This window comes from Amblyomma maculatum, chromosome 9 (assembly GCF_055883805.1).
Source record: "Amblyomma maculatum isolate TAMU_Amacu chromosome 9, ASM5588380v1, whole genome shotgun sequence".
NCBI lineage: Eukaryota > Metazoa > Arthropoda > Arachnida > Ixodida > Ixodidae > Amblyomma > Amblyomma maculatum.
Genome location: NC_139352.1, coordinates 101,305,810 through 101,449,988, shown reverse-complemented (window position 1 = coordinate 101,449,988; position 144,179 = coordinate 101,305,810). Strand labels below are relative to the sequence as shown.

At 45.6% G+C, this 144,179-nt stretch overlaps 4 protein-coding genes across 4 annotated transcripts in view; 3 read left to right on the top strand and 1 right to left on the bottom strand.

The window, feature by feature from the left end:
• Positions 1–20,495, top strand: part of LOC146180051 (uncharacterized) — a 22,890-nt gene extending 2,395 nt beyond the window's left edge. The window contains exons 3-5 of the mRNA XM_084579402.1: positions 7,881–8,029; positions 11,474–11,582; positions 18,033–20,495. Of these exons, the coding sequence (XP_084435528.1) occupies positions 7,881–8,029; positions 11,474–11,582; positions 18,033–18,252 (478 nt within the window). The 3' untranslated portion in view covers positions 18,253–20,495. The remainder of the gene's footprint in view (positions 1–7,880; positions 8,030–11,473; positions 11,583–18,032) is intronic.
• An 18,905-nt stretch (positions 20,496–39,400) lies between these two features.
• LOC146180050 (uncharacterized) lies at positions 39,401–50,267 on the bottom strand. The gene is made up of 5 exons (XM_084579401.1): positions 50,097–50,267; positions 47,422–47,560; positions 45,310–45,449; positions 43,487–43,589; positions 39,401–41,670 (listed from the first exon to the last, which is right to left on the bottom strand). Exons 1-5 carry the CDS (start codon positions 50,182–50,184, stop codon positions 41,397–41,399), a joined length of 744 nt encoding a protein of 247 aa, XP_084435527.1. The 5' UTR covers positions 50,185–50,267; the 3' UTR covers positions 39,401–41,396.
• A 15,139-nt stretch (positions 50,268–65,406) lies between these two features.
• On the top strand, positions 65,407–82,260 carry LOC146180049 (uncharacterized). Its single transcript, XM_084579927.1, has 5 exons — positions 65,407–65,740; positions 67,873–68,020; positions 69,172–69,320; positions 72,352–72,460; positions 81,879–82,260. The coding sequence occupies exons 1-5, from the start codon at positions 65,671–65,673 to the stop codon at positions 82,105–82,107; spliced, it is 705 nt and encodes a 234-aa protein (XP_084436053.1). The 5' UTR covers positions 65,407–65,670; the 3' UTR covers positions 82,108–82,260.
• A 25,625-nt stretch (positions 82,261–107,885) lies between these two features.
• On the top strand, positions 107,886–113,365 carry LOC146180048 (uncharacterized). Its single transcript, XM_084579924.1, has 4 exons — positions 107,886–108,140; positions 110,157–110,290; positions 112,013–112,121; positions 112,630–113,365. The coding sequence occupies exons 1-4, from the start codon at positions 108,061–108,063 to the stop codon at positions 113,231–113,233; spliced, it is 927 nt and encodes a 308-aa protein (XP_084436050.1). The 5' UTR covers positions 107,886–108,060; the 3' UTR covers positions 113,234–113,365.
• The last annotated feature ends 30,814 nt before the right edge of the window (positions 113,366–144,179 follow it).

The following is a 144,179-nucleotide window of genomic DNA, read 5'->3' as shown; positions in this document are numbered from 1 at the left end:
TACGTGACCACTGCCATTCTGGCCTCTTTCACACACGGCAGTCCTTACAGAACAGTGTACCTTAACCTACTGTTTTCACAGTACAGGTTTCGCGGAAAATTCAGGAAGTGCTCATTAGCACACGTTCTTGCGTTTGAAAGTTCAAATATGCGAAGCTGTCGGTAAGATAAACAATCTGTCATTGAACAATTAATATATATGTAATTATTTAGTAAAATTTTCCTGTGCGCAGGAGGAACCATATTGTCTTGGTATAGCAGCGCAAATAAGGTTAAAAAATGCACACGCAAGCTTTACTCACAAGGTTGAGAACAAAAGACGGAAGAAATTAATTTATTTCATTTTGACATATTGCAGCCGTATGTGGGGCCTAATTACGGGACTCGCTCTAATGTTTCAGAGCGTGACGTCAAATTGAGGACACCATGATGCTTCGCAGAGACGTCAACGCGTGACGAGAATCGGAATCAACTTGCCAGGGTGCTGCCCCGGGCCGCTTATTTTCACGGCAAGAGGTTTATTCGCACGTCAAGGAGCCGTTTGCTAACTTTTTTTTATAGATATAGCGTGTGAATAAATTAACTAAATGTTTATGTTTTCATGAAGCCGCATTTCAAGTTCAAAATTATAAAAAAAAGTCAAGAAGCAGCTACAGAAGAACTGTGAGTTGAGCTAGTTGGTGCATCATTTTTTTTAAAATACACAGCGCAACAAACATAGGACAAGCGAGTAGACGGGAACAGCGCTGTTCCCGTCTACTCGCTTGTCCTATGTTTGTTGCGCTGTGTATTTACAAAAAAAAAAGCAGCTACAGTTTGCAATTAAACGGTCTCGTGGGTAACTTCTGTTGCCGTGGGGGCGAGCTGGCAGAGGTGAACAACCCGTACAAATGGCGCCATTCAGTAAAACAGCGGGTTCCACGGCTAGTGCCTGCTTTTTGCGCATCGTCTGAAGTCAAGGTACTGTGTGGTGGCTCTAAAGGCGCGGAGAACTCTAATCGAAAGCAGTGTAATCGGGGCTTTGGCTATTTTTTTTTAGGAAACAGAAACAAAAAGATAGACCTCGGAGCACGCTCCACTTGGGCAATATAAACTGTCGTGTCCGCACGAAAGTCTCATTCACAAATGCTTCACTTAGAACGAGTACACGGAAAAACAACGCGGTTGAGCATACACTACGAACCTCACTCGTTTTCATTCGCTGTGTACTGTATTTGGCCTTCGCCGCTACCTTTTGCTTTGAGCGCACTGCGGAGTCCAACCACCATTCAGCACCAACTTTGCAGCTGTTGAGTTCAGCCATTTGACGCACGCTTTTCGCCGTCGGTTACGAGAGGCTGACCACCTGCGGAGACTTGAAATCCTTCGGAGGCATAAAGAAAAAAAATGATTGCAGCACTCACAGAGCAGTCGACCGTGAGCTTTGTCACAGTTCATCGGAGAATTCGTCGCACCATCATTCCGCTTTCGTATTTTGAAGTCGAAATAGGCGTCGGAACAACTTGCCGAACAAGTAGAATGCATTTTCACACACCGCCCGCCAATTGTTGCTCGCGCCGGCGTTGTCGTTTCAGCGCCGCAGCAACCCCTCACACCACTCCACCATGGACGCCGCCGCCATTTTCGCTCTAAAACGTTTCAGACCGCTTCATCGCGATCTACAAAACTAGTCTAAAACCACGGGCATAATTAGGTTCACAACGTCATTCGTTTTTTCGTGTCCGTGAAGCAATCGCAGCATCCCGTGACGCAACTTTTCAATATGGCGGCGGCGACCAATAGGAGCGGGTGTTTTAGAGCGGTCTTAATTGTTGGTTGGTTGGTTTGTGGGGTTTAACGTCCCAAAGCAACTCAGGCTATGAGAGACGCCGTAGTGGAGGACGCCGGAAATTTCGACCACCTGGGGTTTTTTAACGTGCACTGACATCGCACAGCACACGGGCGCCTTGCTTTCCGCCACCATCGAAAAGCGGCCGCCGAGGCCGGGATTCGATCCCGCGTCCTTGGGAACAGTAGTCGGGCGCCGCAACCACTGCGCCACCCCGGCGGGGTAGTCTTAATTGTAGAACGGTCCGTAATTCTGCCCCGGGTGTGGGTTTGGTGGCATAGTGTTGTGAAAAAGAGCAGAACATTGAAAAACAACAGAGACAACATGAATCATCCGAACTATATACAAAAAAAAGCTCCAACTATTCATTAGTCGTTAAAAATATGTTTAATGAAAGAAAACGAGTGGAACCAGGCAACGAAATTCGAGGATTCGATTACTCGAGGAAATAAGCTGTATTTAAAAGTGTCCGTACGATCAAATAAGGCGTGATATTGAAGCCGTGGTGTCTTTTAGTATTAGGTAGCTTGGTAGGAATGAGGCACTTATCTGAAGAAATCCGAAAAGAGGAGTTAATAACGCAATGCAGAACCTTCAGCAATCCCGGGTGTCGGCGATCTGTGAGATAAAATGGAAGTTAGAGAAGATTAGTCACGTATAGAATGAAAAGATTGAGAAAGATGTCTTGAAAAGCATGACACAAAAGCATTCAAAAGAACAAGATCAAAATACAGTCCAATACAATAAAGAAATGCAGTCATTGAAAGGGATACAAAGGACCAGTTACGAATGCGCAGTGTTAGGGTATAACATCAATAAAACCGGCAAAAACAATATTGAGACCATGAAGAGAATAAACACGAGGAAACGCACGAGTGATGTAATTACAAAGTGCTTTAAAGAAACATTAACTCGTGATAAAAGGGATTCTACAGAATAGACGCTGCAAACTTCCAATGAGATTCATAAGATATTAACTGTGCGGTAAAAAGGAATTACACAGCCTCTGAATTCTGCCAAGAAGACAGTGGGAATGCAAAAGCGGATACATTTGAAATGGTTGGAATGCCCGCATGCCCTTCCACGGAGCTTGCAGATAGGATGCATGGGAAGTTACTCCTCGTGGAGTGCATGCTGGAAGTTGTGCAAAACAAACTACATTTAAATACGCGTGAAAACCTTTATAGGCCTTATAGACTCATTAGTGTCCATGCGGTTGCGAGAAGTGTCACACGTTTTCGCGAGCTTCTGCGTGACACCGCGAGAATCCGCGGGGCTATGTCTACCTTTAAAGCTGTCAGTGACTAACATAATGGTGGATAGTGACCGATAGTTACTGATAATGATAATTCTTGGTAAATACTTATAGTGACTGTTAGTGATGATGGTATGACGTCATCGGCCATGACAGGATGTGACATCAAGAAAGAACGTGACACCATCATGATGTCGTATCCGGTCATGCCTGATGACCACTATATACGAAGCTGAACCCCCGGACCTCCGATTCAGGCGTCCGAGCTTCGCCTTTAATTTAGCGCTTTCTCGAACGCAGTATCAGGACTTTAAGGCAGCTCTTGCTGGTTCTCCGCGGTTCCCGGTAGAGAACGCATAACAGTCCCGCTGTTAGCGAATCTGCAGGGTCAGGAGTAAGTCCGACTCATCGAATATATCAGTGATATTTGTGATGGCGCAGTGCCCTTGCCGGAGGAATGAAAGACTTCACTTCTCACTTTCATCCCGAAGCCCAGGAAGAAGCTAAAAGTTGATAATCTGCGCCTAATTTTCCTTACTTGATGTGTCGGAAAGCTTACAGCGACAATGGTACGCGACCGTGTCTCCCCATATTTCGAGCATAATTGGTTTTTCGCCACCACCTGCTCAGGACATCTTCCTTCAACTTCGAGAAGACGTTATCCTCACCAAGCGTACGGACAGGGCCATCATCGCGCTGTACTTGAGGCGAGCGTTTGACAGCGTGAAACGCGGTTCTAACCCCTCTAACATCAGCTGCATCAACTTCGGGCCAAGGGCGTTTGCCTACGTCCGGGACGTCCTCTCCCTACGGCGAACACGCCTCCGGATCGACCACCAGGAGTATATTTCTTGCCGTATGAGAACCAGAGATACAGCCCAGGGTGCTGTGCTTTCGCCCTTGTTGTTTACATAGCCATGATGGAACTGCCCAATCTACTGCAGCAGGTAGAGGGGATTCGTTCACTATACAATTTACGCCGATGACATCACCTCTAGGCCAAAAAAGGATCCATCGGCGCCACTGAGAAGAGCCTTCAGCAGGCAGCCACTATAGTCGAGACATATGCTAGCGCCTGCGGGCTCATCTGCGCCCTCACCAAATTGCAGCTGCTACGCATTCGCGCCACCAAGGCCGATCCCACCTCGATAAACATCTCACTTCGCGAAGGACCTGTAGGCGAGGTGGATAAGGTCCGGGTCTTGGGCCTCAATGATCACTGGTAGTTGTAAGCGGCCACTGCGAGTCGCCAAACTCATGCGCACAGCGGACGTAGTGGGCCACATGCTGCGGCGGGTATCGAACCGGCGCAAGGGTCACCGGGTAGGCAACGCGTTCCGCCTTGCGCAGGCCCACGTTACTAGCCGCATCCTATATTCTACAAAGTACTTACACCTCAGAGCAGCCAGTGTACGACAACTCGACGTAACCATTAAGAAAGTGGTGAAGTGGGCATTCGGCTTCCCAATCACAACGTTCACGGAACGAATTCTCGGTCTAGGGGTGCATTGCATTTTGTGGGTGTTACGGGAGGCCCATACCGTTAACCAGTACACACATTTGGAGCAAACGGGGCTAGGACAACGTCTGCTGAAGCACCTGAAAATGCACCTCCTTGTTTTCTGGAAGACGAAATTCTCCCTATCCCCGAGGGTTGGCGACGCCGTATATGGGTGGACCCATGCAATGTGTATCCGAACCTTCACAAAGGCCGTCGCTCGCTTAGCTCGAGCGCGTGCACTGCACACTAAACATGTCTATAAACTTGGGATCTACTAAGTCGATGTGGTTGATCCGACCCCTTCGGCCTACTACACGACAGCGGTGGTGCACCGAAACGCATAGGTCAATGGGTTCTCTTTCCGAGCCGAGAGGGCTCATTGGGCAGAGGAAGTCGCAATTGCCCTCGCGGTTTGTGACCCCCAATGCCAAACTGTCATCTCTGACTCGATGTTTGCATATAAAAGGGTATATGCGCGGTGAAGTGGGCACACTGGCTGCTGTCGCTAAATTTGTTTAACGCGGCGATGGCTGAAATTTATCCGGTACGCTATAATTCCTGATGTGCCTGAAATTCGTGCTCTCTCGAGGACCCCAGTAGTCCATCCTGAAATAGACCGCAAGCTCGAAGGCACTATCACATCAACAGTGCACAGAATAAGGGCGCTGGGCCTATATATGCAGTCTCACGATCGAGCGACATTTACTATACAGCTGTAACGGAGCCAATTTGTGGCGCGCTTGACCCACTCTATTTCAAAGAGACGCGGATGCTCAAGGAAAGTCACACGATGCGAATCGTGCAGGCTCTGGTTAGCATACTTGCGTCCTTTCATGCACCCTATCATCGGCTGAATCGAAGTGAGCTCAATCGCCTTAACACCCTCTTGCGATCGGTATTAAAGACAGCCATCGGACTGCTTCCGTACACTTCGACCCAACGCCTGCACCATCGCAAACTGCACAACAGGACAGAAGAGCGGATCGAAGCTCAAATGATCGGCCAGTCTACGCGCCTTCTAGACGATTCCTCCGTTCACTGTGAATGGTCTCGCAACCTAGCGGATTTGGAAAGCCAGACTCCTCAGTATGCGGCTGTGATTCATGGCTCCTGACAAGCCCAGCTCATAGTGTATTTTGGGGAATTCTGTGTCCTGTTTGCCACGGATATAGTTCATCCAATACATTTTATTTTATCCCACGTATTGGATATGCGTACATGAAGACTATTCCGGTTCATCTTTCATTTATGAAATGTCTGTTATAAGTGAAAACACTTCGTTCCTCTTGCCCCCCACCCCCCCCACCCCCCATTCCCTCTGCGTTGCAAGCATTTCTCACGAAAACGAAAGTTGGCTGAAGTTTTTGGGACTTAAAGGGCCACTGTCCAGGGAAGGCCCTTTTAAGCAAAGGAGCCCAGTGTTTCGATCAGGTACCGGAGATAGTCTGTGCAAAATGCTACAGTGACACGCGCGTCGCAAAGCATCGAAAATACAATTCAAAGCTCTCTCATGCTCTCCTTGGGGAAGCCAGCTTCCCCGTTTCCTGCGCTGGCCCGACGGGCCACAGTAATGACGTACGTACCGCGAACGACGTCCATTGGTCCGTCTCGCTGACTGACGGGAGAAGGATGGGTGTCTACCGCTCGCTGCGCGCTTTTCCCTCGCCACGGCCAGACTGAATCCAGCGGCGCGCGCTCCCTCGGCCGTTTTTTTTTTTTTTTCGCGCTCGCGGAGTGCCACGCCCCACCTCCCGCCAAACGCGGAGGAGGAAGGGGAATTTGTCTTGCGGAGGCTAGACGACCTCGGGCAGGAGAGTGAAAAACCTTTGCGAGGGAACGGAAGGAGAGAAGCATGACAGAATCGGGTGATTGCGGTGGCTGTAACTGCGTTATTAGTTACTCTTTTCAAAAACATTTTGCGGCCTTGCGCTCTAAGGGCGAAGTCTCACAGTCACCGGGGAAGAAAATATTTTCGATCGGAGGGTGGACAGTGGGCCTTTAATAGAAACAGACGCAGCTGTTAATGATGGAAACCGGGACCGCACCACGGATTTGCTGAAATTTTCTATTACTGCGAGGTGGAGAAGAGAAAGAAAAAGGGTCGTAAAGATAATCTTATAGGTCACGAAGTTCTCGTCTAACATGAGCTAAGAGCATTAAAACTCGCTTCCAGTGACGTTGCACCATTAAGAAAGGGTGCGCGGTACTTTACGTTCGTCGTAATGTCTGACATTAAAATGACCGTGGTTCCGGGTGGCGTTTGTGTTATTTTGGAGGCAAGCGACAAGTCAAGAATAATCATGATAAAACCCCTTTGAGGGTAAACAGCGCAAAAAAGACGAGGACGAACGAAGTACACAAACGAGCGCTGACTTTCAACTCGCTTTATTGCTTTTCCCGCGAAAATATATACATGGAACAAACAACAAAAGAAAACGTGATGACACTGATAACCAAAGATACATAATATCTCCAGCTGCGGATGACAACCGCGGTGTCATTGCCTTGCATTCAGAAACCCCATTTCCTTCGCTGTTAGAGCCACCGAAGTGCTACTAACACAATCATCATCTCCCCTCGCGATTTCAACGGATTCCAGAATTTCACGGGTTAGCTGATTGCGATTATCACTCTCGTTTGTTCAAATTGTGGCGTGCAATTATCACAATACTTGCAGTGAATGCCAAGGTGCCCTTTCACTACTTCGTGCACATTGTAATGATGTTCTTTGAGGCGTTCATTGAGACAACGTCCCGTCTGCCCGATATATTGTTTACCGCAAGAAAGCGGAATAGTATAAACAACACTTTCCTGACAGGGCACAAATTGTTTTTTGTGTCTAACTGAGCAACGTTGTGCAACGAACGCGGCGTTGTTAACCTTCTTGCAAATCATCCCCAGCTTGTTGGGTGCCGAAAGGGCGACTCTGATGTTATATCGGCTTCCTATTTTCTTCAATTTGTGTGAAAGCCCGTGAATATATGTACTTCGTTCGTCCTCGTCTTTTTTGCGCTCTTTACCCTCAATGGATTACCAACTTGCCCAAGCGTCTGCTTTAGCCGATAAAACCCCGCTGCCATTACGTGCTTTCCGGCCGATCGAGGCATTAAATATTGAAAACGCTTTGCTGATTTATGTCGAAGATAACTGCTTGACATCCTCCACTTTGTGTGTTCTGCACTTTCTTGTGCCTTTTACCGCCAGTGAATGAGAACCGACGCGATTTCAAATGCATTAATTCAATCAAGACCATGGATCCGGTTTTGAACATGATACTTATTTACCAGCTACACTCAGGCATGGCAGCCACGAAGAATTTCCAGTGAACAGCACTTGCAAGGCCTTGTACGGAAGCTGTTCGGAGGCTGAGAAAAGGATGTTTTCGAGAATGGAGGCGGGCTACTCTGTTCTCCGGGATGCAACAAGAGCTACGAAAGCGTGTGAGTGTAAGTGGCTATTCATGTTTGCTTCCATCTCGACTGTAGTTTTTACATAAACGAATCGTGATATTTGGGTAATATCTGTGATTGAGTGTGCAGATAACTGCTACTGGCGTTTGCAAGGCACTATCACATCAACAGTGCACAGAATAAGGGCGCTGGGCCTATATATGCAGTCTCACGATCGAGCGACATTTACTATACAGCTGGAGCGGAGCCAATTTGTGGCGCGCTTGACCCACTCTATTTCAAAGAGACGCGGATGCTCAAGGAAAGTCACACGATGCGAATCGTGCAGGCTCTGGTTAGCATACTTGTGTCCTTTCATGCACCCTATCATCGGCTCTGCTTATGAGGCTATGACGCGCTATAGTGTCAAGGGGTCCCGTCTGCACTCCGCTACTTGCTTAGTTTCTAATCCTATAAATTGTGCCTCTAATATTTCACACTTATAGATAGCGTGCAGTTGTGAGCTACTAATTATTTGAAACATCACCCAAAGTACATAAATATTAAGCGCCACTTTAACCAAGCCCAATCAATGCATCAGCTTGACCTGGGAAGAGCGTATCTCACCCCTTGCAGAACAGTCTTGAAAGATTCGATTTTTTTATTGTACTATGTTAGGAATGAGGGAGTGAATTGTCATCCACCTACATATGAAATTTATAAAGCTTTCCTTTTGCTGTTGCTACTACACATTAGAGTGATGAATCACAGTGATTATATGTAGATGAATTTTTCTTCAACTGCGAAGTTTCTGAGAAAGCGGTCCAAATTTACATATGTCAATATGTCAACGGGTATATGTCAATGAATAATCATTCCATTATTACCAATTCTACTCCACTCTGGGGGATTGCCATGGGTTTAGCACTAATGCTTCATATTAAAAAGAAGGCTGAGTTTGCAGCGGTGTCTATGTCGTGTGGTCTTTTGACGTTGCACAAACCGCCTGTTAATTAGTGTCAGGCAACGCAACTGCGAACTATCGCCTGGAGCAGTTATGCCCATATATTTTCAACCCAAAAAAGAAATATCGCTGGGGGTTTATTAGAACGCGGCATTTAACGTTATCGGTTTAAATGTGACAAATAAAAAACGATTCGCTAAACATATTAGAAAAAGCTATGATTATTGCCCCAATCCAAATGCGAATAATCCGACCACGTAAAGCAACTTATTAAAATAAGAAAATACTCTGGAGCAATAGATATTTTATCACTCCTCTCTCAAGGCAACCATGTTTAAGCCTGCTCACGAAGAACGAATACATTGGTTATCAAAAAGCAAGCTCCTCCCTTCTTTCCTGAACTAAGTGTACGCTGCACACACCAGAAAAAGTGATGAAACATTATGGGGGACAACTAACCTCCGCCTATAAGTGTATGAGACAAAAGCGTAGGTTACCATCCGACATATAAAACCCCGCTTTAACCAGGGCGCATAAAACGTGCCTACGTGGCTTAAGGGTAAAGTGAATGCAAGAGTCCTGGCAGGCTGATCTTGATATCACCCTCTCATATGAAAGTAGAGGCCCAAATTCCTACCAAACGTAATGCCAGGCAACCCACATCCGCTTAGTGCTCGGCTATATCACCTCGCAGCTGCGGCTGCACGCGCCATGTCGTGATTTCTCGCTCATAACACCTGGGCCGGCACCGACGCCTGATATTTGGTGAACGGAGCCTTTAGCGCTGGAGCCTTAGAAACAAGTCACAGTGGCACCCCACCTTAACCGGACAAGTCCCCGTCAACTGGGAGCGTCCAGTAAGTGGGTGCACTCAGAAATCGCTGTTGACGTCAACCGGAGGGGCGTGTGCGGTGAGCTATTGCCCTAATCGGTTTCCAGCGGGTGCAAGGAGCACTTGAAAAATTCGTAATTTATAGCCTCCACGCCGTGCTTTTAAACTAGACTCGAGTTTTCACAAAACCCACCACTGTAGCTTTCAATAAAAATAATATTGCTGCTGTTGTAATTTCAGAGGTCTTTTAAGGCTATCTTGCTTTATTTTTTTTAAACAATATATTCAGCTCTAAAAATAGAATCACCGCTTAAATGTAGTACTTTACAAATAGGCAACTAAATGTTATTCAATATTTCATGTTTCGGCTATTGAAAAATAATTCAGTTATATTTGACAAAGCTTCAGTGCTCTTTTTCATACTCTGTCCTGAGAAGCCGCTGTAATGTGCAAATAATTAACCGATTTCATCAGGAGTTGCATACGACCGACACCGCCGCAGTGCACTAGGGGAGTCGCGGTACTCGGGCAGCGGGCGCGTCGGTGTGGTGCGTGGCTTGCGCGCTAAAACCACTGTTGTTTGACTAACACAGATGCTTTTCTGCATCAGGGCTTGTTTATGGGACAAGTTAGTTCACCTGGATGCTGGTGAAGACTCTTGAGAGTTCCTTGGACGTCTAGAAGATCAAATTAGTCGATATTGTCGACCATAAACCCTGACTGCTCATTGGAGGGTCAAATTCTAAAGTTAAAGCTCGTCTACTTTGGTCATCTGATGAGAAGAGAGGAGTCGCTGGAGAAAGATTTGATGTTGGTAAGGTTGAGGGTCACTGGAGAAGGGGTAGGCAGCGAACGCGTGATTAGATGGCATCCTCGAGGCGCTGCAGATGAAGTTATGTGATGTTTGGGAGATAGTGTGAGACCGGAAAGCGTGGCGTGATATGGTCCATAGGGTCACGAAGAGTCGGACACGACTGAATGACTGAACTGAACTGAACTGCGTTCACTCGGAAGCGACATCGTCTTCTTCAGTTGCGTGAGGCACTTGGTGTTGGTTACTTGCTTTGGTGAAAAAAAGGAAAAAAAAAAGTGTCCTACAAGGAGAGTTGAAGTTGCTTTTGGAAAGCAGCTTATCATGTCCTGTTAAGCGTATCCAACTACTTTGTGCCAGTTGAATAATGTATGTGGGGAAGGGTAAATATCTATGATTTGAAGCGCTGAGATGTCTTTAAGCGCTGTTAAGCATTGAGGAAGGTGCTTGTAGAAAAAAAGGAGGAGGTCTTATTCACCCGAATGTCTCTTGATGAAACAGTATTTATGACTGTGTCTGTCTAGGGTAAGGTATAATAATCAAAGACAGCGCGAACAGACAAGGATGAACACAAGACAACAAAGAGGACAGTGTTCGTTCTTGTCTATTTGCGCTGCCTCTTATTATTATGCATTCTGGCTGACATGCCCAAACCTAGATCCTAGTTGGGGTAATCTAATGAATGAAGATGTTTGCTATGTTTTGTCGGCATAAGCCATAGTCCATAACGGACGTGGGCTAATTCCAGTATTGGATTGCTTCTTCAGATAACTGTCAACCAAGCCGAGACCTTCTCCCATTATTAATATGCATAGCTATCCACCGCAGTGATATTTATAAAAGATATTTAACCGACTGTTTGAAAGCTAATTTCGTACATTATTTTTCTCCCAGCTGTCGTACTTTTACGTCAGTGCTTGGACCTTGAAGAAATTCGCAGGTGCGACGTTATCCCACACATTAAAGAGGAGAACTTCCAAGCGCAGGCTGAAGCATATGAAAGGTAACAACTTCGTCAAGAAAATTCAACATTGCGCTAAATAGTTTGAAACAAAGCTCGCCATTCAATCCTAACTAGTCTACAGTGTGGTAACGCATACGAGATCTTGCAGAGCTCACCGCATGACAACAATACGAATGGTATATAAGGAAAGCTTTAGAAAAACCTACAGCTGGGGTATTATTCAGGAACGTCTTTAGTGCCATGTCCGGCGATCCATTCCATTTCCGCTATATATTGTTACGGGATAGAATCCCCTCAGGCGCAGTCTCAAAAAAAGACGGTCATCGCCATGTGAGCTCGTGACACCGCATACACGTCGACAAATCACTCAGGCGGAAAGACGCATTTGCCCAATATTGGTTTATGCTGGCAATGGTTTTCTGAAGAAACTCAGAAAGAAAAGACAGCCATCGCGAACCACCGACTTCATCGTTCTCTTCGCCTGCACGCTCTCCCTTCCACGCGCTTCTTCATCGCGCCGGAACATCTTTCCACCGGGTATGAGGCGGTGCTAGGAGTCCAGGGTCCAGTCAAAGTCCATCCTATTGCCTTCCTCAAACTTGATCAAGCTTGAGCAGAAGAAGCTGCCAGCAATACCATTGTGGTCTTTATAGATTCCTTCGTTCTTTGCAGCTCCGCTAGGAGCTCTGCGCACCTCAACTCCTGCGCAGACGCTTCTCCAGGTTTTGCTGACGGGTACATGTGGATGTACTGAGGTGCTGTGTTCAGTGACCAGCTCGACAGTGAGGTCGCCCAGACGGGCCTGCAACGCGTGCATCATTTTCACCAGTATTTACGCTTTGTTTCTCTCACCGTCAAATTTCTTCTTCAATCTGAGTTGCCTTTCTTTGCTGAACTTCGCATCTCCGCTGAGAAGCGGCACTTGTTGCATAGCGTTCGCTACGTCTTTTCAAAGCCCGTCGCCTTCGTCTCGGACAATGTGCAGCACACGTTCAGCCAGAGCCAATTCATCGTTGCCTTTATCGTGCTGCGACTTCACATACTTAATGCGCTTGTGGTCAACCATGACTTGCCGATATAGTTCCTGCCGCAACGCACGAACATATAACTGTTCAGGTCGGTACTTTTCTGAGTCCTCTAGCTTCACCTCTTGTAGTGCCTCACCCGCGTTTTCCCTAAGGCGAGTTATCCGGCAACTCCCATTATCGGTTCCCGCATCCTGAATTTCGTCTTCAGAAACCACAGACGACTGCAGCGGTTCCAAAGCGCTCTTAGCAGTGGTTCCAAAGTGCTAACGTTGTATTTCAGTGTAAAGCTTTTTGAGCGCTTTGTACTCGCGCTCTTTCTGCGTATTCAGCATTTTTAAGGCGCAATACCGACCCAAACTGGCTAGGCTTGCCGACGGCAACTCGACCTCCAACTCTGTAATGCCCGACTGTGCGGACACCGGCAGCAGATCAGTTGCTCGCAAGTGACCCTTTGTCTCTTTCGTTGCAGCTACTTGAAGATCCTTGCTCACCCTCGTTCGGTTCTGTGTGCTGAGGCTCAGCTGTTTCTGAAGAGTCCATCGCTACGTCCAGTGTTCAGTCAAAGTCCGTGGAGGGCGGCCGGTGGGCATAGAAATGTTAAGTGATGCCGTTCCACGGCAACGGTCGCTCACTGCAGGCACGGTCGTACAGAAATTTCAGTTTCGCGCAGTGCTCACTCCACACTGCGTAGAAGTTGACGAGCAGGTCGCTCGCGGGGCTGACCACCTGGCCGAAGTTGGACGGGTTGACGTTAAAGACGTTCGGCCGCGCAATGATGCCTATCGCCTTGCTTTCTCCTTCAGTTAGTGTAGACGTCATGTTTGGCTCGATCTTTGGCACATTAGGCTTGTCCTCATCCTCATTTTCATCCTCTTTGCTCGATGGGGAATCATCAGCCTTGTTCGCCACCTTTACAGACTCGTCTCACTGCTCAACCTCGCTGCTGCTGCCCCCCCCCCCTCAGTCTTGATTTCGACCTTGATCTCATCCTCTACTCTATTCGTTTTCACGAGCTTTTCTAGCTCAGACCCAGCTTTATCTTGCGTGTGTTGAGAGTTGGTTATTTCAGCCGAGCACCTGAATCAAACGCCTGATCTATGTCTCCGCATGAGATTTTCCCTCCAACTCCGAAGGCGAAAACCAAAACTGCAATCCTAGCCTTCAGCTCGATCTTTCCGACGCTTAGCTCGGCAGACACATCTTTGTTCAGCTGTCCAGTCAGCGGCCGCAGGAACTTCCCATCCGCAGCGGAGGAAACATCCTCCGGCGCGAGGTGGTCGCCCACACCTTGCTGCAGCTGCCGCTCCTGAAGCCATTCTTGCAGCTCCCTCTCAAAGCACACCAACCACCAGCACTCCAGAAAGCCATTGCCAGCATAAACCAATATTGGGCCAATAAGTCTTTCCGCCTGAGTGATTTGTCGACGTGTATGCGGCGTCACGAGCTCACATGGCGCGGTCGAGTTGGCAGGAGCTGCGAAATCGAGCAGCTTTTTTGAAATGTGAACAGAGGTCGGGCTGCACAACATCGGCCCAATGTTGGTACTTTTACGCAATTTACCGGTCCCATGTTGGGCCGAAAATTGCTGACACAGAGCCAATTTGTTTGCTGCCTGGGAGAACAAAACCATTGGATGAGATCTGCCACGCCTAGAGCATGCAGGCGCGTACGTATGGTTTAATAGAAGCGCGAAGTCCCATCTATGTCGGCTGGTCTTGAATAACATGTTATTGCTTAAAGCAGATAAATGACAGGGAAATGAGGGTGCTCGTTATAATACAAGAAGGAAAGAAGCGAACAGTGGGTTCGGTTCCCACCATCGGCACGTTGTTTTTCCTTCTACTTTCTGTTATAATGTAGTTCCCCTAAACAGATTACATCATTAATTTATGTCATTAGCGAAGTAAAGTTTAAAAAAAGACAAAGTACAATTCGCAGCGCTTTCCTTGGCCTCGCCGACTGTTCGCTTTTTTCCTTCATGTTATTGCTTACGATTACATGCTAATGTGTGTGTGAGATAAATGAGGGTCAAAATAAACAACTAGGCTCTAAGCGGGATTGAGAAATGCATGTACACCAGGGATCCAAAAGGACTGCTGAAGGCGGGTGTTCACAACACTGTGCCCTCATGCCGTTAAATTTATTTATTTATTATGGCCCCAAGTTTGCAACACTGCCTAAAAGGTACAACTAAAGCAGAGCGTTATGAAAATTTAGGGAGTTCATTCATATGGAAGGAATCACATAAATTGCGATCATAAAACTTCTCGGTTTGCCATAACTGCAAATGAGACTCGTTAGGTGACAAAAGTCCTGCCTTTTGGAGAATAGAACTCTGCATAAACGAAGTTCGTGGACAAGTCCTTATTAGATGCTGCACAGTGGTTTCGAAAGCGGCTGCATTGCAATGAGGGCATTTTTCCCAAAGTAGTATCATCTCACTTTGCAACTGATGCCGAACTCATGGTGAAAGGGCCACTCTGACTCTCAGCTGTCTCCGAGCGACCTCCTGCTCCCTTGATAGATTGGGAGACGGGTGCGTACAGTGGGGAATGAGAGCGCGTGTACGTTCCCTAAGGGATGCTGAAGACGTCAAATGCGCCAGAAGTGGATCTAGTGGCAAATATTCATAAGGAGGTTGTGGCACATCTTTTTCTTGAGGAAGCACATCTGTCGCGCCGTTAATATGGTCTGTGTTATCTTGGACCCTGTGAATGAATATAGGCACGGATTAAAAGTAAACAGCAGCATGTATAGCCTGTGCAAATCTTAGGCTACCACAGACTTCGTTTGAATCCTTCAGGGATTCTTCAGAGCTAGCTATTGTAAGAACCTGTTTACACGCGAGTTCTTTAGGTAACGCTTCTATGGTGTTTAAGATTGCTTGCAGTTCGAAAACAAGATGAGATTTCGTATCCGTAATGAAGGTGCTACGGCTGTTCGTATGAGGTTGTGTTGAGCTTCTAAAAGCAGTTAACGCCCCTGTTAGCGTTACGGCTGCACCTGATTCAAGAGTACTTTCTTCAGGCGTTGTGCAAGAATCTAAATGGAAATGATGAGGAGAACTGGGACTTCTTGCAGAAAAGTGGCTTGTTAGAGTAAAGTGGCAGTAATCCCATGGAGACGCCTGATGCTCGAATTCAGGAATAAGGGAAGATTTTTTGCTCAGTTTGTTGTTGGCTAATTCATTCTCCCAACGGGTTTAGGTGGCGTTCTCCTGGAATAGACGGATAGTAGTTACTCGAGGCACTCCAGTAATGACTCGCATGGCTTCGTGGTTGAGGGCCTCAAGTGTGGACCATTGTTGTTTGGCGCGTTTTTAAGCAGTGCCTGGTACTGGAGCTGAAGTTGAAAGAGCATGATCAAGTCGGCGAGTTGTATCTGTTCGGGCAGCGCCAGACCAATTTACATTTCTTCGAATGAGTACAAGTGTGTTCACAGCCTTCTTGCGCACATCTGACAACCAAACTGCGCCTTTTCCTGAATAATGAACGTGCAGGCCCAGAACTTTATACGTCTCACTTCAGAGAATGTGCATTGCCAATAGTGAATGCGAATGGAGTGGCTTTGAAAGTTCGGCACGCGGTGTTATCGCCCACATGAAATAGCATATTTTGGAGAGGTTGAGGGATAGGCCAGTGTTGTTGAGGAATTTGTGAAGGAGATTGATGGCATTGGGCAGGGACCTTTTCCTGACCTGGACTGAGTGGTTTGTAGACAACATAGCAATATTATCTGCACATGCTGACACTTTATTATTAATAAGTGCGGAAAGGCTATGTATGACCAAAATAATGCAATAATAAACAAAGTTGTGGCTCAAACTACGCCCCACGGTACTACGCGATTAGAAATAAAATGTCCTGTTGGTTTGCCATTAGCACGAATAGCAAACGTTCGATGGGAGAAGAAACCATAAATTGTTCTACAAAGCTGCAAAGGGACTCCAAGAGATGACATGGTGTTGAGGATCGCTGTGTGGAGGTTTTTGTCCTAGCCCATCGTGATACCTCATGCTCAGACTGTGCGAACGGGACGGCTTTGAGGTGAACAATTCATTACGTCATTGGCAAAAAGGTGAAGACCATCTTCAGATCTGTACTAAATTTGGCGCCAATTTCTAAGGACGAATATTTCTGATGTCTGTCAAGCCCCCCGAAAAGTCGAGAGGCAAATAACTTTTCGCACAGCTTACAGATAGTTGGGGCGTGGGAAATCGGTCATAGACCTGCAAGAGATGTGGGGGATTTTCAGAGCCCATGCGGTTAAAGCAGATCTTTCGTTGGTGGTAGTGCACTGACTAAAGAGCTGGATGGTGAGACTAATGTGTGTGTGTGTGTGTGTGTGTGTGTGTGTGTGTTCATGGAAAGCGCCACGTATCAGACACAGTAGGAGGTTTAACACCCAAAGGCGGCATAGCCAGCATACGGAAGGGCTCCGAAGTAAATTAGCCTATCTGGGGTTTGGCGATTTGCAAGGCAGCAATGAGGTTTCACGCACATTGAAACGCCACTTTTGTCACAGTGTTTGAACCACTATTCTGCGGAGTAATTTAGCTGAGCGCACTGACCAGAGTGCAGAGTGCAGCGCAGAGAGGGTCAGAGAAATAATTAAAGTTACTGACATTCTAGCAGAAATTAAGAAGAAGAAATAGGTATGAGCAGGACATGTAGTGCGAAGAGAGGATAACAGATGGTCGCTTAGGGTAACAAACTGGATTCCAAGGGAAAGAAAGCGTAGGAGGGGGCGGCAGAAACTTAGGTGGGCGGATGAAGTTAACAAGTTCGCAGGGGTCAAGTGAACGCAGCTAGCACAGAACCGGGTTAATTGGAGGAATATGGGAGAGGCCTTCGCCCTGCAGTGGGTATAGTCAGGCTGATGATGATGATGATGATGACTGACCAGCGAGCAAAAGCAGCTAGGGTTTACTCTTTAGGAAACGAGTTAATACGCGACCATGTATAAACAATGTTTAAGTAGAAACGCGGCGTCCTGCACGACGTTCTACAAGACCTTCGTTCACTGACACGAATTACAATATAAAAAGGGAGCATAGCCAGCCGGAAATAACAGGAAGATCAGCGATTGGTGAATGTTGAATGGACAGCGCGAGGCGTGATGTCAGATGAATCCGGATCGGTGAATGCTCGTGGCAGTTGTAACGGTATCGTGGCGAGCGAGGGTAGTTCGGCGTTGCTGTAGAGTGTATATTGACGTGCCAGGATCTCGCTGGAAAGACCAATTGTTTTATTCCTTAGTCCTGTCTAATATCCATTTCGTTTGGAATGCTGCCAGAAAATAGAAGTGGCTCTATGTGGAGAATGCGTGCCTTGAAACAGTCGCACGGATGTACTATGTTGTTCCATTTTTAAAAATAGTAATAAATAGGTGTGCCTTAAATGCTACGTATGGTATTAGAGCTACAAATGTTTATAAAATTAAAAATGTTTCTCTTCATCAGGGGTGCCAGGAACTTGAAAACTTGCCTCCTCAAAGCGGTCGAGCCGTGCAAGGGACACCAAAGGACCGCAGCCATCGCGCTCCTGGAAAAGGTTGCCGATGCCATCGTTGACCTCAGCTCACAGTGGGATGGCCGAAGCGTTACTTCCACAACAAGGGCTTCGATCACAATCATTGGAGGTGCCCTTCTGTACTTGCTTGTCATAAGGATCGTCTCATAAATCACTCTATGCATGTAGTTATGAAATAATGACACAATTTGTTTATCTAATTTATCGGTGGTTTTTGTAAATAAATACTGCTAGCTAATAAATGCACCAGCAGTTGTATTTATCAGCTGCCAGCTGTTAAACACACCGCTAAGCGATCACCTTCCGGTTTGCAGGACTTACAATCTGAATTTGGAGTTACAAAATATAGAAAACATATACATCACACTGTCCAGTGTATTTTCCCATGCAGACTGGATTCCTTTCGTGCACAAAATTTGGTTTAAAACTTGGAGCCAGTTTATGCACGACCAAGTACTGATCAAGCATTTAAGCATTTTGGCGCATATTCAGATCCAATAACATACAAAATTGTTCATATCAAACCTTTAAGCCATCTAACAAGTGTCTGAAACCGTATGTCATGCCAGAAATACTCAAAATGATAGCTGAGAAATAAAGGTTTAATCCAACATGTTTGAGTACCCGACATTCGGTCGGTTTTTCTGCCTTCAAAGCAAAGTACAATAAACTAAATTCTATTCTCAAGAAGGCCAAGAATAGTTATGGCATACACATGTTCAACAGCATCCGAGATCAAACAATAGTATTGTCTAGACTGAACAAGCTTTTAAATCGCACATTACATCGTGATTCACCCAATTGGTCCCAGAAATATCCGCTACAACTATTGGCCAGTGTCTGTTTTCCCTATTTTCTCTAAGGATTTAGAAAAAATAATTCTTAGAAGATATTCAAGCTTTAATGATAGGTATGATATCATAACACAAAAGCAGTATGGTTTTCGTCAAAACTCTTCAACAGAGTTTCAATTATTTAAGCAGAAAAAAATTGATAATTAAAAATGTTGAACAAAATAAATTAACACTTGAAATCTTTATTCATTTCTCAAACGCTTTTGACAGGATGAATCACTTGACTCTGAGAAGTAAGTTTTCAGTATATGGCGTCCGTGGTACAGCGCTTAAACTAATAACAAATTACCTTAGCGATGGTACCATATCTTTTCATCTTGATTGTTACCCCTCAGAATATCAATCAATCAAACATGGCGTACACCAATGAAGTATGCTGGGATCATTTTTATTTAATGTCTACATCAACGACTTTATCCAAATAGATATCGCATTGGGATGTATCATCGATACAGACGACACTGCTTTATATTTTCCGGAACTGACGCGAATTGCCTAATCCGGAGAGGCAAAATGCGCTATCCAAACTACATTCATGGTCCCAGAGACAAGCTTTAATGTTTGTAGTAGAAAAAAAACTAAAGTTGTAATGTTCCGAGCAAAAAATAGAAATACGTCTTTGACAGGTGCCTAACCCTGGACGGAAACGAAGTAGTAATAACTGATGTAGTGGAAACACTAGGTGTTTATTTTAACCATTTTACGCTCTGGGATCATCCTGTAGATCATATAGCAACTAATGCACCTTACTGACCAGAACAAACTTCTCATTTACCATGCTTTGTTTTCGCCAACACGTACCTAGTCTGAGGCAGCACAACAATTACCAGTTTAAACAAGCTTCTAACACTCCAGAAAGGCACAATAAAAGCTATAACTGATATCCAATAAGATCGCCGTCCGGTCTTTTATTTTCTAGAAATAAAATCCTTAAATTTACTGACTATATATGAGTGTCGTATTCTAACGTTGTATAGGTTCCAGTTACACCGACATTTGTTTTACTTTTATCATTGCTAAGTTAGCAACAAATGCACAACTTCATAGGTCACAACAACATGAATACTGGCACGCCACCTGTCTGCGCACAAAAATGGCTCCCAGAGACTATTATATGCGCTACCCTGTACACTAAATAAGTTTGGATTCTCCAACCAAATAATCACTTTATTGCCACGAACGCATATACGGAACTTGCTTCTGCAATCTCTGTCAAGAACAGAGTCCTTACAATGTGCGTGCACTCTAATTTTATTCCGAGTTCTGGCCGATGTACGGGCGTTCCGTGATATCCTGTAGAAGTGTTTTCTGAGTTCCTTTGAAGCTTTTTATTTTTAATTATTACTGTAAGCTTCTCTTTACAACCTGTAATTTGTAACCTGTGCGCACTTTGTGTTTTCCACCACTACTGTTGCCTGCATTGCCCTGTCAAACACGCATAGTTGATGGTAGCTTGTCAAGCCTCACGATGCGGCTTTTTACTCCCATTCGTTCTCGCGCATATAACAAACAAAGAAATAAATAAAGACCCTAAAAAAAACCGAAGAAGTTGTTGTGAATTGCTTTGTTTTACTCCCACCACATACTGAGCGACATGTGCGGTATCATTGCATTTGCAACGGATATTGACTAGTGAAATGCAATACGTTTTCTCTCTACTTGTAGTTATATGCCTATATTTAGATTAATCTTTTTTTCTCAACCAACTAGTGAGATCCACTCAATATTAGTCAATGATGCTTGCTCGTTATGTAATACCAAGCAAAAGAGATGTCTAAAATAATGTGCCATTGGTTGCTTTCCTCGTCGTTAAAGAAAATGAATAAAAATTGCCTTTCGTCATGTTTCAGCAGAACGAAAATGAAAGTAGTTTTTGTCTAGTACAGTAACAAAACACTGACGTCCTGAAACAGAAATCAACTAGTTAGTTTACGAATAATTTTTAGTATTATTCTACATATTTACCACAATATTAGTACTCGAAATCGCGAACCATTTTGGGCTTTTCCGGCTGATATGTTAGGAGCCTTCTCCAGGCTGCACCCACTGCCTGGCAAAGGCCTCTCCCATAACCTTCTACCTTACCTGGACATGTGTTAGTTGGTTTCAGATATTGCGTACAACCTGTGTAAACTTGCCCGCCTCCTTCCCCCCCCACACGTTTTGCCACCCCATGCTACGCTTGCTTTCCCAGGGAATCCAGCCAGTAACCTGTACAGACCATCAGTTACCTCACCTTCGCACTACAAGCCTTGCCCAGGCGCATTTCCTTTATTTTCGACAATATAGTGCCAATAACTCGTATTTGTTCCATGACCAACTCTGCCCGCTTTTTTTCTTTTCTTTTAACCTGGAGCCTCTGAGTCTCATTTGCATAGCTCTATGTGTTGTTCTTTATTTTCTATCTTGCGTACGCGTGTAGGCTATGGTTAGATAATAAAAAATTAGTCTGTGCAAAAATATGTTTTCTGTAATAAATTAGGCGCATGCTGCTTCCGAATGTCAACAACTCCTATCCAGAAAACATTAAATGAAATTAAAAATGAGTCAAGAACAATATTCACATTTTTGCGGATTCCGATTCTACTGTGCACGAATCGTTCTCCTGGATAATTGCAGTGTTTCAAAGCCTACACACAGGCACTTCTTTCGAGAATGTTTTTTTTTTGTGAAATTTTATTGCTCAAATAATCGTTTCAGTGGACACTGCAACTAATTTTGCTGACCTGAATGTACCAGGGTTTTTTTTCTTACCTTTATTTTCATCTGGAATGATTGCAAAGCAGTGATAAATTGATGATTGGGTGTGTCTCGTAAAAATATTGCGAAAGCTTAACGGTACTCTGTAGGTTTTCAGCAATAGCGCAGCGCAACAACAATGAACCTAACACTGAGAGAAACGTAAAATACGCCTTGTAATAAGGATAGCGAGGTCTTCCAAGCCTGAATTATGAAACACTTAGGAAGCATTATGACAAAACTTAACCATGCTCTTGAGAAAAATTTGCAAAACAAGCTTTAATCTTCCGCGTTCCCGCTTGAGTTAGGCCTTGCTGGTCTTTGTCCCATTTGGAATATGTGGGTAAAGAAAAAATCTGCCAAAAACGTTGGAAACTGACTCCAGTTTTCTTAAGGGTCTACCGCGGAGGGCTAGGCTGACGAAGGGTGGTTAACTTTCAATACCCCGCCGCAGTTGCTCAGTTTTACGTATGGCACTCCGCTGCTGTGACCAAGGATTCGGGTTCGAATCCCGGCTGAGACGACCGCTCTTCGATGGCGACAAAAAGCAAGACGAGAGTGCACTTTGAAGAACCCCACGTTTTAGAAATTTCCGGAGCCCTCCACTATGGCGTCCCGCAGAGCCTGAGTCGCTTTGATATTTTAAACCCCGCAAACCATACAAATAACACTCATTTGTGATAATATAACCTTCGCGGCCCCGTAAGGTTGTTGCGGTTGCTTAGGTGAGTATTGCTGGAGGAGCTCAAGGCCATAACGGCAATTGCGATCGAACATTTCGAGACACCGAAGTAAAAACGAGAGTTTCAAATTGAATTGTACAAATTTATTAAAACAGAGAAAATTTTCAGACCCTGAGTTTATGGTAAGTGTGCTCGGAAGTTCAAGTCCATAGGTACTTTCTGCTTGCTGGGATGGAAGACTGCAGGCGCTTACTTTTCTCTGCCCAGTCGAAAAAAATTACAGAACTGTGTCAAAAATACGACAAAATATCCTGTAGTTCTGTCGTAACCATCAGATTTTTCTGTTGTTCTGTAGTACTTTTCTGTAGTTCTGTAGTTTTTCTGTAGTATATTTCTGTTGTCTGTAGTTCTGTAGCACTTTACTGTTGTAACTACAGAAATTTCTGATGTTGCTACAGAATATTCTGTTGTCACAACAGGTTTCCCGTCAAAAACCGCACAGAAATTCTGTCGTAACATCACAACATTTTCTGTAGTTTTTTCCGACTGGGTGTGAAGTGCTTTATATTTACACTGTTCGCTGCTAATCATACCTATTTCCCTAACCGATAAATTCCAAATTCTCTTTGCAGTTATTTCGGTAACTGGGCAACCAAAAATAATGCAGGTGTTAGTTCTTCATTTGCAGACCTCCAACGCAAGCAGCGCCATTGGCATTCATTTATTAACTTTCCTTGACGTTGTTAACCATCAGGTACCGCCTCATTTTAGGACCGCATATAACCACAAAAATATTGCACCAATTTAAGTATAAATGTTATACCTAGCCCAGCATATTAAAATGGGAGGCGAATGCGTACAAAGAAAAACGCGTTGTTTACTGAAAACACATTTTGTCTACGCCCATAGGGTATTTTTTAATTCTTTGTCCTGGTTTGTTCTTCGGGCGAGCTGAATGTTAACTGCAGTGATTGAATTCCCTTAAGTACTAGACAATCAGCCCAGACTGTGATTTTACATAAAATGCAAATACTATTGCCACGAAACCTTCAAAACTGTATTTGTTGTTTTTTACCAGCCGCCGTCATACGGCCTTACCACTCTGATTCTGGATCGCGTATCAGTTCTGTACTCTTTGTTAATGCTCGATGTCGCGAGTCACACCTTTATCAGTTTCGTTGTAGCGCAGTATGCACCGAGATCTGTCCCGAAGATTCCGGCCACTCGTATGTCTTTCTACAATGTTCCAGCTTGTGCTGGTAGCTGTTCGCGACGTTATCTAGATTGTTCTGAGCAGTCTTTAAATTGAGCGTTGACGAGTGTGACGAGCATTCTTTGTTAGACGACCGACGAGCACGTTTGTTGCTATCGCCGCCGCCGAGTTGCTTAGTTCTTTTTCGGGCGCAAGTCAGCCCCAATAAAGAGTTATTTCAGTACCATCACGCCTGTGTCTTCTTTTGGCGTGTACGGCCTTGTCACCACTACGTGAAATCTGGTGGAGGTGCTGCCCTTGATCCTTCAAGCGAAGACCTCAGCCTTATTTCTGTCGCCCTGAAAGACCAACCTACAGGTCACCGAGCCAGCCGCCGACTCAAAGGCCTACAACCCGAACACGGTCTGCTGCCTGGCCCCATTCGATCTCGGAAGGCATCGACGCTGACAATGGCCCAGCCTACAGCACCGGTTGTTTCGTCCAGCCCCGTGAGCCCCCCTGCTTCCATGGACGACCGGATGAAGATGCGGGAGACTGGATGGACCGTTTCCATCGTGTGGCAGAATTCAACGGCTGGAACGACGCCGCGAAACTTAGGCAAGTCTACTTTATTCTCCAAGGACATGCCCGAGTTTGGTTCGAAAATCATGAGGCAACTATGAAGGATGAGGAGACTTTCAAGGAAGCGTTTCTGACTGCCTTTTCAAGCGTCGTCCGAAAGGAAAGAGCCAAGGCCCTCCTTCAGTCAAGGCTTCAACTTCCTAACGAGCCTGTTCTGGAGTACGTTGAACAGATGAAGAACCTCTTTCGCCGCGCCGACCCTAACACGACCGAAGGTGAGAGAGTCAAATTTTTAATGCGAGGCGTTAAAGAATCACTTTCAAGTCTTGCCAGAAATCCGCCAAAAACTGTGGCGGAATTGGAAACGGAAGCGTCTTGCATCGAGAAGACGTTGGACACCCGGATGCGCCACTACGAGCGACCACTTCAGCCGGGTTACTCAAGCCACAACCCCAGCGCATCTGCAAGCGGAGAGAACCTTCGGGACCTCATTCTGGAGATCGTGCGAGAGGAGCTTCGCCGATTTATGCCATCCTCGCACTAACCCTTGGTGGCGACGCTTGCGGACGACGTCCGTGAAGACGTCCAGCAGGCGCTGGGCGTTCCTCAAGCGACGGCTGCGACTGTTCCAGCACAAGAGGCAACAGCGATGAACTACGCTGCTGTATTACGTCGCCCTGCGCCCGGACCTGATGAATTTCCGAGCCCTCGCCGCTACCGTCCTGTTTCTAAAAACCGCCCCTTGGCCCCCGCCCGCAAAGCCTACCAACGACCCCAAGCCCCAGAAAGTGCGACGCCTGGAGGACAGCAAACAACCGAGCGCTCTGCTTCCATTGTGGCGAGGCAGGACACATCCTTCGTCACTGCCCGTACATATAATATGGTGAGGCGTCCCAAAAAAACATAAAATATTGTGCCTCTGCCCGTGCCACTAGGTATAACGGGCGTCACTGCCCGTACAGGCGAATCGGCCTCCGTGGTTTCGCTGTCGACGCCCCACGACCCCGTCCTGGCGAGCGACCACAGGAAATCAACGACTTCCTGCGCAGCGGAGAACACTCGTCGCCAAGGCGTCTGTCACGCTCTCCATCGCCGTACAATGCCCGATTTGCGTCGGCGGGCCGCAGTTGCGGGCAAGGACTGTCTCCTAGCCCCCGTAGGGGAAACTAAAGGCAGCAACCTTCAGAGGTTAGGAGGTGAGGTTGCTCAACGGCGAAAAGAAGAAGATCCTCCGCCGACGACGACCACTAAAGACGACGCAGCTATTTCATTGCCGCTTCACATGACCACATCGACGACAACACGACCAGAGTGCAAGCCGACACCGTCGCCCAAGGTAACAACGGTCTGCCCCGGCCATGACCTGAAGAAACTACGAAGCCGAGATCGAACACCAAGGACCACGTGCAATGCGAGGACTCGAACAACTGACCTTGAAGTTGATGTCGGCGTTCGAAGAGTCACTGCCCTAGTAGACACCGGCGCTGGCTATTCAGTCATCAGTGGACCGTTAGCCTCCTATCTCAGGAAAGTTACAACCGCTTGGGATGGCCCGCTGATACGCACCGCAGGTGGCAACCTGATTACTCCATCGGGACGATGTACTGCAAGAATAACAGTAAATGGGTGTACTTACCCACCAGCTTTGTGGTCTTTCAGCAGTGCTCCCGCAACCTGCTTTTAGGCATGGACTTCCTAAATGAAAATAGAGCTATCATCGACCTCCAATCCAAGCTCATCAAGCTCTCTGCAGACAAAGCCATACCTGCTACGACGGCTTCGACACAACACGTCGCTCTAAACGTCCTCGACGGAGAGTTGACCGTGCCGCTCCGATCAAGCGTCGCATTTTGCGTAGGTAGCGCAAATATCGAAACCGCTGAAGGCATCGTCGAAAGAAATATCCAATTGCTCTTAGAACGAGGTATCGGCATTGCAAGAGGCATCGCGAAATTCCGGAGAGGTCAAACTCAGGTGCTGGTAACCAACTTCACCGAAGAATACCGGCACCTCAACAAGGGCACGACGATCGCTTTTCTCGACGAATTAGCGGACCTCAAAGATGTATTCACCCTCCACGACCAAACGCTGGAAGACGCACCGGACCAATTCCGTCAACCCACATTTGACATCAACCCGGCATTGACCCACAGCAGGAAAGATCAGATTCTCAGTCTTCTTCGAAGCTACGGGGAGTGCTTCTCGTCATCATCGAAGGTACGACAAACACCACTGGCCAAGCACCGCATTATAATGGACGAACACACCCAACCTCTGCGCCAAAGCCCCTATCGTGTATCGCCGCGAGAACGCCAGGCCATACGCGATCAAGTCGAGGAAATGCTGCGTGATGACGTAATCCAGGTATCGTACAGCCCCTGGGCGGCACCAGTCGTTTTGGTGAAGAAAGACGACACACTTCGCTTCTGCGTTGATTACCGCCGCTGGAATAGCATTACTAAGAAGGATGTCTACCCGCTTCCCCGCATCGACAACCCTCTCGGCCGGCTCTGCAATGCAAGGTACTTCTCATCGATGGACCTCAAGAGCGGATATTGGCAAATTGAGGTCGACGAAAGAGATCGCGAGAAGACCACATTCATCGCACCGAACGGTCTTTTTGAGTTCAAGGTGATGCCATTTGGCCTCTGCTCCGCACCAGCAACATTTCAACGAGTAATCGACACAGTCCAGGCAGTCTTGAAGTGGAAAATTTGTTTGGTATATTTGGACGACGTTGTTGTCTTCTCGTCAATCTTTGAAGATCACCTGAAACGACTGCAGACAGTGCTGGAAGCTATCAAGTCATCGGGACTAATGCTAAAAGCAGAGAAGTGTCACTTCGCCTACGAAGAACTGCGTTTCCTAGGTCACATCTTTAGTAAGGATGGTGTTCGCCCAGACCCGGAGAAAACAGCTGCAATCGCACAATTCCAACCGCCTGTCGACAAGAAGGCTGTGCGCCGATTCCTTGGGTTGTGCGCTTATTATCGACGATTTGTCAGAAACTTTTCGCGCATCGCCGAACCGTTGACGCAGCTTACAAAGGCTTTTAAATGGGAAGCGCCGCAAGGAGAAGCCTTCGACGAACTTAAGCGCCGCCTGCAATGCACTCCTGTACTTGGCCACTTTGATGAAAACGCCGAGACCGAAATTCACACCGACGCGAGCAGTGTAGGCCTAGGAGCCGTTCTCGTTCAGAAGAGTGCCGGACAGGAGAAAGTAATTGCATACGCGAGCATTCCCTCACAAAAGCCGAAGTCAATTACTCGACGACCGAGAAAGAGTGCCTCGCGATCATCTCAGTCACTTCTAAGATTCGCCCATACCTATACGGCCGACCATTCAAGATGGTAAGCGACCATCACGCGCTCTTCTGGCTGGCTAATTTGAAAGATCCCTCCGGCCGCCTTACCAGATGGAGCCTACGACTTCAAGAATTCGACTTGACTGTAGTCTATAAGTCGGGCAGGAAGCATTCTGACGCAGACTGCTTATCACGCGCTTCCGTCGACGCCCCCCCCCCCCCCCCGAAGGACGATGACGACGATGCCTTTTTGGCACCGGTAAGCGCCAGCAGTTTCGCAGAACAACAGCGATCAGACGCTGAGCTGAAAGAGCTAGCCGATTACGTAGAAGGAAAGACCGCTTCCCCTCCTGGTGTGTTCAGACGACATTTGTCTTCGTTCGCGTTAAGCAATGGCCTCCACGTGAATAAAAACTTCGCACCCACCAGGACTGCGCAACTTCTTGTAGTGCCTAAAAACCTCCGGCTTAAAATTATGCAGGCGTTGCATGATGAGCCCACAGCAGGCAATCTCGGATTTGCACGCACGTTGCGTCGAATCCAGGAGAAGTACTACTGGCCGCGACTGCCTACCGAAGTTGCTCACTACGTGAAGACATGTCGTGAGTGCCAACGACGCAAGACGCCGCCCTTCAGACCAGCAGGACTACTAATTCCGATTTCGGCCCAAGAGCTGCCCTTTAAAGAAATTGAAAGGAATCTCCTCGGCCCCTTTCCAGCTTCGTCTATGGGTAACAAGTGGATCATCGTGGCCACTGACTACCTTACCCGTTACGCCGAAGCAAAAGCACTACCAAATGGTACCGCGGCAGAAGTCGCCAAATTTTTTGTGGAACAAATTCTTTTGCGACACGGCGCCCCAGAAGCGCTCATCACGGACAGGGGGACGGCGTTTACGGCAGCGTTGACGCAAGCCATCCTGGAATACAGTCATACAAGCCATCGACGAACAACTGCGTACCATCCCCAGACCAACGGCCTTACGGAGCGCCTAAACAAAACTATCGCGGACATGATCGCCATGCACGTCGATGCTGAACACAAGACCTGGGACGCCATCTTGCCGTACGTGATCATCGCGTATAACACGGCAGTCCAGGAGACGACCAGAGCGACCCCGTTCAAGCTTGTGTACGACAGGGAGCCCACGACGACTCTCGACGCAATGCTGCCGCACGTAACCAACGAGGACAACCTTGACGTCGCCGCCTACCTACAGCGTGCAGAGGAAGCCCGACGACTCGCACGTCTGCGTATTAAAGACCAACAGCGCACCGACAGCCGACTATACAACTTACGACGACGCCACGCAGAGTACAACCCAGGAGACCAAGTGTGGATTTGGACACCAATTCGCCGTCGCGGACTAAGTGAAAAGTTGTTGCGTCGATACTTTGGTCCATACAAAGTCATTCGCCGCGTCGGACCACTGGACTATGAAGTCATTCCCGACGGAATGTCATCATCACAACGGCGACGCGCACGCCCAGAAATTGTACGTGTACGAATGAAGCCATATTAAAGGGACACTAAAGAGAGAAAGGAAGTGGATTTGCATCGATAGAATGCCAGTTCCTGATTACAAAAAGACCACTCTTACTGAAAACAGAGCTGTTATAAGGTAGTAAAGAAGAATAACGGAAATACAGGTATCGCCACCACAGCCAAACGGCCGAGGCTCGCAACTACAAATCACGTGACGCGCTAGGAATCCCGGAGGCTGACAAATGCGAATTACGTTGCATGTTTGAATGCGGTAGTACGTTTTTTCTCAAACATGATAACACGCTTTTATCATACGTAAACGACGGCGAAAAGACAACGTAAACGTTGCAAGGCAAATACAAAAATATACTTGGAGGCGCCACAGGCGGCCACTTCAGTTTTGGTTATGTTTCGGCTCAGGCATTTCGTGCGCACTCGGATAGTTTGTTTGAACCTGCAGCGCCTGAATTACGAGCTTGGAGCAGCAGATGCGCCTTGATGATTCCCATTTGAGCATTCGGAGGCACGAGCGAGCGAAATCCGCTACCGCCGACAGAGTCCTTCGTTCACACTTCTGCGCCAACATATCGCCGCCGTTGCCGCTTCGACTGCGACCTGACCGCTTGACTGCAGCTACGTACGCCACGAAAAGCATACATGTGCTAAGTACCGAAGGAAAAACGCATTATCATTCAATTGTTCACTAAATCATGGCACATCTGACCAACATATACTGCGTCAACAAGACCTTCAACGTGCTATTTGCAGGCGTCGTAAACAAAAGGGGCATACGTGCCGCTCATACCAAGGAGAGCGTCGATATATTGCGCTCGTCGCCCGGCAAAAAAAAAAAAGGGCCTCGGGTAAAAAGTAAAAACTAAAAATAACGAAGCACCAGAAATACATTACAATAGGTTGAAAAAAAAATCGATTTGTAAAAAAAAAAAAATAAAAATTGCCAGAAGCGGCAAGACTCGAACTCCCTACTGCTTGCTCCGAAACGTTCGGCGCTAACCGCTAGGCTACGCCGCACCACAGGAACCACGGAAATATTTCTAGTTTTTAAGTCATGGCCCCATTTACAATAAAGTGTTTCTGCTGCCGGTCTAAAAATTACAACTTCTTGATCATCGGCGCATGCTGCCTGCTCTCACGTCTTGCAACTAATGTTCTGGATGCCTATGCGCACTATATTGTGCACTGGATCCATTTTAACATGTGGAATTTCACAGCGCTGGCAAATATAGTGGCGCCGGCACTTCGGTCATGTTCTGCTACCGTGGACGTAATTTTCGCTGAACACGGAGCTGTAGCACAAACCTTGAAGGAAAAAAGTGCGACGAAGCTTCAAAACTGACAAGCGCAGCAGCGAGGACACTATTTTGCTGGTAACTAAATCTTGATTTGTATGTAAACATGTCAGGAAGCGTTGCGATGACCGAGGGCTCGGTTTGTTTATACACAGTGCAAGAAGGAGCGCAAAAGCTTGAGAAACATGTATTGTGCATTACAAGCGCTCTATGTTTTTTTTTTCTTCCTTTATGGGCCCATCGCTCGGTAAATTACTCTCTTCATCGTTTTATTTATTTCGGCTGAGGCCGTCATTGCGAGTACGCTGTTGCCAAGTTGGCCCTGTTGGCCCTTGATGGATGCGACGCCGCGGGCCGCGCCGGCTCGCTAGCTATCACGGAGTCTCGGCTTACGTCATAGTGTGCGTCACTCAACTCCAACTACGTAGTTGGAGGCCACAGTTTGAATTCGACCGGCGGGAACAAGAAAAAAACCTGAACTTCTTATCGCAATATCTCAGCAATTATTCGATTTTTTGCTGCCGGATATGCGGCGACAGTGTCACCAAATGTAGTTTATTAGATTTTCATACCATCTTTGGCTGTCTTTAGTGTCCCTTTAAGCGCGTTAAAGAATCTGTGGTGTTTAAACTTTGCAGAGTTTATGTTTAAGTTGCTTTGTTTTGGAACATCGAGGCGATGGTTTTTTTTTAAGGGGCGAAACCTTCAAAACAGTATTTGTTTTTTAACAGCCGCCGCCATACGGCCTTATCACTCTGATTCTTGATCGCGTATCAGTTTTGTACTCTTTGTTTGTTAATGCTCGATGTCGCGAGTCACACCTTTATCAGTTTAGTTGTAGCGCAAGATGCACCGAGATCTGTCCCGAAGATTCCAGCCACTCGTGTGTCTTTCTACAATGTTCCAGCTTGTGCTGGTAGCTGTTTGCGACGTTATCTTGATTGTTCTGAGCAGCCTTTAAATTGAGCGTTGACGAGTGGGACGGGCATTCTTTGTTCGACGACCGACGAGCACGTTTGTTGCTATCGCCGCTGCCGAGTTGCTTAGTTATTTTGCGGGCGCAAGTCAGCCCCAGTAAAGTGTTATTTCAGTACCATTACGCCTGTGTCTTCTTTTGGCGTGTACGGCCTTGTCACCACTACGTGACACTATAGTCCAGTCCGGGAAGACGGAAAACCAAATCTGCCTGCCGTCTTCTTTCTGGGCTGCACTTCCTCTCTTGTGCTGACATTAAAACATTAGAACACCAGCATTTACAGTGACAGTCACACTTAGCGCGCCGTTGCACATGACCCGGGCACGAAAGAATGCAGAGTGGCACAGAGGTACGGGAATCTCGGAGTGAAGCTTCGTGTTGTCTTCGATTTCGCGCCGAGTTTCTGCTGACTTTGCCACAACGACGCTCCTCACGTGCGCAGTCATGTGGAGTCGTTCCAGATAAGTGTGGATGACATTGCGGATCATGTGAAATGTGCATATTTTATCATTTATCAAAATAAATATGCTCCAAAAGAATGCACACTGCACCGTTTTAGTGGGAGTGAAGCGGTGATACATTGCCTCGAACCCCTTTTATTTTGATTTGTTGCAGCTTGCAGCCACCGGCGTACGGCCTTATCATTATGCTTGTACCGCGCAGAAATGTCTAGTGTTCGCTGTTTACGCTCAGTGTCTGCGAAACACGGCTTTGTCAATTATGTTTTCGTGCAAGATGCGCAGAGATGTATCTCGATTGATCTCAACCGCTCGAGGTCGTTTCCTCAATGTTCCAAGTTGTCCTGGTCATATTTTGCGCGTTTATCTGCATGATTCATTGCGGCTCTTACACTGAGTTCATATGAATGCAGCATCGTTCTTAGTTTGACGACCCACGAACACGCTTGCTTTTATTGCCGCCGCAGGATAGCTTAGTTCTTTTTTAGGCGCCTCAACCCACTATAGAGTCTCTTCGTTAGCTGTTTTCGGCATCGTAACCAACACGCGACAATACTTTTTCGCCTAGTCTGTGTGGAGCGTTAAACATCTTAATACATAAATTTCAAAATACTTTCCCACCTTAACTGATATGATTAAGTACGTGCAGCTGCCCATTAACTTTGAGTTCTTTGAACAGAACCTAAGTATTTTCAAATATTTCCTCACTGTTGTTAATCTTTCAACAAATAGATCTATTTGGCTGCAGCAAGAAAAAAAGCGCTAGTTTGGAAATATTTATTTGCAAAACTCGTTACCGTTCTGTCGTCCACTAGAAAAGATTTCTCTGAATTGCAGACAGTTTTGTTTTATTACACATTGCTTTTCGCCCCACCAGGGTGGCGCAGTGGCTATGGCATTGGACTACTTTGCCCAAAGATGCGGCATCGCATCTCAGCCGCTTTTCGATGGGGGCGAAAAGCAAGGCATCCATGTGCTGTGCGATGTATGTGCACGTTAAAGAGCCCCAGTTTGTTGAAATTTCCGGAGTCGTCCGCTACGGAGGCTCTCATAGCCTGAGTAGCTTTGGGATGTTAAACACCACAAACCAACCAACATTACTTTTCCTGAGATTGTAGCCTTTACTTCAGGTTATCAAAATCATGCCATACGTAGACACGTATTACATGGGCGAAAGACGGGGTAAAGAAGCACTTAAAGCGTAAAAGGCATCGTGGATATTGAAAGGTTCAGTTCAGTTCAGTCGTTCAGTCGTGTCCGACTCTTCTGACCCTATGGACCATATCACGCCACGCTTTCCGGTCTCTCACTATCTTCCTAACATCAAATAACTTCATCTGCAGCGCCTCAAGGATGCCATCTAACCATCGAGTTCGCTGCCTACCCCTTCTCCGGTGACCCTCAACCTTTCTCAACATCAAATCATGCTCCAGCGACTCCTCTCTTCTCATCAGATGACCAAAGTAGCTGAGCTTTAACTTTAGAATTTGACCCTCCAATGAGCAGTCAGGGTTTATGGTCGACAATATCAACTGATTTGATCTTCTGGCCGTCCAAGGAACTCTCAAGAGTTCCACAATTCCATCACCACAATTCAAACGCGTCAATTCTTCGGCGGTTAGCCTTCTTCACAGTCCAACTCTCTCATCCATACATTACAACTGGAAAGACCATAGCACGAGTTATACGGATCTTGGTTGGCAGACTAATGTCTCTGCTCTTCACTATAGGCGGTCAAGGCTAGCCATGGCTCTCTTTCCCAGAAGCAGACGTCTCCTAATTTGAAATTAGAATTGGGATTGGTTTATTGATTCCTCGTACAAGCGAGAGGAGGCAGGGACTAAAGGCTATGTGAAAGCCTGACAGAGGTCCCTGCCCCCCACACAGATCATCATCATCATCAGCCTGATTATACCCACTGCAGGGCGAAGGCCTCTCCCATATTTCTCCACTTAACCCAATTCTGTGCTAGCTGCATCCTTTTGACCCCTGCGAACTTCTTAATCTCATCCGCCCACCTAACTTTCTGCCGCCCCCTGCTACGCTTTCCTTCCCTTGGAATCCAGTTTGTTACCCTCAGCGACCATCGGTTATCCTCTCTTCGCACTACATGTCCTGCCCACGTCCATTTCTTCTTAATTTCCACTAGAAATTCCCACAGAGATACTGGCATTAAAAATGTAAAACATGTATCAGTAGCAGTTTGTCATTTCACACACAGGATAAAAACGCACATAATAGCGATAGTGAAAAATGGTTACAACTACTTGTACCATGTACTAATTACACAAGAAAAAATTTTATCTCAAAATCATATATTTCGCACAAAACATTTTTATCTAAATGGAACAATTTAGGAAAATAAAACTGATATGAATACACCTGAACAGTTCCTATAACTTATGGAAAACAACCTAATGAGATGGCTATACAAAAGTTTTCATCTCAAAATCATACATTTCGCACAAAACATTTTCATCTACATGGAACAATTTACGAAAATAAAACTGGTATGAATACACATGAACTTATGAAAAACTTATAAAAAACAACGTATTGAGATGGCTGCACACACTAAGAAAAAGAAGTGCTAAAGACAGCAAGATATGCGGATTGTATTCTGAAAGCCACGTTCTGCATTGCCCGAAAGCGCACATAAGATGAATCACATAAGAGATTGTGAAATCCGAGCAGGTATTCAGTTCCGAAATACAGATTTTGCCGTATTGACATTTCCTTGATCTGCTTTTTAAATTTGCGTTTTGAGCAGTTGAAATCTACTAATTCTTCCATTTGATTCATTATTTGTATTGCTTGGAACTGAAATGTTTGTTTTCCGTAATTGGTTCGTACCCTGGGCGTACATATTGCTTTTGGCCTGAGGCAGTGGCTTAGAGTGGAGTGTTTTATTTTTTCCACTATCCTGTTGTCTTGTAAGGAACGCAGCAATTTCAAATAATATACTTGGTCCGCTCTTAGTATGTCGTGCTGACTGAAAAGTGGAGCTGTACGCAAGCTGACATTATGGCCATGAAAATTTGAGAAAATGCGGAGAACTTTCTTCTGTAAGGGGACCAGTTTCCTGTAATTATTATTTGTCGTTGTGCCCCATACTAAAGCAGCATAAGTAAGTTTACTGTAAAAAAGTGCGTAATAGAGCCCCTTCATTAACCGCAATGGTATTAGATGCATTATTCTATAGAAAACCCCCACAGTTTTTGAGATCTCCGCCGTAAGGTAATTAACATGAGTGTTCCAATTCAGGTGTTCATTGAGCCATACTCCTAAGAACTGTTGTTCCTTTACTTGGCTTATACGGTCATTATTGTACATGAGGTGCATCTCGAGACCTGTTGGTTTATCAATTGGGCAGAAAACAATATAATTCGTCTTTCCCACATTTAGCTGCAGTCTGTTCGTTTTCAGCCATACTGACAACGATTTTAAATAGGCGTTTGCATCATTCTGAGGTTGAGCAAAATTGTGTGAGGAAAAGAATACATTGGTGCTGTCTGAGGTAAGGGGATGCTGGGATGTTCATTATATCATTTACTTAAATGACAAAAAGCAGTGGACCTAACTTAGACCCTTGTGGGACACCTTGTTGCATCATTAGAGTGTCAGAGGAAACCGCTTCCATTCGAACATGTTGTTGTCTGTGAGACAAGTACCTTCTAATATATTCATTAGCCTTTCCTCGTAATCCGTACCTTTCTAACTTATTCAATAAAATCGCGTGATCAATCAAGTCAGATGCCTTCCCTAGGTCTAGAAACAAACGTAATGTATATTTTCAGCCTTCAACGTTCGCAATTATTTTATCTTTAATATGTAACAAGGCTTGTTCTGTCAATTTATTTTTTTTTTGAAATCCGTAGTGGGGGCACGCTGCTATTATGTTGTTCTTCATAAAAAATTTCTCTAGCCTGACATAATTGACGTCCTCAACGATCTTTGAAAATACTGTCAACACTGAAATTGGTCTATAGTTTGCAATATCTTCGGCGCCTCCGCCTTTGTACACCGGCGTTATGCGTGCAAGTTTTAGTTTAGTGGGGAATGTTGCAGTTTAAATCACTAGGTTAATAATATAAGCCAACACATCACTGATTTCGGTTCCTATGTATTTGACCGGGATTCCTATGTAGTGACCGGTTTCAAGAATATAGATCCTGACACACGTGTGATGGGTGCTTCAACACATCCGTCATTCTCATTCTCGTATATCGCCAATAGATGTGCACCGGCCTCAATAAGATGCTTGTTCATAGCGTTAGCGACGTCTTTCGCCTCAGTGAGTTGAGCGCTCGCAATTTGGGTCGTGCGTGGCTTCCGCCTGCTTGTAATCTTATTCACCACATCCCAAACCTTCTTTGGTTTGTCTCGGATATATAAAAAAAGACTCTGATAGTATAGACGCTTGGCTTTCGTTAAGTCACTGTTCAATAAGTTTCTGTATTTTTTAAATTCGCTAAATATGGATATGTCCCTTATCCTATAGAAGTTGGGATACATCGCGTTCTTCTCTTTTATTCTTTTTTACAGTTCACTCCAATGTTTTCTCGCATTCTTATATTGGCGAACTTGATTCCCCAGTCGAAATGCAGCTTTATAGCATTCAAGAATGCACGCTAAAAATGCATTGTACGCATTGTCAGCATCTTTTTCGTTATAGATATGCTCCCAATGTAATGCAGAAACTAATGGTTTGAAGTGCTCTAGTGTTTCAGTGGTCATTTTGCGGAGACGACAATTATCGTTGTTCATTGCCTTCTTTCGGTGTGAATGTATGCTAGGCAAAAAACAGGTGAGTGATCACTGATGTCTACTGATAAACCACCCACTGTTATGTCGCTCTCTGTCAAGTTGGATAAACACACATCTATTGAACTTGAGGATACGGTAGATATTCTGGTTGGTAGCTCGACATGGTTAATGCAAGAAGACGAAGTTAGCATATTTTTTAGTTGAATGGATCTAGCTTCATGAGAGTGCAAGTCTATATACATCACCCATAATAATGCATGGGTCATTATAGCAGCTTCCAGCTTCAACAACTTTTTCCAAGAACACTATGAACCTTTTTTTATCTCCATTGGGCGGCCTGTATATCACAGAAACAAAACTTTTTCCTAGACGCAGAGTAAGGCACTCTATATCATTATTAAGTCCAGTGAATTCGTCGTCAATGCTATATTTTAGAGAATGCTTAACGTATATCGCCACCCACCCTCCCCTTTTCTTATCTCTAGTGGGGTGCTCCGAAACATATCCCTTAAATAACGCTATTCCATCTGATTTGGTAAGCCACGTCTCTGTGAAGAAGACGTGGCTGCAGTCATGGCTGCAGTCTACTTCCGGGGTAATCTTGAAGCCCAAGAAGAGAACATATGTCACAGCTTCCACTTCTTGTCCCTTGATGCTCCAGGACTTGATAGGGCAAGACGCCATGATCTTTGTCTTTTTAATGTTCAGTTTAAGACCAAACGTCTCACTCTGTTCTTGTATGCGCATGAGAAGTCTCTTGAGTTCGACTTCTCTTTCTGTTATTAAAGTGGCATCATCCGCATATCTAAGGTTGTTGATACGTTTTCCAGCTATTTTCACTCCAGCTGAAGACTCGTCCAGACCGGCATTCCTCATGATGCACTCAGCATATAGGTTAAATAGGCAGGGCGACAGTATGCAGCCTTCTTTCACTCCTTTGTCAATGGGAAACCAATCATTAAAACCATGCCCAGTTCTGACTGTCGCCTCTTGCCCTTCATACAGGTTCCTGAGGAGACAGAAGAGGTGAATTGGAACTCCCATCTCTTAGAGAGTTTACCACAATTTGCTGTGATCTATGCAATGAAACGCTTTCGCATAATCAATAAAGCAGAAATAGATGGGTTTCTGGAACTCTCTTCCTTTTTCCATGATCCAGCGAAGGTTTGCAATCTGGTCTCTAGTTCCTCTGCCCTTGCGAAACCCAGCTTGCACGTCCAGAAAATCCCGACCCACATACTGCAGCAGCCTACCTTGGAGGATTTTCAACATCACCTTGATAGCATGCGAAATTAGCGCGATCGTGCGGTAGTTGGAACAATCTTTGGCACTGCCTTTCTTTGGTATGGGGATATAAATTGACCTCTTCCAATCCTCTGGCAACTGCAGGGTTGTTCAAAGTTTCTGACATAATGTATACAGAACGTAACAGCGTCATGGTTTAGGTTTTGAAGCAACTCAGCTGGAATGCCATCAATTCCGTTATCTTTGTTCTTAGCAAGGCTGGCTAAGACCCATTCAACTTCACTCTTCAGGATGCCCGGCTTGAGATCAGTAATCACAACCGTCTTATGTTGGGTTTGCATATCCGGGTCCTTCTTGTACAGTTCTTCTGTGTATTCCTGCCACCTCTTCTTTATCTCTGAGTCTTCAATGAGGTTTTTTTAAAAAAGGACGAAGCGCTAACGACACATTCACAAGAAAGAAGACACGGACAAGCTCTTGTCCGTGTCTTCTTTCTTGTGAATGTGTCGCTAGCGCTTTGTCCTTTTTTAAAAAATGCTGCACCAACTAGCCCAACAAAACGTCCTTCTAGAATACCTTCAATGAGGTCCCTGCCTCGTTTGTCTTTTACCACGCCCAGCTTAGCACAGAAGCTCCCTTTGATGTCTTTGATTGTCTTATAGAAAGCTCTTGTGTTCCTCAATTGGCTGTTTGTATTTATCACGAACATCAGTCCAAATCTCTTCAGAATCTCTGTCTTCTAGATCTAATTCTTGAAATCGATTCCTCACTTCCACAGCATATTCTGATAGAATTTGATCCAGGTCATACCTGAAAGGCCTTCAAGTTTTCTGCGTTTTTCTCAATCGAAGCTTAAATTTGGCAGCAAGAAGCTGATGATTGGTGCCACAATCGGCCCCAGGCCTTGTTTTTACTGCTTGTATAGCACCTCTCCATCTCTGCCGGCAAAGAATATAATCAATCTGTTTCTGTACAGACCGTACGGTGAAGTCCTTGCGTACAGGCGCCTCTTGTGATGTTGAAGATGAGTATTCGCTATGGTGAGGTTGTTTTTTTGACAAAACTCTACTAGCCTCTGCCCAGCTTCATTTGGCTCACCAAGACCGAACTTGCCTGTTATTCCGGATATTTCTTCACTCCCCACCTTAGCATTCCAGTCTCCTATGAGAAAAAGGACGTCTGATGATGGAATGCGGTCTAAAAGGCATTGTAGGTCAGCATAAAATCTCTCAACGTCAGCTTCTTCAGCAGTAGTGGTTGGTGCATAGACTTGGATAACTGTTATGTAGAAAGGGTGACCTTGGATCCGTTTTTGGGGTTGTATCCTAGCACTGCTTTGCCCATTCTTTTGTTTAATATTGAGAGCGACCCCATTGCTTCTCCTGGATTCGTACCCACAATAAAAGACATAATGGTCGCCGGGATTAAATTCTCCCATTTCTGTCCACTTGAGCTCGCTAATACTCAAGATATCAATGTTCAATCTGTCCATTTCTCGCTTGACAACATCCAGTTTACCATGCGTCATAGATACGTTCCTGACCCTACGAACCATTCATTTCCGCCAAAGAGCTCAGGTTAATAGCCAAGCATTGAAATCAAAAGCCAACTCTCTAAAATTCATAAACTTGAAGCCATTCGACCGCAATCGGAGTTTCACTTTGCTCACCTGTAGCCTCTGGGGTTCAAATGTGGGGACAAGTACGTTTTCCCCACTTCGTCGCGGCTGAATCTCCAAAACCGCTGATTCCAACTCGTGATCGCACGCACTACCAAGTGAACTCTGACCCCAGCGGACCGTGATCCCGGGAACAAAGGAAAGACACCTGCTGACAACAAACAGGCATTTATTGCTGCGATAACAGTGCCAGCTAGCAATAAAGCACACTAATGGATCGAGGTTGCCCGACTCACAACGGGTGAATGTTCGCCCACGGTAGAACAATGGGATAAACTGCGAGGCCGGATGGGGCGAGTAGGCGGGATAAGTCCCGCGAGGCTTCGCTGTGCCAGCAAGACCGTAGCCCCTGGGGATGGGAACGTGGGCCGCTGGTTACCCGGTGCCAAATAATTGTCTTCCGCTTGCGCAGTAACTGTTGCGCTCGTTCGCAATCTTTTTTGTTGGACTTTCAATGTTCGTAACTGTCTCGAATTTTGTTTACTCTGAGAGACTTATCTGCATTGGCCCCTGATTGCAATATGCTTCTTCCAATGGTATGTCAAACAGTATGACAGCCACTCTTCCATGACTGCTTTCATCACTCTGGGCCTACTTGAAACCATATCTCTTATCAATGACTCTACGCGATGTCTCGTAGTTCTGTGCTTCCTCCGACAATACCTTAGGAGTTAATTCGGAAAAAAGGAAGTCAGGTAGTGATCGAAGCTGGACCTTTCAGCTTGCGTCCCTTTACGCTTCATGACAGAATCGGCGCCTACGTCGAAAGTTGATTCGGGGAAATACTTCGGTGAAGGCGGTTTCGTGGACGGTGCTAATGCGGCAGGGAGCTCAACTGCTGCTTTCATAAATCAACGTACGGCTGCCGGCAGTAGCAGCAGACTCCTCAAGAGTCTCGATGTGATGCCAGAGGAGCGTCATGTCTCTTGTAGCAGTTTCTGCAAACTGTAGTGCAGATAAGCATCACCTGCCAAAATGTTTTCTGGAAAACCTCATCTTCTCATTAAGCAAGCGTAAGCCGTCGTTGGAGGTTTTCATTCGGCCGCGAAAACCATTAGCTCAGGAATAGTTCCTTCGCTCGATTTCAGACGTTCACTCGCCAAATTGCACAGCCGAATCAGAACAGCTCATGGAATGTCGCGCTTCATTTTGATGCGGTTTATGATGTCTCGATGTAGCCTTCTTCGTCTCTTTCCGGGTGGGTTCGTTTAGCGAAGCTCCTAGTATCTTCCTGCAGGGTCGTTGGCGTTCCTCTTCTAACCACTATGAAGGATCTATGGAGGAGCTCACATTACCCTCCTGGGGTTTGGCACCAAAATGTAGAAGAAGGAGGGGAGGCACCAGGTTGCCTCTGACTGCGTTTAATTCCCGGCTCTCCCCGGCTATTGATGCGCCAACATGGCGCCCAATCACTCTCCCGCGCACCCAGTCCGCCTCGCCTGCTCTCAGTCGAAAGCCCTACTTCTTCCTGCTAGTTGTTTGCAGATTCGCGAATCTGCAACAGTGACGAACCCGTCGGTTGCTCTCCGGCTACAGCGATGCTGGCGCTATCTAGGTAGAGCTAATGTCAACTACTAATGCTGACGTCATCCTGTGAGAGTCTAAGTACCGCGGCACGACAAGGGGATTACGATCTTAAAGTGGTAAATGGGAGGTCGTTCCCCACAGGCTCATAATCAGTATAGCAATACACAAATTTTGTGTGTTAATCTCCAGGGGACGGCAGAAAATTAGTCAGGCGGATGAGGCTAATTAGTTCGCAAGGGTCAAGTGGATGTAGCTAGCACAGGACAGGGTTAATTGTCGTATTATGGAAGAGGCCTTCACACAGCGGTGGGTAAAGTATGCCTGATGATTATGGGGATGATCGCACGAGCGTATGTCATGTGATATGGTACTAAACCATTTATTACTGTATACAAAATATTTCCAGCCACCGGCTCTTCTTGGTCGAGGTTGGCGTTGTGCAATCGACACGACATCGTATCAGTGCAAGCGGTCACTCGCATCCACACGATTCAATAGCGACTTGGCGATAGGGAGAGCATCAACAACAATGTGGCTAATATGAGATTCAAGCGGCTGAACGAATTCGCACGAGCGCTGGCGCTCGATGGGGCGACCGCCGTGGATGTGGCCTCTTGTACGGAAACCTGACTTTCGTGCGTTTGCGAGAACATTTCCGTTAGAGTCACAGCAGAAAGCTGCACGTAGTTCTTGGCGTTTTGCGTCCCTGGGCCGAAGCAAGTCTTCACAGCGTCGTCGAGGCACTGGCTAAAATTAGTCACCGCTCTGGAATTAACAAAGGCTGATGTGAGTGTTCATTGATAAATTCTGCATAATCTAGTCCATAATCTACGCCCGTGTAAATATTGAGCTGTCAACTTTTTCACTTCCTTATAGCGTCGTCAGGACGTCGAATAGGCTAATATTATATTCTGTATAAGAGTAAAATGCTATCTGATTAGTGGAACCTGTTAGCGTTATTTAAGCATTCGAATGTAGAATTTTAACCAAACGTAACTGCCAACGCGTTTCTTCTCAGCGGTATAAATAAGCGCTTACGGCATGTCTAGGCACTGAGCGACCTCGAAAGGTTAATGTAAGAGTTCTGTTAATTTACACAGATTTAGATGTTAACATATACGATAAATTATTCGATGTACGAATAAATTACCAGCCATTTTGCCGACTACGTATGAGCAATGAGGGAGTACGTCAATTACTTGATTCATTTCATTCTAAACAGGTTTTTCTTTCCCTATTCGTTCCGCTAACATACGGGTGCGGACAGTAGTAAACGGAGCGTCCAGCCAAAAAAAAAAAAAAAAAAAAAACTAAGGTTCAGCGCCGCCTAGTCGAGCCGGCCGAAAGCAGGAAATCGTGGCACGCATCTGCACACCCCCGCCGGCGCGACCCTCTCTTTGCTCCGCATGCCTTGCCACTGTCCAGGCTTCACTGTCGCGATAATAATAATCGTTATCGGATGGTCGCGCTCTTCGAAGTGAGCGGGCATTTAGGGCGCGCAGACCACTGAATTCAAAGCCAGCCCGCATGGACGGTGCTACATTTAAGCTGCTTCATTCAGACAGTAGTAGGGACATTTACAACCGCTGATGCCAGCGTGTTTTGTGTTTTGAACTTTTGTGGTTGCCGGGATTCATTTTTATCTCGCTTCCGGTGAAATGTGCTCGAACTCGGCATGCCGGCGCTGATTCGGGTTCATACAGTTGCTGTTGATGCTTGGACATTATTACGACCATGGAATAGAAAGCACCTGTATACAAAATATTTCCGCAGAATGTATCCGCATAACAATGAGATCAATAGGGAGTTAATCGACAACTACTAATCGGTATATTAATTCTTAGCTATGGTAAACTAAATGATGAGAACAGAATTAATGTGGCCACTTTGAAAATTTAGTACACTAGAGCCTCAAAATTTGACTTGGTCCGAACTTCAAATTTTGTATCCAATCTCATTTTACAATGACCAGATACGTGGTGCCCTCGATATTTAAGGGTGCTACCCGCAAATATGAACCAATGGTCCATCAAATTAAACGAACCCAATTTGTAGCGGCACTTTATGTATTTCGAGCAGGTCTACAGCGAGATAAAAATTAGTGGCGGCGAGTCTTCGAAACATGCGGGCCCATCTACCGCTTTTTAAACTGAGCGGCTGAATTAGCACCGCCCCGCAGACTACGATGTCTCAAGGCAGCGGTCCGCGCACCCTAAATGCCCGCCGCCTTGAAGAGCCCGACCATTCAATCACGATCATCATTATCGCGACAATGACACAGCGACACTGACAAGGCATACGGAGTAAATGGAGGGTCGCGCCGGCAGGAGGCGGGCAGATGCGCGTGACGATTTTCTGCTTTCAGCTGGCTCGTCTAGGTGGCGCTGACCCTCACTTTTTTCTTGGGCTGGGCGCTCCGTTTACTTCTGTCCGCACCTGTACCTTTTACATAATCTTTTCAAGCCGAAGTGAACCTCCCGGATATACAAAACCGGTACAGCTTACAATTCAGGTCTTTTTAATCTTGCGCTAAGTCGCCTTCTCACCCATACAAATAACTTCATTTCAAATGTATACTTACTCGAAGTTGTTCCGTTCAGTTTCAGCTGTGGGAACCATCAATAGACGTATACGACAACCTAGCAGTATCTTCTTGTCAGTGCAGGAATTCAGTACCGCTAGCTCTGTAACAATTCAACGCGAAAATAGGAAGCTGATTTCGAAGAGTAAAGTCAGAATAGTAAGAGGGAGCTACGAGGGAACTACGACAATCGGGGGGATCATGATGATCGCGACCAGCTTACTTGGATGCAAGCATGAGTGCGAGAAATTTCTTAACGCCGACAAGACAGCACAAGGGATCAGGTATATCGTAAAATCCTTCGAAAGAAGTTGTGGTAGTTGCAGAGCTGTATGAGCCTATATTTCAGAAAGTACCATTTGAAATAGACGTTCTGTTTTATTTCATTAGAAAGGGATTCGGCATTCTGCAGGATAACACGAGAAGCTTAGGTGGCCAATCTAGGGAATCACAAGGTAGCGGGTCACCATGCCGACGATGGTCTCTTCCATCCTTATCTGTGTTATTGTGTTTTAGTATGGGGTAACACAACTGCAACAAATATAAATTTTCGTCTTGCAGAAATGGGCCCTCTGCGCCGTTGAATGTGCGTAATCCTTGGAACACACAACACCACTTTTTCATTCACATAACGTCATTAGGGCGCAATATGTGTATAGAAAAAAGTTAATTTGCACCCAAAACGCGCCCATAAAGGTATATTAAATTTAATTTTAGATTTAGATCAACTGAAAAAACTTTCAATAAATATTGTTTCCTAAATATTCATTACCGTGGCCGCCTCCGTCATCACAAACTAATTATGGTAAAATGACGACTCAATATATTATGGTGCCAACAGTACTAAACGACTACGATGTACTATAAATTGATTTTAACGTTTTATATATAGTCGTCTACTATCAATTCCCCCCTTTTCACAATCTATTCATCTATAGTATACCATATGTGGCTTAGTTATCGGAGTTTTTGATGATGTATATCTTTTCACGCAGGCCTTTCGCACGTTAAGTTTTGTTTTAACTAAGTGCCAAGCTATGTATAAACTTGAAATTGCGTCGGTCGTCCATGCTGATGGATTATTGCATTTCTTTCAAGATGCAACAAAACAGCTTTTTCTCAGTCACCCTTCTTCGTTGTACGTTGAATACAGCGATAAACACTGATTTGTTTATTGCATTTGCCATGTGCTGCACGCACAGTTACAGGGAGACAATCGTTCGATCACGGTCGTCTACGCTCCCGTAAACCCTCTCATGCCAATGGACAAATCACGTGCGAATTGAATAATGGCAGAGGTCAAATAGATGAGTACTAGATAAAAATATTGGGGTCTTATAGAATTCGACGCTTAGTCGCGTTTACTGTTAGAAACGCCATGTGAAGGATGACGCGCCATCGGTGATATAAAAACCACGTAATGAACAAAAAGAAAAAAAAAGAAAAGCTTTCACGGTGAAGAGCAAACAAAGTTTTCTGCACAAACGTGTGCAATGTTCCGAAACGTGATCAAGGCATACATGAGAAAACATCAATTTCAAAGGGCTGCGTAAGCAGAAGCCCGCTACCCGGCGTTTGCCACGCAGAGCGTAGAGGAATCATGACGGCACACTATGTGGACCAAGTCAGTCGTAAAATCAAATGTATGGGCGGTCATGTGGTAGATAAGAAATCATTTGCATTGCTGCAGCTATAATGGCGTGAATTGGCCGCATTTTTATTCTGAGAGCAACGGAGAAACGGGCGAGAAACCGGCTAATATAAAACGAGCTAACTCTCTTAAAACAGCGCTAGTATGAAACATACAGACGCTGGACACTCACCCTCGCACTTGGCTTGATCCAAAATCTTTTTTCGCAAATTCCGGTATGCTCGTTCTCGTGTGGTAAAGAGATCTTTCTCCTCCTGGCCGCAGCTAGCGTAGTACTTACCGCACACGGGCAGGGGAGGCAGCGTAATGTGCCTGGTGAGAGGTATCAAGGGCAAATGCAATTAGAAGGAGATCCTAAAACGCAGTCATGCAGGGCAAAATCCTACCCTTCGGGGGTGGTGCAGTGGTTACGGCGCTCGACCGCTGTTCCCTAGGACGCGGGATCGAATCCCGGCCTCAGCGGCCGTTTTTCAGTGCAGGCAAAAAGCAAGGCTATGTAGTGCTACGCTATGTCAGTGCACGTTAAACAACTCCAGGCGGTCAAAATTTCCGGAGTCCTCCACTACGGCGTCTCTCCTAACCCGAGTTGCTTTGGGACGTTAAACCCCACAAACCAACCAACCTAGGGTAAATCCTAAGCTCCATGAGGGTTTCTAGGTGTTTGATACCCTCCTTAACCACTAGCAGAGATGTGTAGTGAAATGTGCGATGATGAGTAGATGACGCTGTACCTTCACCCTAAAGTTTATGCTGATATTTAAAAAAACAGTGAGTCGGTTATCTTAAGAGTATTTTCGCGAAAGCGGTCATAGTTCAGCATATATAATAAACGAAGGAGCAGATTCAAAACAGCCGGTGTAGAAGAATTGAAGAGAATTTGTCCGAAGTGTAAAATAGCCGTGAATACATTCGTGGAACTAGAAGTTTCGACAAGAATTGTAGCATCGTGGTATACTAATATCGATTAGTAAACAAGATAAAAACTGGGCTATAAAGAATTATTAGAGAACAGGGCAGTAAAAGAGGAACAAATGATAAAAAGACTATCAATTCGCCCAAATCTCAATTATGCTCGAGCCCCGCCATGGTGGTAGAGGGGTTACGGCGCTCCACTACTATGCCCAAGGATGCGGGATCGTATCCAGGCCGCGACAGCGGCTTTCCAATGGAGGTGAAAAGCAAAGCGCCCGTGTGCCTCCAGATGGTCGAAATTTCATGAGTCCTCCAACACGGAGTCTCTCATAGCCAGAGTCGGTTTGGGACGTTAAGCCCCACAAACCCAATCAACTGCACTCAAGGTAGTAAGCTAGCGCCTGCAGAGTATAAAACTGGTCTCGAAGAATTTGTTTTAACGGCAGCGCCGCAACAGCGTGCTCGTCGCACGTCAGAGCAAGTTTTGTTCAGGATGCGAAGCTCTTTTCATCACGTCGATGGCCGAGTATTTACCCTCTTCTAAAGCTAGCGTAGATGGTGATGTGTGGAAGCGTGCAAAGGACCACTGCTATGCGCTGATTACAAATATCAGACCAAATGGTGGCTTTTTACTCTCGTCCTAAATGTTTAAGGTAGCACTTCACGACGTAGTGGAGTATGCTCAGAGATGCTGAGGAGCAATCAAGTAACTTCATCGAAAAAATTGCAAAGGCGCACATCGCTTCCCACCCACGAACAATGCGTGAGCAAAAGAAATATTTAGGGTAGCCCTCCTGAATTTAGAAGCTGGCTGTAGTCAAACTAGATGGGACACCTATTATGATCTAAATGAGACGCAGTGAATGTTTTTTTTTTGTGTGTGTGTGTGTGTGTGGGGGGGGGGGGGACACAAATATGCAACTAACCAGTTAGGTTGTCATAATTTGGTTAGACACCAATTCGCACAAAAGCGAATATCGGGGTATTGAGGCAATATTTGACGGGGTGGGATGGGGGGGGGTTCAAGTAATTCCAGAAGTCAGCATAGTTTGGCCACTCCTTAGTTAGGCTATTACGTTAAATTAGGGTTTGATCAAATTCGGAGGAAGTCTCTGGGGTTAAATACAAACCAATGTTGGGAGTGCAGACACATTCTGTACTCATTCTGCCGGATGAGACTACAATACGCTAGCATTAAAATGAAGCACAGAAATTACACAGTAATTCCAGGACAAAGCTCTCCTCAGCACACTGTTCACCCAGCCCCATTCGATAATATTGCGTAAAAATGCACCACAACGTAATCTTACACTTCATATCAGTGTAGTTTGGCGTAGCCTGGTTGTTGAGACAATTGCTCTGATCTACTCACTGGCATAGCACGTTCAGGTGCTCCACCTCCATAGTCAACTGTGCGACGAGACCTCTCACAATGTACTTGATGCCCAGGGCCCAGTAGCAGGCAGTGCCGTCTCCGACGCTACATGTTTCAGATTCGTCCCATTTTGCAGCTGAAACGTAAATGTGACATGAAGGATATACACTTTATTGGCTAGAGAACAAGTTTGGCGAAAGAAAAGGATAAAATTTGACAATGGAGGTTGCGGACTGAAGGGAGCTCAGGAGATAAAATGGTAAGAGGCGGTGTCTAAGCGACGAGCGGAAATACCGGAGTGCACATGTGGTTGTGTAGAAGCGATCGGCTGGGAACAGTTGGTTCGCTGTGAGTGTGAATAAGTCTCGTGAGAGGTGTACGCTCAACGAGCGCCATGAAATACTGCAAAATTAATCGGCGAGCCCTCCGAGTTCAGCAGCAGTTTCTTTGGAAAGCGCCATCGAGGTTCGCAAAGTTGATTGTTAGGTGTTTTGTGTTTGTATTTCGGGTACTTGTTTACTGCAGCTCGGAGAAAACAGATGTTATTCTTATCACGAATAATGAAATCAGGTTTTCAAAAGGTGCTCTCCATCGTCGCAAGTTTAATTCATTCCCTAGATTTAATATTCAGTAGTCTATGAGATAACCTAAATAACAAATTCATCAGTTTTGAAATAAAAACTACATATGACGTGCAGATGGCTGCAGCTGCACACGATTCGTTTCGCGCCGGCTTAAATGTTTCATTTCTTAGACTTTGGCAAAATACAGCTGGGACATCCGGTCTATGCTTTGCATAGGTACCTGATACCTGTAATATATCAGGCACTACGTATAGGGGCATGATAGAATTGGCCCTTTCTGTGTTCTGTGTCTACTGAATATGCATTTATGGCAAGGGAGGGCAATGGCGCTGACGCCACTACTGAGGCTTAACAGCATATGAGAGCAGCAAAGCCAGCGACATCGCTTGCATTCTTTCTGTGCTCACGCAGTCCGTGGGGTGCTGAATTGAGAAACTCCAACTAGTGCCACTAGCAAAGTGGGTTTATACTTATTTGGACTTTCTTATCAATACATTGTTGAGAAAGCTTCTTTTACGCATGAATAGCATGGACTTGATTTGCAGGCAGGTTCGGTGGAGAGTTCATGAACAGAGCTTGCCGGCATGTCAACAAAGAAAAACATCATTCGTGGCACTACATTTCGAGCGCGCGCACTTGAGCGAACAGATCAGCTCCCATGGCCAAGGCTCGAAAACACCATCCTATCACCGTATATTTTTGTGCTCATAAAATAGCGTAATATACACTATTGCCGAAGTAGTCAATCACGTCTCATCCAAAATTGCAATACACTTTTGCGCTGTGCTGTAAATATCTTCGTCTTCATCAAATTCCCAATGCAGCACTCTGCCGCCTGTACAGAAAACAGCGTCGTCTTTATAAAGCTCTATGTTAGCCATTTTTTCATTTACACTAAACAATAGGCCACACACATAAGCCTTCTGGTCTAATGTGACCAAAATTTGCTTATTTGGTGCCGTGCGAACACATGAAGCGGCATGACAGAACTCGAAATGTTTCGCATCATTGCACGCAAGCAGACTTTGTGCAACCCTGCAATTTGTGGATGACGGCCGAAAATATTGATAGCAAATATCTATTGCTAAACCTGAAGTCAAATGCGATATCTTTGATTTTACCAGTGCTCTAGCTGTCGTGATGAATATACGACTTCTCTGACGCACACTAAACAATCGATATTTGACAAGTAAAACCAATTGCTGGGCTAATTGGTGCCCCCCCCCCTCCCCATTCACAGAAAAGAAAATATTTCACAGCGCGAACAAATCCAACTCACAAAAAGACACAGATAGGACAGACGCTCTCCTGTCTTTGTCTATTAGTGAGTTGTTTCTGTTAGCGTTTTGGAATCTTTCCTTTTTTGTGAAATAAGAATTTCAACAGTTTTTTTAACCGTAAGGGTGGTCGGAATGTGGCGACGATCACGAAAGCTTTCTTATGGCGGGGACCAATGTAGGGTATTTCCTACAAGTGATTGCTGTCATTTGTGACCTTCATGCATAACAGAATTTGGGGCATTACCGCGTGATGCAAAATTGAGGGCATTATTACGCACATCATTATATATACTATAACTGTGTGGGCATCTGGTGTCTATCATATGTCTTTCGAGGCCAATTGCACAACCAATATGTTTTAATGTTAGGAAAGCACATCAACCCCTCTGCAATGGCAACATTTGGCACTGTGGTGCCAAAGTAAAATAGAAGAACTCAAGTAAGTTGGCAAGACTATATGCATTTTAACAATCAGAACCTTATTAACAAAACCAAGTATGGCGTTGCAGTCGCCAGCCATGGGGATATATGTTATACGGAGGTGAAATTCAAACTCACACGTGTGCTGTATGCGATGTTATTGCCCGTTAAATAACCCTGGCGGCAGAAATTCTTTTCGAGTTCTTTACTGCGAATTTTCTCGTAGCCAATGTGTAGAGGTTAAAACATCATGCATCCACTTACCTGATGTTACAACGACAGAAGGTTAGCAAACCTCCAGCGACTCCCAGCACGTTCGTGCGATTATCCGTGCAAAACCGTCACAGTGCCATAGTAAGATAATGAATCTCAGCAATGTTGGTCTCACCTTGGGTTTGTAAACGAGTCATGAGTAACAACAACGTCGTTGCACAGAGTTTTAGGGTAAACCGCGCCATACTTGTAGACTTGCTCATTTAGTTCGTAGGACGCTGCCAAGCAAGCTAGAAATGTCTGAATGCTTGGAGTGATCAGCTACCTACGCCCAGGCGCACAAGGTTTGCATACAAAATAAAAGGTCAGTTGCCTTCTTATCACAGCAAACTTCAATGACGCGTGACATATTTTGTTGATAAAAGGCAATATTCTATTATATTGCTTATTGTCCTTGTCCACAGAAGGTTATCTCCAAACATATTGGCAGGTTTTATCTGCAAATTAGTGGCAAAGGTCAAATTAGTGCAGGCTCGAGGTTTACTTGGCTAGATGGGTATTTACTGCTCAAAGGATGAGCTAGGATGAGCTACCAGGCGCGAGATGTAACTACCCATGCTCGCTCATAGTGATCTATAAGAGTGTCAGCAAACGTTCCAGCTCAAACACTTACGCCCTATCCACCTGAAACAAGAGGGGCTTTGTGTCATATATTCACTTATGTCACACAGTGAAATAAAATGTTTTATATACTGCAATGAGTCTACTTATATTTTCTCATCTGGCCCCTTATAAACATGATATAATTGTTCATGTTTAAACCACTGCAGTACCGCTCTGGACGCAATTCATTATGTATGTTATTGTCCAATCAATATACCTGTTTATGGTCAGGGGTGTCTGCAATTAAATAAGCGCAAAAGCAGCATGCAGAGGCACTAATTCAGCGAAAAGAAAGTAAGCCTCAATGTCTTGCGCATGTCAAGAAGTTTTTCGAAAGATTAATGGAGTTTTTACTGCAAAAACATTGATATGTCGAGCTTACGAACCGCCCGTGGAAGCCTCAGAATCTGCGATCGTATTTGCTGTGGCAGGGTACTATGAAGAAAGGGAACGCAACGAATACAGTCAGAAAAAGGGCGTGCCAAGGATTACGCTAGGAACTTTTTAAGTACTGGGCGGGTAAGTTTCAGACAACAGTCCCTTTTTTTGAACACCTTCTTTAATTCTTGAGGTATAACTTTTGACAGTAGTACACATAAAGCTGGTCTCAACCAGTTTCCGAAGTTTTATTACTCCGGAGGGTAGGGCTGATGCATAATCCGATTCCTGATAATAGTGAGTGTCATCAGACTAGGATCAGAAGCACAGAAATCGTCGGCCGCTAGTTGTTGCCTGTTACTGTTGTACATAAGCCTGATCTCATCGCGAAATCAATGAATATTTAATCGATGTGGGTTGGGGAACAGAATAGACTTTTTTTCTCGGATAGTTTTTCGACGATTGCAAGGCGGCTGCATCCGGGGGGCCTCAATGACATAATCAGCTTCGAGAACTTGCTTTGTAAACCCGGTTGAGTTTTCACATGTTTTCTGTGTCGCCAAATTCATACCAGAATTTTTGAAGGAAGGACATGTTCAATAACTTGGCGAGTATTTTTATCGAAGAGAGCAGCAGTTTTGTTCATTATTTAAGCCCAGAACTAAACGGCCGCTTTTGCGCATAAAAATGCCTCTATGCTCTTAAACTGGGGCCTGCCGACATCATGTTTCCCCTGTAAGCGTACTGTGAGGGCAAATGGCTCTGAATGCCAGCTGGATATAATTTGTCTGTCATTTTGAGTATGGAGAAGAGCTTAATGTCAACAATGAACATGAAAAAAACAGCGCATACAGGGAAGACAAAAAGGTGACGAAAGCAGAACACAAAGCTTGCGCAAAAATGCCCAAGAAAATGCACGCTAAACAAATACCGGTCACACCTGATATATGACGTTTTCGCATATTGCCACGAGATTTCACGAGGTTCGTCCTCATGCGATGCTTTCAATCGCATAAAAACAATCCACTTGATGCAAAATATAGAAGGGGAATTTGATGTCCACTGCATGATGACAAAATATTCTTTGTTAGAGCCGCGAATTCTCCTGGGGTATCTTGGTCACATAAGTAAATGTTCCCTCAGTCACTGATCATTATATATATATATATATATATATATATATATATATATATATATATATATATATATATATATATATATATACAAGTGAAAAATTGCTTCATACTGTTTCCAAGTTTATTTGTAGTCGACGTTTCGGCAGGAGCCCTGCAAAATAGACACCAAAAAAACAAGGCCAATAAAATGCATTACCAGCTCAAAGACAGTGGAACATACAGCTCGTAGGATGAAAACTTAGCATGCTGAAATGCAACCGATGACAAGAATCGAAACCATCAAATACAACACAAGAAATATGCTGTACCATACAACTGAGAAATTTAATTTAATAAGACAAATGGCACAAAGAAGTAAGCGTCACAGTTGAACGAAACCAGCCTTAAACCAAAGCCACGTGGAAATTTTATATATAATATCGTGGTGAGTAATGGTTGAACAATATCTCTCGAAATGTGTTGCGTATAGTATACTGAAACGATAATGCCAAGAAGATCATTCCAAAGTTACATTGCCGGACAGTGCAGATGAATTGAATCACCATGGCGTACCACTTATACTTGTAAACCTTTGCTGATTGCGTAGCCGCCACGAGGACCGTGAAGGAACACAGATTGGAAAGGTGCGTGGGAAGAGGCTCTACACATATCTGTGAAGTAAACAGAAAGAGATTGAAAGACGGATATCTACTAGTGGTAGACAATGTGGCGCTTTATTTATGTTGTGCTTGTGCTGCGATTACTAGTCTTGGTAATGAATCTTGTGACATGTTTTTGGATGGCTTCAATAATGTTAGACAAGTAACGCTGATCAGCGCTCGAAATAGATGACGTTAACGAAAGCCGGAGGAGGACAAAGCTCTGGAGCGTGAATTTGCGAATTTGAGACGTATGTAGTTTTTGGGACAGATATCCTGGCGTTGCAGAAGTATTAGCGCAGATGGATGTGAAGTCAAAAGACCAGCTTAGGTTTTCTGTGGGATGAATACCAAGATCATTGCAAGTTCTGGACTGATAATGAGGTGTTGATAACCTGGTAAAAAAAAAATCGAGAATTATGACGCTTACGGCTCAAGAGCTTAATGAAACTATTTGTCCTTAGTTAAAGGGGTCCTGCCATGGTTATCCAATCTGTAGTTTTGTTGTCTGGTATCTAATACTGGACCTTATTATTTTATTTTAGAAATTCTAGCTCCCTAAACGAATTCTTTATTTATTCTTTACACTGCAGTTGCGACCGCGAAGATCCCACATCGACAGTGATTGTGATGTGTAATGCTTACTGATATCACAGACCGATACAAACCGTTGCGTTGTCTGCTGCTATACCGGCTCGGATAAGCTGCCGATACACTGAACTTTGTTTGCCCTTGCTCAAAGGCCAGCAGGACTCCTTATTATTGTACTCATTACGTTTCTGAAAACAGAGCACACACTGTAATGAAGATGGATTTGTACATACAACTTTTGCGCGAACGCCGCCACCATCCGATGGCAACACTGCCCCCACCACCGTAAACATCGCAGCGACGGAGCCGCACCGGCACCGGCCGTGCATTCTGCATGCTGTTCGTGTCACGATACTACAGATCCTTTTCGCCAGCGTCGAAAAGTATTCTACAATTTGTTATTTTATAGGAAGAACAATAGGCCCTTTCAAACAGCATTTAAAAATAATTGCTGCTTCAGATATGCTGACTCACTGTGGGAATTTGCTGACAGGCGCAGAGCAGCTTCCGCCGGTGCGGTTCACGTGTCCCTGTACGCTAGCTCAGCGTCGTCGAAAATAATGTATTTTACTATGAAAGAGTGGGGATGAGAGCAATGAAATTCCACGATCGAGCAGCCCATTGACTATAACGCGTCGTTGATCAAAAGCAAAGCGCCGTGCTCTAAGGCTTCTGTGCGAAGCAATGCAGGCCTAGCGACGTTTAGGGAGAAGCAGACGGCCAGAGCGCCGCCGTCCGCCGCGCTCGCCGGCGGCACCGTTGCGGTAAGCTTTCAGCATACGGAGCTATATGCCTTATGAATGCCCCGTGTATTTACATTACGCATCTGAAGCAGAGACTTGGGCCTGACAACGAGCAATGCAAGCTTTCCTTTTAAGACACGATGGAGTATTGGGTGCCTCAATGTAGTGCCCCGCACTATAGTGCCTAGAATATTCTAGGCACTATACCCGCACTACGCTGCTGCTGCTTCGGGTGGTTGTTGACGACTGTACAAAAGCGCCACTGCACGACATCTTATTCCCTGCATATATCTTGAGGTGTTGCTTATGAGGCGTGTTTCAGCAAAATGTGTACGCTGTTAATGTGGGCCAACTTGAGCGCATTTCGTACTCTGGTCCCGATGTTCATTTCAATCCCGACCACAGACGCCGCTAATTCTTAGTTTACGAACGCTAAATGAGGTCAATTTTTGGTTACCTATTACCTGGGGAAGCCCCGCCGTGGTGGTGCTGTGGTAAGGCTCCCGACTAGTTTGCCGGGGTACTCGAGTTCGATCCCGACCGCCGGCTGCAGCGTTTCTTTTGAGGCGAAACAAAGAGGCGTCGTGTGCTGTACGATGTCAGTGCATGTTAATGATCCACAGGTGGTCGAAATTATTCAGTAACAGTTGACTACGGTGTGCTGTGCGATGTCAGTGCACGTTAAAGAACCCCAGGTGGTCGAAATTTCCGGAGTCCTCCACTACGGCGTCTCTCATAGCCTGAGTTGCTTTGGGACGTTAAACCCCACAAACCAACCAACCAACCTCTCTTTTCTTTCTACTTTCAATCGCACCTTCCTCCCTTCCCTTAAGGCGCATTTCAGGTGTCCACAGATACAAGTGGGACAGATATTGTGCCCTTCCCTTCCTGCGAACTAATTAATTATAGCTAGATAGCTATTGTTTGGTCCGCCACATCGGCTTACCGCGGCTTTCCATACCGGCCGCGGTTGACGCTGCTTGTTCACAGTACAGCCGCCCTGATTTTTAACAATATAGCGCGAGCGTCGGCCAAACTGCTGCTCAGCGCCTTATAACGGCGATAAGCGTGCAACACGGTGAAAGTTCGCGCACGCGCACGAAGAGAGAGCGTCTTCTGCTACGCAGTTCGGATCACAAAAACACACGCCCTGCCCCAATATCTGTTTGAGACGTTCCACATTCTTGCGCATGCACGAACTCTCGCCGTGTTGCACGCTTATCGCCGTTATAAGGCGCTGACCAGCAGTTTGGTCGATGCTCGCGCTATATTGTTAAAAATCAGGGCGGCTGTACATGCAGCAGACGATGCGGCGTCGCTTCATGTTGTCACTGGCTGCGCCCGTTGCTAGGTCAGCAAGCTGTCCACGAAGAAATGCAAATACTAAATTTAAAAATATTTCAAGCTCTGATGGAGCTCAAACATTGTGGCTTAGTTTTATGGCACATTAAGAATAAGATGTAATAGACAATTTAAATTCGAAAATAGTTGTCATGGCCACTTTAAATTTAAAGGTTAATATGAAAGGATGACGTAAATAATAAATTTCATCTAACCCGTTGACAAGTGCCCATACTTTTAATTGTCATGCCATGTAAGCATGCCTTGATGGTGGAAGCAAACTAGTTTCCTATAAGGGTACCAGTAGAGGCCCGATTGGTTACCGTGAGATGTGGGAGCATATACACAGGAAATGCGGACAGCTTTTGATTAGAATAACTGAAATTTAGTCGTCACAAAAAACAGCCGAACAATCTAAAAAATCGAATACTATTCCAATTCACTGCTTGGAGAGGACTCAGTGCTCGACAGGAACTAAAAGCTAACGAAAATATGATTTATATAAGGCGTTGATGATTAAGTGAGCATGATTCATTTAGTTGTCGTGCCATGCAAGAATGCATTCAATATGAAGGTTTAATGAAGTTTCCTATATTCCCGTAGACCTTCGTAATGTGTCACTCCGTTTTTACGCATTTCATATCATGCCGACAGTTGCTTGGTTATTCTACTTCCATGTTTCACTTTTCGTTAAAGCGAAAACCTTATATGGTTCATGAAACGCGATAGCCTGCACGAAAACTTTGTAGGCAGAAGGTATCCTCCTTTTGGCCCCTCTCGCATTGAAGATGAGTGTATGAGTGCAACGAAATTAAGTACGCTTCAGTAAAAATTAATGAGATGCCCGATATGATGAGATGATAATAAAGGGAGAATGAATAATGGATGTCACATGATGCATTACAACCAAGTTGAATGTGCAGTCCTGAGCAAATGTGATATACAACACGCAGCCGGTGGCGGAGCTAGGAAAAATTAGAGTGCCTTGATTTGCCGGCACTGCTCTTGATATGCAGCCCCGGACAGCGTAGGGTGCGCGCGCATCGAAGCACGCTACCAAAGGAGGTCGGGCAGTGATATGTAGGGGTCGTTTAGATAAACCGTGTGCTTCTTCAACAACATGACAAGAACACACAATTTTCGAGTCGGAAATGCGAAGGTCTTAGATTAATATTTTGTGATGTGATTCAGCATTTGAACTCTACTCTGCAATTTTCATGATAAAGTTCCGACTATTTTGCGCACTGACGTATGTACTCATGGCATTAGAGCACCTTCTTCTACAAGGCCAAGACCGCTCTACGGAAAGAACTGTTGGCTATGCAAGGTTAACTCTGACTCCTGCGGAAGAAAACTACACTGACCAAGAATGTCTCGCCGTCGTCTGGGCCATTCAGAGCTTTCGTCCTTACCTGTACGGCGGTTCCTACATGGTCGCTACTGACCACTATGCTTTATGCTGGCTATCATCGTTAAAAAACTTGTCCGGTAGTCTCGGGCGCTGGAGTTTCAGTCTCCAAGAGTACCACTTCACAGTCACTTACAAATCGGACAAGAAACAGAAGGACGCCGATACTCTATCTCTCACTGTCTTATTGATTCGCCGTCGCAAACCAAGTCCTCGTCGTCCTCACCTGCGCCTTCGGAGCCGCACTGTTCAGAACCTAGAGCCATGCAGCCTTTCACCGCCGCCTCGCGTAGAAATTGACTGATCTCAGCGCTGTGTTTGTCCCTTTCTACCTCTGACCTTATGCCGTTGCGCTGCTTCACTAGCTATGTCAGACCAACTCGTCCACCAGTTCTTGTTGTACACCAACGTGCTGACCCATACTTTCAAAAGCTGAATGATAATCTGAGTGGTGTTACCATACCTCCATCATACGCTCGTCTCTGTCACAAACTCAACAATGTTCATTTACGGGATGGCACGCTATTTTGCCACAACTACAGTCGTCTGGAACGCGCTTGGTTCTCGTAATTCAACACACTCTGCGCCCTCAAATTCTTTAAGCCTTTCACAACGATCCCACTGCTGGCCATTCCTTGCCAATGACGCAATAGGTCTACCTCTCCCCGTGTCCTTTCATGCCTTTCGAAGTGGTCGACATCAACTTGTATGGACCCCTGTCCTTGACTTCAGCGGGCAACAACTCGATCGTTACTGCCGTCGACAACCTCGACAACCTGAGGCGATACGCTGAAACAGCAGCTCTTCCTTCCTGCTCCAACTGCGTTCCCTACACGATATACTTATTCGCCACGTTGACCATCGTCTGCTCCTCAGCGATCGTGGAAAGTCGTTCCTTTCCTTTCTACTCGCGGCAGTGCTTCATGCTTAGGGCACCTAGGCGAAAACTAAGCCCGCTTACCATCCTCAGACTAATATCCACACAAAACGTTTCCATCGCACCCTTTCTGACACGCTGTCCAACTACAATGAACCTAATCACAACTGAGACTCTTTTTAAGCTTTGCCTACAACACTGCCGTTCAACTGTGGCGCGCAGCGATTTTCTTAGGATCAGACTTCATTCCGCCGGTTCTAACGAGGTGGCTAAGAACTTTAAAAAAGCTTGACAAAAACAGCGTTTCTCTGTGTTTAGCTGAAGGCCAGCGTTGCAAAGTGCTGTCAATACTTCATCGAGACGAGTGAGACGATAACAAAATGTCGAAGAAAAATGGCAATGTCATTGAAGTAACAGAGACAGGTTTTCCATCTGAAGCCTCTTAGGAATGTGTCAATCATGCACTGGAATTTTGCAGGAGAGTTGCACAGCCCACAGTGCATTACATTAAAGTCGTATAAACCATCCGGTGTGGCAAAGACAGTTTTCTCTTTGTCATCTTCATGCATGTGGATTTGCCAATAGCCTAATCCTAATTCAAGACTGGAGAAAAATTGTGCACTTTGTGGACAGTCGAATGCGTCATCAATTCGAAGAAGGGGGTACACATCCCGGTGAGTGTTTCTATTGATAGCCCGGTAGTTCACACAAAATCGAATAGAGCCGTCATTTTCTTCACTAACACAACTAGTGATGACCAAGAACTGGACAAAGGGCCTATTATGTCGCAGGCAAACATGTCACAACATTTTTCTGCGTAACCTTGCTCTGGGGTGAAGACACACGGTATTGTCCGCGTCGAATTATGCGCGATCCGTCGGTGTTGATGCTTTGTATTGCCGCAGTGGTTTGACTAAATGCGCCAGAATTCCCGTCGAACGAAGTTGCGTGCTTTATCAGTGCTCCAAGCAATGTTTCTGTGTAGTTTGATGTGAGGTCGGTGCTGATTGTGTTGTGAATTTCTGCACGGAGCGAAACAGGGGATGAATTGGAGTAACCTGAGTTGGAAATCGGAAGAAGAATGACAGGCTGGGCAGGAGTGACTGAAGCAACAGTAGAGTAACGGTGGAGAAGAATGGGCTCCAATGTAGTATTGAATGCAGCGAAAAGAGAACCAATGAAAAAAGGTAGTGACAAGGTGATTTTATGACCCTTTGACAGGAGATGGGAGCTGAGTACAATCAAGGCGCCCCCATCCATCACCACGTGAGAAGCCACAGAAAGAATATATTCGCAGACAGGATAGAGGATGGGATCGGCGACCATAAACAAGCTGGAGCAAGATGGTCCTGAATCTGTAGAAGTGCTGCATTCAGGGGCTTGAAGAGTAGGAGGGGACCGCGTAACTACTGCTGGTGTATTGCGAAGGAAATTCCAGCCGAGGATGAGTGGATCGACACAGAACAATAACGAAGCTAACTCAATGTAGTGCAAGGTGCCGTAAATGGCGAGTCGAGCTGTACACAGTCCTGAAGAGTGGATAAGCTTTTCATTGGCAGTACGTAATGGAAAACCGGTGTAAGGAGTGTGCCCTTTTCGTAGCCGTAAGCCCAAGTCAAGCTGCAGGAGGGAATTAGCGGCGCCAGTGTCAGTTAAAGCTTCTAGTATACTGCCTTCAACGATTACAGTCAATATGTTCGATTGGGCAGAGGAGAAATTGTAGTGACGGCAGAAAGTGCACGTTTACCTCCTGAAACTGAACAAGTCAGTTTCACTGAACAAGTCACGCAACCTGGATACGACGTGTGTTTCAACGTAAGAGTGGAAAAGTGGCAACAAACGGTTGAGGTCAATCAAAAAGTGATTGTGTGTTATTTATTTAAAAGAAAATATAATTGCAGCAAAAAAGATTGAGGAGAAAGCAAAAACATAAATGGAAAGGGGCATGTGGTAACGTCACTTCGAGAACGTTGGGTTAGCATGGTGTCCACCGTCTGTGCCGGCATGGCATCTGTAGCAACCATGCGAAACAATGGTGCCCCCATCAACGGTGATGCCGTGGAAAGCTGGTAGCGCAGCATGCTTGGGCGCGTTTTGATAGAACGCGCGCCGGCACAAAGAATGTAGCGGTGGCCGAGTGTAGTGCAGAGTTACGCCACGGGGGGTTACTGTGAAGCAACGCTTACGCATTCCTCGGATGCTGACGGCCGCAGTGATATCAAACGTTTGTTGTTTTCAAATACCAAGCCAGTCAATATTGATCTCATATCAAAAACACTTCGAAGGGGGCACAGCAAAAGCGTATGACTATCTGGGTAGGAAATGGTCGAACATTTCGCTGCAGAACTCGAAAGGTTAAAAACGCACCGCATCCTACGAACAAATGACAATTGTTAGAGGTACGGCTGCATCGCTGAACCTGCAGTAATCAGCCAGGGGTAAGCAAAAGAATAACTTGCTGTTGCATGCATTCGAAAGTACCGAAAATGCATTCTTTTGTTTTTGATTGTGCCGCCTAAGCAATTATCACCACGACTCTTATGAATGCATAGACGTTTTTGTGGTATGAAAGCAACACATGGTCATATTTATCTAGGAAGCCTTTACTGCACATTCTGTAGGTCTTGTTCTACAGAGGTTGCGCTGGATTCGCTGCGAACATAGAGGGTGCAGCATCGTCCACAACAAGCACTGAGGAAAGGGGTGGAATTTCAACATCGTTACACTGAATTGTCTGGTGCAAGCTGTATAGGCGTCTAGTAGTTCTGATTAGTTAGCTATGATGACATTTACGGCGCAAAAGGAAATAAAACTATGACGCGCCAAACACAAGATGTCTAGAGTTGTTTTGAGTCAGTACTCGATCCTATACCAACACATTCTTCCTCATAAAAATTCATTGCCTAAAATAACACCAATTTGCGCAATCTATGCGCTATTTACGATATTAAACCCCTTTTTTCTATATACTGCAAACCTATTTGCACCATATACGCAGCATCGACGCAATTACATGGCTGAAATTCAAGCCAAATGAATTGACACCAGAGTAAACGCTTTGGTTTAGGGCATGCTGTTGCTACGCTGCTCCTAAGGTTAAATCAAGGTCAGTCTTCGGAGATGGCCCGGAGTTTGCAGCTTTTATCGAGAAGGGGAATTTTCGCTCAAAAAACAACAGTACACGCACCGCATCATCGTCGGCGAGAAGGGCAGCTGCGAAATAGGGCGTATGTGGACCGTCCAGGAGTCGGATTGAAGAGCGACGCAGTGCCACTGGCAGTGAACATATTACAGAGCGACACGGCACCTAAAGCACAGAGCGCTGCAACAGAAGTTGCACAGGGATGATGCTGCAGCATACAGTTCTATTATGGCGGCATAACAGGAAGGTAAATTGCACTAACAATAGTGCCGTAAAAGCAAAAACTCGTCAAAACTGCTCTTGCAAGGTGGCGCGAAAGCAGTTAGCAATGTGGCGGTAACAGCGCCAATCTAAGTGGGAGCTTTCCGTACGATTTATTTACTGTTTGAGATGTAAGGGGCAGGCTCAAAGACGAGAGCATCGTATTCAGAGTCGGAAGAATTGGCCCGGGAAGCTGCACAAAAGACCCCGAAACGCTGAGACGCAGGCGTGGAAGCTTGTGCGAAATCTCGAGAGATGCTAACCTCTCTAAAGCGACTGACAATATTTTTTTATTTATTATTTCAAGCGCTCTAAGCCTTAACACATTTTTCTTTATTCTTTATTCAATGATTACCCCGCTTATCCCGAGGGCGCTACAACAGGGGGGTTAAAGAGTGAAAAAAAAAAAACACATCTTCATTTATGGAGCACACTTGATGACTTGAAAGCCGATTCCATTCACTGATGAACCGAACAAAAAAGGAACTGGCATACATGTTAGTTCTGGCACTGTATTCCAAAATTTTAAAACAATGATCTGTGCGAGCAGAGACATAATGTTGCCTTTTGTTGTGGTAAATTTGGTACAACGGTTTCAGTCGTAATTTCCTTCTTCGAGAGGAGAGGGTTTCCCATCCTAATTCAGTTTTCATGACGGTGCAGCTATCAGTTCTCGAGTGCCGACACAGGACAAACCTTGCTGCTCTATTTTGGATGTTTTCAATTTTATTGCTCAGTGTTATTTGCCAAGGGTCCCATACGGCACAAGCGTATTCGAGCAGTGGTCGAACGTACGTTAAGTAGGCTATTGATTTCAAACAAGGTGGCACGTGTTTCAAATTTCGCTGTATAAGGTTTAAGGTCCCAGCGGCTTTTGCAACTACGGTATCCACATGTGTATTCCATGAACAGTCGGCTGTAAGTGTCACACCTAAGTATTTATGCGCCACGTTTTGTGTCACTACAATACCGCTGATGCTATACTCTGAGGCTAACTTATGTTTTTTACGTGCAAACGTAACATGAACACATTTTTTAGTATTTAATTTCATTTTCCATTTAGAACACCATTCAAGAACACATGATAAGTCACTTTGTAACTGGGCAACGTCATCTTGATTTCTAATTTGTATATATAAAACACAATCATCGGCAAACAACCGTATACTGGAATTGATTCCGGTACAAATGTCATTTATATATATTAAGAACAAAAGTGGTCCTAAAACTGAGCCCTGTGGGACACCTGATGTTATATCTACAAATCTGGATTACATTCCATTTAATACCACGCACTGTCGGCGGGAAGATAAATAACTTTCGATCCAGACAAGTATTGTAGAATTAATATTTAATGCAGCAAGTTTTCTTAAAAGCAATGGGGGCGAAACAGTATCAAATGCCTTATGAAAATCCAGGAAAACGCAATCGATTTGACCACCCTTGTCAAGAATAAATACAAGGTCATGATAAAATTCAATAAGTTGTGTCGTGCAAGATACGCCTTTACGGAACCCATGTCGTTCTGAAGCCAGTAAGTTGTTTGCCGATAAGTGTGTTATTATCTCTTTATATAAAATGTGTTCTATTACTTTGCGCGGTATGGATGTAAATGAGATAGGCCTATAGTTGGCGACTTATTTTTTTGACCCCCCCTTATGAATGGGAACAATGTGTGCAATTTTCCAATCATCTGGAAGGGCACCGCAAGATAGCGACTTGTTGTAGATTACATAGAGATAAAAAGAAATAGGTTCAGCACAATGTTTTAGAATTCGAGGAGAAATGCCATCTGGTCCGCTTGCCTTATTATCGTTAATTTTATTTATTCGTGCTCTGATTCCATTCACAGCTCCACTGGCTTCATAGCCTGAACAGCACTTATTTGATGTAAAGGACTGCAGCTGTGCTTTGGTAAGTATACCGACCGGAAGTAGTTATTCAAGCAAGTAGCCTTTTCAGTATCATCTAATAACGCCTCATTATTAAAACTATTTCGCTGATTCCCGTTGGATCTGCTCCGTATCCTTTCATGTACTTCCAGAAAGCCTTGGCATTCAATTTTATTTCTCTGCCAAGTTTTTCAAAATAGCGTCGCTTTGCATCCTTTATATTCCGTTTGCACTCAGAGGTTGCAGCACGCAAATTTTCAAAGTGATGAATGCTTTTAGTTCTCTGATAATTTTTAGATACGCGTAGTCATGCATACGCGGTTTAAGCCCGGTATGTTCGACACTGGGAACGTAGGCATCGCTAAGTTCCTTCAGTTTTTCTTTAAAATTAATCCATAATTCATGAACGTCACAATCATCAAAGAGGCATTCAAACACCGGTAAATAATCAAAAAGCTCTCTTGACAGGCTGGCATAATCCCCTTTATCATATAGGTACAATTTGCTGGTCACATGTTTTGATTGTTTGCTACTTTTAGTTTTAATACTTGCGACTACAGCGTGGTGGTCACTTATTCCCGGAATGACATTCACAAGCTTTACCATATTCGGCGAGTTACATAAAAATGAGTCCAATATATTAGTTCCACGAGTAGTTTCAGTCACATACTGTGTTAAACCGAATGAATCTACAATACTTTTCATTACCAAGTTTAAGCTTCCACCAGCTGCATACTCACAAGCTCCGTCATGCCATTTCAAGTCGGGCAAATTAAAGTCACCTGCTAGCAGCAAAGTATGACAAGAGGCTTCGGAAATAATTTCTTGTAAAATCTGCAGCGTGGTGATAGACGCGTTTGGGGCCGGTGGAACACTCCGGCGGCAAATGATGAATAGTCTGGCATTGTTACTTTACACCACCCGGATTCTATATCGTCGTGGCCTATATCTAGTTCAGATGAGTTTAAAGAGCGGCTAACTAGGAGAAAGACGCCACCACCCATACGAGACCTATCTTTCCGATAAGCAACGAAGTCATGCGGAAACACTATATTTTTGATAGAAGAATCCAGCCACGATTCGGTCCCAAAGATTAAATCGGCTTGTACTGAACTGATAAGAGCAGCAAGGTCGCCAACTTTGTTTACGACGCTTCTACAATTGACTCTTATCGCAGTCAAATCAAATTTGTCACGCCCCCTTTTCCTGTGTCTTGGTCATTTATTTTTGGTGAATGGGACAACTTCCTTCTTCTCTTGTCCCACCTAAACATCTTGCCATCTACAACTAATTTATCGGCGCTTAATATGACGCGACCGTTTTCTCCCGCTTTATTGGCCTTGGCATTTTCCCAAAGCCGTTTCCGAATATCTCTTGTTTCGAATGAGTAGTCTTGGTCAACGCTGTATGAAGTTCCATTGGTTTGGTTTGGTTTGTGGGGTTTAACGTCCCAAAGCGACTCAGGCTATGAGAGACGTCGTAGTGGAGGACTCCGGAAATCTTGACCACCTGGGGTTCTTAACGTGCACTGACATCCCAGTTTGTCTATTTTATCGGCGACCTGTTGTTATCCTTCGAAAACTTTTCAAATTTCCCTGTTAAGACTTCGTTGTTCAAAAACTATTGCTTTGGCTCTGGATATTGACGTACAAATGGCATTTAGGAAAATATTTTTGGCTGTACTTGCATCAGTAGATGCAAATATTAAAAAAAAATATTTAAAAATTTCATATTACGCAGCGTGAAATAGTGGATAACAAATGAAAATTGGTAGGGCAAACGTAGCTGCCAATGAAGATGCCTTTTTTATAGAGCGCTGAGCTGTGCTGTTTCGAATCTGCAAGCAAAACAGATTGTACGCTGTTCTTTTCTGAACTATTACAGAGGAAGCCACTTGGACTAATTAGCTTAGGGTATCACCGGTTCCAGAAACAAGTATACACTATTTATGGTACATGCAAGTGCTTGAGAATAAGTCACATATACTTATATTACTCTGCGATACGATCAGAGGGAGTGCCTATTATATTCGCATAAACTGCCTTAAGATTTTATATCCTATCTTGAAGATCCAGTGTTGTAAGGGTAAAATGTTTGCACACTTGTATCGCACAATAACACTAGTTCGGACAACCTGGGTCGAGAGCTCTATTCTTATATGCGATATCGTAAAAAGAAGCTCTTCGTGTCAGAATAATTTCGAAACTCACTGCATTCTTTTATCCCTTTGTGCGTTGGGGGGCTGATAAAGCCTGCTGCAGTTTTGTAACAAAGGAGACCTGATCGCCTATCGACGAATGGGAGGCTGTCGAGCTTACGAGATCTCAAGCGCTCCGATGCGCAGAAAGGGTCAGCCACGTGCAATGGCACTCCTAACATCGCTTAACAATCGCCGGGCCTCCCCTCTCCACCTGCATGTAGACTTCCTTACAGCCAGTGCCATCCGCGCAGTCTTCTGTTGTTTGCTCGGAACCAGAAGGCAGTTAGATTAAAAGATAAATGACGGCGTCTAAGCCTTGCTATAATCACAAATTGATTGCAATTTCAAGTGCCTAGATCTTTATAGAACAGTTCTAAAAGGCGTTTAAGCCCGAAGCAAGTCGCCGTGTGTGTGAAGCTTCGTAGACATATTGTGAGGTGAATATTTTTGTTGCCATCAACGAAAATAGTACGTCAAAGATGTTAGCAGGGAAAGTCGGCAAGCTAACGATGATTATGGCAATTTTGGAGAACTTCGTCATTCAAGAAGGTAAGGCATCACATTTACAGTTGCACACTCCTAAATTGTTGGCTGGTATATTTACGCTACACCGTGGTGGTGCAGTAGTAAGACGCCCGACTACTGTGCCGGAGTACCCGGGTTCGATTCCGAGCGCGGCGACTGCGTTTTGATGGAGGCGAAACGGAGTGACGTCCATTTGCTGTGCGATGTCAGTGCACGTTAAAGATCCTGAGGTGGTTAAAATTACTGCGTAACCCTCAACTACGGCTTCTAATCCTCTATGTCCACTTTCACTCCCACCTTCCTCCCTTCCCTCATGGCGCGGCTCAGGTCTCCACAGAAACAAGTGTGACAGATAATACGCCTTTCCTTTCCTGGGAACCAGGTATTATTATTATTATTATTATTATTATCATTATTATTATTATTATTATTATTATTACTATACTTTACGCACTTGCACCTATGGTTTTCTAGAAATGTGCTGTTACCTCGCTGATAAAAGTTACAAGACCGGATTGAAACACAAGTTCGGTAAATATTAAGTTTTTGAAGAATTGTTCCGTCCTTCAATCACCTGAGGAACTAAGCGACGTAGTTAACATTCTTTTTTAGGTTAGTTGTTTACAACTGCATGATAATAATCATGCTGAAAGCGGCGCTAAAGTTTGTGTTTCATTCGGTTTCTTTGTTGCACGGAACATTTTATCCGCCGTCTCATGTCGCAGTCACAGCTGCAAAAGCGTGTATAACAATAGAAAAAAAAGAGCATCCTTGCAATATTTGTTTTCAGAAATTAGATGAGCGTATAACACAACAGCGTTGTCCAATATGGCGTCTGCAAGTTGTGGACCCCAACACCATGAAAGTAAACGTAATGTGAACTGGTTTGATTGGTTTGGTTTTCGTGCATGGGTCTAATATCCCAAACCGACTCAGGCTTTGAGAGACGCCTTAGTGGAGGGCTGCGGGAATTTCGACTACCTGAGGTTGTTAACGTGCACTGACAACGAAAAACACACGCGTGCCATCGAAAAGCGGCTACCACGGCCAAGATTCGATCCCGCATCTTTGGGCCCAGCATCCCGAATCCAGTGACACATCAGTCCAGTGCCTTAACCACTGCATCACCAGGGCCATTTTTATGTAAAGGTGAAAGGCTGAAAGCTGCCACTTTATCGATTTCAAAAGCACTTAGTGTTTTACAAGTTTGCGTCAATAAACCGCGGAAACATAATATTAGAGAAGTGCTGTTAGTAAAGACATCTAGAGAGGATCTCCAGACGGGATGGAAAGGACAGTTTGGAAAATAATTTCGTTGAGTACACATACGATGTATTGTTTCCAAAGAAACAAATGCAGCAGGCGCGGTCCACGTGAGTACGCAACCGGTTTCTAACCTATCGCCATGAACGCTCACATGATATTTTAACGAATTTGCAACGCAACAGGTTGTTCAAATGTTCAAAGTGCAGCATTTTCATTTTGCTTCAATTAACATGGATCTGCTGGTCAACTTGGGGGCTGCACTGCAATAGGGATTGTAAGCACGACACATGTGCCTCCAATTGTAGACCATGCATATTACGTGCAGCTGCCCACACAGAACTGAGGGAGGTACGACGCTTTACGTTGCATAAAAAACTCTGTTACAGTATTTCAATGCTAAAATGCATCGGAATGAGAAGGCTGTCCTCAAGGTGCTATCGCTTTTACTCTCGAACGGAACCTTAAGTGACGCACATTTTTTTAAACGCTGCTTAAGTGAAGTTCTACGGTATATATTGTCCTAAAATTTAGCAATTTTTTTATTGCTAGTAAATTTATTGAATACCATTGTGATCTTTTATTTTTGCCATTTTCAGCAGATGCTGGTTTTGGTGAGTGTCCCATGCACACTTTATTCCTTTTATGTCTAACAATTAGCCGAATGGACAATTATTTGGAAATAATTGCCAGTCTCCCTGCTTTCCTACCTGACGTTATTGGATGAATTTTTGATACTTCAAAACCTCATCTCGGGCTGGCGCGGTTGTCTCGTACACTGGCGTATGAATATTCTCTGCAGTTTATTGGAATTTCTTGCGAACACCGAGCTTGAACGCGAACAAAAAAATTGCCGTTCTCTTCTTTGTTAACGCAATGGTTTCTATTTCCAGCTTCATGTCTTGACGACGAAAATGAACTCCAGTGCAACACAGCAAATGCCATAAATTGTTATGGGAATGTAGCCGACAAGTTCGGAAAAGGCCATTTTCTTCCTGTGCCTGCAAATCGAGAGGAGTACCTGACATCAGTTTGCCAAGTGTACGTAGGTTTTGATGCATGTTTTCTTGGAAACGACAGTGTACTGTACTATTTATTTTTCACCCTGTTATATGTATAGTAGATGCATGAGCTCTCAAGGTGTAGTATGTCTATAAGTGCTGATACGCTGTCTCACTTCGAAAAATATGGAGTCAGTTTTCACATACGCGCAGACAGCGCCATTGCTCACTGGGTGACTCGTCAAAGCCATATAAAAAGCAATAAATTTAACCATACAAAATCAATATAACGGAAATTATTTAGATTCCATCAATTAGGCCTGTATTATGTAAGTTAGTATGTGAAACAGTTATAGTCAGGTATATGTAAAAATGCATACTCAGAAAAAGCGACCCCTTAAAGTTCTTTTTATGTCTATCCACTGGGTTGGAAATATATAATAATAATGGAAACAGACCATCTAATGGTGTTGAAAGGACCGGCTGTTCTGCGACAATAGATGTTCGCCTTTCCCCATGGCTGTCGTACAATCAAAAGGGGAGACAAAGTTTAGCGGGAGGGTTGATAATCGTGAAAGCGACTAACAAATTCTGATACTTATTGATTTTACATGTAGTAAAATGTGGCACTGAGTAGACAACGCACTGGAAAGCATGATGTCAGTGTAAACGGGTCAGCTTATATTTAGGCTGCACTGACAGTGCATCGAAATGCATCACTGTACCAGAACGACGCCAGAAGCAAAGACCATGCTAAAGGAATAAACAGTGTGCCTGATTGTGTTTGGTGTTAGTCGACCAATTTCTCTATCGTCCCTCTTGGTCTAGTAAAATGGTTCACTTACATGAGACAAAATCAAGTTGGTCATTTTGAAGCATACTCGTTTCTTCCTTGGCACTTGCTTGATAGTAGCTGAAGGTTTTGTTTTCTCTCAATCTAATTTTTGTCAGAGCTATTTATCTGAATTTAGTTGTATTATTAGTGCAATATGGTTTTCGTATTGTACACTTTCGGCACCTACCTTCATAAGCAACAACAATGAAGCTCGTAATAAAGTTTTTACGTAAGTCAAGGTTCTGATGTGCGTTGCGCACTTTTTTTGGGTGCTCCTGGTCTGATCACCATTAAGGCCTACATACAGTACGGAAAATGAAAAGAGGCAAAAATGATTATCGTACTCCCTCCTTCAGATCTGAGAATTCCGCGGAGTTTCCAGAGGACGCAACCTGCAAGGATTTTTATGCCGGATGCACTGATGCTGAAAAAGGGCAATTTTCAAGAATGGAAAAAGGCTACACCGAGCTACAGAAAGTTGCAACCGTTACAGATGTCTGCCAAAGTGAGATGTTCATGTGTATTTCTTTCCAGATGCCTCGCAACCAATTAGTTTAATATATTCAATATCAGATGGCTCTCGCCTAGTAATTAGCAATAAAAATATAGCTTTTATAACCTCAATATTGCACCGCTCTTAGAGCAACAAGGGGAAATAAATTCGAGAAAGAAATATTATTTTCTATATATTGTCCGGTAGAAATTGGTCCACGAAAAAGACGACCATCAAATTTGTGTATATTTTTTGGGGAGGGGGGGGGGGCAGTTTCTTGTTATGTGTGATAAACCAAAATTCTGAACTAAGTACCTGATAGCTTCAGCACCAATATTTCAATTCGCTGATAACCGTTTCATATAATCCACCATGAAGTCATTCAGTTCTTTCACAATAGATCGATTGGTAGTAATGAACTCTCTGTATGTGGCACATACTGCATGGAAGCTTTACTGCATTCTTACAGGAAGGTGAACAGTTGTGCTTTTTGTTTGTTTTAAGTGCGGACTTTATCTATTGGAAGTGCTAGCAAAATGCGGTTCCTTGCGGAGCGGACAATATAACGCGACAAACAGCTGCGCACAATAAGCTTGCTTTTAAATTTGTACGCTCAGAATAGCTGTCTCGGATAGAACACCGTCTACTGCTTTTTGAGTAAGACTTAAACAGCACTATCCGAAATGCCTCAGGAATTGGGCATAGAATTTGTTGATATATTGTGTTGAAGGTGGTATACGCAGGAGAGCGCCTAAATTGTTTTCATTTGCAGTTCGACAGGATCCGGCAAGGCACGGGGAACCGTAAAGAAAAAAAAAAGGCAAAATGTTCAAAGTGGTACCCTTTGTATAACGTTCAAAATCACTCATTGTGCGTAACGTACTTTAGAAGATTGTGGGCAGAGATGAAGCTGCCGCTGTCTGCCAGCTCGCTGCTGGTCACACCACTTAAGGGTACACCTCAGCCCCGCTTTCACGGATATGACGCTGTCGCGTTAAAGGTTCCCATTTTCCTGCTTCACTTGCGGAACCTCGTCCTCGTATATAGACTTTGCTACTTTTAGTTAAGTTTCTACAGCGATTATCACACACGCTCTAATTAGCATGCAGTAGTGAGCTACTGCACCATCTGAAAGATCACTCGACGATCATATATGGCCATGCCTTAAACAGGAATGTGTCTGCGTGGGCTAGTACAGTTTCTTTAATCTTGGATCAGAATAGCGTGCACAGGTGATTGAATTGGCTCTGAAAATCTAATGTTCCATAAGGAGAGAGTGCTCGCAGTTTCGGGAAGCCAGCTAAAGAAACTTCTGCTGGCTGACGATCTGATTTAGAAGCTGAAATAAACGGTGTAAGGGCGAAGGGCGTGGGTATCTCTTAGATGCATCAGGTTATCGCATGGATTGAAAACGCTAGGAGTATGTGAGATGTGCCCGTTTTATCACTGCTCCTGAAAAAATGGTTGCCATGGATAGAGACAGCGGAAAAGACACAAACTTCCTAATACACTATAAATTAGAAATTACAATAATCTAGGAGCCGTTCAAAAAGCGTTATGGAGCGCATTTCAATTCCAAGCAGAAAAGGCTGTGTGATATAATTTGGACGCTGCCACAGTAGGTGGCTCGGAAAACATAACGATTGTAGTTTATGTTTAACGTGCGCCCCGTCTCATCATTACTTGTGGTCGTATTTAGCCTTATTTATATGATTCATCTGTGAATGAGGATTAGGATTTGCTCACTGCAACAGCTTGAAATAAAAAGAATATCAATTTCAAACATCACGTTTAAGGATAATTCAGATCTGGAATGAACAGGGCGGAGGGGAATTATTTTAAATCCATCCTCATTACTGCACTGTGCAAAATAGAAATACGAAGCGAGATATTTCGTCCGTTCTTATTGTGAGTCGGGGATGAGTACTGTGGTGCAGTTATATGGGCAAGTTGTTATGAATACATAGTTAACGTGAGCATGTAAACACACTCAAAGTTGGGAATATAAGGACATAAGAAGCGCTTGCTACAACTGAAATCCAGGAAGCAAACAAATGTAGAAAACAACAAAAAACGCTAATGCCACAAAGAATCACTGAAATAAAAACTAATTTTAATTAAAATAAAAATAAATTTAGCTGCAAGCTAGCATCGACGTGCCCAAAAGAAAAACACTGGTGAGTTCACAACACTGCGCTATCAACACACATTGATTTCACATCTTCAAGCTATCGGACAGTGATTCATGCTTCATTGATCGAAGTTGCTGAGCGCAGTCGTTCATGTCGATGTAATCCTGTTTTGGAGAGCATAGTAATTCCCTTTAGTTATGAAGATAAACTATGGAATTATGGAGGAAGTTTTTTCATAGAGCATCAAGGTGGTACCTGCCCCAGTCGTCCTTCTGTGATGCTGTCGCAGAAGGCATTGGACCTTTAAGGACTGCTTCTGTTGGCGAATAGATTGAATATATGAACTTAATGCTTGTTGATTGTGCAGTGTGTTGTGGACATACAAATGTATTTGATTTGCGCACGTGGATTACAGTTTGCAGCGCGTATACCGGGTGTTTTCTTTTTGTTTTGACTTCATGTGTACTTCTTTATTTTTTACTGCTTCTATTACTTCTGTGCTTAATTAGGTTTTTTTAGTTTCTGCCATGCTCTCTTGCAAAAACGTTGTTTTCTGCTGTTCGACTTTTTTGCTCTGTATTTTTTTTAAGAATTAAGAAGAAGTTGATGTTAGCTCTTTCTATGTCTTTTATGTTCTCTCTGTGTATGTGTCTATGCGCTCATATTAAATATGTATGGATAAGTACTATACCTCATAACGCGATGCTTCAAAAATGACTTTTTTTCTTCGGCACGAATATGCTTTTGTGAGCACTCATTTTGTTATTGTGGATATCCTCTCCAATTCTCAAGATTCGACGTAGTTTAATGCCCGTTAACGCTTTGTCGTGTATTAAGAAGAAATTCTTACTTAAATTGTTTTTCAGTAACCAGGAATCTTTTTTGTTTTCATGTATACCCCTCACATACAGCTGTAGAGTCATTGCGCGAGTGCCTCAACTTGGACGTCTTAAGGAGATGTGCTCTCCCTCCAGCCTCTTCGGTCGGAACAAGTTTTGCTCGTCTGACGTCACGACGACGGTAAGAGCAACGATCAGCGAAATCGGGGTTTGTACCTCGAATAGTAGAGCATTCGTTATATAATTAGTCCGCAGTACAAGGAACCTAGACAGAAGCGGGTCAATGGTCTTCGTTCGACGTCGTAGTTAGGTGTAAGATGCCTGGATAAGCTCTTCGAGACAATCATATAAGCGATATTTCTACGTAATTGGCCTAGTAAAATCGCAGAAAAAGCATATTTCCCAAATATCTATTGCACAAATGCGGCAAAGACATGCACTTTAGACATAATTATGGACTCGTCATGGCAATAAAAATCGACGAATGTGTGAAAAAAGGTTGTTTGGTTCTAGAAAGAAGTATATCCTTGCAGGATACTGGTAACTGCTTTGCGAAAGCGTATTGATGGCCACATTTTGTAACTTTCATTTCCTTTGAAATTTCCAATAATTTCAGAAAAGCATATTCGAGGTTATAGGGCACTCACATTTGCTGGTAACATTTATCTGATAACGATGGAAATCTTATTCTCTTAGGCGGGGCTCTCTAAAAAGGCTTGTCGGCGGTAATTTTAAATCTAGCACTGCTAACTTGGCAAAACGCGATGAAGGACGCAGGATACAAAAAATACGTACGCTTCGGTTTCACGCACTCATAATAGTGTTTCGTACCGGAGGAACTGTTTCTGTTTCAGTGAATAGAATTCACGTCAGCTTTATGAAAAATGGCCTACTGCTTGGCACCATGTTGTCATTGTGCCATCGGTCACTTATTGATCATAAATCTCCACCAGGACGCATTTTTTCGTTTATTTCAAGATTTGGAAAGTTTTTCGTTAATGTTAATTTTTTGTTTTCTTTTTACAGACATAAACATCAATATCGCATTAACTCCTTTTAGCGGTTTGTTTTTCAGATTTAATTCTGATAATTAGGCCGAAACAGCCGTCTGAAAACCAGCGGGGAGTCGGGGTTTGCATGGCCTTATCCTCCTGACACCCGGAATGCATTGGGTGCACAGATTTTTCTTTAACTTTCAGAATAAGTCAGTATGGTTATGAAGGTGAAAAGTGTTAAACGTTTTTTGAATAGCCCTGATAGTACCGGCTCAGTGCGATGTCCAATATATTGGACACTGGGATTCTACCCGTTCTTTTTTCACCAAACGCGTATGTATTTACATGCCGCAAATAATGCTCTCAAACCCGTGTGCAATTTTTTTTATTAGCTTCTAAGGTAAAATGGTGAAAAAGAACGTAAAAGCGAGCCTTCGTCTGCTCAAAAAAAAAAAAAAAACTTTCGCTTGCTTCTTCACTTTCTGTGGGCAATTTCAAAACATCTTCTGTCCTTTGTAATGCAGAAGAGCGGGCATTTGGTGCAAAAGAACATTGTTTTATATTACAAAATTATAAAATTTTGAAATTTATAATTTATGATGCTATAATTTATAAATTTTAATTTTTAATTAAAATTATAAATTATAAAATTATAAACTTGCGTCAGCTGTCTCATCAGACATGCGAGGCCGGTCTGCTACACAACAAATAGAGGCGATTTTGTCCTCAAGCCGCTAAATAGCAACAATACTGGTCTGCTATTCATAACAAGGCCGTGGCAAAAGCGTGGTCAAAATGACCGGGTTGAGTCCCAGCGTCCAACACAGTGGACACGCGAAATCAAAGGACGCATGAATAAAAGTAAGCGCTTGAACAGTTTAAATTTCTTATTCTGCACATTCGTTGTTGTATTACCTTTAATATAAAATCAAAGATATGCTTTGAAGGCAGGTAGAAATACGAGAAAAAGGACTTACTTCGCCGACAGGTGCCATCAAACGCCGCGCCGCTGATTGTCGCCCTTTTGAAAAGTTTTGGCGGGAATTTGAACAATGCGTTTTCATCTATGTTGCATAGATGGCGCTAGCAGGTGTCCAATATACTGGACTGCAGGGTTTTATGAGGATGAATGCCTTGGCATAGGAGTACTGTCTGATTACTTAATGTCCAATATATTGGACAAATCCCCATAGCCGGGTCTCAGGAGGTTATATTAGTACAAATGAAAAAACAGAATTAATATTTTACAGTAGGACGCGGCAAGCAGTACACGATGCATTTTTGTCTTTGAAAGCCCCTCTACGCCCAGATTAGCGATGCACTCAAACTAACGCTTCGTGAGACCAGACAGTAGCGAATATTATTGTACTCTCCAGAGGTATTCTTAACTGTGAGAGAGGAAACACTATATACCCCTTGCTATGGTGGGCGAGGACCAATTGATGCAGTATGGAAACTAATTTAAAGATGCCTCCTCTGATCACGCAGAATAGTTCTCAAGCCGATGCGATAGAAAATGGCAATACAAAATGTTTCTAATATTTGCTGATCGTTCTTTATGCTCAACGCTGCGCAGAACCGTGTTGTAGCCTTACCAACTTGTTTAGGATCTTAGCGCTCGCCGTCGCCGGCATTTGTAAATGCACATATGAATGCCAAATCCAGAGATTTTTGTTGGCATGAAGGCTGTTTTTAAGCGAAAGGTTCGCTCGGCTACCTGTGGCGCGTTTTGCTTACACAGCAGCGTGACCATCAGCCGCATTCCTAGGGGCGCGCGGCATGCTCGATCGCTTGTCCTTCGCACGTGGGTGCTTGGAGAGGGCGGCGCTCCATTCTTCTGTTGCTTCTTCGCGTCTTCTTCTACATCGCACACCTGCTTCTTCTGATCACAACTGACAAACTTCCTTTGTACTGGTACATGCCGCTGGTTTCCGCGGAGAACCGCGTTTGAGGTCATCACTTAGCTATGAGCGCATGCGTGTTGCTTTTCAGCTACTGCGCCGCAGCGAGGGATGTAAGTTGTGGAGCAGCTGTCTCTTGTCAGGGCGTATATATAGACTTAGAATTGGAACAAGTATTTTGTATTATGTCATGGATGAGGCAACAACGCTTAGTACGAGCGGTTGTTACGCTCGCCTATGAGCCGACTGTCTCCATAGAAGCGTCACGTTGGAAAAATTAAGCTGATAGAGCTAAAGGGGCGATGGAAACTCCCGAAGAGCAAGAAGAGAGACTTGCAAAGCAAGGAAGAAAGATGGCGGAGAACAAGGTGCGACAAGAATAATAACAGAGAAACGATTCGGACCCAAGCATGAATACTACTGCTTTCGTTTTGTATATCCTTGCTTAGCTGGGTGGTGGTGGTGAACTCTTTTATTGTACCCAATAACAGGGGACCAGTCAGAGGACCGGTTGCGCTGACTTAGAGGAGGTCGGCGTGGATCCTTTGGGATGCCGCGGCCTCCACCGCGCGCTGGATAAGCCAGCGTTGGTCTGCTGGCTCGGAAGTACACAGGAGAGATTCCCACGTCTCTGGGGTGTTTGTGTTGTCTGTGTTGTAATGTGTACAAGTCCACACCATGTGTATGAGTGTGGCCCGGAGTTGAGCAGTGTTCACACATGGGGGCTATCTGATCCGGAAAGATCCTGCTGTATAAGAGGGATGTGGGAAGCTGCCAGTTTGTAATTTGCGCCATTGGACGGCCTCGCGTCTTGTTAGATCGCGGTGTGCGGGAGGATATGTGCACCTTCGGAGTCGGTAGTGCTGGAGTATGTCCATGTAAGTGGTGAGTAGAGAAGCGCGTGAGATATTAGTGTCAGCGGAAGCAGGGTGGCTGATCATGCTCACGGCTCGGCAGCTGAGATCTCGAGCCAGAGTTTGTGCCTGGGCGTTTCCGCTGAGCGACTCGTGGGCTGGAGCTCAAAGTAAGCGAGATGTGGAAGAGGGTGCTGTAGAACGTAGAATGTGCAACGCCTGGCAAGAGATACGGCCTACATTGTAATTGCGAATAGCCTGTTGAGAGTCGCTGATGACGACTTTGGTATTAGGGTCGACTAGCGCTAGCGCAATGGCAACCTTCTCAGCTGGGGTGACTGTTTGTGCATTGCGAATGCTGCAGGCTGGGTACCAGCTGCGGTGAGGGGCGAGAGCTACCGCCACCATCGCTGGCCTCGATGGATGGTAAGAGGCGTCCGTATACGTGACGTCCGGACGTCCGCTGAAGCGTTTCTCGAATTGACGAGCCCGGTCGGCCCGTCTCTCGGCGTGGCGTTCCGGGTGCATCCGTTTGGGAATGGGAGGAATGCGGAGATTTAGGCGATATTCCGGTGTAAGTTCAGCGTAACTTGTGGCCGATCTCAGCAGGGAGATCTCAACTTGCTGCAGTACCGCTCGGCCAGCGTGTGTGAGGGAGAGCAGCTCATACTGGCCGGTGAGGGTTGCCTCGATCAGTTCGCTCACTGTATTGGAGATTCCGAGAGCCATGAGCTTATGCGTAGCTGTGGACATGGGAAGACCTAGGGCCATCTTGTATGCTTTTCGAAGTGACGCCTCTAACCGTTTGCTTTCGGCACGAGTGAGACGTAAGTAGGGTCCAGAGTAGGTGATGCGGGAGCAGATGAAAGCTTGAACGAGGCGCAGGAGGTTGGACTCTCGCATGCCATGATGCTGGTTGGAGATTCGCTCAAGGAGGCGTCCGATCTGTACAACCGACTGGTCGATGCGTTGGATCATGATGTTGTTGCTGCCGTTGGCCTGTAGATGCAAGCCCAAGATCCTGATGTCTGTTTAAGGAATCGGGTTTCCTTGCAGCTGGAGGTTGATGTCAGGAAGTATATTTGGAGGGCGTCGTCCCGGGAAAGGGATGATGATATACTCGGACTTTGTCGCCTAACAAGCGAGGCCAACTGTATTTAGATAATCTCCAATCCGTTCGATCTCGGTCTGTAAAGTCTCTTCAACCTGGCCGTCACTGCCGCGCGTGATCCAAAGTGTGAGGTCGTCATTATAAATGCAGTGATGCAGGTGGGGGATGTCGGCCAGCAGCTTCGGCAGGCCTATCAGTGCGACGTTAAAAAGCATCGACGAAAGTACGGCGCCTTGCAGCGTGCCACGGTTTCCCGGAGAGATGATGGAAGGATCTCCAGTGCCGGCTGTAAGTTGCACTGCGCGGACGGTGAGAAAGTTTCGGATGTACGCATACATGCGATGTCCAACACCGAGAGCTTGAAGTTGTTGAAGAATCGCTTCATGGAGGACGTTGTCCAATACCTTGGCAACGTCGAGACCGACGATGACTTTCGTGTCTAGCGTACGTCTCATGACTACCTCATGATGGAGAAGAAGCATAATGTCCGGGGCCGCTAAATGAGGGCGGAAGCCGAACGTTGTGTCTGGTAGAAGATGTTTGTATTCAAGGTATCATCAGTCTGGTCTGGATAACGTGTTCCATCAGCTTCCCAACGCAGGACGTGAGAGAGATGGGATGGAGGTTGGCCAAGGTTGGTGGTTTGCCCGGCTTGGGGATGAGGACTAGATTGGCGCATTTCCACTCTTGAGGGATGGTACCGCTGGCCCAACATTCTTGAAAATAGTCGGTAAGAGCATGAATGGATGCGTCGTCTAGATTCCTAAGCATTTTATTTGAAATGCGGTCAGGGCCGGCCGCCGAAGTCGTCTTGAGGCGATTGAGTTCTGCTCGGACCTCCGCAAAAGTGACTGGAGCGCCTAGAGAGAGATTGTCCGCGCCCTGATAGAAGGGGAGGTTGGTTGTTGGTTCAGGGCGGATGTAAGTATTTATAAGCTCTTGTTTGAGGTCGTCAGACGTGCCAGAATACAGGTGGAAGATTCGCTCGAGCTGTTGGCGTGTCTGGAGCTTGCCTCCTGCTGGGTCGAGCAAATGTCGAAGGAGGTTCCACGTCTTACGAGCGTTTGGAGTCTTGTTCATCTTGTTCACATATGTTATGCCAGCTCTGTCGAGTGAGTTCTATTGCATAGTTCTCGATATTCGTATGTACGTGCGCCAGTCTACGCCGGATACTGCGGTCCCATTTCCGAGTGGCAAGTAGAGCTTCGAGCGACTTCTTGCGCTCCCACAGATGGGCGTAGTAGCGGTCGCAGTGTGGGATACTGTCCTCTAACTCAACGGTTTGAGTGGCGTCGGCCACTTGTTTGACAATTTCGGTTGTCCACGCCTTGATATCAGTAATAGCGAGAGGTTTGTCCTGCTGTTTCCTGTGCGTCTGGAAAGAGTCCCAGACAATCACCTGAGCAGGCCGCGTACATTGCCTGGTGGGCTCGTGTATTACGATTTCGAGTACGAAGTGATCACTCCCAAAGTTTTCGTGAGTGTGACACCAAGTCGATTTAACTCCGGAGGTCGTAAATGCAAGATCCAGCGTTGTATCATGCTGTAGGCCCGTACCGTGTCTAGTGGGGTAGGACACGTCCATGATAAGGGTCAGCTGGTGCGTATGCCAGTCATTCCAAAGGCGTCGACCTTTAGCAGAGTCATAGTAGTAGCCCCAAGCGTGGTGATGCGCATTAAAGTCACCGATAATGAGGAGGGGTTGCCCCTGCGCCAGCTGCTGGGCTTTGAGCAAAACCGGACCGAAAATATCCTTACGAGCTCGGGGAGGACTGTAGACATTAATTATAATCAGACTAGTGCAATGTTTCCGCGAGGGTCGAGGTAATATTTCTAAGAAGACGTATTCGGGGAAAGTTGGATCTAAATTTAGCTGGAGGATAGTGAGCTTACGTTTGACGAGAGTAGCTATTCGAGGTTTTACTCGTTCCGATATGTATGTACTGTAACCGGCAAGTTTCGTGTTCTTGTCGCATTCCTGGAGAGCTATTAGTTCGGGGCGATCACTCGCGGCGAGGAACTGCTGGAGGACCGGACGCTTACGCGCAAACCCACGACAGTTCCACTGCCAGATGGTGGTGTTACGTGAGCTGCTCGCCATGATTAGGCTGGAATAGTTGTGGGGTTTGAACGGGTGTCGGCGCAGGGGCCGCGGGTACCACGGCAGCGAGGAGTTTGCCCTGTGCTTCTATAGCTTTGCTCAGCATCTCAAATTGTTGCGTGACTTGTGAGCCGATTGTGTGGAGTGAGCGTTCGATATGTGTGCTTCTAAAGCCTTGATGCGAATTTGACTTAGGTTGCAGCTTTCCACAACTTTGGCAAAACGCGCAGTAGACGGATATCTCATACGCCTTGTTGTCAATGGCGATCTCTTTTGAGTTGCATCCCCCGTTCAGCTCTTTCAACGACTGGGGTGCAGTACGCGAAAGTATTCTGGATCAGGTTAGCTTGTATTAGGTCTTCGTGAGGAACAGCGTCCCTGGTGAAGTGAGCAGCAGTGCAAATCGCTTCCAGTAGTTGGTAGGTTGTAATCTTGGAGAGTAGCAGTCCGCCCCGTGGGCGCACAGCTTGAGAGCGTTGCTGGGTAAGCGAGGCTGGTTCGATGCTACAGTTTTTGGCTAGTAAGCGTCCTCGATGCCGAGGCGTGAGTTCAGCTTCCGTCTTCGCACGCAGCCCATTGTCGATTTGGGAAGCTTGGTTCGGTCCCGCTTTGTCTCCAGGGAAATCTGGCACGGCAGGCCCTGATGTTGTTCGCGCTTCCCGGAGCTTGTTTAGTCAACCAATCACTGGCTGCTAATTCTTTTCGAGAAATTGGGATGCCTTCTACGGTGACCCTCATGGCGAACTACGGCGCGCAGGCACGGTCCACGGCGCAGCCCAGCTGGCGAACGCTGCTGCGACGCAGGTGGCGAACGCCACTGCGACGCAGAGCTCCGTATTCTTCGGCGCGGCGCAGTAGGCCTAGCGAGGCATCTGGCTTGGTCACGAGGAAAAGTTCCCCTAAAATGGTCAAAACTTGTTTTACGTACTTCTGGTTGGTGTCCCTGGATTCCGCTCGTCTTCAGGAAACCGGTGATATCAACGGAAGTATTGTAGGGCCTCACTGTCTAGGGTAAAAACACGAAATCAGCGGAGCTCATGTGGAGTTCGTCCGTTGTCCTCTGCCGCCAGGTGGCGCTCCTTTAGCTGGGTTAACCCACCGCCAATTTTCTACATCTGTGATATTTTCTTGGCCCACTGGCGAGGAAGTGCTCAAGATAAGCCGGCTGTCGTGGGTCTACGTTATGAACTTCGTGGGTAATAATAATAATAAATAATTGGTTCACAGGAAGGCACAGTATCTGTCACACTTTGTTTCTGTGGACAACTGAACGGCGAAGTAGAGGAAGGGAGTAAGGTGAGAGTGAAAGTGGAAATATAGAAACAGGAGCCGTATTGCGGAGCTACGGAGTAGTTTCGATCCCCTGGGCATCTTTAACGTGCACTGACATCGCACAGCATACGGAAGCCTCTCTGTCCATTTAACGTACACTGACATCGCACAACACCGATGCCTCTCCGGTGGACGGAGACCTCATATTATTGTTATTGTTCATGATTTCCAGTGTTCAAAAACAGCCACGCTTTTACCAAACACAAGGATAGAATTACAACAGAGATAACTGAGACTTCCGAAATCTACTAGCAGGGCACTAAATATGTGCGCACCACTTCTGCTGCCATCTCGTTGAAAGAGGATAAGTATCTGCTATCACATAATTGATGTACGCGAGATACAGCTGAATTCTAATAGTGACCGGGTTTTAACCATTTGAAATGTTTTCGCTCATATATGTTTCTTTTGTTTTTGCTAAGGTGATAGAGTACATATGCCGATAGCATCCAGAATAAACATTTTATATGTTTAGAGCTATGTGTCCCCTTTCTTCCCTATTGGTCTCGTGCGGTTGCCCTGCTTCCTAGGAGAATAGGAGAAAGAGGTGGAAGGAAAGGAAGAAGTGGAAGCTGGTGAGCCTTAGAATCTCTTTCCTTAATTAGCTTAAAATAATAGCCTTGTTACATACTCAACACGTAATGATATGAAACGGCCATATTTGCACCCCGTAATTCACACTCTGGACACCAGTCAACAGACTCCATTCGCCCGTAAAATCTATAATATTCAAGATGTGAAAAGCGTATCGCTTTGTACAGCCTGCTTTTACCATCCAAAACAAACGGAAGCGTAGGGCAATCGGAACATGCCATACATCTTGGTGCCCATGTGAAGTGATGCACTCTTGAAGGGTATTCACGTGAAAATTTGCAGTATAAGATCTACAATAATTCCCTCTGGGCTAGCAAAGCGGTTATCTGTACAAGCGAGAAAAAAAGACACAAAAAATTGCGAGTCAGCTTTGGAGCTGGAGCCGTCGCAATTCTAATTTGAAATCTCTGAGGCCCATTTGAGACTCGGAACATTGAAGTCCCCTAATAAGCCATTATTAGCTGTGGAATCAATATCGCCACCCCGATTAAATGAAACCAAATTGCCGCTTACTGAGCAGGCGCTTTAATTATACATCTGTGTCAAGTTTCTTTTCTACAGCTTCTTGGAAATAAGACACTGACTGCCTCACAATGAGAAGGAGCTTTCATTCTTCACATGTGCCATACCATATCTGGAGCTGATTGGAATTATGCCATGTAGTTGGAGGTCTTCCTTCTGATAAAAGCTTTTTATATTTCTTATTTTCAGATTTGCAGAAAAGTTGAAGACTTGCCTGAGAAAGTCGCTAAATACGTGTGACTCCCAAAAATATGGGTCAGCTGCGAAACACCTCATGCGAATTGCTGACAGCATCATCGACCTGAACTCACTCTCCGTACTTGGGGCGGTGGTGGGCAGTGGATCTGAGCGAACAGGGGCAAGTGCTGGAGTGGTTCTGGTGGCTGTGATCAGCTGGTTCATATGTCGGTGGTGCTGAAGACTGTACAAAAAAAAATCAATTTGGCGGCTGCGGACTTTACAAATGCTGGCAAAACAAAATCATATCACCTCTTATCTGTATACAAACGAAGCAGTTATCCCTTCTCGGGAAACAACATGTATTGTGTCTATTTTATATCCCACTGATGAAGTCACTGGCTTTTTTCATCCAAGATTTCATTAGGGAACTGCTGTGAGTTAACCACTGTGGCGTTAAGAAATCAAACGTGAAGCTAACCGCAGTGGTATGCGCATCTGCCGAGCCCCAGAAAAATTTTCGAAGGTAAATATTATCAATCGGTACTAGAAATATTGCACGAATTCCCTTTATGGAGTAAGCCTCTTCTATTAGCAAAGCGACAAAGCGTAAATGTTGTGGCTAAATTTAGAGCAGTAATGAACTTGCATCATTATCAATTAAGCTCACTGCTAAAATGTGCAAATATTCATTACAGGCCGAATTCTTTGCTGACCTCGTTTAATAGGAGCCATTTCTAAAGGAATAATTTCCTAAATACAGAGCTCTTTGGTTGAGAATATTATTTTAGAGGCTGGTCGTGAGACAATGGTGCATATGTGCGGCAAACATCTTGACAAGTATATTGTCACGTAGTGGTGACAAGGCCGTTGACCCCTAAAAAGACACAGGCTTAATGACACTGAAATTAGCTCTTTATTTGGCTGACTTGCGCCCGCAAAAGAACTAAGCAACTCGGCGGCAGCGATAGCAACAAACGTGCTCGTCGATCGTTGAATAAAGAATGCCCGTCGCACTCGTCAGCACTCAATTTAAAGGCTGCTCAGAACAATCTAGACAACGTTTCAACAGCTACAAGCACAAGCTGGAACATTGTAGAAAGACACACGAGTGGCCGGAATCTTCGAGACAGATCTCGGTGCATCTTGCGCTACAACGAAACTGATAAAGGTGCGTCTCGCGACATCGAGCATTAACGAACAAAGAATACAGAACCGACATGCGATCCAGGAGCAGTGATAAGGCCGCATGCCGGCGGCTGTTAAAAAACAACAAATACAGTTTTGAAGGTTTCGCGACATTACTCCCCCCTTAAAAATACATCGCCTCGATGTTCCAAAACAAAGCTACCTTAACATAAAACTACAAAATTTAAACACCACAGATTCCTTCACGCGAGTAATATGGCTTCAGCCATACAACATGTAAAATTTCTGGGTGTGCGCGTCACCGCTGTGATGCTGACCTTCAGTCGGGAATGACGTCTTATTCCAGTGGTCCGACGCGGCGAATGATTTTGTACGGCCCAAATTATGGACGCAACAACTTTTCACTAAGTCCGCGACGGCCAATTGGTGTCCAAACCCACACTTGGTCTCCTGGATTGTACTCTGCGTGGTGTCATCGTAAGTTGTATTGTTGGCTGTCTGTGCACTGTTGGTCTTAATTACGCAGCCGTGCGAGTCGTCGGGCTTCCTCTGCACGCTGCAGGTAGGCAGCGACGTCAAAGTTTTCCTCGTTGGTTACGTGCGGCAGCATTGCGCCGAGCGTCGTCGTGGGCTCCCTGCCGTACACAAGCTTGAACGAGGTCGGTCTGGTCGTCTCCTGGACTGCCGTGTTATATGTGAAAATCACGTATGGCAAAATGGCGTCCCAGGTCTTGTGTTCAGCGTCAACGCGTACATGGCCATCATGTCCGCGATCGTTTTGTCCAGCGCTCGCCAAGGCCATTGGTCTGGGGATAGTATGCAGTTGTTTGTCGATGGCTTGTATAACTGTATTCCATGATGGCTTGCGTCTACACTGCCGTAAACGCTGTTCCCCAATCCGTGATGAGCACTTCTGGGGCGCAATGTCGCAAGAGAATTTGCTCAACAAAAAATATGGCAACTTCTGTCGCGGTACCATTGGGCAGTGCTTTTGCATCGGCGTAACGGGTAAGGTAGTCAGTGGCCACGATGATCCCCTTTTTACCCATAGACGAAGCTGGAAAGGGGCCGAGGAGATCCGTTCCAATTTGTTCAAAGAGCAGGTCTGAGGGCGGAATCGGGTTAGTAGTCCTGCGTGTCTGATCGGCAGCGTCTTGCGTCTTTGGCACTCACGACATGTCTACACGTAGTGGGAAACTTCGGCAAGCAGTCGTGGCCAGTAGTACTTCTCTTGGATTCGACGCAACGTGGGCAAACCCGAGATGGCCTGCTGTGGGCTCATCGTACAACGCCTGCAGAATTTCCTGCCGATGACTTTTAGGCGCAACAAGAAGCTGCACGGCCCTATTGGGTGCGAACTTCTTCTTCAAGAGGAGGCGATCCCTAACGCGAATGATGATAAATGTCGTCTGAGCACAGCAGGAGGGGAAGAGGTCTTTCCTTCTATGTAATCGGCTAGCGCTTGCAGCTCAGGGTCCGATCGTTGTTTTTCTGCGAAACTGCTGGCGCTTACTGGCGCTCCATCTGGCAAGGAGGCCGGAAGGATCTTTCAAATTAGCCAGCCAGCAGAGCGCGTGATGGTCGCTTACCACCTTGAATGGTCGGCCGTATAGGTATGGACGAAACTTAGAAGTGGCCCAGATGATCGCGAGGCAATCCTTCTAGATCGTCGAGTAATTGACTTCGGCTTTTGTGAGGGACCAGCTAGCGTAGGTGATTACCTTTTCCAGTCCTGCAGTCTTCTGGAGGAGAACGGCTCCTAGGCCCAAACCGCTTGCGTCGGTGTGAATTTCTGTCTCGGCGTTTTCATCAAAGAGGCCAAGGACAGGAGGGGACTGCAGACGGCGCTTAAGTTCGTCGAAGGCTGCTCCTTGCACCGCTTCCCATTTAAAAGGTACGTCAACTTTTGTAAGCTGCGTCAGCGGTTCGGCGATGCGCGAAAAATTTCTGACAAATCGTCGATAATAAGCGCACAGCTCAAGGTACCTGGGCACGGCTTTTTTGTCAGCAGAGGGTTCAAATTGTGCGATTGAAGCTGTTTTCTCCGGGTCTCGCCTAACACCACCCTTGCTAACGATGCGACCTAAGAACCGCAGATCTTCGTAAGCGAAGTGATACTTCTCTGCTTTTTGCGTAAGTGCCGATGACTTGGTGGATTCCAGCACTCTCTGCAGCCTTTTCAGGTGGTCTTCAAAGTTTGACGAGACAACAACGATATCATCAAGGATACCGGCAAATCTGCCACTTCAAGCCCGCCAGCACAACGTCCATTACTCGTTGAATTGTCGCTGGTGCGGAGCAGAGGCCAAATAGCATCACCTTGAACTCGAAAAGGCCGCCTGGTGTGAAGAATGCGGTCGTCTCGCAATCTCTTTCGTCGACCTCAATTTGCCAATATCCGCTCTTCAGGCCCGTAGATGAAAAGTACCTTGTATTGCAGAGCCGGTCCAGTGTGTCGTCGATGCGGGGAAGTGGGTAGACATCCTTCATAGTTATGCAATTCAAGCGGCGGTAATCAACGCAGAAGCGAAGTGTACCGTCTTTCTTCTTCACCAAAATGACTGGTGCCGCCCAGGGGCTCTTCGATGGCTGGATTACGTAATCACGCAGCATTTCCTGAATTTGATCGCATATGGCCTGGCGTTCTCGCGGCGATACACGATATGGGCTTTGGCGCAGATGTCGGGCATGTTCGTCCGTTATAATGCGGTGCTTGGCCAGTGGTGTTTGTCGTATCTTCGATGATGATAAGAAGCATCTCTGTAGCTTCGAAGAAGACTTAAAATGTGGTCTTTCCTGCTGTGGGTCAATGCCAGGTTGATGTCAAATGTGGGCTGAGGGAATCTGTCTGGTGCGCCTTCCAGAGGTTGGTCGTGGAGGGCGAATACATATTTGAGGTCCGCTAGTTCGTCGAGAAAAGCGACATGCGTGCCCTTGTTGAGATGCCGGTATTCTTCGGTGAAGTTTGGTACCAGCACCTGAGCTTGACCTCTCCGATATTTTGCGATGCCTCTTGCGATGCCGACACCTCATTCCAAGAGCAATTTGATATTTCCTTCGATGATGCCTTCAGCGGTTTCGATGTTTGCGCTACCTACGCAGGCTGCGACACTTGATCGGGGCGGCACGGTCAATTCTCCATCGAGGACGTTTAGAGCGACGTGCTGCGTCGAAGTGGTCGTAGCAGGTATGGCTTTGTCTGCAGAGAGCTTGATGAGCTTGGATCGCAGGTCATGATAGCCCTATGTTTATTTAGGAAGTCCATGCCTAAAATCACGTCGCGGGAGCACTGCTGCAAGACCACAAAGCTGGGGGGGTAAGTACGCTCATTTACGGTATTGTTGCAGTACATCGTCCCGATGGAGCAATCAGGTTGCCACCTGCGGTGCGAATCAGCGGTTCATCCCCAGCGGTCGAAACTTTCCAGAGCTGAGAGGCTAGCGGTCCACTGATTACTGAATAGTCATCTCCGGTGTCTACTAAGGGAGTTGCTCTGCGACCGTCGATATCAACTTCAAGGTCACTTGTTCGCGTCCTCGCATTGCGCGTGGGCCTTGGTGCCCGATCTCGGCTCCGTTGTTTCTTCAGGTCATGGCCGGGGCATACCATTGTTACTTGGCTGGGCGGCGGTGTCGGCTTGCACCCTTTTCGTGTTGCCGTCAATGTCGTCGTGTGGAGCAGCGGTTAAATGGTTGCATCGTCGTTAGTGGTCATCGGCAGCGGAGGATCTTCGTCTTTTTGCCGTTGAACTACCTCACCTCTAAAGGTTGCTGCCTTTACTTTCCCCTACGGGGGCTAGGAGACCGTCCTTGCAAGTAACCGCGGCCAGGCGACGCAAATCTGGCATTGTACTGCGATGGGGATCGTGAAAAACGCCTTGGCGACGAGTGCTCTCCGCTGCGCAGGAAGTCATTGATTTCCTGTGGTCGCTCGCCAAGACAGGGTCGTGGGGTGTCGACAGCGAAACCACGTAGGTCGATCCGCCTGTATGGGCAGTGACGGAGAATGTGTCCTGCCTCATCACAATGGAAGCAGTGCGGTCGGTTGTTAGATGTCCCCCAGGCGTCGCATTTCCTGTGGCTGGAGACTTGGCGGGCGGGGGCCAAGGGGCGGCTTTCGGGGGCAGGATGGTAGCGACGAGGGCCCTTGAGGTCGTGTTGGGGTGCAGGACGAAGTAATGCAGCAGCATAGTTCATCGCTGCTGATTCATGCACTGGAGCCGTCGGAGTCGTAGCTTGAGGAACGCACAGTGCCTGCTGGATTTCTTGACGTACGACGTCCGCGATTGTCGCCACATGGGGTTGTTGTGAGGATGGCATCAATCGACGGAGCTCCTCTAGCACGATCTCCTGATTGAGGTCCCGAAGATTCTCTCCGCTTACAGATGCGCTGGGGTAGTGGCTTGATAACTCCGGTTGAAGGGGCGCTCGTAGTGGCGCATCCAGGTGCCCAACATCTTCTCAATGGTCGATGCTTCACTTTCAACTTTGCCCACAGTTTTGGGTGGGCATTATAGAGTCCTGCAAAAAGCGACTCTATAACGCCTCGCATTAAAAATTTCACTCTCTCACCTTCGGTCATATTCGGGTCGGCGCGGCGAAAGAGGCGCTTCATCTCCTCAACGTACGCCAGGACTGCCTCGTTAGGGAGTTGAAATCTTGACTGTTGGATGGCTTGGACTCTTTTCTTTCGGACGACGCCTGAAAAGGCAGTCAAAAACGCTTCCTTTAAAATCTCCCAATCCTTCATAGCTGCCTCATGATTTTCGAACCAAACTCGGGCATGTCCTTGAAGAACAAAGTAGACTTGCCTGAGTTTCGCGGCGTCGTTCCAGCCGTTGAATTCTGCCACACGGTCGAAAAGGTCCATCCAGCCTTCCGCATCTTCGTCCGGTCGTCCATGGATGCAGGTGGGCTCACGGGGTTGGACGAAAACAACCGGTACTGTAGGCTGGGCCATTGTCAGCGTCGATGCCTTCAGAGATCGAATGTGGTGCGGCAGCAGACCGTGTTCAGGTTGGAGCCATTGAAGCCGACGAGTGGCCTGTTGGCTGGTCCTCCAGGGTAACAGGAACAAGGCTGGGGTCTTCGCTTGAAGGATCAAAGGCAGCACCTCCACCAGATGTCACGTAGAGGTGACACGGCCGTTGACACCAAAAGAAGACACAGGCTTGATGGTACTGAAATTAGCTCTTTATTGGGCTGACTTGCGCCCGCAAAAGAACTAAACAACTCGGCGGCGACGATAGCAGCAAACGTGCTCGTCGATCGTCGAACAAAGAATGCCTGTAGCACTTGTCACCGCTCAATTTAAAGGCTGCTCAGAACAATCTAGATAACGTCGCCACTGCTACAAGCACAAGCTGGAATATTGTAGAAAGACACAGAGTGGTCGGAATCTGCGAAACAGATCTCGGTGCATCTTGCGCTACAACGAAACTGATAAAGGTGCGTCTCGCGACATCGAGCATTAACAAACAAAGAATACAAAACTGATACGCGATCCAGGATCAGAGTGATAAGGCCGCATGCCGGCGGCTGTTAAAAAACAACAAATACAGTTTTGAAGGTTTTGCGGCAATGTACTATTCAGAGGTTACCTTTAAGATAGCAAGGAGGCTCTTGTACACTCCGCGGAGGAACATAGTTTAGAACTTGTGAGTACGAGTGCTGCTCTAACTTTGACGAGATTTGCAATGTTGGCCGCACAAAACAATCTGCATAAAGTCGCTCAATAGCAAAGAATGAGCTCAAATCGTTGCTTATCTTATACCTGTAATCAGGAAGTAATAAAGCACAGTTTTAAAGAGGAGGTATTTTTATTGTATATATACATATACACCCATTTCTTGAGCATGGGTACACATGCAAAAACAACTTTTCGGGTGCCCCTCGCGGCAGTGACACATTAAGGGTGTTTATTAGTTTGGTAAAAACACATAATCTTAGTTCCTCGCACCATAGCAATCAGCACTTTAACTAGTAATAATAGTGAATATATCATGACGTGAAGGTTCTCAAAGAGTACGCATTGCTGTATGCATGGAACAATATAAATATCAGACGTTATCGAGATTAACACAATTGGTAGGTGTTCCAAAGTAAGCTAGTTAAACACTCCGATCTTCAAAATATCTCGCGTTAGGTTATGCGTGTCGCCACTGGCGTTGGTGCTGGCATAGAGGATGCGAATGAAAAAGTACGGTCATGCCTTTGGCAGGTTTTTGTTGGGTTGTCATATGACCAGGTGCTGATTGATTGTCGCACTGTTCGATGCCACGATAACGCATGACGTGTCCGAGTCGGCAGGAGTTGCGTATTTGGGCTGCTTTTTTAGATGAGCGGGAAGCAGAATTGAACTCTCAGGAATTCTTGTATCCTGCATCAGACAGCCCCCCATAGGTCAAGTTGCTGCGCACAAATAGCCTTGGTAAAGCGAGGCCACAATCTATATGATGCAATGTCCCACTAAAATGTATCTGTCGACTCAATGCTGATGAACGTATGCAAATAAAAGAGGCGCAGATTAAGTCTTTAGCTACAAAACGTTTAGCAACGAAAACGTAAGCGAAATATCATCCAAAGGGGAAGCAGCCTGCAGAAGCCAATAGCGCTGTTTGGTTTAGCTTAAGTGTCCCCAAATATTCAGCTATTTTTCTCAGAAAGCACTTCTTTGCATTGCAAAAGGCATCAATGCAGGCATATGTATCTTGTCACCAGTCAGTTCTTTTTAATTCACACACGCAACGGCACCTTATTTTTCTGACAAACGACCAAAACATGACGCTAAACTTCTGTTACAGCACATCAACACTTATCGACCAATTACATTGAAATTATTTGAATTATGGTTATCAGTTCGATTTAGGAGGCTTGCTAGTATTTGACATGGGCCAACCTTGATTATTGCTCAAGAAGGATGGTGCTATTTACATGAAAATAATGGGGCCAATCTTCTCCTATACATGAGAAGTTGTTTCTTTCTGCGGCTACGTTAAAAATCAGTCCGTTAAGACCATTAAGAAAAACTACAAGGCTGCTTCTTGGGAAAAAAAATAAAGAAAAAATATGTACTCACTGTTATGTTCTTGTGATATTGTTATGCATCTATTTCCGCACACATCACATGCTTGTCATCACGCCAAAGCAGCTATAGCAATTTCTCTAGCTTCTCTTACAAATCCTTGATGTTTAGTTCTGCTTTGGGACATAGTTCGTCTCAAATTCTGTAGTTGTTAAGCCATATGACGTATACACGAACTGCAACTACATACCTTAGGTTGTGGGGCTCCGCAGTGCCTTTTAGTGTTTTCAACCGCACACGTTTTGTCCTATTAGTATTGGCGTCTGCGCGGGCAGCGCGATTGCGCATGAGCGAGCATCATACTTGTGGGCGGTATGTTAGCGGCGAAAAGACGAGGTTGGATAAGCGTGTCGGAAGCAAGGCACGCGGCTGTTTTGCTCGGCGGGAGGCCAGCGCGGGGCTACCAGCGAGCGTCACGGGTCAGCGGGATGTGCACGGACGACGGAAAGAAGACATGCGAGACGATGATGAAGGAGTGCCTGCAGAAATGACCTGGGCGTATTTGCGCGGGGTGTTTCCACACGAGGTGCAATGTTTCTTGTGCCGCTGCTAGTGCATAGGCCTTATCGCTAACCCGGTTCGCGCCGCAGTGTGGTTTGGTTAGCCGCGTTAAAGCCCTGACCCGCCTTCTGTTTTATCCTAGGTAGTCTATTGTGCGCTGGTAATATGTTTCCAGCGCAGTGGCGTTTCTTTCGTTTGTAGTTCTGTTTATTGAGTGCTTTTGCGTTTATCCGGAAATAAACCAGTGTATTTAGAAGAGACTGGATTTGCCACTCGCCGGGTGGGACCATTGCTCGCGGACTCTTTATCTGAAGGCAAGGCCTTCATCTGGCGTCCAACGTGATGGGCGCCAGATGAAGGCCTCAGGGTGGCCGCCCAACGTGGCGCCCACCCCGTGCCCAACGTGAGCACGGTGTGGCAGGCCAGACCAGGCCTCCTCCTGTGACGAGCTGACAGCGCGGAGTGGCAGGCCAGACTGGGCCTCCTCAGGTGACGAGGCATAAGCACGGGGTGGCAGGCCAGACCGGGCATCCTCCGGTAACGAGCTAAGAGCACGGGGTGGCAGGCGAGACCAGGCCTTCTCCGGTGACGAGCCGACAGCACCCGGTGGCAGGCCAGACCGGGCCTCCTCCGGTGACGAGCCCATAGCACCGGGTGGCAGGCCGGACTGGGCCTCCTCCGGTGACGAGCCGACAGCACGGGGTGGCCGGCCAAACTGAGTCTCCTCCAGTGACGAACCAACAGCAAGGGGTGACAGGCCAGACCGGGCTTCTTTCGACAGCTGCCCGCTACCACGCGGGCGAAGAAATTGCGTGACCATCGCGAAGCCTGGTGTTTTGGTCGGCGCATCAGCTTGCTGCCAGGGTACAGGGCTGCAGTCGTCGTCAGCTTGAGCGGCACAGGGGGCGAGGAAAGATGTCACCTCTGGCCCAGACAACCCCGCCATCAGTGGTGCGACCGGCGCCTTCCAGCGTGAAATGTGGCTCCAGAACATCAAGGAGCAATCGGTAAGCGAATTACTGTCCATGTACCGTCTCCGTATGCTCGCGCTGATCAATGATCTTTGGTGGCTAATTAAAAAGCAGGGATGGAAGTGCCTGCGCTACTGGACACAGGTACCATTGTTTATTTTTGGCGACGAGGTCAAACAAGCATGTGACACAAAACATTTGCAGATACGAGAGGTTAACACAGAGCTTTGTATCGCATCACCACAGATAGCGTCGGCAACCTCTGCAGCACTTCTAACAGTTACTGTGAATGGTCGGAAGATAAGGCTGCGCTTTCTGCATCTTCGTGGACTCTCCTGACCAATAATTTTGGGTCGTAACTTCATCTCGACGGCAGGAAGCATTGTCGACATACATAAAGGCAGCTACCGATACGGCTTTACTGCAGAACCACTCACGTTCATTACAAAGATAACAGAGCGTCCCTCAAATCTTCTAGCCGCAGACCCCCCTAAGTCGGCGCGGCCGAAACTGGGGTTCTCATTGTTCTGCAGTCTTTCACAGGGTCACCAGCAGAATAATCCAGAATCGAGGCAGCACTTGAGCGCTTTGCTACCATGTTCACGGAGGCCACTGGAAATGATAACGTGCTCACGCACAGGATTCACACCGGCAGCTCCCGCCTGATCCTTTTCAACCCCAGGTCGTTGGGTGTCCACAAGCGAGGACTGCCGGATGCTGCTCTGGTTGAAATGGTGGCTACTGGGGCAGTAAGACCTTAAAAAAGCCCATGGGCTTTTCACGTTGTTGTTGCACCTAAGAAAGACAGCACAGCACGCTTGTGTGTCGAATATCGGCGGCTGAACGCCGTAACAGTCAGAGCCCCGTACTCTTCTCCGTCAGTTGACTCTTTCATGTATACAAGAGTACTGTGAGTTGAGCTAGTTGGTGCATCATTTTTAAAAAATACACAGCGCAACAAACATATAGGACAAGCGAGTAGACAGAAACAGCGCTGACTATCAATTGCACGATTTATTGAAAGAACACGAATATATTCGTACACGATTATTCGTGCAGTTGATAGTAAGCGCTGTTCCTGTCTACTCGCTTGTCCTATGTTTGTTGCGCTGTGTATTTTTAAAAAAAGTCATGTATACACTCGGGTCAGCAAAGTTCTTCACTACTCTGGACTGAAGCAGATGTTTTCTGCAAATACTGACTGACCACAGTGGCATAGAAAAAACTGCATTCACTTGCAATCGGGAATTATTCGAGTTTGTCCAACTGCCTTTCGGTTTATGCAATTCGCTGCTACCTTTCAGCGCGTAATGAATTTTGTGCTCGGAGACGCGAAATTCGACTATGCAATTGTTTACATGAACGACGTCGTGGTGTTTTCAGAAAGCCTAGATGAGCATCTGATCCATTTAACCACTGTTTTGCAACCAATGCAGGATGTAGACATCGCCATTAACTCTCGGAAAGTTCAGTTGGTTTCACGCAGAACCAACCTGCTTGGATTCATTGTTGAACAAGACACAGTCCGGCCTGACGAGGAGCAACAGCAGGCCATATTGGAGCTGCCACCACCAACAAATGTCAATAGCCTGCAGCGATTCTTAGGAATGGTGGAATTCTACAGCCACTTCACTCAAAACTGCGCCGACTTGGCAAGACCGTTTCATCAGCTTCTCCGAATAGGTGCCCGTTGGTCCTGGACAGACATGGAGCAGGTATCGATTCGGGCATTGTCAGGGTTTATCACCGATGCTGCTCGTCTACGGCTCCCGGACCTAAACCGGTTCATTATAGCGCAGTCCGATGGAAGTGCGTATGGCATCGGTGCTGTTCTGCTTCACGAGCAAGAAGAGAAGTTTCGCCATTTGGCATTTGCAAGACACATTCTCACATCATCAGAACAAAACTACACGGTAACAAAGAAAGAGTGCTTGTCAAACGTATTTTGCACTAAAAATTTTGATAGGTATTTGGATGGGGCTGAGTTTACGATTTAGACTGGCCATCAGGTGCTGTCGTGGTTGTCAAAGCTGCAAAACCCTGTAAGCGGTCTAGCCCATTGGGCGCTTTCTCTTCAGATAACCTCCTTGACGAATTCACCCGGTTCGGCTTCTCGGCACAGCTGATCAATGACAATGCGACGTTCGAGGTTGGTGATTAAGTATTCCGGCGCTCGCACCCCCCAAGTGAGACCGCAAAAGGGTTTGCGCCTATCTCGCTCCTCGGTGGACTGGTCTTACGTTGTAATAAAGCTTCTTTCGCGGCTGGCTTACATGCTTCGTCATGTGCAAGGTGGTCGGGAGACTGGACCAATCAACGTCGCCGATCTGAGAAAGACTACGAGTGGGTAGAAAGTACGTAGAGGCACTCGGTCTACCAGATGTGAGCCACCTGGACCATCGTCTGATGAATATCTGTAACTGAGCGGATGCTTTCAAGCGGGCGCCTCGTCAGCAGCAGCATTATTTTTGTACTTCTCCCCTGCCTATTCTTTCTTTCGTTTTTTGACGTTTCGGGAGGTGTTCCTTTTTGAGAAGGGGGGCATGTGGAGCTCCGCAGCTCTTTTAGTGTTTCAAACCACGCACGGTTTTTTCTATTTGTATTTGCTGTTTCCGCGGGCAGCGCGAGTGCGCATGAGCGAGCTGCCAATCTCGGGGCGGCATGTTACCGGCGAAAAGACGAGGGTAGATAAGCGCATCGGAAGCAAGGCTCTTGGCCTTTTAGCCCGGCGGGAGGCCAGCGCGGAATGGCCAGTGAGCATCACGAGCCAGCGGGATGTGCACGGACGACGGAAAGACCTGCAAGACGAAGATCGAAGCTGTTCCTGCAGAAATGGCCTAGGCGTATTCGCGTGAGTTGATTACACGCGAGGAGTAACGTTTCTTGTGGCGCTGCTAGTGCATTGTCCTATCGCTCACCCTGTTCGCGCCGCAGTGTGTTTTGTTTTGCCTTGGTAAATCCGTGACTCTACTTCTGTTTTATCCTTGGTAAATATTTTGCACGCCGACAGTACGTTTCCAGCGCAGTGGCGTTTCTTTCGTTTGCTGTTTCTTTTTATTGAATGCTTTTGTGTTTATCTGGAAGTAAACCGGTGTTTTTAAAAGAGACTGGAAAAGTCACTTGTTGGGCGGGACAATGGCGCGCGGGCACCTTTTCTGAGGCAAGGCTTACAAGTTCAAAAAGCGTGCGTCGCGTAAGAAAATAAAAATTGCCGACGATTACGTTACTGCCTAATGCGAAATTTGAGCGCAGCTCATCAGCTGTTTCACCTTTTCGATAGATTGAGGCAAAGATTTCGAGCAGGACACGTATGTACAATTACAGACAACTTTATTTTTTTTTTATTTTTCACAGGTATTCCTTCAAGAAACACTCCACTAACAGTTCTTGGCTGTCATAAAAGAAGCTTTGTGGCCGGAGAAATGAAGAGAGCAATTAAGTTATCAGGAGGTCGCGGGAGGCAGCGCGTGAGCCCATAGGAACGTTACGCGACGAGCAGATAGCAGCGTCTGACTGATGCCGCTGACGCTGCTAGCGAGTGAAGAGAACGTGACTCTGCGTTTCGGCTTGGGATGCACGCACCGTGATCCGCTGATAGGGAGCCATCGTTCCGACAATCGGAGAGCACCCTCGCCGCCACGTAGGAAGAGGGGGGGGGGAAGGGGGTATAAGCAGCGGAGAACGGGGAAACGCGCGCAGCAATCAGATAACACGCGCGGCTGGCGTCACGCAAGAAGAGGGGGGCTGAAAGGGGGGTGGAGCTGGTTACGAGGCCGACGCCGACGCGAAACCCAGGAACGGGCGCCAAAGAGCTGCGCTCTAAAAAATGGCAGTTATAAGTAAATCATTAGAGCTGAAGATAAAATCGAGATATTAAGGCGCAGTGCGATTTTGAATTCATTGTGAGCTTAAGTGAGGTTAATCTACTTAGCGTTCGGCAGCTGATCACAAAGTGTTCAGATTACATCTTGACCGCAGGACTACATTTTTACGCAGAGGAAAGGCAGACACCCGTGTTCTGCGTCATATAACGGCAAGGTAAATAATACCACATTGAAGAAATTAACCAACATAGCATGCCTCCTCTACCCCTTTTGTTTGCTTCATATCTTCTGCGCAGCCTCTGCAGGTTAAACAGGTCATTCTCCTAAAACAAAGACTCTAATGCTGGCGTTGCATTGTGAAAGCATTAGGATGCGTTCATTTTGTAATCAAGTATAAAGGGATAAGAAAAAACCCACTGCAGGCTTCTTGCACTTCGCACGAAGGTGCTGATGAACTGCTGCTGTGGGGCGCTGAGTCATTGGTGGCCTCAATTTTCAAAGTAGAGTTGTTCGAATCCTACACGTTTTTCGTTGGGACAAATATTATCCGTAATTATATTCTTATGTATTTATGAACATGTAGGTTTTTGCCCGTCTGCTAGGCTCTCGGCTCAGAGCGGCAGTATTATTAAATAAATAAATATTTCTACCCCACAAGCTTCCTGCCCGCCCATAAAATTTTCTTAGTAACATCACCAAGGCAATAAGAGAACGTTGACATGAATAGTTCCGATGGCATTAAAACAGGCACACGAACATTAGTAATAAACGTTTGCGAGTCTCTCCACTTAGAATTAAAAGTCTAGGAAATCGCGACATTAGGGTCTGAAGTGGTAGGCGCCGACGCGGACAGGCGTCGTTATCAAAGGCATCCTCCTATGAATCTTTTGTTTTCCTTCTTTATCTGTCTTCCTCCTCCTTTTAATCGGCATACTCAGAACAACCGCCCGTTTGTTTCAGTGATAAAGCAGTCCTCGGAAACTCACGTGCTTCCAACGTAGTATGTCACGCACATGGTCTGTGCTATCCGCAACAGTCTTTTCGAAATAGAAGACCTTACTGGCTTACCTTAAATCTCGCATTCATCATGAAGTTGAATTTAAACTCAATTATTTTTCTCATCGCATCAGCCGTTCCAATTGGTAAGCGTCTTGGCTATTTCTATTCTTTTACTTTGTAACCAGCGAAGGGAAGATTTCTATTTTGTTATGCCCAGAACTTATCATTCTTTAGCAGTATAGAAAAATATATTTGGTTTCGGTTTAATGTGGTTCAATGTCTGAAAGCCACTCTTGCTATGAGAAATGCCGCAGTGGAGGGCTCCGGACATTTTGACCACCTGAGACTGCATTGACATCGCACAGCACTCGGGCGCATGGCATGTCGCCAATATCGAAAAGAGGCTGAAGAGGACGGGATTTGATCCTGTGCGTCCTTAAAAAAAGCATTTGAGCGCCCTAACCACTGCTTCACAGCGGTGACCATAGACAAATTAGCGAGGTTTTACTGAGAAAAACTATTGGATGACATTAATATATCTTTTATAGTGGTTAGGTACATCTAGAACGGTATCTTGGGGCACCTATAGTGTTCTCGTTTAGAGCACCACTGTGGTGCCTCAATGATCATGATCTAGGTTTGACTCAGGCTCTGGGTGCCGGCTTTTGATGGAGATATGGAACTTAAGACACCTTTTTATTAGTAGCCTGAAGAACCTCAGATGATCACAGGTACCTGCGTCGGAGCCCTTCTAAAGCGGAGCTTGACTACGCCCGCCAGCTCGAGCCTTCAGCGTTAGTGTCGATGGGTGCCTGAAAGAGCGCCAACATGGGGCTCTCCTTTCATGTTGGAGGGTAACATTACAATTAGCCTGCCATGACGTTAGAATTCACGCTACTCATATGTCACAGGCAGGAGCCGCCAACTCGGGTCGCTCCTTTCGTATGGGAGGGTGATATCAGAATCAGCCTGCCAGGATGATTTGCACTCAAGTTACCCCTAGGACCCCTGGGAGTTACCCGTAGTTACCCTTAAATACATCATTGCTGTATATTATTCTTGGCCTCTTGTAGTGAGAAGTCTTGTCTGACATTATTAAAATGTTTTCAGTTAAAACGCGAAACCTGATGATATTGGGAAGATCAATTTATTATAGGTGTACCTACATATTTACTTGATCCTTGGCCCACTGAATTCCATGTCAACACGTAGTAATAAGGCCGACAAAAAAAAAAACAGCCCTCAAATATAAGCCCCCGGAAAAACTAGAAAATCGCCAACGACAAAATCGACAAAACGAAAGCGATATTTTCCAAAAGTCTCGTGTCACAGCCTCGAGAGCGTTAAATCAAGTTCATATACAACGCGCAGGCTGCCAGGTCACGTGGCTGCACACACGCGTAGCTTGATGACCAGGGAAAAGGCCTGGTGCGAAAGTCTTAGTCATCCACTCGAGTACTTCCGCCGTCTATAGCAATAGCTGCAGTGCAGTATTTTGATTAGGCTTTGTGGGGACCTGTGGGTATCATGTTTCGAGCTTCAATGCCCTTACGCCGTGTATTACCACTTACGTTTATGAATACTCTTAAGACGAGCTAAGGGTTTCGCATCGCGTATTTCAGAAACCAAAAATAAACAAAAAACTGCGTGAATGAATCAGGACAGAAGACGACGGAAGAAAAAATGACAGTACGGGTGCAGAATTCGAAATATTTATTCATGAGCGAAAATATATGCTATATGCGTGAGGAAACGAGTTGCGCAACAACAGCTATCATTTACATGAGAGGTGATGAAGGGTAAAAAAATAACAAATACTATCGTAATCTTCTTTTACTTTTACTTGTTGAAGTCCCATATATATTACTGTCTTCTCGTATGGGGCACAACCACTGCTACAAATTTGGCAAGCCTATTTATTACGCAAAAAAAAATCGATCCGTGCTCTAGAAGGTTTGAAGTACAGCGAAAGTACGCATGCTTTTCGTTGCAGTTATTGAGTAGTGAGGGTGGATCAACTTTATGGAAAAATCTTGCGATTTATATATACAATGAAATAAGAAAAAAACATGACAATTTTGCACAGATATTGCCCGAAACCTTCAAAAGAGTATTTGTTGTTTTTTAACAGCCGCCGGCATACAGGCTTATCACTCTGATTCTGGACCACCAATCTCTTTATCTATGGTATCAGTTCCGTAATCTTTGTTTGTTAATGCTCGATGTCGCGAGTCACACCTTTATCAGTTTTGTTGTAGCGCAAGATGCACCGAGATTTGTCTCGAAGGTTCCGGCCACTCGGGTGTCTTTCCACAATGTTCCAGCCCGTGCTGGTAGCTGTTTGCGACGTTATCTAGATTGTTCTGTGCAGCCTTTAAATTGAGCGTTGACGAGTGTGACGAGCATTCTTTGTTCGACGACCGACGAGCGCGTTTGTTGCTATCGCCGCCGCCGAGTTGCTTAGTTCTTTTGCGGGCGCAAGTCAGCCCAATAAAGAGTTTCTTCAGTGCAATAATCGACCCTTCATTTGTGTCGTCGACCTTGTCACCCCTACGTGACAATATATATGAGCCTAAATCAAAATTTTGACTTCAGGAAAAAACGATATAGACTACCAAAGCTGAGAACAAATTACGGTGGGCAAAGCCTGCGATCCCAAATACCCATGCTTTTGAACAAAAATAAGGGTCTTGTGGCCGTTATTGAACGGCATGCATGACTTGATGTATTTAAACGTATACTGAACGAGATGTGAAACTAAGTGTTTTAATTAAAACTGTCACCGATGTCAAAAATTGTTTACTTTTTGAGTGCCTGTTACTGTTGTTGTTGGTCTTTTTTTTTCAGTTTTTAATTTGTTCAGCTTTTTCAGTGCTTTTTTCTCTTGTATTTTCTATTGTTAATTTGCATTTTTGAGTGGAAAAAATAAATTCATCTGTACCGCGCTGTTTCCCCTGTGTACAAATTGTATGGGGCTCTGAACCTGGTCAGGTGCAAGTACGCACCTTTTGTTCGGGGTCCTTTAGTTTCTGTGTAAGGAAACTAAGAATAAACTTGAGACTTCAAACTTTATGAGTAAATATCTCCCATTGCGGAACGCCAAAAAAAAAAGAAAGAAAATGTGGAGCTCAGAAACGTCAAATGCCGAGAAACATCACGTGAAGAAAACCACGATAAAGGTGAGGGTCAATGCAGGTGAAACGGTCGCAAAAACAATGTTAAAGCTATATTGTCAAAATCTATGTGTTAAAAAAATGTTATGGTCTATGGTCTAAAATATTAATGTCTATGGAAAAACAACGGTGGCTTGAAGGCAATAATAGAGCTGAAACTTAAAAGTGAACATTAAAAGCAAGAAAACTTCATTTAAGGTAATAGAATAATAGCAAAATTGAAGAACCAGAACCGTTATCGAGGTGAACTTTGAAACCAGGTAAAGAAATTATGTGAAAGAATGACGACATGGAATTAACAAGGAACAGTTGTAAAGGTGAAGACAAAACCATGCAACCAGTTGCATTTCAGACCTGAAAAACAGTTTACAACCAAGATTGCGACTTGGAAGTCACCAAAGCATTTACAAGTGAACTTGCAAGAACTCAATTTTATTAGAGAAAGGCAAAATAGACAGAGTGCTAGCACATCTCTCCGCAGCTTTTAATATGTGAAGCGCTTCAACAACCTCCTTTCTAGTTGTTGAAGCTTTTCACATTAGAAAAAAACTCTGAGACATGGCAGCAGTCCGTTTATCTCGCTTTCCTTGAATGAAATTGTGTTTTTGGAATGCAACCTGTAAATTGTTTGGCGCCTTCCATGACGCAGTATTGGGTGTAAATGTTTTTCAGGTTTGGAAAGGCCGCTTGTTACATGGTTTTACGTTGTTCTTTAAAAATGTTCGTTGTTATCTTTCATTGTTACACATGAGTGTTTTACCTGGCTTTAATGTTCACCTCAGTAACAGTTCCTTGTTTATCCAATTTGCCATTATTCTCTTACCTTAAAAGTTTTTTTCTCTTTTAATATTGACCTTTTCCCTTTAGCTTTGTTAATGCTTTATGACACTGTTATTTTTTCATACACCAACACCATGTTTCATAGCCTTACCAATTTTTCGATTCTTTCATTTGCATTGTCAGTCTAATTTTGGATTGCTTCAAGTGATGATTCTTGGGACTCGACGTTATCTGGTGTTCCGCAATGATGAGCTCTTTATTTATTAAGTAAAAGAAGGTTGCGATAGTGTTTATTATTGTTTTAAAATTTTATCACTACTTATGTGAAATATAGCAGTGGTTGCGCGCCTTGGTTCCTCCCGTATATAACACGTGCTTTCGTTCATCATTCACCGATTGGAAGTCTGCGTCCATCGTCCATGTTGTCGTTTTTTTGTTTCTTCGTCTCTTGTCCTGTTTCATTCTCGAAGTTTTATTTATTATCTGCAACGAACCAACTAGCCTGCAAAAATATTTTATCAAAAAGAAAACCAAGAGGTTACGTGCGACATATACAGCGTTAACATTTTAGCTATTTCGGCTTGTAATCTCGCCTCCTAAAGGCTGTTGCCAGTTCAAGCACTGAAGCTACAGGGGCGAAGTTACCATGCCTGCTGCTCATTGCGTATTTGCTGAATCAGCGAAGTAACGATAATGATGGCCGAACCGGATCACGTTGAAGGAAACAAGGGCGAAACTACTTACGCCATACGATGCACTCTGCAAAGTGGAAAAGAACGAAAAAAAGGACTGATGTACTCATAAACGGAATGAATGCTTATAGAAAGGCTTAAACCTTTTGCCTGCTCGTGCTAAGTACTCTCCGCAAAAAAACAAACAAACCAAAAACTGAATCGCAATCGCTTAGAAACGCACACAATCTGCACGCTTCATAAAAAGTTCAAAGAAGATTAGCCTTGGTTACAAAACACAGAACCACGCTCACAGTGGTTTGCAATACTCGGTAACATGCACTCAGCCAGTGGCTGACTATCACAATACTTCAAAAACTAATGAGGTGCTTAAGTGACCAGGACACAGCTCAAAATCCTGATTGCGGCAGAGGCGTAGTGATGTCACGAAAAGAATTTTGTAGAGCCGTACGTCGCCGCCCTCAGTAAAATAGATGAAATGGCACCAAAAAAGAAAAAAATACTTTAAAAGAAACTTCGCTTTAATAAAAAAAGTACTCTCAGAGATCTTCGCTATATTAAAGTACAGTTAAGTGACATGCCTCAAAATGGCTCTGCGGCCTGATAATTCACAGCCCAATGCAGTTCATGATATTGAGGTCCCATTCTAGCAAGTTGTTACGCTTCTGCATGAACAACTCAACTTAAAAAAAGAGTTGGTCTTTCAAAGGAAAATGCAATGCACATGGCGGACATTAAATGGCCTGGAGAATATCTAGGGACTGCCGGTAAAATGGCGACGGCCAGGTGAAGTTTGACTGCGTCAATACACATTCACACTGGACCCCGCTGGTGTTGTGCAGTGGTTAGGGTACTCCACTGTTGGGATCGAGGATGCGGGAGCGAATTCAAACTGAGCGGCCGCTTCTTGATGGAGCCGAAAGGCAAGACGCCTGTGTGCTGTGCGACGTAAGCGCTCGTAAAGATATTCAGGTGGTCGACAATTTCCGGAGTTTTCACTATGGCGTCTCTGATAGCCTGTTTCTTTATGCCGTTAAATCCCAAATCCAAATCAGCCAAACATACGTATTGGAATGCGATAGACTCCCCAAGGGGGGGCTAGGTTTTATGAAGAGAATGAAAAATTTCAGTTCAATAGGCGTCAGTCATAGTCAAATCAAAAATGCATTCATTTTAGGATAATTTTATCAGAAGTATTTTATAAATTTGGCTACATCACCATTCACTACAAAATATCGATAAGAGATTCTTTTTGATTTACGTGTCGCGAGCTTGAATTTTATGGTGGAAAAGCATGGAATGTGAAAAAATGCGTACTCGTATAAAAGCAGAAAGAGATGCATAGGATGGAGTTTCACCAAAAACACTAACTGTGCAATGTTGTCATCATCATCATCATCATCAGCCTGATTATACCCACTGCAGGGCGAAGGCCTCTCCCATATTTCTCCACTGAACCCGGTTCTGTGCTAGCTGCATCCACTTGACCCCTGCGAACTTCTTGCGCTTTTTAACGGCCCTATATCACGGAGGAAAGTGAAGGGAGTACTACACAGATGATTACTGCTTAACGTAAACCTAGTGAGAAAAAATATTGGGGGACGCTTATAGTTTCCCCTAAGTTAGGACGCGAAACGCCTTTACCACAGGCTTATTGCAGATGAAATATCTTTGTACATTTCAAGCGAAAGCTTTAACGGCGCTCATTCATCCAAAGACTCATCCGCTTTGTAGAACTTTCATTGTCCGTGGGCAGCTGTGAGAAGAGAGTGGGAGTGGCAGCTGTGAGTGGCAGCTGTATGCGAAAAGAAAGAGATGCAGTGCTTCTAACCTAAAGTCAGTTTCAGTGACATTAGGTTAGAAGGGCTGGATATACCCCCAGTGCATGGCTCTAGTCACTGGAACGACCTACTCGAACCATGCACTTGGGGGTACGTGGTCTCCCTGTTGCCCGAGGAGCGTGCTGTGTCTCGGGTAAATTGAATGAGAGGTGATGGCGATTCTTAGGCTTGTGGTGGCCCATCCTCTACAGCCACAACGTCGGTCGACAAGTGCGATGTTTTTAAGCAGCATAAATATTTACAAATTCCATCATACGTTTGCACAGAGACGGGTGTGGACACCGTGCCAGATCTCTGGAGGTAAATGTCCTGAGGATCCTGTGAACTTTGCAGTCGCATTTGTACTTTTCGTGTTTAGGGAAAGGATGTCGCAGTGTACCACTTTACAGTGCACACCCACACTTACCAGCGGTGCGCGTGTGTCGTTGGTTTCAATTCCTTTCGTAAATTACCCTTCAACCTAACTGAAGATTCATGCCAAAGTGGCATATGCGAGAATTTCACCTTTCATGCTGCCATTATGAAGTTTCTTTGTAAATTTTCAATATTGTAAAAACATAAAAGCTAATTTATCGATGTGGTCCTCATTTTGAGTGCTTGATTGCTAGCAAAGCAATCATTTGCATGCTTTACCAAAATACAAAATTAGTTTTAATTTTTGAATATCGCGTAATAATTAAAAATAGTGAGACTGCCTTTTAGCCTCAACTGTTTTTATTAGCCTCGAGGTCGCTGCCAGATTGGTGAGCACCTTAAGATGCCACTCTTATATATGTCCCTCTTGAGAGATGCCGATAAATATCCCTTCATGTCTGCGAGTGCCTGCCAATAGTGTTCCACGTCTAGCCGTTTAGCGATATTAGTCGAATGATACGGACCTGCAGTCCCTTCCTGTATTCACCATGTTGCCTTGACGGTTCAAGTGTGTCACTACCTATTGTAAACTGCTGCTTCTTTCAAATGCTGTTGAATATTGCGTTAGTCGGCTTCATATTAGTACTTAGAACCATTAGTTCACTTTTGCTGTCCAGCGAATTCACGATGCTTTGCAATTTGTTTCTTTAATTACTTAGCAGCTATCGCATGAGTGAATCGCAGACTAGTAAGCAGTTATCGATTAAATATTTTCCCCAAATGCCGGAATTCCGTTTTGTGAATACCGCAGAGGTGAATAACACTACGGAAATAGCTCCTATTTCTCTGACGCCGATCCTGATTAATACTTTTTGTTTAAGGTATGATACTACGGTTCCTGTACAGCCACCACGGATCCCTCTAGGTACTTTTACGTCTGAGATACCTACTCCTCTTTCCTTAATGCCTGTTTGAGTACTCATGCTTTGACTGAGCGCTATGATTTCGCGAAATATAATAGTGCACCATATGCAATACCTGACAAATTATGTGATTTGAATCAGTTATTAGAGCGTAGCTCTACCACTTGGGCTTAGTCGCAGGGACCTTGAGCTGGGTCCTAATGACATTGAACGAAGATAGACCCTGAGCCTTCCCTTCCGCAAAATCAACCCAAGCAAAAATATAAGAAAACCGCGGATTGAAATTTAGTGTGACGTTGTAATATGTGCAGGTTTCAATCGAGGAATGAGAGATAATGCGGCTCGTTTTTCAAAACATGGAACTGAAGAAAGTAAACAAAGATTACGAAATGATAAGGCGGTGTTAAGGACCCTGTCGCGTCTCCACATAATGAAACCATCAAGCCGTGTACAACATTTCTAAATCAAGCGAAATGAGATCAAACAGAGCTTTTGCTCCTATAACTAGGTGCAAGTCATGTTTCAGTCCCCTCCATTTTGATTACGTTGCAGAAGCCTGCCTGGCTCTTCATTATTTCATATGAATGTAATTTTCTGTTATTTTGATAAATGTCTTATCAACAATTAAGATGATGCTTCCTTTTTTCGAGACCCTGTTACATTTGAGGGTATGACAGATTACGTAAACATATTGCCGCATAGAAGACGACGCCAAAGATGATGACTGGCCCCACAAGCGCGAGCCTGGAAGAGAAGGAAGTTGGAGCGCAAGACTCGTCCAGGTTGATTATTAAACCCGTCCTGTCTTTGGGTCCTCCTTGGTGTTCTATCGAGACGTGACACTGGTGGAGGTGCTGGGTATGCATAAGACTCCTTCCGGCGGTCCACAGCGAATCCCAGACATCGACACACCTGTAAATCGCGCTAGCCGCCGCCTTCTAGGCCTAGCCCCGGAGTACAACTATCTGCCAAGCGACTCTTCAAACGACCAAGTCCATCAGGTCTCCCAAGCCATGGCACATCCCAACCCTACGCCGGTGACTCTTCGGAACACCAATGTGCCAGAGTGCTTTCGCGGGGAAGCGTTTGAAGATGTCGAGGACTGGCTTGATCAGTTTGAGCGAGTGGCCGAGATTAATCAGTGGAGCCCAGATCACAAACTTTGCAATGTTTATTTTGCCCTTCAGGATAACGCTAGAACGTGGTTTGAAAACCACGAGGCCAGCTTATCCACATGGAATGACTTCCGCCGCCAGGTCGTAGACACCTTTGCGAGAACTGATCGACGCGACAATGCGCTGCGCCTGCTTGAAGTGCGTGTCCAGAAGCCGAATGAGAGCGTGGCTATGTTTGCGGAAGACATGGCTCGCCTTTTTCGCCGTGCCGACCCTGATATGAGTGAGCCAAAGAAGTTACGGCATCTCATGCATGGTGTCAAAGAACATGTTTGCCGGCTTAGTACGCAACCCACCTAAAACCGTGAGTGAGTTCATTAAGGATGCTACGGCTATAGAGCGAGTCCTCCAAGATCGGTGCCGCCAGTACAACCGACCAGCCAGCTGTGCCGCGACGACTGCGGCGGCGCTGACTGCAACAGATCAGACCACTCTTCGAGACATGATTAGAGAAATTGTCCTTGAGGAGTTGCAGCGAATTACGGTTACGAAAGCTCAGTCGTCAGAGGCCCTCGTGCAGGCTGTAAGGAATGAAATTCGGTGCTCCTTATCACCGTCTGCCCAGTGCAACGAGTTTCATCCAGTCGACAACGCGGCAGCCATTTCCGAACCACCATACCGCGTTCCACAACCGGTCAACTACACGGCCAACATTCCTGCACCTTATCACGAGCCGCAATCTGAGAGCTACGCCGCGGTCCTACGTTGCCCGCCTTCAGACCACGCCTCACCGAGCTCGCCAAGCCGTCAGGAGACGCGATTCTTCCAGGGGCCTCAGTGGGCGCCTTCCAGGCGCTCTTAACCACGCCGAACGGACAGGTGGCGCAGTTATGACAGCCGGCCACTCTGTTTCTACTGCGGACAACCTGGCCACGTATATCGGTACTGCCGTTACCGCGAAGAGGGGCAGGCCTTTCCGTCTGCTTTTGCTCGCCGCCGCTTCGACGCTGACACTGCCCAAACCGAGGACGGCCTTCAGGTCAACAGGGAAACCGTATCCCCGGGCTTCCGCCGCCGCTCCTCCCCATCGCCACAGCGTTATTCTCCGCCGATGCGTCGTGGCAATGCTGATGTTGGCGGACGGCAGTCCCCTAGCCCTCACCGGGGAAACTAACAGCCGCAACCTCGCGAGGGGAGGTTGCACACAGTCTAAAAGTGTCAAAACCCTCACCACTGCCGCAACTGCCGACAGCCCGTGCTTCTGACGCTGCGTTAGTGTTGACATTGCCGCACTACCGCCGAAATGCCGCCTACATTACCACCGAAAATGCCGCACCAGATGAGCAGCCCCGACGACGAACCTGACACCACTGATCTTGCCGCACTTCCGCCGAAAATACCGAAAGAGACGAGCAACCCAGATAACGTTGTTAGCGCTGACCTCGCCGTTTCCATTGATGGGCTGGATGTACATGCTCTGGTGGATACCGTGGCGGATTTTTCAATTATTAGCCAGAAACTGGCTAATAATTGCCAAGGAGGGGGCAAATGCCGCATAGAAGACGACGCAAAAGATGACGGCTAGGGGAACACAAGCGCGAGCTGAAAGAAGAAGGAGGAAGCTTGATCGCAAGACTCGTTCTAGGCCACTAATCAAACCGTCTTATATTTCGACCCTCCTTGGCGTTCTGTCGAGACGTGACACTATATATTATGTTGAGGCATGAAAAGTAAAGAAAAATAAAGAGCCTCTGCCCGTGCCACTTAGTATAACGTGCTTTATGAGAGATTATGAGATTACGTAAACAGGGGGAACGTTTTCTAATATCATCTCTCTAGTAGCCTTCAGTTGATCTGCATTTCCCTACCCCTCACCAGCTGATTTTACTATATGCCGTTGTATCTAACGCTTTAATTAGTTCTTCGTTTATCGGTGCGAATTTTAATTCCTCTGCGTTACAAAGTCTATATCGTTCTGAGTAATTCTGTAACTGTATATTTACGTGCAGAACATTTTTCCGTCTAGTCTCTTAGCAGAAAAACTTCCTGTCAATGTTGAGCGTCTTTACGGTCCGCTGTTAAGCTACTTCTGCTAAAGCATGGTAGATTCCTCACATGGTATGGCTATTGATATTGCATATTTTGCACTTAAAGTTGAGTTGTAATAGGTCTGTCAGTTATATTCAAGATTTTACGACGTCTCTCATAGCCTGAGTTGCTTTGGGACGTTAAACCCCACAAACCAAAACCTATATTCAACATTTCTTGTAATATTGTCACGTACTTCGGGGCGTCAGAAAGGAAGAGGCTGGGGAGAAGAAAAAGAACAGAAGCCACAGTGGTGTGTGCGTTGTTCCTTATAATTATTATATAATTAACATAAAAGCTCACAATAAAATTTGTCCACATTGAACCTCCTAAAAGCACCTTCATCAGTCCGCATGAATCAACATCTCGCCCAGGTTGTGATAAGTTTCCTATATGCCACTGTTATGCAGTAGTTTAGGATAAGCTTTATAATGAATGAAACAGCACTGGGAGTAGTATACAAAAGCAACATATTTACATAAATATATTTCACCGACAGAAATTGTGTTGAATTCGCACTGCAGGTGGCCACCTGCTGGTTTATTTCCTGACTATAACCGCATCTTACAAGATTTGACGATGGTCACTGGCTTTCATTTGTTTTCATCTATTTGCTAACTGAAAGTTATCGCTTTTTTTCTGCAGCATTCTGCAGCGTCTGCAGGCCAGTGTCAATACAAGCATGCTACGATTCAAGAGCTATGGGTCTACTACGCGACTTGGTGAAGCCTCCATTTGGAGAGATCGAACAAGATTCTAGCATGGAGCGAACATGTGCAAGGTAAAGGAGTCATCCTCTAAATATCTATGGCATTATACTACATAACAAATCTTCAGAAGTACTTTGCATTCTATCTTTACCCACATAAAGTTATCAGCGTTCATTGAATGGTATATTAGCTCATTGACTGGAAAAGGAGTGACGTCGGGATAAGAAATGAACATTTACATTGCTGTATTGGGGAAGGGGAAGAGATAAAAACAGAAACCTTTAATGAGTGTCGATGGGATTAAAACATATATAAATGTATGTAGAATCAGATTAGTTCGTTCCACGATCGAAATCCGGGGCTCGTGCCGCTCAGACAGCTGAAAAACACCCAGATTGCCTGTATGGCCCTTGCAAAATGGACCTAAATGGACCAAAAGTGGCGCTTCAAAAAAGCGGTCAGCGTGCCTTTCGCGTGCATTGAGTCGGCCAATGAGTAGCCCAAATTCAACAACCTAAATGGTGAAACAGGGGCCTTAAAAATACCCTTCAATGTTTTACTGTTCAGTCCGTTGAAGCGCAGGTAGAGTCAGTTTATTTCTGGTTATGTGAAAATATGTATGACTGCGTATTATAGTTTTAAGAGAATGCACCTGTTCATATAATTCTAGGGAGGTCAGCGCTATTTTAGTTCCAAAATATTGGCACCATGGTATCCATTAATACTTAAGCCTTCGGGAAAATTCGGCGATATTTCAAGTGGCCTTCACGCTTCGCGTAATTGGCGCCTCACACATGTCCGATGCCCGAGGCGTATTATATTGAAATTCTGCAACTGCAAATACTATAGAATCAGAGCGAAGTTGTTGAAGGGGAGGAAATTGTTATGAAATATGGCGTCTCAAATTGGAATGAGTTTTAGCATAACATACAAGGTACACAAGGCAGACGTCATGCGGTCTTCCTTATATGTTGAGCTAAAACAATTTCCCTTTCCAGACATAAAACAACTAACCCTGAAAAAAAACGTTGCTGAAATATTACACTGCGTTCGTTTATCATATTCTTCCCCGCAAAGAGCGCTAGAGTGTCATCTCATTATGACTACTATAGTTGCACCACCTTCTTCGGCCCCATAGCGACAATACCTATTGCGGACAAGTCACTTGCACAGATATCCTTGCGTTTCTGTACATAACCGCGTCGTAGGAGACAGGCGTATTTTTGTTAGGGCTCCCGCAGTCCACAAACTTGCAAGGTAGCTTTCCTTGCGCTGCTTTTCAGATGTGGCATTCGATGAGATGCAACTTTCTCAAGATATGCAGCACTGTTTCTTCGCATACCCCGTCACGTTTCCGCGCGCAATGGTGCTGGCGATTTCACTGACGGCCGGTGTTAAACGTTAACAGAACACGCCCTCTCAAGTTAGTTTAGCACATCGTGCGATTTGATAACGTAACAGGAGCACTTGGAGCGCAGCTACGCGGTTGAGAGATCCACCGGAGGCGACGACGATACCGAGGCCAACTACATTGCCGAAGAGTTGCTCCTTAACTGAAACGGCAATCGCAAGCTACAATGAACTGGCTTTAGGCATAGTGTTTTTATTTAAAAAATGCTACGATGCGGAGCTATTGGCTGTAATTAAAAGGGCGGTTTTTTTAACCCACTGAAAATTGCGTGCAAAGAAAAAGCTTGGAAAGTACCGAGCCCCATCGCCGGTGCACTAATCTTGGTTGCTGGGCAACAGCCCCACTAGCAGTTACTTCACTACGGAGATTGAAACACAGTAGCAGGCCTTTACGCTTTTCTACTCGTCGTGGGATTGTATACAGGGAAACTAGGTTTACCTAAGCAGTAGTATGCTTACTAGACGTTCTGTTTCTATTCTATGTGTCTTTAAATGCTGCCTGAGTGCTAACTAAGCGTATTTTGGTATGCCAAATATTCAAACAGAATAATAGTAAGCGGTAGTATTCTTCCTAGCCATAGCATTGTGTTTCTCATTTCTGTCTCCCTAATATGTTTGGAAAATGAATTTTCGCACTGTAACATTATTAAGACTACTACATTCAATTTGCCTTGCAGACGATTATCACTGACTTCTCACTGCGTCTCTCTCGTGAAGGACTGTCCTCTGGATCACCAACAAAATCTCACATACCTTGAGGACGCCTACAAAGTTCTTCGAAGCGTTGTTTGCACTGAAGTGTCATTTCAAGGTACACGCAACAGCAGATAACTCTCCGACAATCTTTATTTGCAATAAGCAGGAAAAAAACTATTCTTACAATAGTTTGCTTAGTCCCAGTCAAGAATTTTTCCAATAAGAACTATCCTCAATGTTACGATGTATTTGTACCCATTCATGCAATAAAGAAAAAAAATACGAAAGATAAACCAGCGGAAAAGACGCGTTCACAACTAAGTACACAGGACGACGCTTCTTCTCCTAAACGTCCTCATAGCCACAGTCCTCACCATTCCGTTCGTTCCGCTTAAAAGAACTGCGGTAGAAGTCTAGCAAAAAGAAACAACCATCAAAGGTGCTAATAGTTTACAAGAGTACAGCCGCCCTGATTTTTAACAATATAGCGCGAGCGTCGACCAAACTGCTGCTCAGCGCCTTATAACGGCGATAAGCGTGCAACACGGCGAGAGTTCGCGCACGCGCACGAAGAGAGAGCGTCTTCTGCTACGTTGTTCGGATCATAAAGACACACGCCCTGCCACAATATCTGTTTGCGACGTTCCACATTCTTGCGCATGCGCGAACTCTCGCCGTGTTGCACGCTTATCGCCGTTGTAAGGTGCTGACCAGCAGTTTGGTCGATGCTCGCGCTATATTGTTAAAAATCAGGGCGGCTGTACACAGGACACATAGTACATGAGGTATCGTTTTTTTTTTCATTCCTGGGACACAAATCATGCCGAATGAAATGCTCATTCATATCTAGTATATTGTATATATGGGCAGACACAAAGAAACGCTCTTCGCAGCACTTTTCTGCGCATCGCCAGGGATATATGATACTGCACTGGTTTGTCCAACATTACGCATTGAAAAACGGCTAAACAAGTACCAAGCGTATTGATAACGCATTCTTTAAATGCTTGTCAAGGCCTGTTTTTGCTCAACGAATGTGCTGCCAAGAAAGGTGGTCTAAATTTTTTTTTTTCAGCAAATATTGATAATCACGGCTTTACTAAAATCATTCTATATTGTCACGTAGTGGTGACAAGGCCGTTGACACCAAAAGAAGACACATTCTTGATGGTACGAAAATTAACTCTTAATTGGGCTGACTTGCGCCCGCAAAAGAACTAAGCAACTCGGCAGCGGCAATAGCAACAGACGAGCTCGTCAATCGTCGAACAAAGAATGCTCGTCACACTCGTCAACGCTCAATTTAAAGGCTGCTAAGAACAATCTAGATAACACCGCAAACTGCTAGTAGCCCAACCTGGAACATTGTAGAGACATACGCGAGTGATCGGAATCTTCGAGACAGATCTCGGCGCATAGTTCGCGACAAAGAAAATGATAACACGTCGTATCTCGACAACAAGCATGAACAAACACGGGATACAGAATTGATAAGTGAGCCAGAATAACAATCATAAGGCCGCATGCCAGTGGCTGTCGAACAGGAACAAATAAAGAGTTAAACAGTTCGCGGCAATATCAATACTGATTGTTTGTGCTTCAACAGATAGAAATGAATTTGGAAACGTTTTAAAATTTGATTTTCTTCATTCACAATCCCTTATAAGCTAGAGGCAATGCCTTCATTGTTACGGTCCCTTTTATGCCTTCAGATTGGTGCTGAAACTTGTTCGTACGGCTTGGATGTGTGGATCCATGTTATTTTTTTTACGGCAGCTATAATTGTCTTATGTGAAAGCGAGTGGCTTTCAGTGCGTTGTTGTTATATGTATTACAGGTCTCCATAGATTATGGGATTGCGTCGACAGGCCAAGAAGGAAAAAATGTGATTATAGCGAAGATGTACTACACAGCCCTGTGATAGGCGACCACATACATCAATGCGCGTGAGTTCTTTCTTTTTTCGCGTGGGTGCGCGCGTTTGTGAGCAGAGCGTTTTAGGATGCTCAATGAACAGCAACATTTTTATCCGCAAAAGGCGTAAAGATGGTCAAATACGCTTGTATGCTTTCCATTTTATACTTGCTTGCGTAGCTGATGTACTCAGTAGAGAACCTCAATAGGTCACTTTAGAACGTTTGGTACCTCATCGTTTTTTCGTAATATACTCTAAAAAAGAACATTCACCAAAAAACCAAAATATTAAGTACGTATTTTAATGCCGCTACCACCACTACATTTGAAATCAATGTTATAAGAATTTTTTAGTTTCCGCCGCACTATTCTGTGTTATTGGGAATGTAAGGTGACAATTCATGCTCAATATAATCACGTAGCGGCTGACATGCAACGCTCTACTGAAATCTTTTGTTGACTCATGTGCATTCACTACGGGCCTATACATTTGTGCTACAATGTATCAAAGATCTTCACATGACCTTCCTTGTTTTGCAGTATTGCTCAGAACTACAGATGGTGCCTCGCTGATGTTACCTCGGACATCTCATCAAATTGCGAGGAAGGCAAAATAGCACTGGAACAGATTGTCGCAGCGGTTGTGGACATAACGTGTGGACCACTGAGGGAGCTACAGTCTACGTTGTCTACGTCGCCGACTATTTCTGCGGAAGAAAATAACAGTGTCACCTCGTTAGGGACATCCGCGGAATCAGGTTCTCCAAGCAGTAGTAGTGCACAAGGATATACGCCTCCTTCAGTGCAAGAGAAATTAAGTGATACATTTGAGGGCATTACAAATTCAAATGTGACAGCTATGCGATATGGACCAACCACGGAATTCACGCCTTCGTCCTATACCACACCCTCGAAATCATTAAAACTAGAAGGCAACTCTGTAATCAACGCGTCAGTTTCAGCAGATGAAGGCATCAGTGCAAATGCGTCGCTACACATCGAGGAGAACACCACCGGGGAAAATGTTAGGAACAATTGTATCAAAGCCAAGGGATCTCAAGGGTCGAGTACAGCGTCTAAATTTATCATCGGTGTCCTTGTGCCTCTTTTGTATATTGCGTGTTTCATATGCAATCTGCTTTGACGCATAAATAATATTGCCACAACCCGAATATTGTTCTCACTTACGATTAGGAATATATGTACTGCACGAAAAAAACCTATATTAGCCTCCAAACCTTCGAGATATGTCGTATTACTTCAATGGTATTTAAGATGAGCGAGTTATATATTTCAAGACTCTCATCATCTGCAAACATGAAGCCTTGGAAATAAAAAATACAGGCTACTATATAATGTTACTTGCGCTGCTTGGGGGTTTCTAGGTAAGGGAACTGACCTGCGCTGGTACAGTCATATGTAAGTGCATTTCACCTACCAGGTTTGGTGCTGTCGTCCATTTTAGGGTGTACTCAGTAGAACATATATATTTTTTTACTTGAAGTGGTATTTGCATCCCAACGTCAAACACCAGAACAAATTACCGAAGGCACTGATACACTTTGCATTTGGGCTCCTATGGCCGACCAGTTGCTTGGATGCTGTGCTAGCTGCAACGCATTCGGAAGTCGGAAAGCGCAGACAGGCGCTCTCGTGTTGTGCCCAAGAGTGAATGACTAAATTAGTTTAAAATAAAAGGCCAATTAAAAGAGGATTGAATGACTTGGTCGGTCGACTAACGCTGTCAGTACTTGGGAAACAGCAGGGTAGAATTTCCGGCTGCAGGGTAAAAATTCAGCGCGAGAGATGGACGATGGTGATGGTAGCATAGCCTTTGTATCTGGTGGGCCATGAGGCGTACCGGATGACCAAACCAGAACAAAGAGCAAAATGATATATAAAACTGTAAGATTGTTGCGACGATGGCTTCAACACAAGTGGCGAAAACAAAGTCATGAAAACCGTCACAACGTGTCCGAGCACCACGAGTTCCTCAGGCGGTATTTCGTCGGCTCAAGCAATGCACGTTTGTCGCCAACCTTCCTGAGCCCAAGCGCATCTGCCAGACAAGTGGCGATCGCGTTTTGAATGGTTAAACATTTAATTACGTAGCGGATTAACTTTCCTAGGTGAATTTTTTCAGTACACATGATGCGTGCAGAAAGTAAAAACAAAACGTCTACAGTTAAATATCAGGTTCTTCCTTTCTTTTTGTTTCCTGCTTCTTCAATTTCTCTCCTCTCCCGATTACATGGGCCATTCACTCTAATTATAGAATACAGAATTTATTTACAGCTTTTGTAAGAATGGGGGATTTATTCAGCAGATCAACAGGACTTGATCAGCAGGACTGAGCAGATCAGCGGCGAAAACAGCGGCAGCGAACACAGTCAAATCCAGCACGCGCAGCGATCACGATGCCACTGACTGGCATGTTCCTTGTGCACTTCTTCCTCTTCACAATTACCCGCGGGACGAAGAGGAGACATCCTGGCGACTTACGGCGTGAGCAAGATGGCAGGGTCGTAATAGGGTTTGAGGCGCTGGACGTGAACAACTTCGCGTCCGCGCCGGCGTAGATCATGGGACGGCGTAACAGGTTCCACCACATAATTAACCGGAGAGGTGCTCTCCAGAACACGGTATGGGCCATGGTATTTAGCAAGAAATTTTGAAGACAGTCCAGGGGCATTGGAAGGTATCCATAGCCACACAAGAGCGTCAGACGAGAAGTGCGGTGTTGAGTGTTGGCTGTCATTGTTGGATTTATGGCGGTACTGGGTATTAGCCGTGAATGCGCGGGCGATTTGTCGACAGTCTTCCGCATGCTGGGCTGCTTGAGACGCAGGTGTATACTCTGATATGTCTGGCTGATACGGGAGTATGGTGTCGATTGTAGCAGAGGGGTGACGGCCGTAGAGGAGAAAAAAAGGAGAGAAGCCAGTAGTAGACTGCGTTGCGGTATTGTATGCGTACGTGACATACGGAAGGACGAGGTCCCAGTTTGAGTGGTTGGAGGAGACGTACATAGAGAGCATGTCGCCAAGGGTACGATTGAAACGCTCAGTGAGGCCATTAGTCTGGATATGATAGGCGGAGGTGGTTCTATGAATAATGTTGCACTTGGTGAGCAAGGCTTTCACAACATCCCTCAAGAAAACGCGTCCTCTGTCACTGAGCAGCTCTCGAGGTGCGCCATGGCGAAGAACAAATCGCTGCAAAATGAAGGAAGCTACTTCTGACGCTGTGGCGGATGGAAGTGCGGCGGTTTCTGCATACCTCGTCAGATGATCAACGGCTACGATAGCCCAGCGGTTGCCAGCCGCAGTGTAGGGAAGCGGCCCGTACAAATCAATGCCGACGCGGTCTAAAGGAAGTGGTGGGCTGGGTAACGGCAGCAACTCTCCAGCAGAACGTTGAGGAGATGGCTTGCGAAGTTGACAGGTGAGGCATGAGCGAACGTACTTAAGTACAAAGGTGTACATGCCCCGCCAGTAGTAACGCAGCCGGAGACGAGTGTATATCTTGAAGACGCCCGCGTGACCGGATTGTGGGTCAGCGTGGAAATAGTCACGAATTTGCGAACTTAGCTGCCGGGGAATAACTAGCAACCACTTGCGGCCATCTGCGCAGTAGTTGCGGCGGTAGAGGAGGTTATCACGAATGGTGAAGTGGGAAGCATGGCGGCGGAGAGCACGCGATGGAGAAGCAGCTGTAAGATTGGAGATAAAATCGAGGATAGAGTTTATCCAAGGATCTTGCCGCTGCGCTGACGGCATGTCATTGATGTGAAGCGATGGCGGGGAATCGTCGGAAGGGGAAAGGCTCGCGACCTCAGCTGTAAGGCGGCAGCGGGAAAGTGCATCGGCATCGTGATGTTTGCGGCCAGAGCGGTAAACAACGCGGACATCATATTCCTGAAGGCGAAGAGCCCATCTTGCCAGTCTGCCGGACGGGTCTTTCAGTGAGGAAAGCCAGCAAAGCGCATGGTGGTCTGTGAAGAGGAAGAAGTGCACAAGGAACATGCCAGTCAGTGGCATCGTGATCGCTGCGCGTGCTGGATCTGACTGTGTTCGCCGCTGATCTGCTCAGTCCTGCTGATCAAGTCCTGTTGATCTGCTGAATAAACCACCCATTCTTACATTTCCATGTTTTCCGCGTCCCATTTGTTGTAAACGCTCACTCGTTCATAGGATGTGAGCCAGTCCTCGACATCGTGGCCGCCAGTGCCGCTGAAGATGGCGGGGTCTCGCTGGCGGAGGGAGCCGGGACAGATGATGGCCGAGCCAACTTGTACGGCTTGGTGGTTGACGTCCTCATGCATCGCAGGAGGTGGTAATGTACGGCTGCGGAGTTCCAGGGCGAGATGATAGATCTCGACCGGCACCTCCACCAAATGTAAGAATGGGGGATTTATTCAGCAGATCAACAGGACTTGATCACCAGGACTGAGCAGATCAGCGGCGAAAACAGCGGCAGCGAACACAGTCAGATCCAGCACACGCAGCGATCACGATGCCACTGACTGGCATGTTCCTTGTGCACTTCTTCCTCTTCACACTTTATATACATTGTAGCGCTACTTCGCTTCTGTCAGGGTGCGGCCTCTCGACTGGGCACCCGAAACCAGTCTCTCTCTTTCCACGTCGCTCGGACTTTTCAGAGCTTCTCCCCCTCTCCGAGTTTTCCTCTTTCCCCTGTCTTCCGGGGTCATGGTAGCAGCAGTTGCAAGCTCCCGTCGAATTCCTGGAAAATCACTCGCTGACATGGCTGGGGGTGGTTGAGGGAGGATTAGGTGTCCTCTAAGGAGCGGCGTTTTTCTACGGCCGACATCGATGGCTGTCCGTGCTGCGGCAGCCCGCAGACCTCCTCTCAAGTTCGGACCATTCCAAGAGAGGCGTTAGCCACGGCCGCTTCGTTTGCTCGCACGCACGCATGCACGCAAGCACGCTCAAACACACGCGCAAACGCAAACGAATACACATACACACACACGTCGCAGTCTTTCCAGCCATTCGGTTGTTCTGCCCGCGATCAGGGCGCTTCAAACGTCCACTTAGCAGTCTAGACGTGGCAGCTCTTTTATTCATTAATTTTTCTAGCGTAATCTAGGCCCAAGGCCTTATTCTGTAAATAAATTAATAATCGCAGGCGTTAATGGATCTGTCTACCTTGCACCTCTGTCTACTTTCTTGAAGATCCCTTTCTGGTACCAGAGTGCGTGGTTTGAGTAAATAATAACGATAAATCTTGGTGATTGTTTAGCAGTTGGTGTAGCTGCCAAGTATTTATTTATTCTATGAAGCATGAAGGCCTCATGAATAGCCTGCGAAAGTGCATGTCAGAACATAACGCAAAGCTTGCGATTAGAAATAGTTGTGGAATTCGAACTGAGTTTTTGGATTTGGCGTAATTTTTTTTAAAGAACTCGTTTGTAGAGTACGGAAAAGGCTTATATTCAAAACTCTAGTGTCCGTATTGTTCCTAAGTTTGTCCCCGTGCTAAGCGATATTTCGCAAACCGAGTAGGCAGACCGATTGCCAATAACTTCCATGGTTTAGGAAAGAATACCTTTCGGTATGTAGATGATTGTCTTTATCGTCTACAAATCATGAGACAGATTAAGGCATGTGAACGCCAAATACAAGGCCTTGAAATCTTTGCGAGTTGGCTTTCCCCTGCCGCCTTTATTAAACAGCCTCCACAATAGTGTATATGCCGAATATGCAAATCATTTGTTTATGGTCTGATGAATAATAGACGATTTAGGCGATGATGCATGATGCAATGATGGAATTTTTCTCATTAGGGAAAATTTAATTTCATCTGCTTATCGATTTTGACGGCTTTCGATTTCAGCCTATAAGTAGGCCCCCAAGGTCATAAGAATTCGCATTTGTAATTATTATGAAGTTTTTTATTACCAAACTTTGTTTCGTACCTGATGCTCGTCTTCCTGTACAATTATCGTGCGCTGATAGTACGAAAATATCCTTGCCACTTTTAGTGTGACAGTTTTCCTTAGCTGCTTCCTCAAAGATAAGCGACGATCTGCGCGGGAAACGCGCACTGTCAACAGCCGCACAAACTTATCTCGCGACACCCACAAAGTCGAGCTCTGTCATCAGCAGCTCAGAAAGCACGGATCTGGCAACAATTTATTAACCCACAAACTTGAGCGCTGGATTAACACGAACGCAATCTGCCGGGCTAGTTGGTTACGATCAAATTGTATGGGCAGCTCGCACACAATCAGGAATAAAGGAGATAAGTGCGCACATAAGTGCAGGTTTCAGATTTCTTGAAATAAAGTTCAAAGTTCAGCGCTCTGACCTACCTCCTTCTTTTCCTCTTTTCTTTATTGTGTACGCGCTGCTGATACAGATCAAGCGCAGGAATCGCAGCATGAGACGATGTCATGTAGTTTTTTAATCCTTTTCGTGTTTCGTTTTTGACAACACGGGATATTGCCGCGAAACCTTCAAAACAGTATTTGTTATTTTTTAACAACCGCAGGCTTACAGGCTTATCACTCTGATTATGGACCGCGTATCACTTTCGTAATCTTTGTTTGTTAATGCTCGATGTCGCGAGTCACACCTTTATCAGTTTTGTCGCAGCGAAAGATGCACCGAAATCTGTCTCGAAGGTTCCGGCCACTCGGGTGTCTTTCCACGATGTTCCAGCCCGTGCTCGTAGCTATTTGCGACGTTATCTAGATTGTTCTGTGCAGCCTTTAAATTGAGCGTTGACGAGTGTGAAGGGCATTCTTTGTCCGACGACCGACGAGCACGCTTGTTGCTATCGCCGCCGCCGAGTTGCTTAGTTCTTTTGCGGGCGCAAGTCAGCCCCAGTAAAGAGTTATTTCAGTACCATCACGCCTGTGTTTTCTTTGGCGTGTACGGCCTTGTCGCAACTACGTGACATCTGGTGGAGGTGCTGCCTTTGATCCTTCAAGCGAAGACCCAAGCCGTGTTCCTGTCGCCCTGGAAGACCAGCCTACAGGTCACCGAGCCAGCCGCCGACTTCAAGGCCTACAGCCAGAGCACGGTCTGCTACCTGACCCCATTCAATTTCGGAAGACATCGACGTGGACAATGGCCCAGCCTACAGCACCGGTTGTTTTCCTTCAACCCCGTGAGCCCCCCTGCTTCCATGCCCGACCGGACGAAGATGCAGAAGACTGGATGGACCTTTTAGGCCGTGTTGCAGAATTCAATGGCTGGGACGACGCCGCGAAACTGAGGCAAGTCTACTTTGTTCTTCAAGGACATGCGCGAGTTTGGTTCGAAAATCATGAGGCAGCTATGAAGGATTGGGAGTTTTTCAAGGAAGCGTTTTTGACTGCCTTTTCAAGCATCGTCCGAAAGGAAAGAGCCCAGGCCCTCCTTCAGTCAAGACTGCAACTTCCTAACGAGCCTGTCCTGGCGTACATTGAGGAGATGAAGCGCCTCTTTCGCCGCGCCGACCCGAACATGACCGAAAGTGAGAGAGTCAAATTTTTAAGGCGAGGCGTTAAAGAATCGCTTTTAGCAAGTCTTGTCCGAAATCCGCCAAAAACCATGGCGGAATTTGAAACAGAGGCGTCTACTATCGGGAAGACGTTGGCCACCCGGGTACGCTACTACGAGCGACCACTTCAGCCAGACTGCTCAACCCAATACCCCGGCGCATCTGCAAGCGGAGAGAATCTTCGGGGACCTCATCCGGGAGATCATGCGAGAGGAGCTCCGTCGAATGCAGCCATCATCGCAACAACCCCAGGTGGCGACGCTCGCGGACGTCGTCCGTGAAGACGTCCAGCAGGCGCTCGGCGTTCCTAAAGCGGTGGCGGCGACAGTTCCAGCACAAGAGGCAACAGCGATGAACTACGCTGGTGCATTACGTCGCCCTGCGCCCCGACGTGATGACTTTCCGAGCCCTCACCGTTACCGCCCTGTTCCTGAAAACCGCCCCTCGGCCCCCGCCCGCCAAGCCTACCAACGACCCCCAAGCCCCAGAAAGTGCGACGCCTGGAGGACAGCAAACAACCGACCGCTCTGCTTCCATTGTGGTGAAGCAGGACACATCCTCCGTCACTGCCCGTACAGGCGTATCGGCCTCCGTGGTTTCGCTGTCAACGCCCCACGACCCCGTCCTGGCGAGCGACCACAGGAAATCAACGACTTCCTGCGCAGCAGTGAGCACTCATCGCCAAGGCGTCTGTCACGCTCCCCATCGCCGAACAATGCCCGATTTGCGTCGCCGGGCCGCAGTTACGTGCAAGGACGGTCTCCTAGCCCCCGTAGGGGAAAATAAAGGCAGCAACCTCTGGAGGTGAGGTTGCTCAACGGCGAAAAGACGAAGATCCTCCGCCGCCGACGACCACTAACGACGGCGCAACCATTTCATCGCCGCTCCACACGACGACAACACGATCAGAGTGCAAGCCGACACCGCCGCCCAGCGATGTAACAACGGTATGCCCCGGCCATGACCTGAAGAAACAACGGAGCCGAGATCGAACACCAAGGCCCACGTGCAATGAGAGGACGCGAACAAGTGACCTTGAAGTTGATGTCGACGGCAGCAGAGTCACTGCCCTAGTAGACACCGGAGCTGACTATTCAGTCATCAGTGGACCGTTAGCCTCTCAGCTCAGAAAAGTTACCACCGCTTGGGATGGCCCGCTGATTCGCACCGCAGGTGGCAACCTGATTACTCCATCGGGACGATGCACTGCAAGAATAAACGTAAATGGGCGTACTTACCCCACCAGCTTTGTGGTCTTGCAGCAGTGCTCCCGCGACGTGATTTTAGGAATGGACTTCCTAAATGAAAATAGGGCTATCATCGACCTCCGATCCAAGCTCATCAAGCTCTCTGCAGAAAACGCCATACCTGCTACGACGACTTCGACGCAACACGTCGCTCTAAACGTCCTCGACGGAGAATTGACCGTGCCGCCCCGATCAAGCTTCGCCGTCCGCGTAGGTAGCACAGACATCGAAACCGCTGAAGGCATCGTCGAAGGAAATATCCAATTGCACTTGGAACGAGGTATCGGCATCGCAAGAGGCATCGCGACATTCCGGAGAGGACAAGCTCAGGTGCTGGTAACAAACTTCACTGAAGGATACCGGCATCTCAACAAGGGCACGACCATCGCTTTTCTCCACGAATTAGCGGACCTCAAAGACGTATTCGCCCTCCACGACCAAGCATTGGAAGACACACCGGACCAATTCCGTCAGCCCACATTTGACATCAACCCAGTACTGACCCACAGCAGGAAAAACCAGATTCGCAGTCTTCTTCGAAACTACAGGGAGTGCTTCTCGTCATCATCGAAGGTACGACAAACACCACTGGCCAAGCACCGCATTATAACGGACAAACACGACCGACCTCTGCGCCAAAGCCCTTATCGTGTATCTCCGCGAGAACGGCAGGCCATTCGCGATCAAGTTGAGGAGATGCTGCGTGATGACGTAATCCAGCCATCGAACAGCCCCTGGGCGGCACCAGTCGTTTTAGTCAAGAAGACTAGCACACTTCGCTTCTGCGTTGATTACCGCCGCTTGAATAGTATAACGAAGAAAGATGTCCACCCGCTTCCCCGCATCGACGACACTCTCGACCGGCTCTGCAATGCAAGGTACTTCTCATCGATGGACATGAAGAGCGGATATTGGCAAATTGAGGTCGACAAAAGAGATCGCGAGAAGACCGCATTCATCACACCGGACGGCCTTTATGAGGTCAAGGTGATGCCATTTGGCCGCTGCTCCGCACCAGCCACGTTTCAATGAGTAATGGACACAGTCCTGGCAGGCTTGAAGTGGCAAATTTGTTTGGTATATTTGGACGACGTTGTTGTCTTCTCGTCAAACTTTGAAGACCACCTAAAACGACTACAGACAGTACTGGAAGCCATCAAGTCACCGGGACTAATGCTAAAAGCAGAGAAGTGTCACTTCGTCTACGAAGAACTCCGGTTCCTAGGTCACATCGTTAGCAAGGACGGTATTCGCCCAGACCCGGAGAAAACAGCTGCAATCGCACAATTCCCACCGCCTGCCGAAAAGAATGCTGTGCGCCGATTCCTTGGGATGTGCGCTTATTATCGACGATTTTTCAGAAACTTTTCGCGGATCGCCAAACCGTTGACGCAGCTTACAAAAGCTGACGTACCTTTTAAATGGGAAGCGCCACAAGGAAAAGCCTTCGACGAACTTAAGCGCCGCCTGCAATGCGCTCATGTACTTGGCCACTTTGATGAAAACGCCGAGACCGAAATTCACACCGACGCGAGCAGTGTGGGCCTAGGAGCCGTTCTCGTCCAGAAGAGTGCCGGACAGGAGAAAGTAATCGCCTACGCAAGCAGGTCCCTCCCAAAAGCCGAAGTCAATTCGACCGACGACAAGATTCGACAAGACTCGACGACCGAGGAGTGCCTTGCAATCATCTGGGCCACTTCTAAGTTTCGTCCATACTTATACGGCCGACCATTCAAGGTGGTAAGCGACCATCACGCGCTCTGCTGGCTGGCTAATTTGAAAGATTCTTCAGGCCGCCTTGCCAGATGGAGCCTACGACTTCAAGAATTTGACATGACTGTAGTCTATAAGTCGGGCCGGAAGCATTCCGACGCAGACTGCTTATCCCGCACTTCCGTCGATGTTCCCCCGAAGGATGATGACGACGAAGCCTTTTTGGGACCGGTAAGCGCCAGCAGTTTCGCAGAACAACAGCGATCAGACCCTGAGCTGAAAGCGTTAGCCGAATACTTGGAAGGAAAGACCGCTTCCCCTCCTGGTGTGTTCAGGCGACATTTATCATCCTTCACGTTAAGCAATGGCCTCCTCGTGAAAAACTTCGCACCCAACAAGACCGCGCAGATTCTCGTAGTGCCTAAAACCCTTCGGCAAGAAATTCTGCAGGCGTTGCACGATGAGCCCACAGCAGGCCACCTCGGATTTGCGCGCACGTTGCGTCGAATCCAGGAGAAGTACTACTGGCCGCGACTGCCTGCCGAAGTTGCTCACTACGTGAAGACGTGTCGTGAGTGCCAACGACGCAAGACGCCGCCGATTAGACCAGCAGGACTACTAAAGCCGATTCCGCCCCCTAATCTGCCATTTCAACAAATTGGAATGGATCTCCTCGGCCCCTTTCCATCTTCGTCTATGGGTAACAAGTGGATCATCGTGGACACTGACTACCTTACCCGTTACGCCGAAGCAAGAGCACTACCAAATGGTACCGCGGCAGAAGTCGCCAAATTTTTTGTCGAACAAAATCTCTTGGGACACGGCGCCCCAGAAGTGCTCATCACGGACAGGGGAACGGCGCTTACGGCAGAGTTGACGTAAGCCATCCTGGAATACAGTCACACAAGCCATCGACGAACAACTGCGTACCATCTCCAGACTAATGGCCTTACGGAGCGCCTGAACAAAACGATCGCGGACATGATCGCTATATAAATACATCGACGCTGAACACAAGACCTGGGACGCCATCTTGCCGTACGTGATCTTCGCGTATAATACGGCAGTCCAGGAGACAACCAGAGCGACCCCGTTTAAGCTTGTGTACGGCAGGGAGCCCACGACGACGTTCGACGCAATGCTACCACACGTATCCAGTGAAGACAACCTTGACGTCGCCGCCTACCTGCAGCGTGCAGAGGAAGCCCGACGACTCGCACGACTGCGTATTAAAGACCAACAGCGCACCGACAGCCGATGATACAATTTACGACGACGCCACGCAGAGTACAATCCAGGAGACCAAGTGTGGGTTTGGACACCAATTCGCCGTCGCGGATTAAGTGAAAAGTTGTTGCGTCGATACTTTGGGCCATACAAAATCCTTCGCCGCGTCGGACCACTGGACTATGAATTCATTCCCGACGGAACGTCAGCATCACAACGGCGACGCGCACGCCCAGAAATTGTTCATATTGTACGACTGAAGCCATATTACGCGCGTTAAAGAATCTGTGGTGTTTAAACTTTGCAGTGTTTATGTTTAAGTTTCTTTGTTTTGGAACATCGAGGCGATGTTTTTTTAAGGGGGGAGTAATGCCGCGAAACCTTCAAAACAGTATTTGTTGTTTAACAGCCGCCGGCTTACAGGCTTATCACTCTGATTCTGGACCGCGTATCAGTTCCGTAAACTTTGTTTGTTAATTCTCGATGTCGCGAGTCACACCTTTATCAGTTTTGTCGTAGCGAAAGATGCACCGAGATCTGTCTCGAAGGTTCCGGCCACTCGGGTGTCTTTCCACAATGTTCCAGCCCGTGCTGGTAGCTGTTTGCGACGTTATCTAGATTTGTCTGTGCAGCCTTTAAATTGAGCGTTGACGAGTGTGACGGGCATTCTTTGTCCTACGACCGACGAGCACGTTTGTTGCTTTCGCCGCCACCGAGTTGCTCAGTTCTTTTGCGGGCGCAAGTCAGCCCCAATAAAGTTATTTCAGTACCATCACGCCTGTGTTTTCTTTTGGCGTGTACGGCCTTGTCGCGACTACGTGACAATATCCTAAGGCTACCTCAACGGTACAACCTGGAAATGTTTTCGTTTATAGTGTTTGATTACTTTCTTGCTATTCGGAAATTAAATTGCACAGGATCTTTCCATGAAAACACTTCCCAGGCATCAAAAGCGACCTCCGTTATTTTTCTCAATTCATTTCGGTGCATTGGCATTGCCCAAAAGACTTTTGTTAGAGTTTTTTAATCGCGACATATTGCGACGGAAATACTACTGTAGGTTCTTGTAAGGAGGACGAATTGGCATCAAAAATAAATGAGTTTAATATGTGCAAATTAAGCTGAGAATAAGACTGGGATGGAGTGCATTTGGCAAGCACTCCAATATTATGACTAGCAGCTTAGCAGTATCGCTCAAGAGGAAGGTATTTAACAGTGGCATCTTACCTGTACTTACCTGTGCACTCTTAAAAAAAAGGTTGGTGAATTCACTAAGTAACTACTAACCTTTTACTTGTCCCATAGATCACTACCTTCTTAGTAACTCGAGGTAGTAAAATTACAGCTAGTGAAATTTACTACCCCAGGAATTTAGTGAACAGTACTAGCGCCAGTTAGTAGTAGGTTAGTGAGCACCAACACCTTCGTGCATTATAGTTTGCCTTTGAAGGGTAGTGGAATATGCTACCTTCTAGGTAGTACGCAGTACTACCGCACCTAGAGATTCGTACTACATAGGTCGTAGTACTTATCACATGTACCTAGTTCTTATTATGGGTTACTATTGAAAAGGTAGTATAATGTGCAACCTTTTCTGTAGTATAAAATACAACATGGCCTAGACGTTCTCACTACATAGCTCCTAGTGCTTACTGCGGCAGAAACCTAGTATCAATTGCTACCTGTATGGAGCTAATATATGCATCGATAGGTAAATTCGTTCTGAAAATATTGAATATCTTAACAAAGATTTGGTAATTAAAATTAATTGTAATATTCGTAATATGGTGGTCAGTTGTCATCGGCTTCAAGTAGGCGCAACATTGAGCTGATCTACAAACAAGATGTAAACTAATTTTACCTTGTTCGCACCAGTCTTCAAGCAATGATGACGACAATATTTCCGGACAACAAATACTCACTTTATTCGTATTTAAAGGCAGTGTGGCTATGCCCTTTTCAATGGCAGAAATCGCCCTGAGAGCTAATGGGCATAGTGGCGATGAGCTTCTTAGGCTGCATAAATACTCTAGCACTGCGCAAACGTTTTCGTTGCGCGTTGAATGCCTGACATTAAGTATCCAGTAGCTCTCAATGGCAGGCGTGAGTGCCACGATGACGTCCAGCATTCGACCTTGATATCTTTAAACCCAGCATATATTGCGTCAGCGTCATCAGGGTTCATCCGGACGCGCTCCAATGCTGGGTAGATGTCCTAAAATGCAACATTGAAAGTAATGAAATTAGAAGGCATAAATGAATTTATAGCAAATTTATACTTACTGGCCTCACCCAGAAATGTGGCTTTCAATTCTTTTACAACCATGCAGAGGCAAAAGTTCCGCCATTCAGTAACAAAGTGATCTGCAGGTCTCACAGAATTGACATAAAAGGGAGCAATAAAGACTTAGAATTGATTTTCTTTTTTTTCACATCAGTGCATATGCTGACGACATCTGCATCTGGGCCTCTGGTTCGACGCGCCCACAACTACGTGCGAGACTGCAACGAGCTGTGTCATCAACATCGATGTACTTACGGCGTCAAGGTTTATTTTTAGCGGCAGAAAAGTGTGCAGTGATAGCGTTTACGGGAAAATGTGTCAGCCGCTACCCGATTACCCTTCATGGAGTCGTAATACCATACGTCTCCAGGCACAGATTCCTGGGAGTAATTATTGACCACCGACTATCTTGGTCGAAACATATTGCTATGGTGAAGAAGAGGCTAATTAATTTTTGCCATGTACTTCGTTACATAGCTGGCATCAAATGGGGTCCAACTGAGCGCTCCTTAATACGGCTTTACGAGGCTCTGTTTGTTGGCTACATCCGGTACAGTCTCCCAGTACTTTCTAGTATGAGCATTTCCTGCTTGCGGACTTTAGAGAGCGTGCAAGCGCAGGCATTGAAAATATGTCTTGGACTGCCCAGATGCACCTCTAACAAAGGCACAATTGAAGAGGCACACGCTCGCCCAATGTCCATATACTTGTCACACGAACCACTTCGTGTATATTTACGAGCACTTACAAGACACCGTTTTCACCCACTCAGCAAGATTCTGGATGAGAGGCCGGACTGCAGTTTTACAACTGCACTCCGCTGCCATCAGTCGCAAGTACCGACAGGATATGCCCTCCCATATCGTCCCACCCAACCACCATGGACGATGGATAAACCTTTGGTGCACCTTCGTGTTCCCGGAATACTAAAAAAATCTATGGTACCAATTAGTGGACTCAAACAACTTACTCTGGCACACATCTGGTCAGAATATCCCAGTTATATTCACGTATACACCGATGGATCTGTGTCAGCACAGGCATCCGCTGCAGCTGTGGTCATACCAGCTCAGAAAACGACTCTGCATTTCCTTTTGGGACATAACTCTACATCAACCGCTGCTGAACTTGTAGCCATTCGGGAATCTATTCGCTATATATGTGGGGAACCACCTCAAAAATGGTGTATATTCACGAACTCGAAGACTGCATTACAAATTTTGGAAAACTTATTACGCCACACTGCCTATCAGTCCCTGGCACTAAACATTACGGAGCTCATCACATCTGCCCAGCTGCAAGGCCACATGATAATGTTTCAATGGATTCCTGCCCACTGCGGCCTCCATGGGAATGAGCAGGCCGATGTTGAAGCGAAAAGCGCTCTCATCAATGGCTTCCAAACAGCTGTGCCTTTTTCAAGAGCGGATACGACGTGTCTTCTAAAGAGTTGTATGAATATTGCTACAGCGACTTACTGGGCTCAACCAGACGCCCGACACATGCGTCTAAGAAAGCTTAATCGAACATTTAAATTTACTGTTCCGCGTGATATTCCGCGTCATCAGGCATGCTTGATACATCGACTTCGTTTAAACGTGGCTTTCACGCGCAAGTACTTACATTTAATTGGACAGATGGACTCACCGGAATGTTTAACTTGTGGCATCCCAGAGACTGTGGACCATGTATTATTGGTGTGCCCAGAGTATGCGAACGAAAGAAATGTGCTAGCTGCTTCCTTGAAGCATTTAGACAAGAGGCCTCTGTCGGAGGAACTGCTGCTGGCCGCTTGGCAGGACAAGGGGAAGGGCATCCAGGCAGTGCGCGCTCTTTGCCGTTATTTGAGCGCCAGTGGACTTGATTCACGTTTGTAAAGCAAGCTGCTGTGTCTGTATATATATTTCATATGCCTTCTCCCACATCGTCACCCATCATGACCTTCTTTCTTCTCTCCTTCCCCTTCCCCAGTGCAGAGTAGCAGGCCAGATTTGAATTATTCGGGCCAACCTCTCTGCCTTTTCCTATCAATAAATCCATCTATCTATCTTTCTTTTTTTTTTTCAAATAATGAAGTCCGCAGTTTATTGAACACGCCTAAATTCCACAGAAAATTATTACCTTTATTTCATATATTCCGGTGCTTTCAGATTTACAGGCTGTTTTGTTTTTGCTAAACACAAAGCAACATTCATAGAATTATGATACCACACACAGATAAAAATTTTGGGATGAGTATTTTATACAATCATTTCCAGAAAATAAAAGATTTACAGCGCTAATAAATACACACACATAGGACAGGCACTGAATATATATATTTTTTTCGAAACACCACAATGAAACTTCTTTGAAAAAAGAATTCTATATGCAGTTCAAAAAATTGCTACACCTTGTCGTGAATTGGAAATGATTTAGTCAAGTAAAAGCAATTGCTAGGCTAGTTGGTTCATTTCACAAAATGAAATTTAAAAAAATAAATATAGATACGCAGATATAAATTTTGGGGTGGATATTTTATAGAATAATTTCCAAAAAAGGAGAGATTCACAGCGCTAACAAATAGACATTCAAAAATACACACACACAAGAAAGGCGCTGACTCCATCTTCTGTTTCGAAAGGACACCAAAGTGAAACTTCTTAAAAAAAGAAAAGATCCGTATGCAGTTCAAAAGCTTGCTACAACCTTGTCGCAAACTGGAAATGATTTAGTCAAGTAACACCAGATGCTAAGCTAGTAAGTGCCTTTCACCAAAACGAAGCTTCTTCAAAAAGATAGATATAAACACACAGATATAAATTTTGGGATGGATATTTTATACAATCATTTCCAGAAGGGGAAAGTTCACAGCGCTAAAAGATAGACACTCACAACTAGACACACACAGGACAGGCGCTGACTCCGAACTTCTTAAAAAAAAAACAAAACAAAAAAAAAACATGCGTTTCATTTTGCTGTCGTACCGAAAAAAAAAAAATTGGAGTCTGCGCCTATTCTATGTGTGTCTATTTATGAGTGCGTACTTTCTTTCCTTTTCTGTGAAATGCTCCAACTAGCCCAGCAATTGGTTTCACTTGACTAAATCATTTCCAGTTTGTGACAAGGCTGTAGGAATATTTTGGGCTGCGTACAGATTACAGAAACATATTTCTAAAGACGCGCGTAGCTCGAGCAGATGCACTAGGATCCAATAATTGTATACAAAGCAAAACAGAGAAACTCAGCTCATGCGGTCCTGAAGTAAGTTTGTGACCAAGTTATATGTTCCCGACAAATAACAAAAATGTGAGCAAAAGTTTGAATTTACTTCCAACCTACAGCTTGCTACAAAAATTTCGGGACTGCGAGTGCCAAAAAATAACAAAAATGTCCACAAGGTTTGGGTTTACTACAAACCTACAAATTACTACAAAAACACAATAGAACTGCGATGTAATCAGGTGCAAAAAAACATGATTTAGCTGGACTTGTCCAAACCTGATTTCAAAAAATGAAAAGAAAAAGGACCCATTGCTTCCTTCGCACGAGGAATAATTTTTACTGTTTTAGATTCGTTTTCTTTCAGCGGTGTTTATGCTCAACAAAAACAGCATTTTCACAGGACAAAGAAAGGCGACAACAGGACATGTGCTACTGTCCTCTCAAAACATGTCGTTTTCGTTGAGCATAATGTTTGTAGCAAATGGCTCTACAGCTTACTCTGTTCAATTTCACTTCAACAGAGTTGGCATTATTTCTACGGCATTTACTTCTTGTCAGGATCAGGAAACACTCGGCAACAATTTACTAACAATGGCGATAAATAATTACTTTTGCAATACGCAGGTCTTTGCATCCCAAGCAATGAAGATGAAAACGGGCAGCTTACCTCGAAGCACACGTTTTCTGCCCCATCCCTAAATCGCCATCCAGCACAGCATTTATCAGATCTTCCTGCCGATGTTGCCCGCTGGCTTGAATAACTCTCTTTCGGTCTTTCCAAATCACTAGACATGGGCGACGAACACAGCGTCTCGGCGTCACCCTTCCCGCCAAAATCAGTATCGGTGGCAGACGGCGAGCACCTCGAAGCAGAACGAATGAAAATAAGCCAGTCTGTCAAGTCGATGCTGGCCCAATGCGCGGCAAACGGCGGCGCTGCTGTCAAAAACGATGGGATACTGGAGTCGATGTCTGCATGAGCAACATTTACGTGGTGCTTGATGTTTGGCTTTCCGATGGTGCTCATGAACTTTAATGTGTGGACCAGGACACGCAGGCATTTACGAAAGTGTGAGACTCGACAACCACCATTCCACCAGAACAACGACGACGCTACCGTCCACAGCGCGCAATTTCGCACAGCGGAAAGCATGCGTAAAGTGAGAGGAGAATATGCCCGACTTTAAGCCATCGCCCCATTGTTCTTTTTATAGCCGCGCGTGAAACCGTTTCATATTTCGGCGTCTACCGTCCGCCGTACTTCGGCCACCTACAGCGCCGGCACGTTTGGATGCCTGCATCAAATGTCGACGGTAGAACCCGTGCCAGCCGTCTAGCCCACGCGCATTCCTCCCGGCACCGTTTTGTGTGTGTGTGTGTGTGTGTGTGTGTGTGTGTGTGTGTGTGTGTGTGTGTGTGTGTGTGTGTGTGTGTGTGTGTGTGTGTGTGTGTGTGTGTGTGTGTGTGCGTGCGTGCGTGCGTTTGTGTGCGTGCGTGCGTGCGTGTGTGTGTGTGTGTGTGTGTGTGTGTGTGTGTGTGTGTGTGTGTGTGTGTGTGTGTGTGTGTGTGTGTGTGTGTGTGTGTGTGTGTGTGTGTGTGTGTGTGTGTGTGTGTGTGTGTGTGTGTGTGTGTGTGTGTGTGTGTGTGTGTGTGTGTGTGTGTGTGTGTGTGTTTGCTTACAGGGTGTTGATGCTTGGACCATACGTAGAGAAAATTAAAAAAAAGTTGATTGCAGGCAACTACATGCGAGGTGGAAAGGTATTGACTTCGTGTCGTTGTGCATTTCTGTTGCACCGTTGGAAAGCACAATGTTAAGACGAACAAGACAACAGCAGTAGACGCAAAAACCTTGTGCTATGCAACGTGAATACAAATTATTTTCAATTTTCTTAAAACATGTCTTGCTTCTAAAATGACGCCATTCGCACTTGAGCATTTGTCCGTGACTGACTGCAGGTCGTTTCCACAAAGCGTCCCAGTTCACTATACTGCAGGCTTTTCCTAAAAGAGCTAAGTGTCGCTCTTACCTTTTTACTTTTTTCGTCACCGCATTACGCTGTCAGGAGCTCGCATGGGGAAAGAAAACTCAAATTCTGTAATGTTTCTTCTTTAGCTTGAAGTGTGCACAAAAACATAGACTTCAAAAAAAATATATAAAACAAAACGAACGCCAATTAATGATCGAGAGTAATGTATCTCGTTAATTCCGGAATAAGTTTTAATGTATGACTGACAAGAACAGCCAAAGCATGCATTTCTGAAAATATTGGTAAAGTTACGCTAGCAAGATACCATGGTAAAGTTGCCCATGGATTCTAGCATTTAACTCGTCAAAACTACTAACAGAAACTCACTTGTTAGTCATGGGAGCCGTTACTACCTCAAAAAGTTGGGAGTTAGTTCAAGGTTAGTAAAAAGGTAGTAAAACCTATTCCAAGTTAGTAATTGCTGCATTTACTAGCCTCTTACTAACCTTTTTTCGAAGAGTGTGGGGCTGGAACGTGGAAGCGAAGAGGGTTCGCCTTAAGTTGAGGATACCTCAGAGGGCTATGGAACGAAAAATGGTAGGGGTAACAACAAGAGATAGAAAACGTGCAGAGTGGGTTAGAGAAATAACTCAAGTCACTGACATTCTAGTGGAAATCAAGAAGAAGAAATGGGCATGGGCCGGACATACAGCGCGAAGAAAGGATAACCGATGGTCGCTTAGGTCAACACACTGGATTACAAGGGAAAGAAAGCGTAGCAGGGGGTGGCAGAAAATTAGGTGGGCGGATGAGATTAAGAAGTTCACAGGGGTCAAGTGGATGCAGCTAGCACAGGACCGGGTTAATTGGAGGAATATGGGAGAGGCCTTCGCCCTGCTGTGGGTTTAGGCAGGCTGAGGATGATGAAGATTCAATTACAGATATTATACTTATACTGCACTAGCGGTGCTCTTTAATATTACTTCCTGAATGAAACAACATAAGACTTTTTTGCATTTTCTGGGGTAACTAAATATGCAAAACATGTCAAGTTTTAGGAAATTATTCTTTAACCTTTCGGCCCAAACAATGTTTACGCGTATATAGAGTGCTATGCTGAACTTATAAATGATGTGATGTTGTCGAATGAAGCGATTTACAGAAAAAAAATTCCAAATCCCCCGAAAAGGGATCTTGAAACTCAGGCCTGAATTAGAAGTCAAAAACTTCCAGATAAAAAAAATCAAAGACTCATGATACATGTCAACGTCGTATCTTTTAATCAAGATTTTATGCGAGTAAGTTTTGTTTCGCGGCAGAAATCAATTTTCCAAATTCATTACAACCCACAGCGGCGGCTAGCCGAAGCATCACGAAGCTGCAGATCACGTTATCGCCTATAGTTATGGTTCGCATATTCTACGTTACGACACTTTCTGAAAATGTCGTAAGTGCTGCAAGAAGATAAATGTATCTCCAGAGAATGCTATCTCTGCTATGCAAACCAGTTTATAGGTTAGATGTTTTCATATCACAGAGAGCAATATTCGCGAACATCTAGAATCAAGATTTGCCTGACGTAAGAAAGAAATTTTCAGATGGGTACTTCGTGAAAATGAAGAAATAAAAATAGTTTCCTGAGCCTGTGCTATCAAGAGGGGAACTATAATGATGTATTGGCACAATAACAAATCTTTAGTACTTAAAGTGATAAGTGTCTTGAACACCGTGTGCGGCCCACTGAAAGGCGCGGTAGCAAGATCAAGGTTGTAGCTGTAATTTATTCAGGGAGTAAATCACAAGAGGGTGTGTTTACCGAAGGCAGAAATAAGACAAATGGAATAAATAATTTGGCGGCAAGGTTTCAAAACAGGAGAACAAAAGAGTACGGACTTCGAAATTGTATTTATGGTAACCAAATTCATATTTCATCTCACTTCCATTTCAGACCAGCTAGAATTTCAATACTTTATACTGAAACCATATATTGCTCAACCTGCCAATAAATTCACCTAAAAAAATGGACCTGAGACGTTGGTGAGATCATGTTGATAGAACAACGATTCAAGCATTGAAAAGGTAACATGTGTCGATGAGAAAACGGAAATTTAGGGAGACGCATAGACTAATAAAGTATCAAGTTTGTAGGTCATAATCACCTGCTATGAGGAACCGTAAAGCTTTTCTTGGCCGGTAGTATTTCTGCTTAGAAACGAGAGGTAGACTGTTCTGCCTATGTGTCAGAAACATTTCAGAAAATCCAGCCAATGACTGACACTGAAAAAGTGTGCCGATGCTGTGCTGATGTGACAGAGCGCCCCGAGCCATCGAAATTGAACGTAACCCAGGTAGCACGTGCGACCAACCTGATATTGGAAATTGATTGACGATGTCTGGTGCCCCAGTGGCCCGGCGTTGCCAATGCGCTACCATTAATCGTACAGCCATGCGATAAGATTGACCACTCTTGGACTAGTGATTTACATGTTCCCCCCATGATTGGCATTCATGGGATATCAAGGGGCAATAATGACCTTGGGTATAGAATTGCTTGCCAAATTGTATACACAATGATAAATGGTGGCCAATATTACCCAGCCATCGGCAATGTCATGGCATACATTGGTAAATATTTTCCTGCCGGTATATATGGCTTGTCGACATTGAATACAGCATGGCATTCATTGGTCAACGTTATCCCGCTAGTCTTAGTGGTTTGCCAACATTGTATGCATTTTTAGTTCCAGTGGCCAATATTGCCCAACGAGTGATGGCCACTGGGCTACATTGAACATATCATGGCATCCACTGGTAAATATTGTCCAGCCAGTATTGGCGGCTTGCTAACATGGAATATATCTTGTCAGACATTGGTCAATATCCCCCTGCCAATCGTGACAGCTTCCCAACAATGTGTATATCTGCAGATAAAATGGTCAACAATGGCATACAATGGTAAATATTGTGCTGCCAGTATAACTGGCTTGTCGACTATAATTATATCTTGGTATATATTGCTCAATGTTATCCCACCGGTCTTAGTGGCTCCCCAACAATGTATACTTGCTGGCTCTAGAGGGCAATATAGCCCAATGAGCTGTGGCGGCTGGCCAACATTGCACCTATCAAGGCATACATTGGTGAATATTGCAATGCCAGTATTGATTGCTTGTCAGCATCGGATGTATCTTTGAACACATTGGCCAATATCATCCCGCCAGTAGCCTTGGATTCCCAGCATTGTATATCTGCAATTACAGTGGTCGATGTTGTCTGACGAAGTGTAATGGCTTGCCAAAATACCATACATCTTTAGACAGGTTAATCAATATTCTCTTGCCATCATTGATAGCCTGTCAACCCGAAATATTTACTGCCTAATGATGGTCAATATTTTACTATTAGTTCAGATGGTTTCCTAATATTGTATCCGTCATGGGTTATTGTGGTCGATATTTCATGGGCAGCTGCAATGGCTCGCCAACATTGCACGCATCATTGCATGCATTCATTGACATGATCCTGTTAGTATAGCTGGTTTATCTGCATTGAATAAATTTTGGCATGCAGTGGTCGATGTGGCCCCGCGAGTTTTGGGGACTTTACAACAATGAATATAACTTGATTATAGTGGTTGATATTGTCCACTGAGTATTGACGGCTGGAAAAACATTGCACATAACATGACATGTGTTGACCGGAATTGGCTGGCAGATATTAACGATGAATTCTTTACCTGTATATCCTGATATATTTTTAACATCCCGAACAATGCTGTCGTGTCCTTCGCGATGGCTTTCAAGTACGTTTTATACATCTTCAACGATATAGTAATAGTAGTAGGGAACATTTATTCAAGAAAAATGGCTTAGGCGGTAAGGGCACGGTTGGTATAGGGTCCTCCCTCATTGCTCCGGTGGCTTAACACCTGCGACCTAAGGCTTCATATTCTTGACAAACCCATGCCATGAGATGAAGGCAGAGATTCTTTAGGCAAAACATTTAGAAAGCCCACAATTGATGATTGGGTGGCACTACGCATGCAATCAGGCCATGCTTCGTGCAATGTTGCCGTCGAGTCGGACGCGTGGCTTATGCCGTCTACGAAGCGCTTAGAAATGCCCGACTGTTGCGCTGTTCCCAACTGTGAAGAAGTTTAGTATAGAGGTGGAACGCGCAGCAGTTACAGGTACTACCATCCTTCTATACGTCTTCAGCGTCATGCGTGAGGCCACTGATACGTCAAAAATTTGAGAATACTTCGTCGCCTCCTAGATAAAATCGCAACTAAACAGACGAATAACTTTTTTAAGCTAACAGCGGTCGCTGCATATGTATAGAATCACAATATGGCGCAGTATACAAGCATATACACTTCTGCAATCTGCAGTAGGCCAGGAAGACGTAGCACCTTCAAAGTCATATATACTATATATAGGATGTCAGCCCGGCTTAATTTGTTGCGATGAGGTTTTACATCCGCATACTGAAAACTTTTGTCCATAACTGGAAATAGACACATAAATGCTTTATTTATGCATTATTTCCTTTGTGTGGTGAAAGAAAAGATCAAATTCTGGAAAACAGAGGTCGAAGAGATTGTGCTAATGAATGCAAATGTTCGTCATGTACGCTAGCGGACTCATATACGAGGCCCCAGCACCGAATGTATTTCGCCGTGGGTGGTCTTGTAAGCGCAGAAGACAGGCTAGCTGAAGCATATTTTGAGTTGTGATTTAGTACATCAACCATAAACTTGCACTTGATTCGTATATGCCGGCGTGCTCTGCTTTGAGTGCTTCAGCAAGAGACGAATGATGAAGAAACCCTTTAGGCTGTTGATGCAGCATTGCTCATTGTCAAAAGGTAGATCCGCCCACATAAAAAAATAAAAGCATTATTTTTTATACGTTTTCTACCTTCGCCTGGCAGAGAAAATAATCTAGCTTTCTGACGTGTATTTAAATTCAATAACATTGCACGCTACCAACTTTTTACTAAAAGTTGTGTACTTGCTGTGGCAGCTGTTAACTCAGTCCAGTTCAGGCGTTCAGTCGTGTCCGACTCTTCGTGACCCTATGGACCATGTAACGCCACGCTTTCCGGTCTCTCACTATCCACAACTGAGTGTCCTTTTGGCTTTAGCCCAGCCGTTTCATTCGTCCTGGAGCTACTAGGAATCGCCCTTTGTTCATCCCCAGTAACATGTGGGACGCCTTCCAACCTGGGGGGCTCATCTTCCGGCGCCATATCGATAATGGTATTGTGACTGGCCATAGGGTTTTCTTGGCAGGAAATACTGGAGTGGGTTGCCATTACCTTCTCCAGTGAATCACATTTTGTCAGAACTCTCTGCCGTGACCTGTCTATCTTGGGTGGCCCTACACAGCAGAGCTCACGACTTCATCGAGTTTCGCAAGCCCCTCCGCCACGACAAGGCAGTGATCCATGAAGCTGTTAACTAGTTGGAACTTTACATTTCCTGGTAAAGACTTCAAAGAGAAAATATTGAATAAGCTTGAAGCCTAGAAACCACACAATTGGAGACTGGAAACAGGTGCCAATGATTTTTTTTTTGTTTTACAGAAACAAAACAAAAACATGAATGGGTGCTCACCACCGAAATATTTGTCATACAGTTATTGTTGCCTGGTCATGCTGCTCTTCCAGGAAATTATTTTTGTCCGAAAGCTGTATAAGCGTGTGTATAACTCTATGACCTGCCTTCGAATATTTTTGTAAAGTCTGCTTAACATCACGCGTATAAATGCTTGTCCCTATGCAGTATTCTGTGAAAATTCTCCATGCTTTTTAGGAATATTATCAAAACACATTGCAACCAGACCGAGGGTACGGATAGAAATTATGTTCTTTCGCTCTAAAAGTTTAGAAAAAACGTACCGTCTGTGCAAAAAGCAACCTGGCTGCTGGGTTTCGTTTTCAACCGTGTTTGCAGCCCTTGATTTATTTCAAAAGCCAAAAATGGTCTCTACAGATAAGAGTGATGGGCTTTTTTTTCTGCACAGGTGAATAATAATTTTTTTCATGTCTTGTAAAACGCTTAACTACAGGGCTAAGGAGCAAATCGGGCATCCTGGTTACTTTAGTCAAAGACGGTACGTTTTTTGCCAAAACAGGCAGCTATTAGCGACGCAGCGGCGCCAGCCTTCGCCGTGGTAGCATATGCATTCGTTCCCACGCCTCAGCAGCGTCCAGTCAACCCCGGCGGAATTCCAACGTGCGGCGTTGGTTGGTTGGTTGCGGTCTTTGGGTTATTCTCGGGGGGGGGGGGGGGGGGGGGGATACCGGACACGGGTTATGCCGGCCTTAATTCGCGGCGGCACTCTTGGTGTCCGGGGGGAAGGGGAGATGGGATGTTGGGAGGGGAGGGGGGGGGTCATAATGCGGCGTCATATGAAGCCACGCTCGAACGACTGGCACCGGCGTGCTCTCTCTCTTCGATCTTCCCTCTTCTCTCTAGCAGCGCAGGCGCGCAGGTGCGCGCCTCGCGGGTTGTCCATAAAGAGATTGGTAAAGAGCGGACACTCGGCCAAAACTGGCCCCAGGAAATGACGCGCGACTTGTTGCGCGACTTGTTGCGCTGCCGCCGATTGATGAATGGCGGCACCAGCGCGGACATGCGCGGACGCGTGCGCGACGGCACTCGCTGCAGCGGTAGCCCGCCGGAGCAGACGACAAAAAGCTGTCGAAGGGAGCGAGCAGTTGTCTGCTCATGCCTCGCCGCGCTTGTGTGGCACACACCGCATATTTTATTCCTCGTGGGCTGCTACGCGGAACGACTGCGGTTTGGAACGACGTCAAGGTGAGCAATGTTTTTTTTGCTGAACTACGCTGCATTTGAAGCAGTTTACCATGACCACGCCGGCCGGTGTCAATTAAGTTTCGCAGCTCGTTAACAGGCGCGCCGGTTGTTCAAGCATAGAGAAGTTCAGGCGAAGTTCGTGACGCTCCGGCAGTTTCCAACGGCGTCGAGGTTTAATATGTTGTGTTCCTGCGAAACTGAGCTGCATTTCGAACTGTTTATCTCAGCACGCTGGACAAAGTGGCATGCGAAGCACCAAGGCACGCCGTTGCGCCAACATGGCGTAGCCGGCCGGAGCGGCCAAGCCTGACGCGGTTGCCGAACGACTAGTTTTCCTAAGTGTCGCGTTTAAGAGGGCGATGTTAAGGTGATAAATGTTGCATTCTTGACTTTCTTGTCAAACTGTGCAGAAATTCAGGCCGTTTAACTCAGTACGGCGGCGACTGCGCTTCACAAAGTCGTGCTTGAAGGGCAAGCTAACAGGCATGACAAGGCGTGCTGGCCGCCGCGGTGACGTGACATGGCGTGAGGCGGTTTTGCGAACTGCTAGTTTTGCTTTTAACAGGGCAACCGCAAGGTGGGAAATGTTTTTCTTGTCCAACTGCGAGGCATTTCGGGCAGTTTAGCTCAGCACGGCGGTCTGCGCTTCACAAAGTCACGTATGAAGGGCAAGCCAACATGGCGTGCTCACCAGCCGCGGTTTTGCGAACGGCTAGTTTTGCGTGGTGTCGCGTTGAATTTAACGAGACAACGTTAAAGTGAGATGTTTTATTATGCTGCAAGCTTCATTGCTTCAGCTTTTCAGTGCTTTTGAGGAATATTGCCAGTTTAGGGGCTGTTATTTCACTCACTATAGAAATGCATTTTCCGATAGGTTAGGTTAGCCTGCATTTCCTGACCTTTACGTTGCAAGAGTAGCTTTTGTATCAATTTTACGAATGACAGCTTTTCTGTTCTGGACCATAACTGCTGCTCACCAAGTCTTCAGTACGCACCCACATGCACAGATGTGTGCGCTTTGCACTGGCCTTACATTTCCTATCAACCTTCTGCATCATCTTCATTCCTTTTCCAACAGCACTGCATGGACCCACGGACTGCAGCCGAAGCACGGCAGATGCGACGAGTGAACGGTGCGACCTTCCCCCAAGCGTCAGTACTCCTCTATGCCCTGAACAATACAAGTTACCCTTGCTAAGGTAGCCGGGACTGAGACTGTGTAGTTAATGTATAATGCCTGTTTTGCTACATATCATTTGCCATAATTCTGAAATCAACGTTATGCTATTTTTTGTCTCTAAGTGCTGTTTCTCGCCTTGTGTATTTCTGTTTTTCTGTACTGTGCACATCGTCTAATGTGTGCCAAGTTTTGTCAATGCATCCGTGTACATCTGTTGCATCTCTTATGTGTTCTATACCATCATCATCAGCCTGATTATACCCACTGCAGGGCGAAGGCCTCTCCCATATTTCTCCACTTAACCCGGTTCTGTGCTAGTTGCATCCACTTGACCCCTGCGAACTGCTTAACCTCATCCGCCCACCTAACTTTCTGCCGCCCCCTGCTACGCTGCTATATGCAGCAAAATAAATGTTCATTTCACGAAGCACTTGGCGTATATTCTGCAATACTGTTTTGCAAAGGCTGTGGCGCAGCTGCGTTGATGGTCAGTTTAGAGAACTAGGAATCTATTTTTCATGTTGTTATGCATGCTGAAAATAGAAACACTAGCAGACCATGTAAAACCGAAATGATGCGCCGAAAGGGCAGGGAAGGGTGCAGTGCATGCTAGCATTCAAATCGCGCGCCTTTCAGCAAGGCTGGAAGTAGTTGCCGCCGGCCGCTTGGTGCGCTACAGTCAAATGGGCCGCTGGGCCCTATGTGAGTGTGCGCACTTTACCAATCTCTTTCTCTATGGGTTGTCTGCTGCAGCACCGCTCGCACTCGGAGAATAAACAGTGGAACCACGACTTGTCTCGTCCTGTCTCGCGAAACAGTCTGCAGCTCAGTGTGAGTACGATGACTCTTTATTTTCAGATACATGTTCGTAACGGACTAAATTTTTTGGATAATTTGTTGCTTCATTTGCTTCCCATGTTGCTACACTTCCCTGCAGGAGTAAAGACTCGGGATCACTAGGACGGACATTTGCGTGCCAATTTCCACTTGAGCTGCTTCGGTTGACACTGCATGCACGGCTGTGCTGGACGACCGGTAAGATATCAATTTTTTATACAGTGCGGTGTATTAACTGGAAATTAATAATTTTGTCAGTCATTGTCACCTGATAATTAAGGTTATTAGGTTGTGTTTATCTGTTGTTTATGTACGCCGAGAGTAAGAAAAGCTTTTGATTTAACTCTATTGCACCAAAACAAAATATGCATTCTTCATGAATTCCAATTTCAGCACGTGAGTTAGACAAACTAATTTTGTAGCACTGTCAAATTTTACTGTTTATGAACAGTTTGCCCAAGCGGTACTAAAAAAGCAATTCTGCATATTATTGTCTCTTATTTTGTTTTCGCTTGCAGATATTTGTACGAAAGGAAGATGGTCACATGCAAGCTTCTCGAACACACATCGGCAAGGGCTGCTGAAAGCTTCGGTTCTTATAACCGAGAGCAAAAGGCGCATGCTAGAGGTGCTGGCTTGGCAGACACCTGAAGCTGCCTTTAATGCGGCGTCTTCCTACAACCTGGGATATGCCGATACCTTGTCAATGAGCCTAACCAGAGGTGAAGTTCTGGAAGTCTGTAAGAATTCTGCTTATTGTTTTTTTTTTCACTATGTACCACATGCGCATCTAATAAATATCAATGCAAAGAACCATTCTGGCGTTTTCTGTGTAAATATATGTATGCTTTCAGGATGCTGCATGTAAAATACCTGCACAAAAAGAAACTCAATCCCGTGTTTGGCGCATGTTTGCCTTAGCTGCCTCTGCGCCGTACCACCCATCAAATAAAAAAAAACAGTCACAAAAACAACAAACTATAATGGGATTGCCTGGATGCCAATGATGCAAAGCCAGTGGACAAGCTTGGGTGGGCGATGTTGGGCAGCCGGTGAGCTTAGCTGGATAGCAGTTATTAAAAGCCAGTGAGTAAGCTCTGTTATAAGAATTGGATAGCCAGTGAGAGTGGCTATATGTACGTTATATAGGAGCCAGTGGGTATGCTTAGGTGGAAGATATTGGGTAGCCGTTCAGTGAGGCTGCATGCCAATAAATAACCTAGTCTGCCATTGGTAGTCATTGTAGGAAAGCCAGTCTTGTAGATTGGATTAAATCATGGCACGGATAGCGCCCCAGTGAAACACCATTATTGGCCCCAATATTGATCTGATGGCGGTCCATTGATGGCGTGCTATTTGGGAAGCAACTGTGGAAAATATATCGCTTGCGATGTATTTCCATTCCTGTAAGCGAAAGTCACACGTTAACTTCATAAAGAGCAGGATTGCATGTGCGAACCATTATATTAGGTGGTAACACATACGTTTTGTGCAAAAAAGTCACAGATTTCCAGCGCCTACCATTATACTGTTTATGGAATTTAAAAAACATGTTTTCACCAGTGAAACAAAACTTATTCGATAAAATTTTCTACATTAAAAGCTCCGACGTTAATGCGTACAATGAGCCATCTGAAGTGTTCTTACACCGAAGGCATTGAGTCCCGGTACAGGCCTGATTAACAAGAAAAATCACTCTTAGCGGACTTTGAAACTTGTTTTTTTAAATACCGCTTCATAGAATCAACAGATATAATTTTCAATTTTTACTACAGCAACAATTGAAAGCCTAAAATATACTATATTTGTTTGTAATATTCTTGAGGTCATTACAAAAAATTGCTTGAAATACCACATTTCTTCTGAATTTAGTGAGCGAAAATTTCAAAAATTCGTGTTATGCTCGCTCCGTTCATGAAGACACAAGACAGGGTAATGCTAGTAAAAAATATTAAAATAATATCTGTGTTTGCATGTTATTTCGCACATAATTTAAGAATTTGCTCCGGAAGGCCAATTTCCGCTCCCTCCAGGGAACTTCTAACAGCATTATTGCAAAAAAGTTCTTCAATGAAAATGCTTCGGCGCAATTGCCATGGCGCCTTATCTTGGGCCCTGCGGCGTTTCCAATGAATGATGCCACACTAAAACTAATTTTTCATTAAACTCCTAATTAAGTCACACTCTCCGGTATGGTTTTAGAGGGTTGAGAACTAAACATTTCCACTCAGGTTAACAATGCTAAGGCCATGACTGACCAGCCGCTGGCTTGGGATACCATGTAGGAGTCGCGAATAATTACTATTGCAATTAAAAGAGCATCACGCCCTTATTCTTAGCATCGCTATTCATATCACAGTATGCTGACGAGCGCATAATTAAGAAAGTTTAGCGCCGAAGCAGAGCTAACCAAGTGGGAACTGAAGGAGATAAAAAATAAATTGAATAAATAAATATAAATTGAGAACAAAATATTGCAGGGTTGAGACGACACAGCTTTTCGAGGTGGTCGAGATCTTAATCAGCTTCAAGCTCGGTGTCACGCTGAACTGTTCATCAAGGCTGCTACACACGAAACCTGGGCAAGCAGTTCATGTGCGCACAGGGTCCGTTGTACACCGACAAGAGGCACAGAAAGCAGAAACGGGGGACATCAGATGGGCGTTTGTGCGGAAATTATAACCTTCGCTTGGTAACCATCGAGTTAGTGGTGGCGCGAAGAGGCGTTCGTTGAACACAGCGCAGATGAACAAGACGGCCGTAAGGTAGCCAGGAGTGCGGGTATGCCATTTCTTCATTCATGGCGCCGACCAATGCGGTTACCGCCACTCAGCGAGGAGGCCGGGCCTTATTATAATAAAAACAGTCTGCGTTTAGGGCAGCTTTTCCAGCTTTTACACAACATTCATCTGTGAGCGTAGAACTTCCGTGGACTTGTTTTAAAACCGTGCTGTATTCACTGGTCGAAAAACACGTACCTTTCAAACAAATCTCAGACAGACGCCTTCAATAACAATCACAACTGAGGGGATAGGAAGTGCCTAAACTCTATTGATGAAACCAAAGCAATTGGTCCAGATGGAATTTATTTTTGTTTATTATTTATTTATTTAGTTAAAAATACTGCTGTCTCGGAGGGGAGACATAGCAGGAGTGGGTAAATACAATAGTAGAAACAAATAACATCAGTAACATAAAAAGAGATAACATAGAAGTATTCAAAACAGATCAACAGCTCAATATGATAGGCAACTGATTAACGAACTCTTCAATTGATAACGAGCAAAGTGGACCGTCCAATCGATTCCAAATTGCAATAGCTAGTGGAAAAAAAGAAAAGTTAGAGCTATCTATACAAGGTTTGAAAGGAACAATGTTTAATGGGTGATTCCGTCGGGTTGCACGGGTGCTTGAGGGCACAAATGAGAAGGATGCCCTGATGCAAGATGACATGTGAACGATCTTATGCAGCATGATGATGCGTTCACGTGTGCGCCTATGTTCTAACGGTTGCAATGATAAGGTGCGCATATGTGAACAAGGTGAAAAGTAGCCATCGCCCCAAGCGAGTATATAATCGAATTGATTTTTTTATACTGATTCTAAACGGTCAATGTCGCGAATGTGATGAGGGAACCAAACAGTTGAGGCGTACTCCATGATCGGCCGAATCAGTGATTTGTAAGCGGTTAATTTAGATTCCTTAGCGGAATTTTTTAAGGTTCATTTGAGGTAGCCAAGTTTGCGAAGTGCTTTTCCAGTAATAACAATAATGTGAGCATTCCATTTTAAGTTACATGAAAAAGTAACACCCAGGTATCTGATCTCGCTGCCATGGGTCAAGCAATTACCGTTATTACGTTAAGTGAAATCCACCGGATTCTTTTTGTTACTGAAGTTCACCGCATCTGTTTTAGTGAAATTAATTTTCATTTCCCATGCGTTACTTCATTCACAGAATAATAAAAACACTTTGTTTAGTTCCCGCTGATCCTGGACGTAAGCAACGTTGCCAAAAGCACGCAGTCATCGACATATAAGTGTAACTTCACTGTGGTGTCATTAATAATATTTGCTACATCATTAATGAAAATTA

Excerpts from the sequence above, each read along its gene's own strand:
- LOC146180050 (XM_084579401.1), bottom strand. The coding sequence starts at position 50,184 with ATGAGCAAGTCTACAAGTATGGCGCGGTTTACCCTAAAACTCTGTGCA. Across the intron at positions 47,561-50,096 it reads GACTCGTTTACAAACCCAAG|CTGCAAAATGGGACGAATCT; the intron begins GTGAGACCAACA and ends TTTACGTTTCAG. Across the intron at positions 45,450-47,421 it reads CACCTGAACGTGCTATGCCA|GCACATTACGCTGCCTCCCC; the intron begins GTGAGTAGATCA and ends ACCTCTCACCAG.
- LOC146180049 (XM_084579927.1), top strand. The coding sequence starts at position 65,671 with ATGTTAGCAGGGAAAGTCGGCAAGCTAACGATGATTATGGCAATTTTG. Across the intron at positions 68,021-69,171 it reads CTGACATCAGTTTGCCAAGT|ATCTGAGAATTCCGCGGAGT; the intron begins GTACGTAGGTTT and ends TCCCTCCTTCAG. Across the intron at positions 72,461-81,878 it reads CGTCTGACGTCACGACGACG|ATTTGCAGAAAAGTTGAAGA; the intron begins GTAAGAGCAACG and ends TCTTATTTTCAG.
- LOC146180048 (XM_084579924.1), top strand. The coding sequence starts at position 108,061 with ATGGGTCTACTACGCGACTTGGTGAAGCCTCCATTTGGAGAGATCGAA. Across the intron at positions 108,141-110,156 it reads ATGGAGCGAACATGTGCAAG|ACGATTATCACTGACTTCTC; the intron begins GTAAAGGAGTCA and ends TTTGCCTTGCAG. Across the intron at positions 112,122-112,629 it reads GACCACATACATCAATGCGC|TATTGCTCAGAACTACAGAT; the intron begins GTGAGTTCTTTC and ends CTTGTTTTGCAG.